Below are 106,573 nucleotides of genomic sequence, written 5' to 3' on the forward strand. Positions count from 1 at the left end.
CCTCACTACAAGGCTCCCACCTGCCTTCACTATTACACCAGTACTGTACAGTGACTGCACTCCTGTTGCAAGATAAAGATTAGTGCCATCATAAATCAAAACAGAAATCACCCTTTTGGATTAAAGGGTGCTTCTGGGCTGTTACTACTGTATTTCCAGGTGGGATTCAATCAAATAATGCCAGATTCAGGTAGTGTAAATAAAAGTTGATTTGGTGCTCTTGCACAGCAAGCCTTCTCTCCTACCCTTGACAAAATTGGACTTTGTGCAATAACGAAAGAGATGGGGAAATGGCCGGGACAAAGTGGAATAACAATTGCTTGATGCAGTGTTGAACAACCTCGCTGCAAACTAATCAGAGTGCATGCTCAATAAATAGCCAATGTTATCTAACAAACCTTGCACAAACAAATCAGGGAGAATGCTCAATAATGAGGTCATGTAGAAGCAACCACAAATTGACCATCTGTACTGAGGCTGGAATCAGCAGCTGGCATTTCTGGGCAGCTTTGAGGGCATTTTTCTCTCTCCTTGATCCCACTTGACCTAGGCTCCTGACCCTTTGGTCCCCCCCCACCCCTCAGTTCTGATGCATCTAATCCTCATTTCAAAGGTATGTGTACTGTAAATGTTAAAAAAGGAGATACTAACATTTTTTCCCCATTAGAAGATCATAGTTGCAAGACAAAGTTATGACTAACAAGGAACTCCTAGGTCAACTTGATATAGATGTGACCTCACAGAATTTGCAGTTACTCAACCTAAACACACACTCATAAGTTGCTGGCTCAGTTTATTATTATTATTTGCAATAGGCTTATTCTGCCTCATTCACCACAGCTGGTGCTTTATATTCTACAGGGTGCATCTACAGTAACCCATAATCATGTCACAAATTGAGAACTGGGTCATTGAAGGGTGGAGTATTTACATATATAGTGAAACGCTTCCCCTTAAAATTGTTGATGGACATTTCTCCTGTGTTTCATGGCCTCACACCCAATGCACTCCTGTGACATTGGGCTAGTGGGGTACTGTGGGAAGCACTTGAGGCAGTATTCCACTCACTCAGGCATAGGCAAACTCTGACCCTCTAGATGTTTGGGACTACAATTCCCATCATCCCTGACCACTAGTCCTGTTAGCACTAACTTAGCACAAGGATTCCTGCTAGTGCAACAAGTTTCCCCCCACTCCCCTCCCCCTATGTGTACCTCACACTCTCCCCAAATGTGCTCCAGAGAGTTGGGGGAATTTATAGAATAAATTTAGGGGCATTTGTTGTTGTCATTTTAAAAAAAGGAAAACCTTTAATTGGGCAAGCTGTTAAGGCCTGGCGTTAAGTTGGTGTGGAATTTTACCTTTCAACATCGCATTAGCTGGTTTTAACTGGGCAGCTAAGATGCATATTTTAAATCTATTGCATCCTGCCTCTGAGATAGGGCAATCTAGGAAATAGAAATAAACAAACAAACCCAGAACACTGCGCACTTTACAAAATATCAAATGCATTTTAAGTGCCTACATTTGAAAATGCTCTAAAGTTTCTGTCACAGAAACCCAGGATCCAAATTATTTTTCTTATAACACATCAACCCCTCTATGTTTGTAATAATATGATTAATATCTCAGAACTGTTTCATTGTCTACTTGTTTAGTATTAGGGGGAACCAGTGGGGACATGCAGTTCTTTTTGTTCTATAGTTAATTAATTGATCAACAAAGTTAAAGAACTGTTTTGACTAGATACTGTATAGGACTCAAGCAGGAGCAGTCAAGTAACCCTTTAAAAAACCAAAGTGGTAAGACTGTCCCTTACCACTGTGGCAACTGGGTGAACCATTAAAATTTAGTTCTTTTAAAGCTGTGCATTCTTCCTCTTCATTGCTGGAGCGCACATCCAATCTTAATTGGAGTCAACCACAAACATCAAGAACTCCCCCCCCACACACACCTAGGTGCATGGAAATCTAGATGAGAGAAAGAAAGGCAATACCTTGCCCATTTCCTTGATATGTTAGTAGTGTGTGCACATGTGTGTGTGTGCGTGCACACAAAATAATCCCATCCTGCCCCCCAAAACAGGGAAGCACTCAGATATGTGATAGTTCCTCACTCCCATCTGCAGTTCAAAGTGGTACAAGCCAGGAACAATTCTGCCATATAACTGCTACTTGTGCAGGCAACCCATTACAGTGGTATCTCAGGTTACAGACACTTCAGGTTACATACTCCGCTAACCCAAAAATAGTACCTCGGGTTAAGAACTTTGCTTCAGGATGAGAACAGAAATCATGCGGTGGCAGCGTGGTGGCAGTGGGAGGCCCCATTAGATAAAGTGGTGCTTCAGGTTAAGAACAGTTTCAGGTTAAGAACGGACCTCCAGAACGAATTAAGTTCTTAACCCGAGGTACCACTGTACAGTACAGTGGTACCTCAGGTTACATATGCTTCAGGTTACATACGCTTCAGGTTACATACTCCGCTAACCCAGAAATATTACCTCGGGTTAAGAACTTTGCTTCAGGATAAGAACAGAAATCGTGCTCTGGCGGCGCAGCGGCAGCGGGAGGCCCCATTAGATAAAGTGGTGCTTCAGGTTAAGAACAGTTTCAGGTTAAGAACAGACCTCCGGAATGAATTAAGTACCACTGTATACTTAAAAAGCTTGCCTTGAAACATTTCAGTCCATCTGCTCCTTGGGGATACAATATTGTGTCATGAGTGATGGATGGGGCATGCTCAATTACAGTGCTAATAAGAACATAAGAGCATAATAAGAGCCTGATTGATCTGGCCAATGGCCCACCTTGTCCAGCATCCTGCTCTCACAGTGGCCAATAAGGTTCCAGTGGGAAGTTTGTGAGTAGGACATGAACACAACTCTCCCCACCTGTGGTTTTCAGCAAGTGGTAGCCCTGAGGGTGGGCACAGGGCAGGCTGCATGGTATATGCAGCTCTATCCTCTAATATGTTGCCACCATCCCCCCCTCACACACACCCAGTACCTGTGGCCTGAGATAGTGGGCTCACTTTGCCTGCTGGTAGGGCCGGCTCTGCAGTCACAGTATATGTAATTTATATAGCATGGACGAAACCCTTCAAATTGAAGCACTCCTATCCAAATACATTTATCAAAATAAAATAAAATGATTTCTCTCATATGATTTGATGGAACTGTATGTTTTTTATCTTACTTTTATTTTACCCCTACCTTGGGTCTGCTTGTTGATGACAGGTGCGCTTAACAAGTTATTAAATAATGCAAATATAATTTAGTTATCTATGTCTGTTTTAAACATTTTACTAATTTTAATCTGTGTTTTACAGATGAGCATCTTCTGTATGCTATAAAAAGGTAAAGGTAAAGGACCCCTGACAGTTAAGTCCAGTCACAGACGACTCTGGGGTTGCAGTGCTCATCTTGCTTTACTGGCCGAGGGAGCCAACGTTTGTCTGCAGACAGTTTTTCTGGGTCATTGGCCAGCATGACTAAGCCACTTCTGGCAAAACCAGAGCAACGCACGGAAACACCGTTTACCTTCCCGCCAGAGTGGTACCTATTTATCTACTTGCACTTTGACGTGCTTTCGAACTGCTAGGTGGGCCGGAGCAGGGACCCAGCAACGGGAGCTCACTCCGTCATGGGGATTCGAACTGCCAACCTTCTGATCGGCAAGCCCAACAGGCTCAGTGGTTTAGACCACAGCACCACCTGCATCCCTAGTGCCACCCATGTCCTTGTATGCTCTACTTGTCCTTAAAAAAAAAAAGCTGTATATTCGAGAAAAATTTAATGGCTGAGTGGCATACAAATCTTTCTTAACCATCAGCATCCCTGCACCTGTAATTATGGTCTTTGCCACACCTGTGTTCGCCAAACCTTGTTTCCCCCCACTTTTCTTGGGAAGGGGCCCATTCTATGCAAGGCTGGTGTGTGTGTATGTAGACAGATATAGATTAGATTAGATTAGATCATAGATATATGATTTTGTATTAATGCCTCATTTTTATACTGTGGATAACTGTGCATTTTTGCAATATTTGGCGTAAGTTTGGCTTAACTATTTCCTTTCTCCTCCTGTGACGAGGCTGCATTTTAATATTTTAATGTTTCGATATTTTAATGTTGTATTTTAATTTCGTTTTTAAGTTGTATTCATTTAACTTGTTTTTATTATTGCTTGTTAGCCGCCCTGTGCCCGGCCTTGGCTGGGGAAGGTATAAATAAAAATTATTATTATTATTATTATTATTATTATTATTATTATTATTATTATTATTATTATTATTATTATTATTATTTTGCCTGTTGTTGCTTCTGTTTCCTGCACACCATTTAGACATAGTCTTCAATCTATTAAACGGCATAGAAAAGAGATAATCAGCCATCAGCCCCACGGTCCCCTTGGCTCAGGTGGGCGGTCCCTGTGCTCCAAGCCCAGCCCTCCTCCTCCCTCTCGGCTTCCCTTCCGCCACTTCCGGAGCGGGGTCCTTGGCTCGGAGGCGGCGGCTGCCCGGCCCGGGAGGCGCAGGCAAGCAGGCAGGCAGGCAGGATGGCGACGGCATCAGCAGCCTCCGCGTCCGCAGCGTCGTCTGCGGCTGGTGCCTCCGAGAAGGAGGCGAGCCAGCAGAGCAGCCTGGGCGCCTACTCGCCCGTCGACTACATGAGCATCACCAGCTTTCCCCGCTTGCCCGAGGAGGAGCCCGGCGGCGGCGGCGGCGCCCCCGAGAGCTGCCTGCGCTCCAGGAAGGAGGAAGACGCGTTCCTGGCCGAGCAGGACACGGGTGAGAGCGGGAGCCGCCTGCCTGCCTGCTCCCTGCACCCTCCATCCGACCATGACTCCATGCTCCATCCTCCCATCCACCTCCGCTGCCTCCAGCCTTCGCCCACAAGTCCTAAGCAAGCATCTTCCCGCATCTCGCCCCCCTCCTGCGCCATCCCTTCCTCCTCCCCTTCCCCAGAAGCATTTGGCACCAGCGTTTGGATGGCGCAGCAGCCATCCCTCGCCTCCTCTGAACGTCCCGGCCCCGGGATCGGGACCCCACTTCTCTGCAGCCATATTTGACTCCTCAGCCTCCTCTCCCCACCCACCCAGAGCGGAGGATGGTGCTGCGTGAGCATCGCTCTCCCGCCTGGGTACCAACTCCTTGCACATCCCTGCCATTTCCCTTCCTCCTGTCTTTGCCGCTCTCCACCTTTCTCATCCACATCTCCCATTTCATTTCCTCTCCTTTTCTGCTCTGCTACTTTCCCCTTTCGGGGCAAGAAAGTGAGTGGCTTTCCAGTCCTCCACCCCTCCAGATCTTGCAACCCACCCTGTGTTTGCTTCTCCACAGAATACCCTTTTGTGCTAAAGCAGCCTCCTCCATCCTCATTATCTTCCCAACTCTCCCACCTCCTCTGAAAGCTCCAAATCAGCATCTCATGGTTTTACCTCCGCCCCTTTTGGTGGGGGTGACTGGATGAGCCTTCCCCAAAATGTTGATTTTCACAGTACTGCCAAGTTAATTGCTGAGCCTAGTCACTCCCATCCTACATAATGCTGAGACTTTTATGTGGCATCCTTTTGTTCAGTAATGCCTGAAAAATGGGGAGGGATGGGGGACAGAGGTCCTTCCCTTTATCTCTGTGAAGATATTGGAAAACATAGCAAGGGCAGAGTTTTATGTTCTCTCACCAGCCATTGGCAAGCATTAAGACTGCCCTTGGAGACTTTTACTATTTTTGTATCAGATCTGCACTGCAAAAGCCAGGTGAAATTTGGCAGAGGTAGCCAAGACCTACCCAACTTAAATGCAGATTCCACTAGTTCTTGCAATGCGATTGTACAGGGACAATGTGCAAAGTAGAGTTTCTGGTTGCTGCCCTCGTCTCATAATTGGATCTCTCTGAGCCACCCATTGAAACTGATTGGCAGAAGCTTTAGGATTGACAAAAGGAAGTACTCCTTCATTCAGTGTGCAGTTACATTTGCAGTTTACTGCCATCAGCTTATATTGCTTTCTAAAAAGGTTTAAACAGACTTATAGTGGATAGGCCAGAATAGCCAAATAGAACCTCCATGTTAAAGCGATAACTGCTGTGAATCTCAGATACCGGTGATAACTCACAAGAGGAAAGCAAGAAAGATCCATACTTGGCATATTTTTTGTAACCAGATTTTTGAATGACCTAACAGGTATCAGATTTGTAATTTGGTATATCCTTCTGCAATGAACTTACGGACTCATCACATTGTGAGAAATCCTCAGTTGGGACACATGTTAGAGGATTCAAATCACTAATTCAGCAGGTTAAAAATGAATGAAAAAGCCAATATGTTGATATGAATCTATAGAGACATGCCATCTAAAACATGCTGAACTCAACAGAACTCATTGGTTCTGATACAGATCCCCAGTAGTTCAGATAAGTGTTTTGATGTTTTCTCCACTCCCTTTCGCTATGTAACAATGAAGTAGTAAAAGCAAAAGCATGAACCATGCGCTTTTCTTTCTCTACCTCTACTGTAATGTGGAAAGTGAGACACACAGATCTTTCCTTGAATGAGACTTGGGAGTCTAATACTCTTCTGGAGTTTACAGGTCTTGCATTACTAGACAAAATTATTGATCTCCACTTTAAAATAGAAGCAAGGGGGGGGGAGGGAAGCAGCAGGTTTCCCTCCTTCTTCGTAGCATATGAAGGATCTCTTGGAAGATTCAGGACACTGAAACCGATATGTAAAAGAAGTGCTTCACTTTTATTTCATTGTCCCATCCTGACTCTTGTGTTTTCATATTTTTCATTTCCATTTGGTCTGCTTACTCCAAGCTTCTGAAATTTGCAAAATCTAAATAAACGTTTCAGTTTGGCACCCCCATGATTATATGTCAATCGTTTATTGATTCTCTTTTCAGATGCATATGTATCCATTGGCTAGAATCCTGAGTGTTTCCTCATTTGAAGTTTGTTTCATTGTTTGTCAATGTGTAAAACTACTGACACTCCTAACTGATATCTGTTGCCAGTATCTTTACAAACCTCTGTGCCCAGCATGACACTTTTACATGATGGGTTCTTCCAAGCTCTCAAAACTAGTAGCTGGCATGAAAATACAACTGCAAAAAAAGTTTTAAATAAATATTTGGGCTATTTCTGTCCCTCTGCATAAATATTAATAAAATGATCTATGCCTATAAAACCATTGCATTTCACTGCATTAGTTATTCATTATAATACTTTTTTTTTGCTCATATTGTCCATTTCAAATGTTCAAAGTTCCTCAACATAATTTATCTCAGTAATAATTATAATTCATAGACAAAGTTGCATTTGTGTTGATCTATATTTTGTTTCTCTGTTGGGATCTAGTCCTCATTTTCTGTCTCCCTTATGCATGTTTAAATATGCTGCCAGACATTGAACTTCCCTGCCAATGGTAGCCTCCAAGCAGGAAGCACCAGATATACCTTTCATCACAGTTTATGTGTGTTTTGGTTCTCCAGATGTTGCTGAACTACAAATCCTATTAGCTCCAGAAAGTGTGGGCAGAGGGCAGGAGTTATAGGCAGTGTAATTCAGCAATATTTATATATTAATGCTATATATGCACGCACGCACACACACACGCATGCACACACACGTATATGTATACACATGTATGTCAACAAGGTTGTAAGTATTGACCATAAAGTTGCAGTGTACAATATAACTTCTACATATTCTGCTACATCAATAGCATGGTGATACTATTTTGTATCACTAACAATTGATTACCAAGCAGTGGGACATCAAAACACATTCTCAGTCATTTGTTTTATATTGAGAAGGAGGGGATGTAAGCAGTAAATGTTATCTTCTGTTATAAATGAAATGCAGTTGGAAGTGGTTTTCTCCAAGGATACATAGAAAGATTAGTTTGAGTCTGAGTTACCATATCTTTTTATTAAGCAGAATATTTGGGGTGTGTTCAACTAACTCAGAGTAGACCCATTCAAATTAATGGCCATTCCTAACTTAGGTCCATTAATTTTAGTGGGTCTGCTCTTAGTAGTAGTTGAATACCAGCCCCTTTTTAACAGAAGGAAAACATAAATCTTTATTTAGCAGAGATAGGTTAAAGTTGGGTGTGTTTCACTTATGCCATAATGTCTCTTGTTGATAGTGATTTTGAAAGAAGCAAATAAGTATGGGCTGATTTGGGAGGAAACAGGGTTGATCCCATTACTTGCCTGCACTGGTGGTCATCGCAAGGGGTGGGACAGAGTTTCCTGTATTATCCTGATTGGAGGGATGAGATGGCACTCTTCTCCCTGACTCAGTGGGCAGGGAGAGGAACACCTGCTCAGCACTGTCAGATGACAGTACCCTGATGACCTGTTTGGCAGGAGCAGCTTGTTCACACCCCTCAACTGGAGCGATAAGTTTTACATACAAAGAGGAAATTTAGGGAAATAGAATATATATTACTGGTTTGGATGTTAAGCAAGCAAGCAAACAAGCAAGCACATAGGAGCTTTAGGAATACTTTTTCAGGCTGGCAGCAGTGGATGCCACGGACCAAACAGTGTAACATATTAATAGTGTAATCCTGTGATTCACATCACGATAAGTTCCATTGAGTTCAATGGCACTTACTCCCAAGTCAGTGTGTGTAGGATTGAAGCCTCAGAAAAAATGACTACTTCTTAGCAGTAGTGAGCAGTGTGGTGGACTGCTGCTACTCACCTGACCTGTGTTTGGTTATGTTGCTGCTTACAGGGGAGGAAGTCAAGGCAGCAGTGAGGTTAGATTGGGGCGAATGCATCAAACACAGTCAATCTGGTACTTCTGCCAGTACGTTTGCACCATGCTGACCTTGCCGCTAACTCCCCCTCTATCTCCTAGTAAGTAGCAGCAGTACAACTAACCAGAGGTCAGGTGAGAAGTGCCATCCCATCACACCAACTGCTACAGCATGCCAGGTTGGTAGATACTGTACCTCTTCACAGCATGAATAAAAGTCACAATTTGGTTATGCCCATTCATAAGCAATAATCATAATTTATTATTTATACCCCACCCATCTGGCTGAGTTTCCCCAGCCACTCTGGGCAGCTCCCAATCGAGTGTTAAAAACAATACAGCATTAAATATTAAAAACTTCCCTAAACAGGGCTGCCTTCAGATGTCTTTTAAAAATAGGACAGCTGCTTATTTCCTTGACATCTGATGGGAGGGTGTTCCACAAGGTGGGCGTCACTACTGAGAAGGCCCTCTGTCTGGTTCCCTGTAACTTCACTTCTCGCAATGAGGGAACTGCCAGAAGGCCCTCGGCGCTGGACCTCAGTGTCCGGGCTGAACGATGGGGGTGGAGACGCTCCTTCAGGTATACACTTAATTTACAGACATACCTTTAGGACACAGCTTACTTGATTTCTCAACGGTAAATTGTGGCACACAAACAGCATTTGATGATTTAAGGCTCAAAAGAAATAGTGTGCGTACACATTGTATGTATATAAATTTCTTGTAGATAAACCCATATTCAAGCATCAAACTATTGCTTGAAATGAGTGCGCCGTTGTTTGTGACATATTTAACACCATTGCCTGTTTTCATTACAATGTGGAGCTGTTTTAATGTGCAAGTTTATTTCTGTAATGTGATCCACAATAGAATGATCCTGCCAAAGCAAAGCAGTTTTAGCTCCCCTTGATTTCGGTAGGAGACAGTAAACCATGTCCTTAATATAAATCAAAGGAATGTAAAAGTGCTCAACTTTGGGCAGTTTGCATTCTTTGTAGCGATGATAGTTGTGGCATCAAGCAGGGGCTGTCAAGAGAACAGAGTAAAAGTATGGTATATCACTGTTACATTGAAATACACTTGCATGCAACATTAATTTCACTTTCTTCCTGCCCCCTATTGTGTAACACCAATGCATTCTATAAAACAAGGCATCACTGGCTCTGGTGCAGCCAAGTGTTGGGTAAATTTACATTACTGGATTAAAAAAAAATCAGAAATCTGCACAGATGCTTAAAGATGACCTTTTATGTATCTCAACTCATGTTTGGGAGGCTTTAAAAGAAAAGGAAGCGGGTACAGGGGTGGAATTGACTGTGCATGGCTGTGTCTGGGCAAGTAGAATAATAGAATCCTAAGCAGAGACATTACTTTGCCGACAAGGTCCGTATAGTTAAAGCTATGGTTTTCCCAGTAGTGATGTACGGAAGTGAGAGCTGGACTATAAAGAAGGCTGATTGCCGAAGAATTGATTCTTTTGAATTATGGTGCTGGAGGAGACTCTTGAGAGTCCCATGGACTGCAAGAAGATCAAACCTATCCATTCTGAAGGAAATCAGCCCTGAGTGCTCACTGGAAGGACAGATCCTGAAGCTGAGGCTCCAATACTTTGGCCACCTCATGAGAAGAGAAGACTCCCTGGAAAAGACCCTGATGTTGGGAAAGATGGAGGGCACAAGGAGAAGGGGACGACAGAGGACGAGATGGTTGGACAGTGTTCTCGAAGCTACCAGCATGAGTTTCACCAAACTGCGGGAGGCAGTGGAAGACAGGAGTGCCTGGCGTGCTCTGGTCCATGGGGTCACGAAGAGTCGGACACGACTAAACAGCAGCAACAACAAAGAGTTGGAAGGGACCCAAGGGTCATTTAGTCCAACCCCTTGCAATGCAGGAATCTTGGGAGTTTTAAGGGATCAGGTGCACTCCTACAATTCACCTTTGATTACTCCAATCCACATTCTTTGTGGTCTCTATCCCTCATGGATCCATGTCCACATGGATAATGTAAGACACACTATACCTTTAAAGCACATTCGAAGCATGTTTCCTCCCTCAAATAATTCTGGGCACTGTAGTTTATTAAGGACTATTGAGAATTGTAACTCTGTGAATCCTTTGAGGGAAAGACTGCTCCAATTGTGCAGTCAATATATAATTTGTACACAGCAAAAGGAGACTACATAACCAGTATGGATGATGCAGCAAACGTAGCCAGCTTCCTGATGTAGGAATTTATACTGCCTCTGAATACACAGCTTCCCTTTTACCTGCCGTTGCAAATAGTTATTGATATATCAATTCCACAGAAGCTTTTGCCTAAGCCCTTTGTAAAAGCCATCTAAGCTAGGGCAATCACAGCAGGAGGAGGCAGGTAGGAGTTGCAAGACTGCTGCTGGCTAAGATGTGGCCGTCTTTCCCCCTGTATCATTGTGTTGCTTGTTGTTCTGCTGATACACCCGGCACCTCAGCACATAATCTTGGTGTAAATGGGGAGTAGCATAATATCCTGAGGCAGTAAATTGTCTAAGTTTGCCTTATTTTGCATGAAGATACAGTGTCAGGACTTATAAGTACAGATAGGTAGCCGTGTTGGTCTGCCATAGTCAAAACAAAAAAAAATCCTTCCAGTAGCACCTTAAAGACCAACTAAGTTAGTTCTTGGTATGAGCTTTCGTGTGCATACGAAAGGAAAATTGAAACTTAGTTGGTCTTTAAGGTGCTACTGGAAGAATTTTTTTTTGTTAGGACTTACAAGGTTCAAGCTAAGAGTTTAGAAGACATTAGTCTGTCTTCTTTAGCCCCAAATCAATTCAGTGGTGTTAGCATGGGATTAACTGGGAATAAATGGCATTTGGCTTCTCCCATGGGTGATTTCCCATGCTTCTGAAAAAGAGCCAAACTGAGAGCATGGAAGCAGGTGCACAGACACAAATTCACGTTCTGAGAAGCACAGATGTCTTCCTAACACATGCCGAACTTTCTATACTCTTTGCTGCTAGTTAACTATGTAGGATAAGGAAATTTCCAGTCCACCAAAATAGGCTTTTGGTTCTCCATTCCACATGGTTGTCAACAATCTTTGTGTTTCTTAGGGCGTGTGCAGGCTTCCACTTGTCCTGTGCCTAGAAAGCATGAGGGTCTGAGAGGATTTTCATTTGTCCCACCACTTTCCCTGGGAAAACCCACTGTTTACTGCTGAATTGGAACAAATTTCTATCGACAGTTTTCCTGGGGTAAATCAGTGGGAGAAGAGGAAGTGTGGGTGAGCCCACAGCCATGTAAGAAACACACGATGAGTTTCTGTAGGCTGTGATAAAGTTCATCTATACCTCAGTGGAAAAGCATTTCATTAAATGTTTTAATAATTATAATAATAATATCATTTGGTTTTGAGCATGAGCCTGCCATTTTGTTTGTGCTGTCTGACCCCCTAAAAAGGACCTTCCAAAACAATATCCCTGTATTATGGACTTTATGTGATTATAAATGGGACATGTAACAAAGGACTGGATCCAACTCACAGGTCCATCTGACAGAAGCCTGTGCAATTTTCCTGTCACTTTCTTTACTGAAAACGTCAGAGGCAACCATCAACTGACAAAGACCAAAATACTAGGCTGATCACCAAATGGGATGCTTCTGCGGTTGTTGCTGTCTTTGTATCTATAGAATCATAGAGACCCTGACAACAATCTAGTCCAACTCTCTGCAATGCAGGAATATACAGCTGTCACAGACAGGAATTGAACCTGCAACCTTGGCTTTATCAGCACTAGACTCTAACCAACTGAGCTATCCAGTGCTGATCTGTAGCTCCTTCTGCCTCCTCCTCTCTGAAGGCAAGAACCTCAGACCTGGACGATGTCTTGAATGGACAGGGACCGGAGCACTCTGTGGATCGATGGAAGGACTGCTTCTTCCATGGCTTCACATCTTTGCCATTACCCATCTCACGAGCTGATTTGCAGTTCCTTCTGCCACTCCCTCTGGAGGGAAGAGCTTTGAGCAATAACATCAGAGCCTGCCATAAACACCTCTGTGTATTTCTAAGGCAGGTGGAGACATAGGTGCCTTTGATCTCCAGAACTCCTCACTCCACCCAACACAGAAATCTGTGGTGTGGCTTAGAGAAGAATAGAAACATTATGTTTCACACACAAGCACACACAGCCAAGGCAAGGTGGGAAGAGCTGCCTTTCGGGGAGAGGTTTTTTTTTTTTTAAGCAATAGCCAGTGTAAATAGGCATGCTGCATTCTTTCCTTTGGGCTGATGGAAGCACAATGGCCATGTTGTGCTCAGGAGACCAGCAAACGGAAGTAATGGTAATGTACTTCAGTGTATCCACACATAATTTTATTGTTACCAAGGTTGCATGCCAGCTCAATCTCTCCAAGTGGTAGCAAGATTATAGGGGGTTCCAGGTGCTCACCTAGGGTTGGCGATTCTGCTGGGAGTCAAGGCGCAGCAGAGACTGTTGTGTGTGTGTTTTCTAAGAAATATGGTTTATTGACACATTGACACCTGGGTCTACTTTGGAGAGAGTTCAGAGCATCGCACCTCAAGGAAGGCTTTTCCCACACAGCAGCGTAGCATCAGATTCCAAGACTTCTCTGTCTTCGTCCCAGCCTGCCTTCAGCCAGCCTGCCAAGATGGTTCTGACCTTTAGGCCCCACATGGACTTATTTCCTGCTTCTCCTTCCCAGAAAACCTGCTGCCAAGCAACTCCTTCCCTTCTTCCAAGCCTAGTTTTAAAAGGTGGTAATTTTCCTGTGTGACACCACACCCACATTATGTGGCAACCACCCCCTTGGTTACCTGTAGGGTTTTTGGTCTTGCAGATGCTTTAACAGCAGAGCCATCATCTGCCTCTGTCGCTGTCTGGAAGAAAAATAAGCTCAGCCCAGCACCCAAAACTTTAGAAATCTGGCACCCAGAGATCTGTGGGATCCCTGTTTTCCCTCTAACCCATAACATTATGTTGGATCTTTCCCCTTACTGGATTATCCACAAATTTGAAAAATTGGATTAAATGGGGTGGGAGTTTGGTTTGCCATTTGGATGAAGATGTGGATGATGTAAAAAACATACACACATGGATTGCATCAAACCCACTCCCAACTGCTGTGTGTACATCCCCTGCGTTCTTGCATTGATAACATAGCTATAGTTATTATGAGGCACCAAGACAAAGGTTCTTAATACAAAGTGCTTCCTCACAGTTTAATATTGTAAATATGAAAGACCAGTGTTTTAACTTTTGTGGAGAATACCCTGTCTCCTTAAAGAAATGGGAAATGGCATCGCTGCAGCTACTACTATGTTTCCTGATGCTATGTAGACCCTTCCAGATTCATAAGGAGCCATGACAAGTGGGGTGGAAGTAATGACCATGAGTCATAGCTGCATGGGTAAACTGGTCGTCTCCAAGGTGTAGAGTGGCCCACTTCATAATTTAATACTGCCATTCAACTTCCAAGAGTTAAAGGGAAGTATGTGTAACGTGATCCCATAATAGTGGAACCAGAGCCAGAAAACTTTCTGAATGCTCAGGCTTGGCAGAAAAACAATACCATTTGAGCAGGAACAGGTATTTGTGTGTGAGTGTCTTTGTGTATGATTTTGATTCTGAGTTAGTGTTTTTCAGCATCTCACTCCTGTGTCCATCGCTTTTCTCTCCTTTGCGAATGAAGATCCAGATTCCTTCTTAAAATCAGCTCGCCTTCAGCGCCTGCCTTCATCTTCATCGGAAATGGGCAGCCAGGATGTTTCTCCTCTCCGGGAGACCAGCAAGGACCCATTCTCCGGGGACTGCAGCTGTCGCCAGGACGGTCTGACTGTGATCATCACCGCCTGCCTAACGTTTGCTACAGGAGTCACGGTGGCCTTAATTATGCAGATCTACTTTGGAGACCCACAGGTAAGAAGAGGTATTTGACTGTTTTTCTCTTGATAGGGAAGCTTGCATTGAAGTAGGAAGAACCTGCCTTTCACGAATAATGGTAGCTTCTAATTTTGCTTGCCACAGTTAATCATGATGTATTCTTGTATGTAGCAGCAGCAGGATTCAAAGTGCTGTGTTGGGAACTGCCACACTTCTCTTACTGTGCCAATTCAAGATCAACTACAAATTGCATAACTACTTGCTTATAATAGTGAATGTAATAGTTACTATAGTTACCAGCAGCGTTCAGTGTTGCGAACTCACCATGAGCATGAAGCACTTTGAATGCACCATTTGTCAAAGGGTGAGCCACACATCGGAACCTCACTTTCCCAGTGCGGGTTCCTCTCTGTCATGCGCTGCTCTAAGCATGTAAAGGCTTATCCGCACTTACCTTTTGCCATGCTCTTTCTAGGCACAGGTCTGTGCTTTAAAGCTTTGTGTACAAGTGTTCTCCCCATCCCAGAGCTTTCCCCATGAAAATCCACCTTTAAAGCTGAAGCACGACAAACAGCTTTTTCACAGATTGCCGTTTGCTCCAATTCAGCTGTAAAGAGTGTGTTTTCATGGGGAAAGCTCTGGGGCAAGAAGAAAAAAAAAGGCACCTGGACACAGAGCTTTAAAGTGTGGACCATGCCTGGAAAGCATTGAGGAAAGGCAAGTGTGAGTAAGCCCTAAATGTAACCAGGCACATTCTACGCAAGATGGATGGGCCCCTCTGCAACACTATTGTTCCTGCTCCTGCAGAGGCAACATCTAATGCTTTTGTACTAGAGCTGAACAGGGACACGGGTGGCGCTGTGGGTTAAACCACAGAGCCTAGGACTTGCTGATCAGAAGGTCAGTGGTTCGAATCCCCGCGACGGGGTGAGCTCCTGTTGTTCAGTCCCAGCTCCTGCCAACCTAGCAGTTTGAAAGCACAAAGTGCAAGTAGATGAATAGGTACCGCTCCGCAGGAAGGTAAACGGCGTTTCCGTGTGCTGCTCTGGTTCGCCAGAAGTGGCTTAGTCATGCTGGCCACATGACCCGGAAGCTGTCTGCGGACAAACGCCGGCTTCCTTGGCCAATAAAATGAGATGAGCGCCGCAACCCCAGAATTGGCCATGACTGGACCTAATGGTCAGGGGTTCCTTTACCTTTACCTTACTAGAGCTGAAACGTTTTCACCTATATTTTTATCCCATCTTTATGACTGACCCAAGAAAAGCTAGAGAGCTTCATGGATAAATAGGGAGCTGAGCTAGTACCAGAGGAACTTGCGTTATACCATGTCAGACAATTTGTCCATCTAGGCCAATGACTGGCAGGAAGTCTCCAAGGTCCCTAATGGAGATCTTTCGTGTTCTTTACCACCTGATCCTTTCTTCTGGAGACGCTAGGGACTGAATCTGGACCTTCTGCATTCAACTAATGTGTTCTATCACTGAGCTATGGTCTCTTCACTACACAATTGGTTTCTTTGATCATAGTCTAACATCCATTGCACCACACTGGCACTCTTTCCTCACTGAAGCCTCGTGGCTCAAAACATGTATTCAATTCAAAAGGGAACCTCTTTCGCTTCCTGTATCTCAGTTAATATTCGGGGTTCTTCCAGACAGGTGGTTATTGTGGGATCCGTGCTTTATCAGAATGCCATTCCCTATTTTTCTTTCTCCATTTAATCTGGATTTACCTTTCTTGTGGAAAAACTGACAAGCTTCCCCCCCAAAAAAATTTTTTTACCAGTGACTTGTTTATGATATGACCTAAATGACCCATCTGCTACATACAGTCTCCATCTGCATGATTCCTCAGTAATGATTCATGACAAAAGCAGTCAACAGCATTGTCTGTGAAAACAATCTAAAGTCCTAAGTAGTTGCTCTCTTTGGGCATTAAAGCAGGTACAAAAACCTGTGGCCCTCCAGCAGTGCTTTTTTGCTGGGGGGACGCATGCCCCTAAACATTTTGTGAATCTAAGTTTGGCCTCATTGAGGGGCAGTATTTCAATATGAGTAGGAAAATGAAAGTACCCCAAAACATTTTTTAGAAAGAAAAAAAAAAGCACTGCCCTCTAACTGTTGTAGGACCACAACGGCCATCATTTCTGATCATTGGCCATGTTAGCTTGGGTTGATGGGAATTGGTGTCCAGCTACGCCTGGAGGGCCCCATCTTTTCTTTAACATAAACACATGATGGAGGCTGGACCTTTCTGGACCTACCTAGTCCCCAGTACATGAAGCTTTCGTATCATAATGTGACTCCCACAGATATTCCATCAAGGTGCCGTAGTCACCGATGCTGCTCGCTGCACAGCACTGGGGATCGAGGTATTGAACAAGCAAGGCTCCTCCGTGGATGCAGCCATCACCTCAGCCTTATGCTCAGGAATCATCAACCCTCACACGGCCGGCATTGGTGGGTAGGTGTTCGCCACGATCTCCTTTGCTTATCATTTGTCATCCTGTTGTGTCACCCTGGGAAGCCTCCTGGCCCTCATCAGAAAAGAGAGTTCTGTTGTCATTGCTGGGCAAACTCCTACAACTGTTGGGGAAGTGACCTTTGCAAATGCTCCACAGTGATATCGGTCTTGTTGTTCTCACATGGGCCTTATTTGTCTGAGGTGGTGGTGAGGAAGTACATGCTGGTTTTAAGATTTGCATGTGGCAAATCCAGGCTCATCTGGCAGCCTGAAAGTTGAATGAAGCCTTCCGCAAGTTTTGACTGGCTCTTCTGCAGTGGATTGTGGAGGAAAGGAGTTGTGTAAATGTGCCCTACTGAACCAATAACTGTACGCTAATGATACTGTGCCATATAAACAGTGCTAATGAATGATAATTAATGCAAGCTTCAAGAGCTGGTTCACACATCGCCGTCTTAAATGAGGAAATGTGTGACATCGTGCCCATAGTTGTTTGTATTGTCCTCTGGGAAAAGGGAGCATGATTCCTTCTTCCAATGGCCAGTGAAAGGCAATGGCAGCTGCCAGTTCCTTTCACTATGTGCTTTCTACTGCAGAAGAAAATGAGTGCTGGGAGTGACCTCTGGCCACTCTATGCCGCTGGTGGGAAACTTCAGGCCTGAGGACCAAATGTGGCCCCCAAGTCACTCTATCTGGCCCTCAGGAATCTTGCCGCACCACAAACCCTCCCCTGCTCTGCACCTTCCTTGAGTGTCTTTGCCTGGCTTGAAGGGTTCCTTGAATGTTGACAGTGCCTTTGCTTCCCCTAGAGGGGAATCTCTGAATTTGTACATAAACTAGTTTACTGTACAAAGGTAAAGTGCACACCTGTTGCTCTGCTCAGTTTTGCCTTTGATTCTTCTTATCATTTATATGTGGCTTCTAGAAGGTTGCCCAGAAGGGAATGTGGCTGCTTGGCTGGAAAAGATTTCTCATTCCTGCTCTATACTGAAAGGAGGCAACCTATTCTTTGCTTCCGTCAGTGAGGCCGATCCTATGTACGCCTTTGTAAAAAGGGCGTGTGGATCAACCCATTGTTCTAACAGATCGTAGGGCAGAGGCTTCCTACATATGTTGAGTTTAGGATAGGGTCACCTGGGAAAATGGCCTGGGATGATAATACATTAAATAATCTCCACTGTCGGGTTTTTATTGGTTCTTCCTGGTATTCTAAGCTGTGCAGATCAGAGACAGATTTCAGTGAATCTGAAGGTGGCTTTGGAGGTCAGTTGGGTATAGTGCCATAGAAGGACTGCCCTGCATCTTCCTCCAAAAGACAAGCATGTGTCCGTCTGGAACATGTTACAGTTTGCTCATCCCTGCCATTTATTTAAGCCAGGGGAGTTTCTGCTTTCTGCACTCCAGAGGCCAGATTCAACTGCAAATTTCATCAACCTTTACCTCCTCAACACCTGGCCCTCTGCCCATAGCTGTGGCCTCCTTTCAGCCATCAGAATGTTTGTTTTAAAGAGGTTTTATGCAAGAGAGATTTCAAGTGTTTTGATAGCCAGAACACCAGGAAGTTCTTGAGCATATTACATAAACAGAGACACTCAATAACAGCCCATCAGATGGGATTTGAGAAAACCTTTGTTGAAACTGGAAACCCTAGTTTGCCACCCAAGCTGCTTAATCAAAACATATGTTCAGGAGTAAGACAAAAAACAAAAACAAAAAAGAACAGCAACCAAAATTAACACAATGGTAGGGCTAGTTGAAGGTTAAGTACTGGCTGATTTAATGCATAGAGTTGCTCTGTTTTAAATAGGGATTAAAGTATCAGGTGAACACCAACAGTTTAAGTAGAGAAGTGCTTGTTAGGCATGTTTCCCAGTTACAGTACTCTGATGAAAGCTTGACCTGTATAACAACATTCATAGGGGTAACAGGGTTAGTCTATTAAAACAGTTGCAAGGAAGAGGGTCTTAAAGACTAAGCTCATCCACAGTCCCATTTGCCATTCATTCCGATTCAGCAGTGGAGCATGGATTTTCTATTTTATTTCAATGCCACTTTTCGTTCAAGAGACACCCCCCCCCCAAGACAGCTTGCAAAGGAGTCCCCTATAGGAAGGTATGGAAGAACAGGTGTTGAAATTTGGCTCTTGTTGATGGTCTGGAAATGAGAGTCTCTGAACTGTAATTGCTGCCCTCTGGCTATAGTATACAGGCCAACTCTGGTGATTCCTCAACAAGGGAAGTGCACTTCCTATTCGCAGAAACACTTGTTTCATCTGATTCCAGGTGGCCCAAAGATTTCAAAAGGTCTTTAGATTTCAGGGTCCAGTATCAAGAAACAGCTTTTAAAATTAATGACAGGGATAAGTCACTTCCCAGGTCTACAGTTGACGCAAAGCAGGCTGCAATGAGCACACAACAAATAGTTGTCTACTTGAGTTGACAACGCCCAGGCACAAAGTTAGCATTTTGTTTTGGTGACTGGGTGTGGAGATGGATGTCCGCATCATTGATTTATGCCTTGGTTATACAACTAGTGATGACACAAATATGTACTGCTGGAGGGAGGAACTAGATGGTTCAGAAGGGCAAAGTTCTTTGGTTACAATTCTATACTGGCATCACACCTGGTTTTGTGATGGACTTGCTGATGAACACAAAGCCCCTAAGGCCAAGACACTGATTTACACCACCAGCTGCACAGAGAGGAAGGGCTTTCTCAGTAGGAAGAGACTGGGAAACTGATAACATTGTCCAGCACCTATTAAAGGTACAGAACCTCTAAAAAAGCAACAATGCTTCTTTCTACATCATGTTGTGGTTGAATGAATGGGTTGCATTCATGGCTAGTCCTACTCAGAGTAGACCTACTGAAATTAATGAACATGACTAACTTAGGTCTATTAATTTAAATGGGTTTACTGAGTAAAACTTGTTGGCTACAACCCAATGATTCTACCCTTTGCCAGGCTTATACCAACAGGTCCCAGCAAACAAGATATCTGAATTGTTTGGCATGAGCATAAAACACAATCTTTTTGTACCTCTCTCTGCAAAACTGCCTAACGTGACTTGTGCAGTTGATTCAAGTTTCCCCACACCTAATTGTTGGCTGCCTCACCACTTACCTGTGTAATAAGTCCTTGAATTTTTTTGTCGCTAATACCCGTTACAAAGGATTAACAGACAGATTAAGAGGGGTGTTGCTAGAGGGTACCCAGGGGACTGAACCCCAGATCTTTTGTGTTGGGACCCAGATCTCTCTCCACCCCCACCCCCCGTCTCTTCCCCTATTTTAATGAAAACTGCTTTAAACGATGCTTGCTTTGCAGTGGGGAAGTTCCATTACACTGCTTAAAGGCTTTACACTAGCAGAACTATTTAGCTGGCTACAGTCCAGCTGCTTAGTGTACTGATGGAACAATTGTTTGTTTGCTTGCTTGTTTGTTTGTTTGTACCCTGCCCATCTGACTGGGTTGTCCCAGCCACTGTGGGCAGCTTCCAACAGAATGCAAAAATACAAGAAAACATCCGATATTAAAAACTTCTTATACAGGGCTGTCTTCAGATGTCTCCAGAAAGTCATGTAGTTGTTTAACTCTTTGACATCTGATGGGGTGCACCACTACCAAGAAGGCCCTCTGCCTGCCTCCCTGTAGCTTCACTTCTCACAATGAGGGAAGCGCCAGAAGGCCCTCAGAGCTGGACTTCAGTGTCTGGGCTGAATGATGGGGGTACAGATGCTCCTGCAGGTATACTGGGCCGAGGCTTAAAATTGTGCTTACTTTAAGATGCTGTAGCAATGGTTTGTACTGGAGCACAGCCTAGGAAGAAGTCATTCCATAGTTGCTGAAGCAATTTTCAATGTGTGTTTCACTCTGGTATTACTCTGTTGTTGCAGCGGAGGAGTAATGCTGGTCCATGACATCAGGAAGAATGAGAGCCGGGTGATTGATTTCCGAGAGACGGCCTCTTTCAGCATCCAAGAAGAGAACCTTAGGAAGGCTTGGGAAACAAAGGTGCGAGAGAGCCTCTGTTGTTTGCGGGGGGTAGTTGGTTGGTAACTATCTCAATTTCTTCTCCCTTAACTTACCTGTTCTGGTATCTTCAACCTCACTTTCCTCTTCCAGAGCCCATTAGGGCTTGCAACTATTTAAAAACTTTCATTTCCTCAATACATTGCTCTTCTTGCTTTCCATCTGGAGATTTATTTATTTTAATGTTATTTATTTAAGAGAGATTCGGCTTCAATAGTGCAATTGGCACTTTTGGTTTTCTTTTTACGCTTCCCTTTGTTCCTCCTTTTATCCAGCCAGGTCTTCTGGTTGGTGTTCCAGGCATGATCAAAGGACTTCATGAAGCACATCAGTCTTATGGGAGGTATGAACATTTTCTCTGCTCAGGCATTCTATTGTTCAGCTCCAGTTGGAGGACTGATGCATGCATGTAATAATGGTGTGCTATTTATTGTTACATTTATATCCTGCCTTTCCTGTAAGGAACTCAAGGGCTACAATCATACGGCAATTTATTCCGTTTTCAAAGACAGCTCACCTGCAACACATGCAGCAATCTTTAACTGTTATATAGCTATCTGCCAACTGCCATATCATGCATGTTTCTGTGTTTGCCAGACTGCCATGGAGACAGTTGTTGGGCCTTGCTGCAGATGTGGCCCAGGATGGATTCAATGTCACACATGATTTAGGTGAGTGCATTTATGGAACAAAAGGTGCAAAGCGAGGTTGTATGTACACGTTGTCTCACTTGATTTGATTTTAGAAAATGCAAAATTCCTCAGATTTGCAGGCTGAGACTGCAGGCCCAAACCTGCATACTTTCCCCCCTCTTTTTCTTTTTTAAAAGTGCCATTGAAATATATGAATGTTCGTTCTCAGCTATGATGTTCAGAACTGGAATGCACTAGGTGTTCCTCCTTCCACCTTTTTCTATGTCATCTTTTCTTAGGGTGCTTCCAGGTTATCTGGTTAATGAACATTAATCTTGATTTGTTTGCTGGGAGATTTGATGGCTTTGGCTGTTGAAAGCGTATTCATTCCGACTGTGGGAAGGCTAGACAATATTGTGTCCAAGCAAGTGTCATTCCACACTTTCCAGCGCCCTTTCCCTCATTGCAAAAGGCTGATTTTTTGTGGATGCAGGATTGTTGCCCAACACCTCTCAGTCAACCATAATTGTACAACCTGAGAATTTGCCAGGATGTGATTGAATCCCACCTGAAAATAGCAACTGTTTGGAAGTGCCCCAAAGAATCTTGTTCTCAATTCTGTCCCTCCCTGGTTCCTTGTGTGGTGACCTCAGCTTTCCAGATGTGCGATTTAGGGAGCCACATGATGCCAGTGTGTGATTGAATCCAACCCCAAAATAGCCAGTCTGGAAGCATCCTTGGCAACCACTAGTGTGGAGCCATGTCACACAACTGGACTGAAAGGATGCTACAGGAAAGTTCACCACACTGAGAGCCAGTGTGGTGTAGTGGTTAAGAGCGGTAGTCTCGTAATCTGGGGAACCGGGTTCGCATCTCCGCTCCTCCACATGCAGCTGCTGGGTGACCTTGGGCCAGTCATACTTCTTTGAAGTCTCTCAGCCCCACTCACCTCACAGAGTGTTTGTTGTGGGGGAGGAAGGGAAAGGAGAATGTTAGCCACTTTGAGACTCCTTCGGGTAGTGATAAAGCGGGATATCAAATCCAAACTCCTCCTCCTCCTCCTCCTCCTCTTCTTCTTCTAACATTACATTTCTCCCCGTAAAGCTGCACCTCAATGAAGCAGTTTTCAGGAGCTTTTACATGGGGGCTTTAAGAAACAAAATGGCTGAAGACATGATTTGCTTGTGCCAGTCCAGTTCTCAAAAATGTCTGGGCAGCATCTTCCACCTGGTCCATGATTTGCTTTCCTGAGCCAATGGTAGCAAAATCTGATGGGGAATGTTTGCTTACAGTCATCTGGGACCAGGGAAAAGCCTTTATTTCTAAATGTATTTATGAACCATACCATAGTAGCCTGCAATATAGGATACAGCAGAGACCCTCATATACTTAAAATCTCTCACTCTCACACACATATTTCCATTCTCTTTTACTCATGCATGTGCACAGATATATGTTTAAACTCTTTTCAGCCTATTCATTTCTCATTTAAAGTAATATCATCATAAAGCAAAATGATGAATCCCAAACACTGCCACCACACAAAACGCAGCTAAACAGAAGGCAGCATAGAGCAACATACAGTACTTTTCCATGTAAAAGATCATGTTTTTTCCTGTAAAAATCATGACAAAAAGTGGGGGTCGTCTTATACATGGGTAGTGCATAAGGTGGACGTTTGATTGGTTGCTGCCACCGCTGTCAGTGGCTATTGTGTGTTGTGCGTGTTATTTGTTGCTGTGTCAATGGCTGCTGTTGATTGGCTGACACTCCAGCAGTTGGAAGATCAATGGGACAGACGGGAGTCGGATTTTGTGATGTGTGTTGGTGAGCGATTTTTGGCAACCCCCCTAAAAGAAGCTGAACAACCCTGGGTAGTCTCAACAACTCTGTGCCATCTCCCCCATTTTCTTAAATTTGAGTCCCTAAAAATAAGGGGCGTCTTATACATGGGGTGTGTTATAGACAGAAAAGTACGGTAGTTCAGCTGGTCAATTATCAGTCAAGACCATAGGCGCCGACTCCATGGGGCCTGAGGGGGCCCGAGCCCCCTCAAAAATTCGTTTGGGGGGCTCCGCCCCCCCAATCATTTAAGAAAATTATTACCGTATTTTTCCCTCAAAAAGAGGAAGCGGCTGCTTTCCTGCATTCTGCCTCAGGGTCTTACTGCCCACCCTCCTCTGTTTCCTTGCTGTGTTTGCTCAAACAGAACAAAGAGCAGGGAAAGTCCCTCCCCTCCAGGCAAGCAGAGTGTCGTCTCTGAGGGGGAGAGAGAGAGAGAGAGAGAGAGAGAGAGGGCGAGCTGGCTGGCTGGCTTGGGTGGGTAGGTGAGGGAAAACTTTTGCCTTCCTTTCCTCCCTCCTGTTATACCCCTCTCCTGCATTCTTAGCCAGCTGCTTCTCTGCACACCCCTCTCGTGCTCCTTGTCCGTTCTGTGTTTTTCCTTCCCTCCCCACTTAAAATGTGATTTAAAAGCATGGATCCACATGGATCCTCAGGATCTTTGCATTGGGTCACCCCAAATTCACCATCAGATCACATGTCTGTGGCCACAGCATGAAGGACAAAAATGATACATCATTAATATTCACCGCCCACGGCGGCAGCCAATCGGCTGCCGCAAAGGGCGGGCCCTCACAGGTTCACTTAAGGTCGGGGCAGCCCGGGGCTCGCCCCTTTCGTTCCCCCAGCAGCAGCGGTTTGGAGGTCTTGGCCCCCCCCAATATTTTTTATAAGTCGGTATGGGCCCCCCAATATTTTTTATAAGTCGGCGCCCCTGGTCAAGACCTGGCAAAAAGAACAGTCTTAACACCTGGCACATAAATGCTGGCAAAGTAGGTGATTAGTGGGTAGATGTGCAGAAGCCGTTCAGCGAATGAGGCACCACCACCAACAAGGTCTTTACCTCTGAAGAAGGGCCTTATTTGCTGAAGACCTTAATCATGGGTATGTTCAAAATATGCAGGGTGTCGATTCTTTCTGTGTGGGCAGTCTTCCTAGACCTTTTCCCCCCAAAAGTTGATCTGAGCATCTTTTGCGGTAATCGCCAGTCACCCTTCTGTTGTCTCTCTCATTGTTGTAGCAATGGCTATAAAAGAAATGAAGGAAGAGCAAAACTACTCAGATAAATTCAGAGAGACCTTCCTTCCAGATGGCCAGCCCTTGTTGCCTGGCATGTTTGTGAGAAGACCAGACCTGGCTGCTCTTCTTGACTTGCTTGGGTCAGCAGGGGTCTCAGCTTTCTACAGTGGAAATGTAACACAAGAGATTATTTCAGAGGTGAGTCAACCCGATTCTTTTCTCTGTGTGGTTTGTTACGTGCATTTGATGCCAGAGAGGCATTGATACCAGATTGATTTGTTTTGTTCTCATTAGAGCATCCTAGAAAGTAGTGGAGGCTGGACCATTCAGGTGAATAGGGTGCTTTCCCACTAATCTCAGCCAGCCTCTGCCTGCCTGCCTGCCTATTTACTTACAAAAGATGGCACTGGCTGCCAGCTTAGTCTCAGTGACATACTAACCCATTTGTAGTACAGAAATACAGTGGTACCTCGGGTTACACACGCTTCAGTTTACAGACGCTTCAGGTTACAGATTCCGCTAACCCAGAAATAGTACCTCGGGTTAAGAACTTTGCTTCAGGATGAGAACAGAAATTGTGCTGCGGCAGTGGGAGGCCCCATTAGCTAAAGTGGTACCTCAGGTTAAGAACAGTTTCAGGTTAAGAACAGACCTCCGGAACTAATTAAGTTCTTAACCCGAGGTAGCACTGTATACTTTTTCTAAGTCCAGAATTGTTCACGCTTGTCCTCAACATGCTGCTTTCAGTCCATGAACATCCACAAAATATAATTAAAAACATCAGTAGATACTAGTTGGTTATAAAGATTGAAAGAAAAGAGAGTGAGGTGGACCAAAGGTATCGTTTGGTATGAGGCAATATACCTTGTGTTCCTGAAGTACCCTTGCAAAGGATGTGGACAGGGAGGGATATCTAAAAAGGCGAATCCCAAAACTACTTAACGAGAACTGAACATATAAAGTAGGCATGGAAGGCTGACTGACTTGGACTGGGGAATATAAAAAAAATGGGGAGGAGAGGCGATGGAATGGAGTATCCTAACAGGACACTGAACAGGAGTACTTCACAGTGTAGGTCCCATTTATGAACACCAAAGGCATAAATACTGCATTTAGATGATGCAACATGATTTCAACTTTTCAGGTCCCCTCAGCCTGTTTTTTTAATAATCACGACGGAAAAAAGTGCATTGCATCTCTCTCTCTCTCTCTCTCTCTCTCTCTCTCTCTCTCTCTCTCTCTCTCTCTCTCTCTCACACACACACACACACACACACACACACAAACACAACACCTCATAAGGTTTTTTAACCAGCATTTCTGAAAACTCTAAGCAGCACTAAACATAGAGAGCGGCTTTTTGGAAGGTTGCCAAATCCCAGGGGAAATCTCCCCCTCCCCTCTCTCTTCTTTGTTTCCTGGGAAGGCGAAGGGACATTGCAAGAGAGAGAGATTCAGATATCTACATTTAACTAATCTGCACTAATCCCCACTTTACTACCTCTGTCCTTTTCGAAATGTATAAAATGGCTGCCATAGAATAAAGAAACGCTAGGGATCAAATGCTTGTAAGAACACAAGGAACTGAGATGAGGCAATGTGTCATAAAAAACCTGGCATTGAAACCAAGCGGTGGGCATTCGATTCAAAGACATGCAGGTGGCACTGCACTAGGGTAAATAGTGTGGGAACGCTTGATCCCATAGCATTATTGAAGCAAAAGGCTGAAATGGATACGATTGTGGAGAGATTCTGATTTTGTTCTGGTTAGGGGCAACAGAATATTTAGCCCCTTCCCCCATGCACAGTTTTTCAGCTCTAAATCCCCAGCCCCCAAGCTATTAGCTTTGCGGACACAAAAGCAAAATGCAGGGATGGTACCAAACAACACAGAATTCAAGTATCATTTTGGATTTGAAAAGCCAAACACATTGATATTTACAATGTTTTAACTATCCTGAAAATGAAGCATATTCATGGTAGTTGACAGAATATGTCCTAGAGAGTCTGATGTAAGTAAGGAAATGCAAGAAGATTTGATTCTTATTCAAGTTTAAATGAATTGAAAATTGTGGGCTTCAAACTGTGTTCTGGCCAGGATTCCTTGTAAGCTTCATGAGGATTACAGATTAGTAATGGTGACATCCAAATTTCCTAGGGAAAAACAGTCACAGCTTATCTTCCCTTGCAGTGGGGAATGCTGGTTGTATTCTAAGGTCCAACATGCAGGGCTAACTAGTGTGTGTACTGCTGATTTTTGTTTTGGTCAAAGAATAGAATACGTGGTATAATAAAAATGAGAATTCCCTGGATGCCTAGTTGCAGGTTTGGGCAAGTACTCTTTGGTGAGAAAGCCCCAGCAGAGATTTAAAATCTCAAAATATGCAGCAAAGTAAAGCATGGAAATATAGGCTGTTATGTGGGGATGAGTTCCATAGCTAAGCCTGGCAGGACAGCTTACTCTATGGTCTTAACCCCTTCATGCATTAATTATAATCAAATAAAGCATGTTGGTTATTTGAGACTGATTATCCCACACATAGACCGTAGATTAGACCCCAGAATTATCTGCAAAGTCAGTGTTCTTCAACAAATAGGTTGGTGTGGAAAGAGTTCATTGAACATAGAGACTTTGAAAACCACTGATCTAGAATAAAAATTGAGGCCAAGACCAGGAGTCAGCATTGTTGGGAATCTTCTGAGACCCACATCTCTATAGAAGCCCACAGATGACTTCTGGAGCTTCACAGTCCATTCTGTTTCTCCTCCTTGCCCTGTGGCTCCTGCCTTCTTCAAGCATGCAAGCAGTAACAAGAAGAGAGAGTATCTTCTTCCACTTGCTTTGCATTCCCTCTGGTTGTGCAGGTTGGGGTCAGAGGGAAAAGGCAAATGAATTTGTGACAGTGGCAGTGAAATTTGTGGAAAGGTTAGCCCTCTCAGAGAGGGGAGACAGAGGGTATCATGCCCATGACCCTCCCAAAACCGGGAACCATCAATTCTTTAGGCAGCTGAACAACGCTTAAATGTCCATTTCAAATATTGCTAGCATAATGCATGAAAATACATTGCTGTGATCCTTTTCTGCCTAGGTCCTTAACTTTGGAGGCACCTTGTCTGAAGAAGACTTCAGTAACTACACTGTCTTGGTGGAAAATCCAGTCCACACAGTATATCAAGGTAAAATGGTACATCTATGACACCTAGGTTGGCATCTTTTATGCCATGTGATTGATTCCCAGTGTCCCCCCAATTTTAAGTTTATAAAAAATAGGTTTAGGAAGCAGATACATTTTTCTGCACTTTATTGCTAATTAGTATCATGCTTGGAATACAGGGTAAAAGGAGGAGGCCCTAATGAAACCCACAAGCCCAATCCCTGATTCCCCCAAGTTTAATCAAAATGTATACCCCTCCTGCCGCTGCCGCCACCCATAGTCCTCAAAAAAACAGTAGCTAATGAAACCCTCACAAAAGGAAACAAGGCTTGACTTCACCTGTGCTGCTGTAATGCAAATACTAATTGTGGTGCTAAGTCAAGCCTTCTAAACATCTGGCATAGATTGGGGTGTTTTTGTTTTATAACAAATTTTTCTTCTGCCCAACTTTCTGGCAGAAATTAAGACCTGTGAAACACCATGAATTGTAAATAAGTAATCCCTGGTGAATATCTCACTTCCCCCTGCCTCATACCCTTGTATTTTCAATCTGGCTTTTCTACATCCCACAGGAATAGAATAGCATGAAAGTCTCTAGCACAGAGCTGACCAAGATGGTATGCTCTCTGGACGTTTCTGGAATCCAGCTTCCATCATCCCTGGCCATTATGGATTCCTTTATCATTGTGTTTATTTTAGGGTTGCAACCCAGACAGTTTTTTTTAACCTGTGTGTCCTGCTGTTGAATGAAGCAGGTCATGTTGCAGATCCAAACAGTGTTTCATCTGAAGCCCCAATCCATAGCTGTCAACATTTTCCTTTTTTTAAGGGAAATTCCCTTATTCCGAATAGGATTCCTCGCAAGAAAAGGGAAAAGTTGACAGCTATGCCCCAATCCCGTTCCACTGCACAAGCAGCTTTTCACATGCTTGTTTCAAAACAGTTTTCCACACATCAGATGCTGTCACACTGCAATCTGGGAAAATGAAGTCCAAAGTTGCAATCTTACGGAAGCCAGAGAGGCTTATTTCTGAGTAGACATGTAGACGTTGCACATGAAGTGACCTTTGGCTTCATAGAACTGTCATTTCAATGGATTCTGGACAAAAGGTGGAAATACCTACCTTTCTTCTTCCTTTACTATAACAGGCCACCTTGTTCTCAGTCCATCACCTCCACACGTAGGTCCTGCCCTGATCACAGCTCTGAACATCCTTGAGGGTTTCAATATCACCAGTCAGGTAGCCAGAGAAAATATTCTCCACTGGATAACAGAGGTATGACTCATTTAACAGAATATTTTGTTTCTGGCAATGGTGTGATGCGGTCTTGTGCCTTCTCTGAGAACTTTTGGGATAGTCATATGGGAAAAGAAACTGTAAATGGTGGTAATTCAGCATAAACCAACACAGTTACTTGAATGGGTTATTATGTAGTGACAAAGGGTTGAATCCAACGAAGGTTTACTCAAAGTAGACCCACTGAAATTAATACTCTTAAGCGAGTCATGGTAATTTATTTCGATGGATCATCTCTGAATAGGATTAGCATTGGATGCAACGCAAAATTTCTATCATCGTGGGCTTTGAGTTAATGCTCATTGGAACTGAAATCAAATTTATTTTATCTGTTATGTCCTAAAAGCCTTATTTTGTACATGCTGGTTAAAATTTCTTCGAGTGAGCCTTCCATGGAAACACCTCTAGTAAAAACAAGAAAGGTAAAGGGACCCCTGACCATTAGGTCCAGTCGCGGACGACTCTGGGGTTGCGGTGCTCATCTTGCTTTATTGGCCGAGGAAGCTGGCGTACAGCTTCCGGGTCATGTGGCCAGCATGACTAAGCCATTTCTGGCAAACCAGAGCAGCGCACGGAAACGCTGTTTACCTTCCTGCCGGAGTGGTACCTATTTATCTACTTGCACTTTGACGTGGTTTCATACTGCTAGGTTGGCAGGAGCTGGGACCGAGCAAATGGGAGCTCACCCTGTCGCAGGGATTCGAACCACCGACCAAGTCCTAGTGGTTTAGCCCACAATGCCACCCGCGTCCTGTAGTAAGAACAATACTCAGCACTTAATGTGGTCATCACCACCCTGGGCCACATTCACATCATACATTTAAATCTGTATCATATCACTATATACAGCCATGGCTTCCCCAAAGAATTCTGGGAGCTGTAATTTGTTAAGGGTGCAGAGAGTTTTTAGGAGACCCTTATTCCCCTCACAATCCACAGAGTGGTTTAACAATCAATCCTTCTTCACAGGAAACTTTGATGATTGTAGTTTGAGGCAGAGAAGAATATACCTCTCCTAACAACTGTCAGCACCCTTAGCAAACTACAAATCCCAGAATGCTTTGGGAAAAGCCGTGGCTGTTTCAAGTGATGTCACAGTGTTTTAAATGTATGATGTGAATGTGGCTTTGTACATTTGCATGAATGGATTTAGTAACATAAAAATACCAGAAGCTTGCTGCATTCTAATGCACTGTTGTTAAAAGAAAATAATTAAACTAGTGGTCTTTGCATGAAGACATTATAGTCTTCAGTCAGCTGATTCAAGATTTTTGGAAGAGAAAAGAATATGAACTAGCTGTTTGCTATTTTTTTGGTATCTCTCTTCCTCAAGGCAAACATAGCAAATAGTTGACATGTATTAGCTGAAAGCACCTCCTTGTGGTGTATCTTTTAACCATGCATCTTGCATATCATGGGAAATTTGGCCAGTAGCATAAAACATTATTACAGACAACAGTGATCAGGTTCAGTGGCCTCTGAATGTGACACCTTTTCAAAGGGGTACCAGTTTTTATATAAAGTGGATATAGATAAGTATTACATGCAGCTCAGCAACCATTTTTTTTAAAAGAATAAAGGGAACCAAATCTGACCAAGGAATTGCAGACTTTAGAAACTAGTAACAGACAATTTTTCAACAAAGGAACTTAAAAACTGCGGAACTAGAATTTAGCAGTAAGTTTGATTCTGTTGGTGCAGTCCTTATTTGAGGCAGTGGTTTCTTCTACTACATAAAACAGGCATCAAATTAGGATAGCAAAACTGTAAACTATTACTGCTGTTGTGAACAGGTGCTATATTTAAGCTTTGCATAGAACTGTCACAGATGGGTCTTCTTGCATTTCATGGACATTTGGGCCCATTGCTTTCCATGTTTTTCACTATACACCAGGCATAGGCAAACTTGGCCCTCCAGATGTTTGGGGACTACAACTCCCATCATCCCTAGCTAACAGGACCAGTGGTCAGGGATGATGGGAGTTGTAGTCCCAAAACATCTGGAGGGGCGGGTTTGCCTATGCCTGCTATACACTAATTAATACCTTAACATATGGCCTATGCTTATGCCACAACAAATCTATCTGCTTTTAAGTTGCCACAAGACTCCCTTTGCTTTTGCTGCAACCAGTGATGCAGTGTGGCAGGGGCCACAGGGACACTTGCCCTAGGTGCAAAATTATTAGGGGTGCCAAAATGTCAACACCCAGTGCTACCTCAATATAGCCGTGCACTTCCATTGCTGGCTACATTGAAAATGGCTTCTCTGTGCAAACCAGGAAGTGACTTCTCCCGACAATGGAACGACTCTTTTCTTATCTCTGTGGCTGTGATCTTCTGGGTGCTGTGGCTCTGATCCATAAGGGATGAGAGGCTTTTTAGAAAAAAAAACATTTTCTCCATATGACTATGTCTGTTGAAAATGTGGCACACACCCTCCCCAGCTGCTATGTTTAACAAATAGCAGAAAACAGCAGCTTCAGTATTAAGGGTAGGGGTTTGTGGCAAAGATTAAGTCACCCCCCAAAAAATCACACCCACACCATACATTTAAAGCAAATTTAAATGCACATCAAAAGCACTTGGCTTACAGTTTCCGGCTATGCCCATGATCAATGGCGGTTGTTCTTCGTAGTCCTCTGGGGGCTGCAAGGAAGTTCAGGCAGGGGGAAAAGAGGATTTACTGGTATGAGGCATAAATCCTCGCAATGCTCCCCAGTGGGGTCTAGGGAGTTCACTGCATCCCTCAGTGCCACACAATCGCATGTCTGTCAACTTCAAAGGCAGAGTGGGAGTGACCTGGGAGTGTGTTCCTGCCATGGGCAAGCCTCCATACTGGCACGATTTGTGGATGGTTCCTCCTTCATCAGGACTATTGGCTTTAATTAAGAGGCACTCCTGGACCAACATATGCTAATGGCCTGCAATCAATCAGCTGCCGAAAGGACTGGGCCTGGCTTTCTGAAGGCATGTTAATGCTTTTCTGAAGCTTGGGAATCCCTACAACAGCTGGGAAAGGAAAGGGGAGGACAAGATGCTTTGTGCTTTCTTATGGTTTTCAAATTGTACTTTATTTTCTTCTCCTCCCCTGCTTTGTTACTCTGTCTTCAAAAAAGAGGGAGGAGGCTTTTGATTTATGCTCAATAAAGAATTTAATATGGTTTTGCTGTGCCCCCCTTGATCAAAGCTGAATGGATTTTATCTATGACTATCTGGACTGGAGTGTTGTTGGAGGAATGGAGGGGGTGGGGTGGGAGAATGAGCAGCACCCAAACAGATGTGGAAAAGAGGCTGAATTTGAGAAAAAATATTGCTTTTAACTGTGTGCCAAGAAAGAACTCCAGAGGGGAATTTTAATGGCAGAAGCCGGAAGTGCACCCTGTTAGTTATTTATGGCAGCGGCTCCTATGCTAGTCTGTAAACAGCGGAAGGAATGGAATGTGATCTTGTACCTTCCAGATAAGCACTGCAAAGAACTGAACAATGGAAGACAGTAACGAACTCCAGACACCAGGTCCGGAGCAAAAATGTATATGAAGGACTACACATGTGAACTGGATTTTTTATTTATAAGTTGTAACAGAGGCACTGTTTGTAAGGAGGAAAAGGCAGTCAGCTGGAAGAATGGTTTAATGGCAAGTGAAGGATGAACACTGGACACTAAATAAGAAATGATGCAGCTATGGGAGGAAATGATTGACATATGTTTGCAACAGGAGCGGGAAACCCGATTTTAAGAAATTGTATTAAATTAAAGTAGTTTGGTTAGATTTGTAGTAATTTGGAATATATATATATAGCACTTGGCTTCCTTCAAAGAATCTGGTGAATAGCAGTTTACCCTCCAAGAACTACAATTCCTAAGATGCTAAAACCATAAAGTATGGGGAGGGGAGCCATGTACTTTAAATGTATGTTGTTCATGTGAGCACACAAATCACATCCCCTTTCTTTTCGAAACTAACAGAAGCCATGCTGGATATGATCTGGAACAGAAGAATCCCAGTCATGGGATCCAAAGTGTAGCTAATGTCTCATGTAGCCTGACTCGTTACTGTATAATAGAGAGAACAGAGCGATAAGTTTAGACAGAAAGGAAGTGGCACTATTTTGCCATGAGAGCACACACCTCTCACCATTCTTTCAATGGAGATGCAATAGGTGGGCTACTTCATAACGTGACTCCTTTTGTCTTCCTTTCCATTCAATGTAGACACTAAAAGTTGTCTTGGCACTAGCTAGCAGCTTGGGGGACCCTTTCTACGATGTGTCCATTTCTCACAGCGTAGAAGACATGATGAGGTAAGTCTAGATTCATAATGAACAATCATTTTTTATGTTGACATATTCTGTGTCATTTAGTTTAGAGGCACCCGACTTCTTCTGGGTCATTCTGTCCTCTGGGCAATGGGGAGTAGGCCGAGACCGTCTGACCTGCTGTGGGTGGCCAGACTTTAAGAGAGCTGATGTTGCCTGGCAACAGAGGCTTCACAGATACAGAAAACTAGCACTCAGGTGATATGATGTAATTGACTGGGGGATGAAGCTGAGGAATTCTGCATCCTGAGAGAGAAGTGGGGCTTCCCACAAGATGTTGCCATATGGAGGGTCCTTGTTCCTGATTCCAGCCAGTTGGCCATGTCATCTTCCAGGTTGCTTCATCCCACCCACCCTGTTTTTCTTCTTAACTGCCAGCCAGTATTCTGAGCCCACTGACCTTGCTGACAATTTTTGGGGGGAGTTTCACACCCACTGGGGTTATTTCTCCCCCCCAAAAAAAGTTTTTTTCTACTTCTGCAAAATTTTGAGGTCCCTTTGACACTTCTGATGCCTCCTTCTTCTGTATGGGGTGGTGGTGTCATTTTAGCTACCTACCTCTTTCATATTTGGGAGAATAAGGTTGTTGTTGCTATATACTATCCTTTCCCAGACTGGTACTCGCCAGATGTTTTGGACTACAGTTTCCATTAGCTCCGGACAGCATCACCAGTTGTGAAGGAGGCGGATGGGACAAAACACAACATTTAAAATTCAAAAAGCACAACAGAATAAAACATACTTTTTCTGTTTCATTGGTTTGTTGTTAAATAAATTTTTGGGATAGATTTTTTATACCTCTTTTCCCTAGTTCTAATCCCCTGCTCCCCCATCACAGTATGATTTTAAAATTTATTTTTTCCCTCCCCCCCTGTCAATGCAGTAAATCCAAGGCAAATTTCCTGCGACAACAGATTGACTCTCAGTCGTTCCCCTCTGATCATGGCATTCCACATTTCTCCATGGAAAGTGGACCCTCTGCAAGTCAGGTCCTTGTCATGGGACCTGATGACTACATTGTTGCAGTTGTAAGGTAAAGCATTTGGGGTGGGCAACACAGTTTAACATGCTTGCATTGAGATATATCTTTGTTGACATTACAGCATGTGACATGCAACAATTACATAAAATGAAAAATAAAACAAACACTCAGATAAATGTTTCTGAACATATTAACAAAATTGTGTCAAAGTGTATATACCAAAACTATTAAAGTTATTACAGATATGAAATGATGTACTGCTTAGATTGGTGACCATACTTAAAAGGTATTTTGTATCAACAACAATTATAATTTACAGGAAGGGGGAGTGAGGGGAGGGGGAAAAATAAAACAAAATATATACTTGATGCACATCAGACTGTGCTGCAAACTATGGGTACTGTTCTACCACATGCCTCATTATTTGTGTAATCAATAAAGTCACACTAGACTGCATAAAAATTATCTTGTTTCTTTTGCCCTCCTGCTACCTTTAATTTTTTGTGTCAGTTTTTCCAATAATGCTGTTTGCCAAATTGCATTATACCATTGGTCCTTAGTTAATGATTTTAATGATTTCCATGCCCTGGCCATAGTTGATATTGTAGCAGTTAATAGATGTGTTATGACTATTTCATTTCTAATTTGCAATATATTGTGACTATATAGGCTAAGTAGAGCCAGTCCTGGGGTCATGAGGACTGTCTGCCTTGTAATCCAATATATTTTTGTAAATACTCCCCCCCCCCATAAATTTTCTATTTTTGGACACCCCCACTACATGTCCTGATATGTCCCTGTAGTAGTACATCCTTTCCAATACATGGGAGAAATGCTCAGTTTATATAGGCTAGGCATCTAGGTGCTAAGTTCCAACCATGCACATTTTAAGGGCTCTTTCCCTGGTTGTTGCCAATATGGATTTGTATGGTGCATGTGTTCACAGTCTGTTCCATTATTATTTTTCAATAGTTTTTCTAGGGTTGGCGACCATTTTGTCTCCTTCTCCACTTGTTTTTTAGATCTTGCACGTCCATTTCTCTTTTGGCACAAATAATTGAGCTAAGCTTCCCTGTTTGGAATGAAATGCTGCTGTGGACATTCCCTTAGAAAGAGGGAGTAAGATTTTTTAAACAAATGGTTTATAATCAGGTGGATTTTAGTAAACTTCGGCACCTGGGAGTGAGAGCTCTGATCTAAAAAGCAAATAACAATGTGCACAAAACTAGCACTATATTCCACTATATTTCAGAAAGTGGTTTTTATGTCATGTGAAATTTGGATATGATGTGAAAATTAGTAGCTAGGGAAGCGTTGGGGAAATTGAATAAACTGCAGTGTGAATGCAGCCATAGATGGCTTTAAAGGAGGATAAGACAAAATGATGGATGATCAGTTTGTCAATGGCTCAGTCATGATGGATGAATTTCCAGAGGCAACATGACATCAAATATCAGTTGCTGGGAAGCAACAGCAGGAGAGAGCTACTGCCCTCATACCCAACTGCTGGATTTTCCATAGGCATCTGGTGAAAAAAGATGCCAGACTAGTCTGAGCTCTGGTCTGATGCCGCAGGACTCTTTGTTGCCTAAGGTCTTTCAGACATGAGCAAGGGTGTATCAGGGGACTGGGAAGAACAATGAGCCTGAGAACCATAAGTACTGGGGCAGCAGGTGAATCACTTTGTGGATTTGGATTCTCACAAACTTTTGTGTGTGTCCGTTTCCAGTTCCTTGAACAGGCCGTTTGGAAGTGGAATAATGACTTCTTCTGGAATCCTTCTAAACAGTCAGATGCTGGATTTTTCTTGGATGAACGAAACAGAAGGCCATTCATCTTCTGGCTTGGTAATAAATTATAAATTTGTCTGACATGAATAGTGAAATGAATAGTAAGTGTATGTGAGCATGGCACCAATGATTGATGAAGTGTGTGTATCCATCAGATAATTAAGATTTAGAAGTCATTTATTTGCCATGATATGTATGGTTTTAGAGCTGGGCTGGCAAGTTTAGCTCTTAACCTGTTTTCAGAGCCACTTGACTTTCCAATGTGTGTCTACTATAAATATTTTTCCATAAAGAGCCTTGGTTTTCTTGCAGTGAATGTCATTAGATAAATGTGATGTGATATTATCTGGGTGTGTGCTGTGAAAGATACCCTGTTGCTGGAGTGGGGAAACTCTGGCCCATGAGTCTAATTAGGACTTCTTCGCTTCCCCATTTGGCTCCTGAGGCCATCTTGACCAAACCACTCCCACTTGCTGTACACCTGACATCATATATGGCTCAACTGAAAACATGGTGTACTGCAAGTAAAAACCTCTTAGCTGTGCAAAATGGCTCTTTGAAAGGGGCTTCTGAAAACCCAACAGCCAGCTGATTCAGATCTTCAGAAGGCCCTTCCAAAGTGCTTTGCAAAATAGCATTTTGAGAGAGGTTTCTGAAGATGTCTTCCAAATACCATTTCAAAGTGCTATCTTGCCCAGCTCTTTGAAAAAGGCTTCTGAAATTGAGCTGATTTGAGCCTATCTGGTAATTGGGTAATGGTATTTATTGCCTCAGAAATTCAAGGAAACAGAAGCTTGAGGGGGAAAGGCTCCTACTGATATATTTAACAGTGCTTTGCAAAATTATTTTTCCTGCAGAGGAACTTTATTCAGCCTGGGAAAAGGCCGCTGTCTTTCTTGCTACCCACTGTTGTCCGGCCATCAGAAGGGATGTGTGGGACTTACCTTTGTTTGGGAGCCAATGGTGGCGACAAAGCTTTGAGCAGCATAACACAGGTCAGTCTTCTGAGCACTGATGGATGCTTGCAATATAATATCCTTTCTTACCAAGAGAAATAACTGGTTCTCCAGGACCAGCCCTGCCAGGGGCAGGGGGGGAGGGGATAGATGAAGGCAAGAACAAATGTCTGAGTTGATGCAAAAACACTTTTAAAAAACATTGACCTGTGTGTTTGCATGTGGTATAGGCGCCATCTTGATTCTGCTTCTGACCGTAAAATGCCTTGGGATGGCACTACAGTTCTTTTGGGCCCAGCTTTTACTGAAGTCGTAAACTTGCTTTGAACTGTGAAAAGTGGTTCGAACTGTGCTACTTAATACTGTCACTAATGTCAGCATGTGACCACCATATTAGTCTTAAGCAGGGCTTTTTTTCAGCTGGAATTTGCTGGAACTCAGTTCTGGCACCTCTCAGATGGGTGCCATTGCCATTATAAGAGAACAAGGGAGGTGTTCGCGGTGAATTCTGGCACCTCCTTCTCTAGAAAAATAGCACTGGTCTTAAGGGCTTTGACTGCATAGAAGTACTTATCTTTTTTGGGGAGAGGGAATAAGTTCATAATGGATGCATAAGTGGAGTGTGTGATCATGACTATAGTGCCATCCCTTCAGGATAGCTGACTCCCAGACATTGGACGACAGGTTTGCAGAATGGGTGGCCCCTGTGAAAACAGGATGCTGGACCAGATGGGTCATTGGCCTGATCCAGCAGGCTGCTGTTATGTTCTTGAAAGATGATTTGGTGCAGAAACCAATATTGTGATCCATACACCCTATTTCTTCTAGTGTACAGATCACATAACTGATGCGTACATAGGTAGAGGTCCAGAAGCATAAGCCACTGTTAAGGATATCGGGTGGTTGCTTGAGAGCAATCAGGCAAGATGCCTCACTAGTCTGTTCTAAAGCTTTCTTATTGGTGCTAAAAAAAACCTTTGCAATGCAGAGCGCCTCTATTCCATGTCTTGGTCATTCACTGGCAGAATCTGAGAGTGGGCAGCCCTTAAATCTTCCCCAGCAGAGTAGTTTCTTGACCCCCCGTCTGCGCCTCCCCTCTCTGCGCGGAAGCCTACTGCGCAAGGACGGCTTGGGTAAAGGGGGACCTCCCTCCTCCCCGCTTTGCTCAGGCAAGGTGTCCTGGCACCGCCTTGCATTCTCTGAGCCCTGCATCTCCTCCCCACTAGAGGGGTAGCTTCCTTCCTCCACTGAAGAAGTGCTGCTTCCCACGATCTTTGGGGGCTCTCTGTAATCCATCCGCCTTTTCCCCTCTTGCCCCTGAGCCGATGGCAGTTCCCTGACAGCCACTATGCAGACATACCCACAAACAGGTGGAAGGCAGATGTGTCAGCCATGTTCCTGCATCTTCACTTTGAGTATTTGAACAAGACTCAAGATTCCATCACAAACAATTCATCAAAAACCTTAGCATCTGCTTCGTCTGCTCTTTTAACAGGTTTTAGTAAACGTTTTGACCTTCAACAAGAACTTGAGTGAGAGTCTTTCGCTAGGCCGGCTTCATCCTCAACTTCAGTCTAATATCCTGGAAGTTGACAGTAAGTATGGATCACTGATCTTTGAAGTCTGGACTTTTATTATTTCACTTCTGTGATTTCAGACACAAGTGAAACAGGGTGAGGGTTCCCCCCGAGACATCTAAGATTACTCTGTAATTTTTCCTCATCTTGACATGGTTTGTTGAACCTCATCGTATGGCTGTAGTAAGATGGGATAATCTTTTTGTATCTGACTACATTGCAGACTACATTGGGGACGCGGGTGGTGCTGTGGGTAAAACCTCAGTGCCTAGGACTTGCCGATCGTATGGTCGGCGGTTCGAATCCCCGCAGCGGGGTGAGCTCCCATCTTTCGGTCCCAGCTCCTGCCCACCTAGCAGTTTGAAAGCACCCCTAAGTGCAAGTAGATAAATAGGTACCGCTTTATAGCGGGAAGGTAAACGGCGTTTCCGTGTGCTGCGCTGGTGCTGGCTCGCCAGAGCAGCTTCGTCACGCTGGCCACGTGACCCGGAAGTGTCTGCGGACAGCGCTGGCTCCCGGCCTCTTAAGTGAGATGAGCGCACAACCCTAGAGTCGGACACGACTGGTCCGTACGGGCAGGGGTACCTTTACCTTTACATTGCAGAAGCTGAAAAGGAAACTGTATGCCAGTGCTTTGGTGAAGTGGAAGCAATGCTTCTGCACTTTTGCTTATGTTACCTGCAATATTAGCCACTTTTCCTCTTCTCAGTGTGGGCAGAACGAACCTAGGAATCTGCCTTATGCAGAGTCAGGCCATTGGTCCATCTAACTTGGAACTGACTGATAGCGGCTCTCCAGGATTTCAGGCAAAAGACTCTCCCAGCCCTACTTGGATATTCCAGGGATTGAGCCTCAGACCCTCTGCAAGCAAAGCAAATGCTTTGCTGCTGAGCTATGGCCTTTCTCCTGGAAACAGGAAAGAGCTCTTCAGTCTGCTACCATGTTTTCTTGAGCATTGACTCAAGAAATTTGGGGGAGATCCAAGCTCTCTTTCATGTTTGTAAAGCACTTTGATCTGCTCTCCAACAGCAGAAAGGCAGGTAAAATCAACAGAGGAATAAGGAAAGGTATTTTCCTCCCCATCATGGCACATGGGCGCTAAATGGAGGTGAAAAAGAAAATGTGCTTCATTAGTCATTTCTATTGCAACTGATAAATAGGGCTGTGACTGCCCCCTCCCCCTGCAAAAACTTGACAGGCCAGATCAGAATCATGGGCTGGTGTTTGACCACCCCTAACTGTATGGTCAAGGGAGTCAAATGCATATTTATTGTGCCATTTTCCTATTATTTAGCTTAGGTACCTTCCCTTATTAATACACCAAGCCCTACAACTATTTTAAAGCACTTGTGCCTTGATCCTATAGGTAGGAAATATGAACATGTTGACACAGATGTTCTACATACACAAGACTGCATATGATTCCTCTGCATAGGGGGGGAAAGGGTGGATCCAGGGATCTGCCTTCCTTGTGTACCAGTTGGCACATGGATCAGCACCTTGATCGGGACTGCTGCCAACCCTTTCAATAAAACTAATCTTTTCTAAAATTCTCCACCAGGTGAGTTTCCTGAAGAAGATATCAAGTACTTTACAAGCAGGGGTCAACCGGTGAGCAAAATCGAGGTCCTTTCTCTCGTTCACGGAGCCAGAAGAACCAACAATTTCATAATTGGTGTGAAAGACCCAAGAAGTGAGGATGCAGCGGGAGCCACAATATTATAGCAACTCCCAGATGGGTTTCTTCATGAAATAAGGCTTTTTCCAAAACACATTGTGCATGTTCCCAAACAATCCCTTTATCATTCCCCCTGAGGCGGAACAAACAGTGTTTGTTATTGGTTTCTCCATTGCTGAATAGACCCCTCTGCACTTCTATGCTAAAACCAATGCAGCAATGAAGGCTGACAAAGGCACAATACAGACCTTAGTTTTTTGTTGTTTCGTTTTGTTATTATGAACTTGAGTTAAAAGAATCTCAGGCATTATTATAATATGAGCACAGGGAATAGGTTTAATTTCAGAAGCACCCTGTCAATGGTTGATTCCAGCCATTTAATGCACAGAGAGATATTTCTAAACTAAGCACTGGGAACAATTCAGGAAGCAAACCACTGGCTGTGTACAAATGTGCTGTTCTGAGAGCAGTGGTGGCAGGTTCCTTCCTCTGTAAATACACATACTTCTGTTTTGAGACAAGTTCTCTAAAAAGGCAAAGAAAGAATCGCAGTTTCACAGGTTTGAGTCTGAATGGGATTAATGAGAAAAATCTTATCTGTGGCGGGTGCCTATTGGCTAATATATGTGACATCATTACTCCATCTCCTCCAATCTCTGGAACAGTTCTGCAGTTTAAAATAAGGTTTTCCCCCTTGTAAGGCAAGGATAAACACACAGAGAGATAAGTGTGTGTGTGTGTGTGTGTACAGGCTGCTTTTTAAAAAAAAGTGGATAGGCTGCCTGACTCATTTAAAAAAGGTTAAACAGTGGCTGATCCAGCATTTCACCTCCCAATATGTATATTTGTCATGGATGTTTCAGCTTCACTGTGTGCTAGGGCCACACATACTGGTCTGAGTGCTCTTGAAATGGTACCTTTGTATTCACCTGAGAAGATGAGGCAAAGATATTTCTGTGTTCAGTGCATTTATTTCTGATACTGTACTAGTCAACTCTGAATGATTCCTTCTCAAGTAGATGAATACAGAATAAGAACAATGGGTTAAGTTAGCCCCGGGCATTCTCAGATGTTCCCCGTGAGTCAAATGATTTGTACCAGCATACATGTTCTAATAGGATATTGGCTCCTCTGCACATATTAATGAAAGATTTTATAATTCTGATTTTGCCTCTCTGCCCCAATGGTGTCCTCTTGGTGGCATCAGTGCTATGGTATCTTGCCAGTTATTTCAACATGTTGCAGGTTCCCCCTGTTGTGTTTTGACACAATACATTTATGTAGTTCAACTTTGGATCTGGATTATAATGCTATGTACATCTATACTGGGGGGAAAGCTGAGCTTCAGTTTTCTCGTGCTACTGTCCAAAGTAGCCCTATGTCAGGGGACTGCCATCTAAAGCGCCGGGGGCGCAAAGGCTCACTGAGGTTGAGAGAGGAGTAGCAGCGGAAGAGGGAACCAGTAGAGGGCGAGCAAGAACTCCAAGGGAAAGTGAGTCGGAGGGATGGCTCAGAGACGCTTCCAGCGAAAACAGTGGGGAGGTCTCAGGACCTCCTATAGGGACACCCACACCTCGCCGGAAACTGTCACGCCGAGAGGCCAGACGACGTGTTTCCGTTAAAGAGCTTTTATGTTGGAAACGATTCCGAAAGCAGCCACTTTCGGATTCTACTAGTGATTGACGCAGCCATGCTGGAGGGGCTCCGTCACAGGCAGAGGTTTGAAAACCTGATCAAACTCTGAGGGACTTGCATTTTACGCACAAGCAGCTCATCGTCCCATCACAGCAATCCGAAAGTCACCGAAAGCCAGCTTGTGCAGGGAGAAGCATCATGAGCAACCCAGCCGGAACCGGAGGAGCAGGAGCAGCTGGAGGGGGTCCAAGCCTGGAAGAAAGGTACAGGGCGTTGGAGATCCAGTTGGCGCTGCAAACGGCGAGGCTTGAGGAGAGGAGGGCTCAGGATGCAGAAAAGGGAAAGGAGAAAACCACCCCGCTCGCCAGAAAGGTGCCAGGATTGGTGCAGAAATTCGGGGGGGATCCCAGGAACTATCATGCCTTTAGAACAGAGATGCAATACGCTCTAAACTTGCAGTTTGATGACTTCCCCGACGAGGAATCGCGAGTGGCTTTTGTGATTGGCCATCTCGAATCCGGGGCGAAGGATTGGGTTAGACCCCTGATGGCAGCGAATAATGAGATCCTAAAGGACACGAGGAAGTTTTTTCGTGCCATGGACCTGATGTTTTCCAGCGATATTGAGCAGGGGGTGGTGCGAAGGCAGTTAATGGCTTGCCAGCAAGGAAGCAGATCTGTCCGTGAGTACTGGACTGAGTTTACTATGCTGATTCATAAATTGGGGTGGGACCTATCGGCGGAGCCCATCCAAATGCTTTTCGAAGAGGGGCTTTCTTCAACCGTCAAAGATGAGCTTTCCCGGGGGCCCAGGGCGGAGTCTATGGATCAGTTAACCAAATCTGCGCTGTGCATAGGAGCGCGCCAGGAGGCGAGGGCTTTGGAAAAGCGGGAAGGGAAAGGAGACCGTTGGAGGGAGTTCCGCATTCCAGACATTCCAGAGCCACCTTTCCCGCCGGCAGAGCCGATGGAAGTTGGAACAGCGCGGGCGCGCGCAGTTTCAAATCCCAGTGAAGGGCGGAAGAAGGAGGGAAGGAGCGCCAAGAGATGTTATCTCTGCCAACAGCCAGGGCACTTTGCCAGAGTCTGCCCACAAAGAAAGGAATGGCAAGGGATGGCAGGAGCTGTTGGGGGAAAAGAAGAGGAAGGCAAGGAGCAAGTAAAAGCCAACGCCTGGCTGCCACCGTCGGGGCACAGCAGCCAGGCCAAAGAGCAGTGAAAGTGCCCATGCCGGAACCTCCCAGACCCGCTTTAGTGATAGAGGTGTTACTAGAACTGCCAAACGGACACCCACTAAAGATCAAGGCGCTTTTGGATTCAGGCAGCTCCTGTAATTTCATGAGTAAGGAGTTTGCAGCTGAGCACCAGATACAGACCATCCCTTTAAGTAACCCCTTGCAGGTGACTACGATTGACGGCAGAGAGCTGTTGGGGGGAGAAGTTAGCCAACAGACTGTCCCGATGATAATGAGGGTGGCAAGGCACACCGAACAGATAGCGTTTAATGTGGCCATCTTGGGAGGAGCGCCCATCATTTTGGGGATGAGCTGGCTGGCGCTACACGATCCGCTAGTGGGCTGGCATCAGAGGGTGGTCTCCTTTGGGTCAGCGCATTGCCTAGAACACTGCAAGGAGGGGAAGGTTTCGGGAGGAGACAGAGTCACCCTAGCCGGGATGGAAGTAATGGACAAAGGGAAGGTGCCCCCGCAATACGCAGATCTGAGCAACGTATTCAGCGAAAGGGAAGCAGACAAACTGCCACCGCATAGACCCTTTGACTGTCAAATCAACCTACTCCCTGGGGCCCAACTCCCAGTAGGCAAGCTGTACGCCATGTCAGACAGGGAGATGCAGGAGCTGAGGGAGTTCATTGACAAAAACCTGAAGCGAGGTTTCATCAGAGAGTCCCGAGCGGTGGGGGGCAGCCCAGTGTTTTTTGTGGACAAAAAGAACACAGACAAACCGAGACTGGTGTGTGACTTTAGGGCCCTCAATGCAGTGTCGGAGCCCCTGGCTTTCCCTATGCCCCGAATTGATGACATTTTGACCAGAGTAAGGAAGGGAAAGATTTTTACAAAGCTGGACCTGCGGGGGGCGTACAATCTGATACGCATAAGGAAGGGAGATGAATGGAAGACCACCATGTTTACCCCTTTGGGAGCCTTTGAATACCTCGTTATGCCCTTCGGTCTACAAGGGGGCTCCGCGTGTTTTCAAGCTTTTATAAACCACGTTCTGGGACCTTTGCTCTACAAGAATTGTGTGGCCTTTTTAGACGACGTGTTGGTGTATTCGGAAGATGAGGAACAGCATGTGAGGGACGTTCGAGAAGTGTTGGGCAGGCTGCAAGCCAACCAGCTGTGGGTGAAACTGGAGAAGTGCCAGTTTCATACCAAGGAGGTGGAATTCCTGGGGTACCGCTTGTCAGACAAGGGATTGGCCATGGATCCAGGCAAGGTCCAAGCGGTACTGGAATGGAAGACACCGAAGACCAAGAAGGACGTGCAAAGATTCTTGGGGTTTGGGAACTTTTATCGGAAGTTCATCAAGAACTTTGCCCACTTGACGGCGCCCATCACCGACTGCCTCAGCAGCAAGAAGAAATTTGTTTGGACGGTAGAGGCGGATCGAGCCTTTGAAGAACTGAAAAGGGCTTTCGCCTCGGAAGAACAACTTCTGCATGTGGATTTACGAAAACCCATGAGAGTGGAAACCGATGCATCCGACCGGGCGGTAGGGGCGGTCCTTCTTCAACCGGGGAGGAGTGCGTCGGAGTGGAGACCGTGTGCCTTCTTCTCGCGGAAGCTGAATAAATCCGAGAGGAATTACACGGTGTATGACAGGGAACTACTTGCCATTCACGAAGCATTCCGGAGGTGGAGACATTTATTAATTGGGGCACAACACAAGGTGCAAGTGTGCACTGACCACAAGAATTTAGAGTATTGGAGAACAGCTCGAGTGCTCAACCAACGACAAGTGAGATGGGCACAGGAATTCTCCAAATTCAACTTTGAAATTTGTTATGTGCCAGGCCCAGAAAACGTCAGGGCGGACGCGCTCTCACGCAAACCAGAGTATTGGGAAGGGGAGGGGGTGATCGAAGAGAGACATGTCATCCCTGAGGACCGCTGGGTGTGTGGGGCGGCGCTGGTGGGGCAACGAGAACTGGTAGAGGAAACGGAAAATGATGAATATGCCCAGGATAAGCTCAGAGGTCTCAGGGGGGAGGGCGAGAGCCCCGGAGGTTTTGAGGAAAGAAATGGGGCATTGTATTACAAAGGGGCACTGTATATACCCGAAGGTGAATTGAGGGGGAGAGTACTCAAGCAGTTGCATGATAGCCCCACGGCGGGACATTTTGGACAACACAAGACCATGTGGTTGGTTACCAGGGAATTTTGGTGGCCTAAGGTGAGGGAAGATGTAAGGGAGTATGTAAGAGGGTGTGACCAATGTCAGCGAGCCAAAGGGGAAAGAAGGGCGCCGGCAGGGTTATTAGAACCATTACCCACACCAGAACGGCCTTGGGAAGCGATATCAATAGATTTTATGACGGATCTGCCAAAGTCCAAGGGGAAAACAGCCATCATGGTAGTAGTAGACCTGTTAACTAAGATGTGCCACTTTGTAGCATGCTCACATGCAGTCACAGCGGAAGAAACAGCGAAGTTGTTTGTAGAACACATCTTTAGGTTGCACGGGGCTCCCTTGAGGGTGATCTCAGATCGCGGCAAACAATTTACTTCCAGGTTCTGGAGGAAGCTCATGAGCTTGCTGCACGTGGAAGTCAATTTTTCAACTGCCCGGCACCCTGAAACCAACGGGCAGGCGGAAAGAGCAAATGGCATTCTTCAACAATATCTGAGGTGTTATGTCAATGACAGAGAGAACGATTGGGTCGAAAAGTTGGCGTTGGCAGAATTTGCCTACAATAATGCGGAGAATGTGTCCACAGGGATGAGTCCCTTTTTGGCAAATTACGGGTGTCACCCCAGGGCATTTCCAGGGGAAGGAGGGGAGAGATGGAGCGTCCCAGCGGCTGAACATTTTGTAGAAGAGATGGAAGCGATCCATCATCAGCTCCAGCTCAACTTAGAAAGGGCTAAGGCACAATATAAGAAGCAGGCAGACAAGAACAGAAGGGAAGGTGAAACCATAAGGGTGGGGGATCAAGTGTGGTTGTCAACCCAAGGGTTGCCGTTCAAAGGGGGTTGTAAGAAATTGAGGCCCAGAAGATTGGGACCCTTTGAGGTCATTCAGCAGGTCAACCCGGTAGCTTTCAAACTCCGATTACCCAACCACATGAAATTGCACCCAGTGTTCCACAGGTCGTTACTGTCACCATACAGGGGGGGACGTGAAGGGGAGTACGTCAGGGGACCAGCCTTGGAAGAGAGGGAACGCCGCAACCATGTAGCGGAAATCCTCGATTCCAGGTGGAAGGGAAATCAGGTGGAGTATTTGGTGGCGTGGGAAGGGGAACCGGAGTCAGAAAACACCTGGGTGAATGCAGAGGAAGTCAATGACGAGGTTTTAACAGAAACGTTCCACCAAAGGTTCCCGAGGAAACCTCAGCCGATAGCAAGGTTTAGGAGGGAGTATTTCGGCACCACCGATGAGGAAGAGGAAATGGAAGGGTTCGCGGAGTCGGAGTTGGAAGAGGGAGTGGACTCCGATGACGAAGATTACCGAGAGAGTAGGAACAGCAACAAGTGGGGGGAAGTGTTCGTGACGTCGGAAGACGAAGGAGGTTCTTTCAGGGGTTTTACCTCCTCACCGCCAGTAGGGGAGGAGACGGGAGGGGGTGAAGGGGGCCCTGGAGGGGAGGTGGATGTCAGGGAACTGCCATCTAAAGCGCCGGGGGCGCAAAGGCTCACTGAGGTTGAGAGAGGAGTAGCAGCGGAAGAGGGAACCAGTAGAGGGCGAGCAAGAACTCCAAGGGAAAGTGAGTCGGAGGGATGGCTCAGAGACGCTTCCAGCGAAAACAGTGGGGAGGTCTCAGGACCTCCTATAGGGACACCCACACCTCGCCGGAAACTGTCACGCCGAGAGGCCAGACGACGTGTTTCCGTTAAAGAGCTTTTATGTTGGAAACGATTCCGAAAGCAGCCACTTTCGGATTCTACTAGTGATTGACGCAGCCATGCTGGAGGGGCTCCGTCACAGGCAGAGGTTTGAAAACCTGATCAAACTCTGAGGGACTTGCATTTTACGCACAAGCAGCTCATCGTCCCATCACACCCTACCAGCGTAATAACATTGCAAATTTTAATGCAGAAAGAACTCAGGCAGATCCAGTGTAATCTTCTACTGAATAATTTAACTGAAATATTGGCTTTCCATAGTGCTGCAGTTCCATTTCAGCTTATTGTTGCATTTCTTGGGCAAAGCCAGGGCAATCCAATCATAAAGCAAGGCCCAACATAATCAAAATAAACAATAAGGCCATCCTTTCAAAGTGTTGGTGCTGACCTTTAAAGCCCTAAACGACCTCATCCACCCCCATCGTTCTGCCCGGACGCTGAGGTCCAGTGCCGAGGGCCTTCTGGCGGTTCCCTCACTGCGAGAAGCAAAGCTACAGGGAGCCAGGCAGAGGGCCTTCTCGGTAGTGGTGCCCGCCCTGTGGAACGCCCTTCCAGCAGATGTCAAAGCGATAAACAACTACCTGACATTCAGAAGACATCTTAAGGCAGCCCTGTTCAGGGAAGTTTTTAACGTGTGATATTTTACTGTATTTTTGGTTTCTATGGAAGCCGCCCAGAGTGGCTGGGGAGGCCCAGCCAGATGGGCGGGGTATAAATAATAAATGATTATTATTATCCTTTCTCACCTAAATGTTATGTTAACTGTAATTTTCAAATCATTAACTTTGAAAAACAACTGGCAAAACATGGGGGTGAGGAGAAGAAGATTTAGGCTCATATGCATTCATATTCACTCTCTCTACCTTGGCCCAGTGTATTCGTTTCTTTCTTAATCTATGCTGAAAATACAGATAATAAAACTAGATCAAGACATTGCATATTACTCTCTCTCACACACACCCCATTTTCATTCTCAAATGTAAACTAAGAACAAAAATATTAAGACAGTTTATATTAATGCATTTTGAGGCTTGGCTGTAAATACTAATGGGGCAGGAAAAATATTGTAAATTCTAATCTTAATTGAATTATAGCTGACTTCTTGCCAAGTTTATCTCACTTCCCTTCATAAATTCGAAGTGGAGTTTTTTTGTAAACAGATATGACCCAGCTGCTCAGCTCTTGCAAAGTTTACTCTGTTCATCTGAATTGCCAACAACATTGCCTACAAAGTGCTAAAGAGATACAAAGAAAGTGTTTCACTGAAATGCGATAGAATCCAGGACAAAAACAAAGTTCTAGGCAATAAAAAGGTACACCATCAATAGAAATGTAGTTTATGCATAACACTGAAAGTCTCCTACCCAAGTGATTCCGTTGATGTCAAGGAGGATGTACCCAAAGTTACTTTTACACATCCTCCAAATCAGTCTGTCTTAGTCTGATTTGTGAAGCAGAAGAACAACTGCTGCTTATTAAAATACACAAACAGACATGGGCAAGTGTTTCAGATTATTTCTAGACACGGGTGCTGACACACTCAGTTTATTATGTCAGAAATCAATCAAGAGGACCTCACATCGGGAGCACTTTGAGATATGTACAAATATTTCAGTTCTCTGTGTAGATGATAGTGGGTACATCAGAACAACTCTCTTGATGTGAAATAGACAAACAGTGAAAGCATGGAGGCAGGGTGCATGCCACAGCAGCACATTCTGCCCTAAGCTTCCACATGTTCAGTGGAAGGTATGCACAGGGAGCCCTACATGTCGGGAGCTGAATTGGTGTGGGTTCTATCTGCCCGATGTGGGAACCTGGATCCCTGAGTGTGCTGACAGAGCCAATGTGTGTACAGCTGCAGGTACAGCTTCAACTAAAAAATGTGCACATTGTTGGAGTGAACGGAATAAATGATCCCACCCACCGCCATGTATTCACTGATTGCATGAAGGCCTCTTCTGAATGGAAAGCATTCAGTTCTACACCATATAAATCACAGAAAAAACTCTGCTTTTGGCTCCATTAATAAATAAAAATTATATCAGCGTACAGAATCCTTCCATTAACTTTTCAACAACTTCCCTCCCTAACAAAATGTAATTTCACAGCACTTGACGTATTAAATGCACACCCACAAAAATATCTCCCCTATACTGATTTAACATTAAATCAGTGCATAACTTTTATTGCTTTCCCCCATCATATTATTGTACCTATGGCTACTGTACATATTCTGTATGTATATCTGCTAATAGCTGTGCTGGTGCTCCAGATCTTATATCCCATGAACTGGAATTGAATGAATACTGTCTTGTTCATGTGCACATTTACATGACAGAAAACCAACTTAATATGAAGAATGACCCTTCCTAATGCTGGAGGTATAAATGAACAAACACACTGCAGAAGCCATCACTGCTCATGCTTTATGCTTGAATGTTAACTGTCCTTTGATGACCTCAATGTGGTTTACAATCATTCACTAGTTAAGGGCTCATTCACTTGTTCTGTTGTAAGTTGCTAAATGGCCTACGTGAGATTTTTGAATGTTTGTATGACAACATCAACCAAGCTGCAAGCAGTGGTGTAGTGTGGGTTGCCAGCTTCCGGGGCAAGGCAAGTATTGTGCCCCCTCCTCAGAAAGAGGGAAAAACCCCAGAACACATAAACGCATACCCCAAGTGAAGTTCAGGAGTTGTGGTGCTTCTCCGGCAAAAGCGCATGCGGCCTTTTGTAGCCATAGTGCAGAGGGGTGACTGGAGGGTGCGGGGAGAGGAGGGGTTGGGGAGAAGCAGTGACCTGCTTCCACAAGAGGGTGCAAGAAGAGGAAATAATAAAACGAGGGGATTCCTTCCAGACCACCTTAAACACCATGAGGGCACTGCAATTCAGCAGTTTCAAGGCCTCAGGCGAGAGAGGAGCAGAAATTTTGCACCCTAAGAATTTTGTGCATGGGGCAACAGCCCCTGTGGCACCCCCACGCTACGCCACTGGCTGCATGTACCAACATATGCTTACAGTCTGCCTTATGTTTCAAAGTCCAGGTCCAGTCCATGAATGAGGCAAAGTGAGGCTGCAGGGTTCACAGAGGCAGCAGATCCCAATGTCAGTCTCCCCCCTCCTCTTGTTCCTGATGTAGATCTTTCCTCACCCCTTCTTCCCTGGTGGGGAGGGCAGGTCTGCTATTTTGGGGTCCTCTTCAGGTGCTAGGATAGAGTGATTGAGATGAAGCAGTGGGGCTGTACAGAGTGATACTCAGTCTTGGACATAGATAATGGAGTTTTCACTCGGCTACTGTCCCTGAGTGTCGTTCACTTTTCTTCAGGGAAAGGGTAGGGCTCCATTTGGGAACAGCTGTCTGGTGAGGGCAAAACTGAGGGCCGAGCCTCCAATATCAGGAGAGCAAGGTTCAGTGCATCTTAGTGCATAGAGTACACAGAAACTGATTTTGTACAGATTTTTAGAGATCCCTGATATACACTTGCCTGTCCTAATTGACAAGACATTTTGTTAAATCTCTTATTAAACTGGAATGAGCAACTGGCATATTTGTTCTTCCTCATGGGAACAGAAGTGGATTTTAGGGGGGCTAAGAAGAGAAAGGGACACAGGTGGCGCTGTGGGTTAAAGCCTCAGCGCCTAGGACTTGCTGATCGAAAGGTCGGCGGTTCGAATCCCTGCTGCGGGGTGCGCTCCCGCTGCTCGGTCCCAGCGCCTGCCAACCTAGCAGTTCGAAAGCACTTCCGGGTGCAAGTAGATAAATAGGGACCGCTTACCAGCGGGAAGGTAAACGGCGTTTCCGTGTGCAGCTCTGGCTCACCAGAGCAGCGATGTCACACTGGCCATGTGACCCGGAAGTGTCTCCGGACAGCGCTGGCCCCTGGCCTCTTAAGTGAGATGGGCGCACAACCCCAGAGTCTGTCAAGACTGGCCCGTACGGGCAGGGGTACCTTTACCTTTACCTTAAGAAGAGAAAAATTAGAAACTTGTCCATGAATACAAAGCCATAGAAGATTATTAGAAGTTTTACAATGGATCCCTTAGAGCTATTTCCACATATATGTGTTAACACTTGTGTGGATTTCTGCAGTGAGGGAAGATAAGATGAAATGAAGGGATATATCCATATTTTTGCTCTGAGGAGGCAACATACTGCACACAGAGTGCACATGTACACACTGACACACACACTTACACTCACACAGAGGTTTACCATACCCACTACAAAGGTTCAGAAAGTGGGGTGAGCTGTGCTTGCAAAGGAGCAATCATAGCCTTAGAATGCATTTCAATTGTTTCTTAGCAAGCACAGTTTGCATTTGGCACTAAATTTGGTACCAAATGTAAGCTGAGCTGTTTTCTGCTGGGGTTGGATCTACCTGACATCCTATGACATCAGGTTGGTATCTCTGCCCACCTGTCAAATGTGGCACAATCTGATCCAGCTTTCTGGCCAAGTATGGTTCCCCATGTTAACTGTCCCCTTCCCAGCTGTGACAATCAGTTTCCTTCCTTGAATTAGACTTGAAAGGAGCCTTCTCTTGTAGCTGTGGCACCTCCAAATGCTGTCATCACCCCTGCACCCAAATTAGGTTTGAAGACAGCCTTCTTTTCCTACAAGAGAAAGGTGATGATGCGGGGGGTGGGAGAGAAAGCTGTGGGTGCTGAGGAAAGCCTCACTTGGTACTTGTGCACCTGTGGGTTCGTAACCCCAAGTCAAGATGAGCTCACAGAGCTGCAACCCTATACAAGCTAGGGGTGTGCAGATGATTTAGATGAATCCTATATCTTGAAGTGAAGTGGAATACTTTGGACAGATTCAGGGCTTGTCTTAAGCTCTTTCGAAACCGAGATTTGGAGCCAAACTGAATCAGGCCACCTCCAAAGTGCTTTGGATGTAACTGGACAGTTTTCTTAAGTATCAGATTGGGGTTCTTCTGAATTTTTGGTCAATGCTTGTTCCTTATATACATTTGCCTGGCAGTAAGGGGCACTGGATTTAATGGGAGCTTACTTCTGAGTAAGCATGCATAGGACTGCACTGTAAATTGGAGTAGTTAGAACAAGGGTGCAAAACAAGTGACCCTCCAGATGTTCTGCTCCACTTTCCATCAGTCTCAACTAAGTTGGCCAATGGACAGGAATGATGGGAAATGTAAGTTCAGTGACATCTATAAGACCACAACTTTCCCAAGTGAAGAGGGAGTATTTAATGATTCGCTCAGTGCCTGCTTAAGGGTGAAAGAAGGATTCAAAACTGAATTCATTATGGTGTGTTTGCTGTAGCACTGGGATATGACAGTTATTTAAGTTAATCAGTGGGGGGAAGGATGTGATATCATATATAAGATATAAAATAGTGAATGTTATCCTTTCAGACACTGGTCCTCAGTTGTGTGCAGTCACTCTACTGTAGCTCTGTTCCAGCAATAGGGATCCCTTTCTAGATCACCTACTGCAGGAGGGCACTAAAGAATTGGCCTCTCCTTTTCTAATCTGTGACTGACTGCATATTGTTTTAGTGTCTTTCTAAGCAAATTGTAGTGTGATGTGTTAGATTGATCAACATATGGATTGTAAAGAGCAAAATACTCAGTGGACTCCCCCACCTATCTTCTAGGCACTGAGCAAAATGTCTGAAGCACCACCTAAACTTACTTTGCTGCTGGGAACCAAAATGCTTAAAGTTTAATTTTAGCAGAAGGTAAATTGCAAGAAGAGGGATTTTTTAAAAAACACAATGTATACTTTGAAAAACAGAGTTCATGAATACAAATTGTAAAGTTGACATGTTTACTGTATAGCATCATTTTTATTTTGAAACAAGTAACACAAAATGCATTGTTATCACAACTGTGACTTTGGTTGTACAGACAAGAAATATGTTCATGCATTTTCCCACCAATAACAAAAAGGCAGAAATAAAAACACTTTTCTTTTTGTATTATACGCTCAATGGTATTGCATCCTCTTTAGCTTTTCTCTTACTACAGCTATAGTTTTGAAACCCATTGCTCACATGATTAAGCTACTATAATTCATTGGCATTACGTGTGTGTGATAATTTTAAAGACTAAATATGTTCTAAGGGTTCCCTCAACCATTTAGACTTGATTGGGGGAGGGTGTGTGGGGCATGTGGGGAAAGGAGAGGAAGAGTAAGATCCATTGCACAAGCTGGAATCCTTGTGCTTGTGGATCTAGGAAATTGGTGATCAGCCAGTGGGTCAGGACCCACTAGTGGGTCATGGCCTGATCCAAAGTGGGTCACAACAGGAGCACTACCACCATGTAAATATATGGTAAAAGATTAAGAGATAGGTCCCCAAAAGCATGTTTGGGTTGAAAGTGCATTCTGGGTCTGAAAAGACTGAAAACAGGTCATCTCTGTAATGGGATGCAACAGAATACATTCCAAATACAGTGGTACCTCGGGTTACATATGCTTCAGGTTACAGACTCCGCTAATCCATAAATATTACCTTGGGTTAAGAATTTTGCTTCAGGATGAGAACAGAAATCGTATAGCGGTGGCGCAGCGGCAGCAGCAGGAGGCCCCATTAGCTAAAGTGGTGCTTCAGGTTAAGAACAGTTTCAGGCTAACAACAGACCTACAGAACAAATTAAGTACTTAACCCAAGGTACCACTGTACCTTATTTCTATGCTGTAGGTGCTGAACATGAGGGCAGGTCTTGAACTGCACCATTCAAGATACTGTAGTTCTGATTCAAGTTTTGCAGCTTTGCCACTCCAGTCCCAGTCATTTGGCACATAAGAACAGGAGCAAGGCTAATACTAGTAAATCACTTGGGTTGCGGTCACCACTTTAGCATGTGAGGTAATGAGGCCTGCTTATCACCACCAAGAGCAGAGTCAATATCAAGACTGATTCCCTTTTTTATTTCAAAGTTTTCCAAATCACCACCCACCCAAGGATATTATGTAGCATAGAAACAAGCGGGTTGAGGCCTATGCATGTCAAGGTGTGAACCATTGTTTAAATATTTATTTTGTATATTCATAGCCTGTTTTTTGATCTGAAAAATCTACTACGTGGCTCACAGTTCAGATGAGATTGGGCGTGTTCAGGGTAGTATGGCCGTAGACTAGGTGGCTCACATTTGATTTAAAATCCACAACTTGGCTGGAACTGGAAATGGCTTCAGTTCCCCTGGTAGATCATCTACACTGGGAACTAGATACTGGGGGTGGGTACCTTTTGGCTCTGACCCTCTATTACAGTAGCCCATATTACATATTATAGTAACCCAATAATTACATTTTATCCTCACCACAACCCTGTGAGGTAGGTTAGGCTGAAAGACTGGACTGAAGTCACCTAGCGCGTTTCATGCCTGAGCAGAGACCAGGTCCTAGTCCAACACTTTAACCACTACACTACACTGGCTCATGACTGGATCAGCCAAGGTTGGTCCAGTTCAGGATACTGGTTCCAATAGCGGCCGGTTGGAAGGAAGCAAATGATGGCTTATACAGGAAATGTTGTATAGAGGCTCATGTTTCCTTATGCTATGATTATGAGAATGGAAAAGGCTGCTGAGATGGGGATTTTATGAAAGGATAAGAAAAAAGGATCCTGTCTCACCTTGTGCATGTTTATGCATGTTTGCTGGTGTGATTTCCGCAGTACCCAAGTACTGATTGCACACATTCTCCCCATTTGCACCCACTTCCTCTACTTTTTCTGTTGCCTCCTCTATTTCAAGCAACTATATAAACAGCAAATGCCTTATGACAGGGCAAAATTGTTGTTACTCTATAATGCTTGATGCCCATAAACAACGCATGGAGCCTATGATGTAGACCCTCTAAGTGTCCCTGTTTTCCAGGGACGGTCCCAGATTTACAGAAGCCATCCTGGTTTCTGATTTGATCCTGGAACGTCCTGCTTTTCCTTAGAATGTCCCTGTTTCATTGGAGAAATGCTGGAAAGTATGGAGTCATGCGAGCCCCCGAGTCAAGGAGATAAGTAATCCTACTTTTAGAAAACATCTGAAGGCAGCCGTGTATAGGGAAGTTTTTTAAAGCTAAATGTTTTATTATGATTTCTATATATATTGGAAGTCAACCATAGTAGTAGTAGTAGTAATAATAGTAATAATAATAATAATAATAATAATAATAATAATAATAATAATAATAATAGTGGAATAGGACATCTCTATTTTCATGGGAGAAATATAGGAGGGTATGCATGATGGTGCTGCATACACAACAGCAACACATGTAAGTATGTATTGGACTACTGCCACTGAGAAAGCGGTTTAATAGCCTGTGACAAAATTTCCCTCTAGGATTAATGTGGGTTAGATTGGATGAATCAAGGATGGGGGATCCTGAAAGACAACAGCTCCGAGAGGACTGAGCCATGGATCCCCTGAAGAGAATCAGGACTGTAGCATAACTGAGGCAAGCGGAGATGGATAAAGCTCTCCTCAGCATCTTTCTTTTTTGAGGAACCTCGTTTTTTACACGGAGGCTTCCTAGCTCTCTGAGGCGGCAAGCAAGGAAGTTGGCTTTAAGAGCGCGCGAGAGGAGAAACAAGTCCATTTCTGTGCTGTTTTTCCGAGCCGCCGAGATTTGTAAAGTTAACCGAGCCGCTCGAGAGAAGATACTACGGCCGCGCGCGAACCCCTCCCCCCCCCAATCTCCCTCGGTGAGGGAAAGGAGAAGGCGGGAGGAAAAAAAATAGAACAGCGCGCTCCCGCCGCCGCCGCCCAAACCGGAGGCGCGCTCCCGGTCCAAGGCGACGCGCGCGCAGCCGGGCCGTCACGTGGCCTCCCTGAGGAGGAGAGGAGGAGGCGGAGCCGCGGCCGGGCTCGAGGGTCGGTGTCCTGGAGGTTCGGGCTCGCGCTGACCTCTCCCCACCCTCAGCCTCCGCCCCCCACCACCCCGCCCGCTTCTCCTTTCCCGCCAGGGCAACCGGCGGCGGCGGAAGGAGCGTGGCGGCGTTGTTGCCCGAAGCCGCTGCTTTCTTTCGGGGGCCGGGAGCGGGCGCGTTAAGCGGGAGCAGCAGCGCCACCAGGTGAACGCGCGCGACCGGATTCCGTGTGGTGGGTGCGTGCGAGACGGGGACGAGCGGGTGGGTTCCCGGCGGAGGGGGGGGAGTTGCGTATGGGGGGGGGCGTGAGGGCCGAGCGGAGGAGCAGTTGCCCGGCAGCCCCAGCAGGCGCGAGGGGAGCAGGGCCCGGCTGTGGGAGGGGCTCTGGTGACAGCCGTTGAGAGGGACGGGCCTGGTCAGGGTCGCCCGGGACGAAAGCGGGGGGCGGGGGCCTCCCAAGGGCCGTGTGTGGCGACCGGGGAGGCCTGGCACTACCGAGGGCGAGTGACGGACGGTGCCAGGTCTTTGGGAACAGGGGGAGGATGTGCTTCAGGAAAAGCAGCGTATTGGCTGAGCCCGGACTTGGGAGGAGGAAAGTGTGTGTGTTGGGGGGGGGTTGTCCTCGTACTCGGGCCTGGTCTCTCAACCCGCAACCCACCCACCCTGGCTTACTAGATGCTCTTTGACTACGAGAGAATGGCCCAGGTTTAGACACAAGGTGGGGGGACCTCCAGGACAAAACACAATGGCCGCCCCTTTGCCTCGCAGCGCCCAATCTCTTAGGCAGTCCTGTTTTTATGGTACAAAACTCTTGCTTCCTTTGGTTTCCCTTGGTCATTGGTAGTGCACACGTGGAGTTGGCAGCAGGGGTTCGCCCCTGAGTCCAGAAGGACTGGGCTTCCAAACTACATTTCCAGCAATTGTTTTGTTTTCAAATCGCTTGTCAAATGTGCCAGGCTCTTTGAGGTGGGATCCGTCTCTTTTCAAGATGCCCGGAGTGGTATGTGTAGTCGGGCTTTATGCTTCTCTTAAAGCCCTGAGGAGCCCAGGCTGAATAATTTATCTGTAGCCTGACTTTTTCACTAAATTATTCACACACATCTATTTCAGAATTATCAGATAGACAAAGAGTTGTGCTGCTGGTTTATAACTTGGATTGATCGGGATAATGGAAAAAGTTGATATGGATGGGCTCATTGTGTGTAGGTGGGCTGCCCTTTGGGGTTAACAAATCTCATTAGAACCACAATACTTTTTTGACATGATATGTAGACAAAAATTACTAATCTCAAACGGTCCTGCTGGTGTCACATAAGCTCTGCGTATATGATAGGTTGGATATGAAATAACATGTGATGTATCCATGGAAGTTTTAGTATCCTGTTTGATGATGGCTCTTACCTGATGTTCCAAGTAAGGGGTCCTTATCCCAAGAAACCTTTTGAAATCTTAAAAACTGGAGAGTAAGTCATATACTGTTAAGTATGGGAATTGGTAGCACTTAACGACTTGGTCTTAGAGGCTGTTCACACAGCAAAGTTATCCTAGAATAACCCCGGGAAAGAACATTGTCTGAGGGTGACCCTGTGGCCTAAGTTAAGGGACCCAGAACCCTAAAAACATCAGCACTTTTGTTTTTAAAGCTTATTGGTTCCTTCTTTATAGAATATTTTGAATGGCACATTTTACTCCTTTGGGTTTATATATTTGTTTGAAAACAAATGATCAAAAACTATCAGCGATGCATATTGTAAGCATTTGTTTTGGTCTTAGGGCGCTCACATTACCATTTAAAATGCAAGAAAATTCAGTCATATCACTACTGGCTGGAAATGTCACTGAAATAACAAATGATGTAACCTGTGAATAGTGGTAACTTCTGCAAATTGCTTGGGACTGTTGGGGGTTTGAGATTCTTTGGTGGTTTAAAGTTTGGCTAATTATTCTGCTTGTTCAGCCCTTGTTCCTGTAGTCTTAACTCTTAAGGGTTGTTTTGCAGGTGTCAAAGTGTAACTTAAATGGCTGCCAAATTTAACACAGGAAAGAGAATTCTAGCTTTGGACTTTGTTTGCATTTAAATTTGATATGCCTTCTCTTTGTCTAAAGAAATTACCTTATAGGTGCAAATACAACCCCTAATAACAACTTGAGCAAAATACTGGTTTAATATGAGCAATTATTTTATTGGCACTCTTTTTTTAAAGGAAAATGGAGGGTAGAAAGGGTCCCTCATTCTCTCTAATTAATGCAGAGGCTCATTATTATTATTTATTATATTTATATACCGCCCTTAATCTGAAGATCTCAGGGCAGTTCACAAGATAAAAATACAAGATAAAAATGCAAATAAATAGTTACAACAAAACAAAACAATTCCCCCACATAAGTACTTGGATGTATTTTGTGGGTTAAGACGCAAAATATATGGGTTTGAGCAGGAACTGAAAGAACCTTTCTAAGTGGAGTTTCCAGTGAATTGAATATGATGTGGAAAGTAGTATTATTTACAGACAAGGGATCAACTTTGTTGGAATATACTTTAGTATCACAGTGCTTCAGTATATATATATGTGTGTGTGTATGCTACTGTTCATATAAAATTTCATAGCAGTGTACAAAGTTAAAATAACATCAACTGTAGTCAAACAGTGAATGGGAAATACAAATTTCTGTTAAACAATATTGGATAAAATGTAACAAGTATGTAATGTAGAGCGTAATATTTAATACAGTATTTAAATATGCTGAATCTATAAACTTCTGGAGATTGTTGAAAATTACCGTTCACTGGTAAATAATTGTGAGTGGGTAGGAACTTGGAGAAATGCAACTGTGTGGATACAAATGCTAAAAGAATGTACCAACACAATTATCTTTCTGAGTTGTAGCCTTAGCTCTTAAACAAAAGAATTGTAGCTTATTACACAGCAAAATATTTTGGAATAACAAATCACTGTGAATTGCAGCCTTTGGTCTTCTACATAAAATATGGTACTTTATCTAGCAGTTATCTTCTAACTGAGCAAGTTTTTGTTTTTCATAATCTAATCGAAAAACATATTGGGCTGCAATCTATACACATATGGTATCAGACTCACTGAATTTCATGGGATTTACTTCTGAGTAGTCATGTGTGGTGTTGTACTGTTCATTGTGCTTTTTTCATAGTACACCAATTGACTGGGCATCAGAGTACTTTTTGTTGGTGCTTCTCCCTCAGCCTGGTCTCTGTTTTCCATTTATTTGTTGTGAAATATTCCACCACTCATGCATTCCCTAATATGTTAAGTTTTAAATTTTTGCAACACAATGTTTTTTCATTTCTATGAATTAATCCAACTCCTTCTTTCTGGTTCTGTTATGATGGGTGTAACTCTTCTATATTGTAAACATTTTGTTGTAAACCATCATGGGAGATGTTTGCCTAAAGGGTGGTATACAAATATACCAAATAAATTTATTTTAAATGCCCTTGTTGCTATTCTGTATCTCTGCTGCTGTATATGAGAGGTTTTTTAAAGTTCAAAAGGTGAGACTCTTATGACATATTATGCAAGCAGCTGAACTGAGAAAGAGTAAAACTGTTAGGATCCTTGTTTTGGCTTGGCAGATGCACACATCTTTTTGCAAATATTATTTATTACACTGTGTAATTTGTCCATGTATGTTACATATTCTTCACAATGTGGGACACAATGTGTCCCATTGAGGACTGGGCTACAACAAAAAATATGATAAGATCTAAACAAAAAAGCATAAAACACCAATTCACAGTAAAAAAAAAAAGTAGAGTATCAGTTACAAAAGGGAAAACAGATTCAGCCATACCCAAAAGTTCAGGTAGACCTTGGAGGCCACTAGAAAGAAGTCTCTTCCATGTGCTGCCATGCCTTGAGTCTTCTAGGGCAACAGAAATGCTAACAAGGCCTCCCACAGTGAAAACACCTCTTAGTTTGGTCTGTTTGGGACAAGTTGATCTTTCATGTATGTTGGATCAATACCATTTAGGACTTTATACATCAAAGAAAAGAGCTTCTTCAATCTATAGCCCACCTTTGTGGTGGTCTCACCTGAGGCAGTTTACAGTATGACAAAACCGTATACCAAAACAAGGTAAAATTTAGTCAAGGAATAAACTAACAATAATACTAATAGGAGAACAAAAAGCCAACTGGCGAAAAGATGGCTTTAAAAGTGATTGATGCCGCTCCTTATGTTGTCTCTGTGGTCTGTTGGAAATTCCAAATCACTTTTTGCAACCAACTTTCTACCTTCTGTTCTTCCTTCTCTCTTGAGTCTGAAGGAGAACTTGCTTGTAAAATATGTGCCACCTGTATAGGTCACTCACAGATCTAGTTTGCATTCTTTAATACAACATCTAAAGTGGTCCTGGTAGGGCCACTTCAGATATTAAAGTTTTCCTATAGGGAAAGCATTAATGTTCATACTGCTCATTTGGGGGTGATTCCACATCTCCATACATATAGTGTAGCTGTAATTGGCCACACTTGCATGTTTAGTAAAAGTTGGTGTAGCATGTTTCAGTCTACCTGTTGAGTGCTTGGATTTTTGTGTACAGTACTAATTTGTGTAGAAAAACCTGTCTGAAGCAGTTTGCAATCATTCCCTACTGTTATCCTAGAACAAAGAAATTTTAGACACATAGTGGGATTACTTATCGTCTTTTTTATTTTCTCTAACCTTTTGCAATCTTTGCCAAATCCTGGTTGCTGCTTTGCATAGCTAAAGGATCTGTCCCTTTCACTTTTTGCATCTTCGACCAAACATTTGTTCACCCACATCTTATATTACAGCAGTTCCATCTTGCTACTATTGCTCCAGACTTGCTTTGTGGTCTCTAAAAACAAATGTGACATGCACTGACTTCTTGTCTTTTGCTACACCAGGTTCTGGTCCTTAGAGCTAAGGCTGTTCAGTTCCCAACCCCCACATTCTCATGTTCTGCACACTTACCTGTTATCAGTTTTCTTTCTTTCCTTTTCTTACTTTCTATGTGTCTGGTCAAATTTCCCCTATGATGTAGGTTGTCCACCTGAGCCCTATGTGGTCAGTGCAGGATTACCAAATGGGCAGAGTAGGCACCAGACTATGGGCCTTTCCTTTTAGGGGCCCCATGACAATGGATCAAAATAAAATTGATTTGATCTTGAGTGAAAATTACAAAAACGTATTGGAGATAATGTGTCAGCCCCCCTCCCCCCGATTTTGAGTGCCTAGAGGCCTCCACAGGGTTTAATCCAGCACTGTAAATGGTTTGTGACCTGGATACTTTTAAAGTCTCCTCCTGAACAAATCCTGAATATTTTTATTTGTTGTATCCTTAAAATGAGCATCTAGTTAAGTAAATTAGCCTGAAGTTTAATGTACTCGTCTGGCACTGTGACGTGTTAAAATGGATATCTAAGATTTAGCAAGTGTCAACAATGGTAGACAAACATTGTGCATGTCAAAACTTGAGACAAACATCACTGAATATCAACACTTAATATACATTAAAGGTAAAGGGTAAAGGGACCCCTGACCATTAGATCCAGTCGTGACAGACTCTGGGGTTGCGGCCCTCATCTCACTTTATTGGCCAGGGGAGCCTGTGTACTGCTTCCAGGTCATGTGGCCAGCATGACTAAGCCGCTTCTGGCAAACCAGAGCAGCACATGGAAACACCGTTTACCTTCCCGCCGGAGCGGTACCTATTTATCGACTTGCACTTTGACGTGCTTTCGAACTGCTAGGTGGGCAGGAGCTGGGACAGAGCAACGGGAGCTCACCCCGTCACGGATTCAAACTGCCGACCTTCTGATCAGCAAGTTCTAGGCTCTGTGGTTTAATGTACTCCAAAAAATTGGGCAAAACAACTATTTTCAGACTTAGCAGGGATTCACATGTTAAAGTCAACATGCATTAGATTTTGGCTATTAGTTTAATTAATTAATAATTACTTTAAACCTTTTTAATTATTTAAAATGCAACCCCCATACATAGACACATAGAATCATAGAATTAGAGAGTTGGATGGGACTCTGAGAGTCATTTAGTACACGCCATCCGACATCCAATTTGAAATCATCCTTAACCCTGCTGAGCTTTGAAAATGTGCTAGCAGTTTTACTGTTGCACCACTGGAGAAGTGTGATCAAGCAGTCCTGACTAACAGTGCTGGGTGCCTCAGTTATATTACTGGGTCATTCCATATCAAGTGATCAATTTTTTAATGATTTTTTTTACTTCATGTCATCCAATTTTCTTAAAATTTTGTGCACTTATTGAACAATCAAAACTAAGTTTAAATCCAACATTTTATTATTTTATCTCCTCCCATTTTTGAGTTATGAGGGTGATGTCATGTGCTGTTGTTCATTTGAGGTTGAATTTTAAGACCTGGTAAGGAATAGATTATTATTATTATGTCTTGATATGTAAAGCCACAGAATTCAAAGAGGGTGTGCTTTCTTTTCCTGTGACTGTATATCTGAGTTTCTAACACTGACAAGAATAGTGTTACAGTTTCAATGCCCATTACTGTTTTCTCAGTCTAATGAAACAATGTTTCATATTTACAAAGCAGAAAAGTAAAAATAAATAAATCAGATGCAGTTATAACATTACTGTATTGCCACTTTTAGCTGAACCTCAAGACAGTATTCTCACCTACATCTACCTGTTTTGGCAGGTAACACAGCTATATAGACAGGTTTTTAAGGATCTGCCAGTTCTGGTTAACTATAAGCATGAAAGCATTCTATGTTGGTCCCAGCCCATGGTGTGAAGGCACAGGTTGTAGCAGTTGTGTGGAAGCTAAGCAGATCTAGATCTGGTAAGCATTTGGAAGGGAGTCTGTCTAGAAATTCTGTGCATGTTGCTTAGAGTTACATCATTTGTGTTCCTTATGTCTTGATGGCTACATGCCAGGTGCCGGGAACATTTGACTCTCCATATGTTGCTGAATGAAACTCGCACCACCCCTGGGAATTGGCCATGTTTTCTAAGGCTGATGGGAGTTGAAGTTCAGCAATATCTGGAGGACCAGATATATACTGTCTCTGAATGCCCGTTAGAGTTAGGGAGTGATAGTAGGAGAAAGCTGCTCTGTTTGTTTCCTGTTTGTAGTTGCCAACTTATGTATGTGGACATATTGGATTGTTTTACTATCATGGAAGAAAGAGTCTTAGGGCATAGTTGGGAATTCATAAAGAGACAGAATGGTTAGAGGTCATTCTCTGTCACAGAGGTCCAAAGTACCGGTTTGTGTGTGTGTGTGTGTGTGTGTGTGTGTGTGAGAGAGAGAGAGAGAGAGAGAGAGAGACTCTGTTTATGTTAGCTTGGAGTTCTTTTGAAATGAAATCATATTGGACCCCCTTAGCAGATTGACACTGTCAAAATAAATGGTGGAGGTTACCTGAACCAATGAGGTGCTATGTATTTCAGCTTAGGATCTCATAGGACCAGACCCAATGGTTCTGACAGTGGCCCAAGTCCATCTGTAGTGGCTTTGAGCTGGGCACAATGCCAGTCTGACAACACTACCACTTTAATACAAAGGCACGGAATGCAAGAAGTTCTATATGTTTGTCAGGCCTTTCTAATAAAGGAAAGTTGGTAAGCTGAACTGGGCTTTCCTGATAATAAATCTAAGAGGAGGAGAATAATGTTTCTTGGATAAGGGGTAGTTAGACATCTGTTGTGGACCATTTGGATTGAACTGTACACCTATGGGAAAACTTGGGCACCCCTTTTATTTTATTTTTGTATTTGGCAGTATTATAGTCTGATATGCTTATGGCACTAATGATCTTATATAAAATTATGTCAAGCTGCTTGTGTGTTTGTCTGGCCTTATATGGATCCAAAAAAGGGCAAACATACTAGATTACACTTCACGTGTAATTGGGACATTTTACTCAGTTTCTGGACAAATAGCTTGTAAAGGATAGATGCCATAGCTCAGCAATACATAGGATGCATTGCATGCGTAATATACCAGATTCGGCCTCTTTCATCTCAGATAGCAGGACTTGGAGAGCTGCTGCCTGTCTGAGGGTTAGATTGATCAAATAGTCAGACTGTGCAAGTTACTTTCATAAGAAACATTATACATGTGTGTGTTTTTCTTCTTAGGGTTAAACTCAAAGTGTGCTGACACGATCATCTAAAATGCTTGTTAGGTTGAGATTAATGAATGCCATTTTAAACAACATATAATGAAGAGCCTCTGAAAGTTCATCTTGGTAAGTAAAAAGGGTTTCTTTTGGTTTCATGTATTGCTAATCATATGTACTTTTCTTTATGCCTTATTTTATGTTCCATAGTTTTGGTGACCCTTTTGGTCTAGCTGTTGGAGTTGGAAATTTTATTATAAGAGGTGTTGAAGTACCCCATCACTAATTCAGTGACATTCTCTTTAGTATGGAGAAAGTCTAGGGTCTGCTGGTTGGTATGGCTAGTGAGCATATTAGTTGAGGTAAAGCTTACAGTCATGCCCTTGTTACTTCTTGAACATGTGAGAGGGTTTGTTTGAAAATTCCTATAGCTATATGCCAAACTGACAGGTGTGTTTTAGGCAAGTACTTTTTAGAAACTATAGGGAAAGCCACTAGAAGAGAATTTGTAGTGTGGAAATTATGGATAGGGAAATCTTGCTCCTCTACTCTAAAACTAAAATGGTTTTACTTTCTTTAAACAAATTATATATATTGGAGTTTAATGAGTAGATAGCACATGAACATAGGGTGGGATTCAAAAAGGTTGTTGAGCTTTTTTGGGAGGGCAAAGTTGTTGAGCTATTTCTGAGGAAAATCGGAAAAAAACAACTCTGCCAATTTCTGCCCGGACATTGCAATATTCCAGATATGTGAACCCTAGGTTTTGCAAACATCTTGTCTGTGCAAGCATTGCCAGATGGAACAATCCCCCCTCTTCTCCCCTGTGCACTGTTCTGGGGGCTCACCCGCTCTAGCCAAGCTTGGGGGGCATGTGACAGAGAGGAGAGGGGGAAAGCCCCATTGTGCAAGCAGGCATGAATCCACCCCCATGGATTCAAATCAAAGTTTCACAGGTCTAAATTCAATGCTTTCCACAATTCTCTTGTTTGTTTACCAGTAGCTAGAGTGTGATAGCATACAACAAACAGCTGAAAGGAGATATAGTTTGCTAATGTATTTTCTTTTCTTTTTTTAAGAAATAGAGGCTTGTGGAGAGTTAATTATTCTTCCCCTCTTCTTGAAAAAATTATTTTAGGTTTATTGTCATCTAGGAAGGGCAACAGGACCTCACCCATAATCTAATCCAGATCAGCACCATGTTGTATGATTTTGTGGATAACGTGATCGTCATTCAACTTAAGATAATTGTGGAGTTATGACTAACAGGTATCCAACCTCTTAGAAAAACAAGTATTAGAATGTTAGCAAGCCATTGATGTCTGTAGTGTGAGCTTTTGCTATGCAGATATAGCTGAGAATAATGCAGATAACCTATGTACAAATAAAATTATTCACTAATGAAATTATCAAATGCAGATTGTCAAATGTTCAGAATTTAATAGATATGTAGCCTAATCCAGTCATATTAATTTGCAAATAAGTCTCATTTAGCTAAGTGTAACCTACTGCCATGTATGTTTGTATAGGATAAAACCTTATAAAATAATTATAATATTTAATAAAGAAACATTAAGCATATATGCCCTGTTGAACTCAGTGGGACTAACTTGTGAATAGTCATGCATAGGCTCATGTTCTAAGTGAGCTATAAAGTCATCAGCATAAAGGAGGAAAAACTCAACCTTAATGTTGTGTGTTCAGTATGTGGGAGTGGCCTCAGATATTTAATATTCCTATGCTGCATAAATACTTGTATACCAATTTCATATATAATTTGCCAAGTCTTATTTTGGTATGGGTGGAGAGACTACTTTATTATCAGAAAATGATTTTGGTTAGCTTTATTTATTTATTTAATAGATTTCTAGAACCCCTTCTGTAAACGTCTGCCTCTGCAAACTCTCCCTGGATTAGGGAAATAAAACATGACATGCTGACTTCCTCAGCGCAGATCAAACAAACAAACATTTATTTAGTTGATTTTTTAACATTCTAAAATTATTTGTTACTATGTTTCTGAATAACTAAGTTAACATTAAACAATACAGATGTAAGTATGTTAGCCCTATGGTTAATCGCTAAATGGAAAAATGCCTCTACCATATACGCAAATTTAATGGAGACTTTCCTGTGTAAATGAAGAACTTTTAAAAAATCACTCCTCGCATTTTACACTCTACCTACCAGATATAGGGATGTATCCAACTAAATCAATGAATGGATATCCTTTTTTAAAAAAGATGGTTTTACTTTTTATCGTTGATAAAAAATATTTGAAGGATTATGTTGACTTTTGGTGAAACACTTAGGAACTAATATAATGATGTCCATGCTTGATTTGGTTCAGAGCAAAAAAAAAAAACCCACCCCTTAATTAATTTTAACTGGATACATCTGCAGATTTGTCACAGCTGAAGTTTTCAGAGGATTGGACTCCCACTGTCTGCAAAAGCAGACCAGCAACCTGAATGCCCCTATGGCTCAATTTTTCTGGGTCAGTTTAAATTGTCATGCAGCTTCTGATACAGGATCTCCAGGTAAGCTATTTTTTTATTAGCAATATATATTAATAAATGATAAATGAAAACATTAGGTTTTTTGGATTTACTTTATATCTGCTAAGGCCTTTCTAGATAGGTGCCTTCTCTGGGGAGGAAAACCTGTTCCTTTAGTACTATATTAGTAAATGCACAGCGTCTGAAGAAAGTAGAAAAGCGTTGGAATGTATGTCAGTGATGTCATGGGTACCATCCAGTAGATGTTCATGTCACTGCTTTCCCTAATAGTTGTATTATTCTATAATAATTGTACTGTAGTTGCTCAGTATTGTATAGCTGTATAGTAGTTTTTATTGTGGTGAATGTAGAGGTTTCACAGCAATTGCATTTGGCAGCCCCATTGCTGGGGAGCAGTGATTCACAGCAGCTGTAGGAGCGCCAGACGATGTGCCAGTGACTACTGGCTAAAGCTGTGTCAGAGCTGTGGAACTCCCTGCCTATTGACATTAGGCAAGCACCTTTGCTGTACTCTTTTTGGTGCCTATTTAAAACATTTCTGTTTAGACAAGCCTATCCTTACATGTAGAAGTTATGTGTATTTTATCTTTCTTTCTTTTTAGGAAGTTTGATTTTAATTAAACCGTTGAAAGATTTTATATACTCAGTTGTAACTGTTTTTAATGGATATTTTTTAATGTTTTACTTCATATTTTTGTAAACCACTCAGAGGAGTTGTTTGTTTTTGTTTTTACAATCAAGCAGTATATAAATGCCAAATACACTTCATTTATTTATATATATATTTAGTTCATTTGTTAGTTATTGCATTTTCATTTTACCTTAATCTCCAAGGAGCTCAAGGTAGCATACATGATTCTCTCCTTCCTCTTTTAATCCCCACAACAGCCCTGTGACGTAGGGTGGGCTGAGAGGCAGTGAGTGGCCCAAGATCACCCAGTGAACTTTATGACTGAGTGGTGATTGAACCCTGGTCTTCCAGGTACTAGACGAAAACTACACTCTAACTGGATAAATAGATCACTTTATCATGCATTCCATAATTATTTTCTAAAAGAAAAATGGGGAGTGACTTTGCTAAAAGAACCCTTGTGGTTTCATAAGAAGACAAATCCTGTGTCAGTTCCCCCCACAGTATGCTTTCCCACCACCATTAAAAAATGCTAAATAATTTCCTTTCCTTGGGGGGGCAGAGTGATGAAATGGGTTTTGAGAAAGTCATTGGGACTCTCACAGACTCCTTTGGGAGAGTTTTGAGGTGGTGATTTTGATTATTCTTATTTTAGGGGGTGGGGGTTTCATTTCAGCCTCAGTTTGTATGTAAGCAGCTTATGAACATAATACGTTTTGAGATCTAAACAAGGTAAGAACAAAATAGAAATAGTATTAACAATAAGCTGTGCTTGTATAGATGTAAAATTGTGCATGTATTTATAAACAATATATTTTAAATATATAAATAATATATTTTAAACGTATTTTCTTTTATAGGTTTGTCTTAATACCTGATTAGCTTCCTTCAGCAAATTACATAATCATGGTTTGGGGTGATATGCCTAAATTAAAAGATAACCACACTTCATCGTATTCTTCAACCATGGAAGACCTGGATGTGGATCTTGACTCTGGACTGGAGGAAGATGACATTAAACATGAGAGCCCTTGTGAAGATTCCACAATCTTTGTAGCTTTTAAAGGCAATCTTGATGATGATGACTTCAAACAGAAATTGGACATCATTTTGAACAATGTTCCTGGCCTTTTACACCTGGGTATTTTACTCTTTTGTATTTTTTTAGTGAAAGATTTCTTAATTAACTTTTAAATATTAGATTTAGACATGTAAAATTGCAATTCATTTATTTAAAGTTAAATTGCTCTAGAATATTGCAGACTTTTTACTAGTTATTTTTAGCGAAAAAATATATATCCCACTCTTCTTCCTGAAGTGTACAGTGTACATTTGAATTGCTGGTTGAAATGTCTTGTGTGAAGTAGCTCAGAGTTACTATTACATATTGATATCAGTTATTGTACTTGAGTAACCATGTACATTCTCTGTAGTAGTTCAACAAGTTTGTCTTCTTTTTTCTCCTTTTAACAAGAATCTGAAAAGTTAAAACTGAAGAAGGTGGAACCCTGGAACAGTGTACGTGTTACTTTCAATATTCCTCGTGAAGCAGCTGAGCGACTACGATTGCTGGCTCAGAACAACAACCAACAACTTAGAGACTTGGGAATCCTCTCAGTTCAAATTGAAGGTAGCTGAAAATACTTTTGCAGTTGTTCCTGAACTGTATAGTATACTTAAGAAACACAGTGTTTGAAAAATAAATATTTCCATTAGCTTTTTGAGTACTAAATAATAGTATTCCTCACTGGCATCCTTATATTCTGCCTCAGGGATAGACTACATGTTACACTTTTGTATGTGTACCCTTCTCCCAGCTGTTTCCTTTAGCAGCACATGCCTCGTGAACTCTGGCCATCAAATAGCCAGCTTCCGTGCCCCTTCTCCATGTCATCTGTGGTTGCTAGAGAGAGTGGGTAAAACCTGCTATATAAGAACCAGAATTCGTCTGATAAATGGTATTAAATGATGGCAGCCTATGACTTTTTACATACTGCTTCTCATTTTCACATGCGCTTGAAAATGCCAGTCTGCTGGCAGATCCAAATTATTGCTTACATTTTGCATATTTTCTCACTGCTTCATTGATAAGATGAAGCTGTACTTGAATAACAGCTGCTTTGCTTTGATAATATAAGAATGTTTCTGCTTTCTAGCTGTCTCATTCTTGGCTGCAAGGAAAGAAAATCCTTGCACAGAAGAAATACATGCGTGGATTGTTTTCTCCATTTAAAATGAATAGGAAAACTCAACATACATTATCATAGCATCTACACCCACAAAAAATTGCTGGATTGGAGCAACTAGAATAAACAACCTTATTTGTTTGTTTTTTAATTTATTAAATTTTTATCCAACACTTCTTCCCAAAGGAGCCGAAGGTGGCAAATGAACTCTCAATATTAAGCTTTCAAGTGACTTTTTAAATAAGCCAAGAAGTGTGCAAGCTCTATTCCCTCTTATTTGTTTGTTTTAAATGCATGTTGTTGATCTGAATCCAATATGTCACTTTTCAACAGCCCTTTTTAAGTGCTACTTTGTAGTTTCCCCCCTGCCATATTGAAGCAGTATTTATGCTCTGACTTGAATGTTAATGATTGCTTTCAGGTGAAGGTGCCATCAATTTGTCATTGGCTCAAAACAGAGGCCAAGATGTGAGGATTAATGGGCCTATTGGACAAAACAACTCTGTACGAATGGAGACAGGCTTTCCCATACCAGGAAACCAAGGCAAGTTCAGCTTTTTAAAAGTTAGTGATAAGTTACTTTGTGAAATATGCAACTGTTCTTTCATACAACTCCAAAGACTTTTCACTTCTTGATTTTTCATGTTTGTGGCGTGTTTGGGGGGGTTTTTGGGAACATTTATAGACTGCTAACAATTTATTGCCATGTGCAAATTTTCTTACTATAACTAAGTACTGTATAGAGTATAGTTTTTGAAGCCTGTTTTGATGTTTTATCTTCTAAGACATGCTTCCTCAACCTTGGCCCTCCAGATGTTTTGAGACTACAATTCCCGTCATCCCTGACCACTGGTCCTGCTAGTTAGAGATCATGAGAGTTTTAGGCCAAAAACATTTGGAGGGCCAAGGTTGAGAAAGCCTGCTCTAAGATCCTACATGCCAGATTTTCCAAAGTTCTCTTCAAGGATAGATGCTGTTCTTATAACCATACAGAGATAATACATAATTTAACTTCTAATGAGGAAGTTTTGTAATCAGTGTTTAGAAGCCTGTGTAAGTGTCTTTCTTGAGGGTCCTGATTTTTATTTAAAAACAGGAATGTTTTTAAATAGGGAAAGAGAATGTTCCATTGCTTGAGAAGAAATCTGTTTGCACAATGTCAGATTTCACCCATTGGACTCAGTTAAAAAAGTAAATAAATTGGTTTTGTTTTGCCGCTGATAATAGTGATAATGAAAAGCACAAAAAGAAAGCTAAATAATATGTAAAATTCTATGGAAAAATTAAAAGTAGAATCAGGAAGACAAAGCAGATAATATAAGCAAAGAAACACTTCTTGGGAGAATTTTTTTATGATACTAACTTAACAAGCCATGAAGAGAAATGGAAGAAGACAAAGGGTCAGTACCCGTGGATTTGTTGCTGTTTTTGGTTTGGTTCTTAAATTGCTTATTGGTGTTCTGGAACAAGGTTGGCCATGCTCCCTTTTTAGAGAACAATGAAGGCCATACATATCTTAATATATGCATTTGATACTCTTATTTGTAATGTGTTCCTATTTGTATGATCTAGCATTCATATTATATTTTTTTATCATTACGTTTGTATCGCGCCCTTCCAAGGAGTTCCAGTGTGGCATACATTGTTCCCCCACAACAACCCTTTGAGAAAGTGATTGGCCCAAGGTTACCTATCAAGCGACATGGCAGCATAGGGATTTGAACACTGGTCTCCCAGCTTCTGTTCCAAGCCTCTGGCCCCTACAACACACTAGATATCTACAATATGGTTTCCTTTAGCAATTCATTCTCCTTTATCGATCCACATTGGAGTGGCTTTTGCCACAGAGACAACAGTTTTGTTAGAATTTCTGCTTTCTTGTATATATTTCCAAAAATCAAATAAATAAATATACCACACAAAAACAACTTCAAAATTTCAGTGCAGGATTTGAAGCTTTTCTCATTCTGTGCAATGCTGTACTTTGAAATTTAAGAATTTGCATCTTTGCACAATGAAAAATATGGTTATGTTTCTAGGGTTAATAAGAATAAACAATCCTGCAACAGTGATGATGCAGCAAAGTGGGAATGTATCATCATCTATGATGACGAGTGCTGCTAACACAGAGTTGCAACCTAGAACACCTTGTCCAACATCTCAGTCAGGTAATCAGCTTAGATCTTACTTTGATAAATATATCTGGAGAAATGTGAATTTGTGTTTTATTTCCCCTGGCTTCTGCTTATTAATCTGGAAACGCATTCTAAAGTATTTACCCAAGCTCTTAACTAGTTCTTTGCATGGAAAGAGCTGCACTTTTAAAATATTCAAATATTATTGCGGATTTCATGTTGTTGTTGCCTAATCCCCATCTCTCGCAAAACAATTTTCACAAAAATATGTGAAGTGTGGTAAAAAATTATTGAGAAATATCCTGAGCTGTGTGTGTGCACACGTGTGTTTGCGCTTGCTTGTGAGGGACAAAAAGAGAATGCTTGTTTCTCTGAATATTACTAGACTAACTACAGACAATATTTCCTTTTCTTCTCCATTTCTTTTTATAGATTCAGTGGATCCACTTTTGTCAGGGCTAGCTATCCAACAGCAAAATCATCCATCTGGATCTGTAGTGCCTCAGCTCCATTCAGTGCAGCCAGTTTCTGTTAATAGGCAAATAAACCCAGCCAACTTTCAACAGATGCAACCACAGCAACAATTGCAGCCACGCCCTCCTCAACAGCACCAGCAACCACAACAGGGTATTCGTCCTTCGTTCACAACCCCAACTCAGGTTCCAGTTTCTCCTGGTTGGAACCAGGTGCCTTCTGGAATAGTTCAGCCTCCTCCGTCGCAAGGCACAATGGGCACATTGACAGTTAACCAGGGCTGGAAAAAGGGCCCTTTGCCTGGACAAATGCAGCAGCAACTCCAAGTCAGACCATCTTTGGCAACGGTACAAACACCCTCCCATCCTCCACCCCCATACCCTTTTGGAAGCCAACAAGCTTCTCAGGCACACACAAACTTTCCTCAGATGAACAACTCTGGCCAATTTACTGCTCCTCAGATGAAGAATCTTCAGGGAGGGCCTTCACGGGTCCCTACACCACTACAACAACCCCACCTGACCAACAAATCTCCTGCCTCCTCTCCCTCCTCTTTTCAGCAAGGATCTCCTGCATCTTCCCCAACAGTTAACCAAGCACAGCAGCAGATGGGACCAAGGCCTCCCCAGAATAATACTCTCCCCCAGGGGTTCCAACAGCCTATTAATTCTCCTAGCCGTAATCCTATGGTACAGCAGGGGAATGTACCTCCAAACTTCATGGTAATGCAACAGCAAAACCAGGGTCCACAGGGCTTACATCCCGGGCTAGGAGGTAAGTAATCATTTTATTGCAAAATATTTGTCCCTAGACTTTATAGCAAATTAATAAGTTACCTATGAACACTGAATTAATATGCAACACCACATGAATTTCCTGTTGATATATTAAAGAATTGAACTGCTGAATAATGTTTGTCATTGTTTTTCCTGGACAGGTTGCACATGTTTATATGTTTTGTATGTTGCCTTGCTATTACTATAAAAGCATAAGAATTGGAAGAAATATCACCTTGCCCAAACCAGTGCTTTGAAACAAAATACTGTAAATCTCTATTGCTTTCCTAACAGGCCATGTTTTGCTTGAAATCTTCCAAGGGAGGAGATACCGCAACATTATTAAGCCAATTGTTCAGTTGCTGAAATAATTTTATAAATGGGAACTTTCCCTGTAATGTAAATCTATTGCTTATGTATCCTCAGTTAATAATTAGTAATAAACAATTACTCAGTAGAAGAGTTTGATTATCATTTCTGGGTTAATAAGCTGAGATGTAGCGTTTTGGCTGTGTATGCAGCCGCTTTACTCCTCCCTTCATACTGAGAGCAAACAAACCAGGAATTTTTTTTGTTAACTAGTTTTCTGTTTCAAATGAACAAGCCAGGATATTTAGCCCTGGGCTTAATTTTGACACTATATCCTAGCTTGTTCGAAAGTTGTTAACCATAATTTCCCAATTTGGACAAAATGGAAAAATAGTCTGTTGAAGTCTTCCTGGTTTATTTTCTTGCTCATGCCTTAGGGTGCACGTGTAGTTAAAAAGCTTGTTATTAAGCAGTGATATGATTGTTCAAACATGGTTATTCTTTCTCTGATAGTGAAAAACATTATTAGCATTTCTAATCTTTTTTTTTCTTAGGTTGGGCAAACAAGCCTGTCATGACTTGACATAGTCATTGAGTCCATAGACAGTTTCTTTGTACATCACAATTTTCACAGATTTGTGCTTAGAGTGGTTTGCCGAAAATCAGTCCGAATGCAATAATACGATAATTACAATATATAACTAAAATTACAATATTCCTATTGTGTTTCAACAGTTAATTTATTAAAAGTTATCAAATTAAATTAGTACAAAGTTTACTAACAGACTAAATAATATTCCATAGAATCTCTAAAGCTAATACAGTCATACCTCATGTTACATCCGCTTCAGGTTACATCTTTTCAAGTTGCATCCCGTGGCAACCCGGAAGTACCGGAATGGTTACTTCCAAGTTTTGCCACTCATGCATGTGCAGAAGCGCTAAATCGCATGTTTCTGGATACAAACGCTTCGAGTTGCGGATGTGCCTCCGGGACGGAATACGTCCGCAAGTTGAGGTTCCACTGTAATAGTAGTAACTATTAACACCCTTATCCAAAAAAACCTTTGCATACATAGAGTCAAAAGACAAGACCACCCCACTCCATTTCTTCTGGCTGCTGCTCACTTATTAAGGCTACTGGGGATGGAGGGTGGAACATAGCCCCCCCCATTTTTCCTGCTTTATTATCCTCTTAACTGTATCATGATAAGAATATATTAATCAATGTTAATATACAATGCAATTAATAAACAAAGTTATTTTTCTGTCCAGGAATGCCCAAGCGTCTCCCACCTGGCTTTCCTGCAGGACAGGCAAATCAGAACTTCATGCAAAGTCAGGCGCCTTCTACAGCACCAGGGACACCTGCAAATAGTGGAACACCCCAATTGCAAACAAGTCAGAGTGTGCAGCACACAGGTCTGGTAGCTGAATAGATTATTGGTCTGCTTTTCTCATTTATGGAAGCTCACTCTAAATGACAATACAGTGTTGTATCCAGCGGTGGTTTAGGAGTAGCTGATCTGCTTCCCCCAGTACAAGATGACACACTCAGTTTTTGCCAATCCCCCATACTAATTATAGCACTTTATGCCATATCCAATCTTGAGTGGCCCCTAACCTTCAAGGGGATTTTTTTGGGCGTGGTAGTGGGGAACATAGGAGGGTTAGTGAAAATCTGGTGCCTTACCTTGTGCAAGCACAAAGCCATCATTAGAGACAATCCACATTACTTCACAAATCATGTTGTATTTTCAATAGTAGTAATTTTTGTATGTGTAGAAACGTGACTGCTGTGTTAAATGACACAGAACTGTCAACATCAAAAGTTAAGTTTATCTGAAAGGATAGTGCAATGAATTTAGTGCCATATTGAAAAATTGCCTTCTTCTGTTTGCTGTTGTGGAGACAGTAAACAGCTGTCTTAGGTAAAGTAGGTGCAATAGAGGCCTTGGGTTTAGAGAGAGAAACACTGGGAAGACCAATTAGAGCCTTTCACCCTTTTGTAAAAAATATTTTGTTCATAGACAATGCCCTGGAAACATTATAAAACCCTATTTGCCTTTCAGTAAAAGATTCTAAATATGACTCTGCTGAATAATATATTATGCTGTTAACTTCTATTTGCTTTGCCCCCCTGTTCTAGTCCACCACTGATCTGTTACCTCTTTCTTTTGCATGTTCTGATCATGTATGATTGGCAGAAATGCTGTTAGAGAATAATTCTTAGGATTTCCAACATTCACAAATACTTTCAGACCATGTTTCAAATATTGGAATTTTGATAGTACAGTATTGTAAATGTTAAACACAGAGAAAATTTTCTGGACTAGTTTATTAATTTACGTGCTCTTATACCAATTCAGTTTACAATTGTCTAACCTGAACTATTAAAATTTTTAAGGTGGTCAAGGAAATGGTCCTCCTCAGAATCAGATGCAAGTTCAACATGGCCCATCAAATATGATGCAGACCAACTTAATGGGTCTTCATGGAAATATGAGCAACCAGCAGACAGGTACCAGTGGAGTTCCACAAGTTAATATGGGCAACATGCAGGGACAGCCTCCACAAGGACCACAATCTCAGCTAATGGGGATGCACCAACAAATAGTGTCCTCCCAAGGACAGATGGTGAACATTCAGCCTCAGGGATCTCTAAATCCTCAAAACCAGATGATACTTTCTCGAGCTCAGCTCATGCCACAGGGCCAGATGATGGTAGCATCTCAGAACCAAAATCTTGGTCCATCACAACAAAGGATGACACCACCCAAGCAGATGATTCCCCAGCAAGGCCAACAGATGATGGCTGCACATAATCAGATGATGGGACCGCAAGGCCAGGTGTTGCTGCAGCAAAATTCAATGATGGAGCAGATGATGACCAATCAGATGCAAGGAAATAAGCAGCCGTTCGGTGCTCAAAGCCAGTCCAATGTTATGACGGGGCCAGCTCAAATAATGAGAGGACCAACCCCCAATATGCAGGGAAACATGGTGCAATTCACAGGACAGATGATGGCCCAGCAAGGCCCTGTGAACAGCAATCCTTCTCAGGTTATGGGGATTCAAGGACAAGTTCTGAGACCCACAGGAACTAACCCTCACATGTCTCAGCAACTGGGTGATACCACCACTACTACAAACAGTGATGTGAACTTGACACAAATGCTACCTGATGTTTCTATGCAACAAGGAAACATGGTGCCTCCCCACTTGCAAGGGATGCAGGGAAACAACAATACACCAGGGAGCCATTTTGCTGGGCATGGGATGCCTTTTAGTACTCCTTTTAGTGGAGCTCAGAATGGGAATCAGATTTCCTGTGGACAAAACCCAGGTTTTCCTGTCAACAAGGATGTCACAATAACAAGCCCTTTGTTGGTAAACTTGCTGCAAAGTGATATATCTGCAGGACATTTTGGTGTGAACAGCAAACCGAACAATCAAAATGCCAATAAACCCAAGAAGAAGAAACCTCCAAGGAAGAAGAAAAATAATCAGCAAGTAGAACAAATTAAGTAGGTTTAACATTTTTGTTTCCTACACAACTGAACCAAGTTTGTTTCTATTTCAGTTGAACATAAGGTTTGCATTTGCTAGCAGTTCTTTTAAGTAAATACTTTTAATTCACAAAGCAATGCCAGTTTTGCAATTTACACCTCCATCCCATGCAGAAATAAAGAGAAGATAATTAAAGAAGTAACTTTACCAACAATTCATTCTGTGTTTGTGTTAGTTGTTAAGTTAGAACCCCAAGTGTTGTCACTCTTCAGGTGAAAACTCTTTTTAAAAAAATAGGGCTGATGTAGAAGTAACTCAGAAAAGCAGCACCAGAAAGAAACCTCAGTGACAGGTTTTTAGTTGAATTATAGGCACAATAAATGATTGAAGAGCACTTTCAGACATGCTGCTACATAGTGTGCTTGTCACTGCTGAGGCTTTCAGTGCAGTCTACAGAATGATGAGAAATCAGGGCTGGCTATAGGAAAAGGAGTTTTTTGTATGGGGCTGTGCCTATGGACATTGCTGCCAAAATGCCCCAGACACAATTGGATCACAGCCAGCTAGTACTCTCTCTTAACTTTGCTCCCACTCCTCTTTCCTTAAGTGCACATACCAGCTCTCCTTTCCCCGTCACTTACCATGGTGTTTCACACCATTTTTGCAGGCCAGAAAATATGCTTGTATTGATAAATAGTATACTATTTCCTTGTCTATTTGACCTGGAAAAAGAATTGCCAGACCAGGCCACATGAAAGCCGCACTGCTAATGGGAAGGAGGCCTTGAGCCTTGCCTACCACTTGATGACACTTGCTGGATCATTGATGGGACAAATGACTGTTGTCCTGTTACTACATTAGGTAGAACTATATAAAAACAAAGTGTCTAGACTGTAACACAAATAATAAAACCTCATTTTCACAATTGGTTACATAACACTAACATGTTCATGAGTGGATTTGTTCAGTGGAGACAGTATTCCAGTATTAGAGTAATTCCTACAACAAAATGCTCATTCCATACAATGTGTTGAATTGTATGGTAGCTGTCCCAGAAATATTCTACTTACAGTAGGCCATAGGGCATTTAAGTGGGTCTCAGGATTGTGCTACCCGCCTCTGCACAAAGGAGTGAATTTGTGAGTCAGGATTTTCACAAATTTCCTAATTTCAACAGCATTTTTCCAGCTAAAAGGAGCAGGAGAAAGTGGGGATCAAGTTTATGTCTGTATCTGTGGATGCCCTGGTCACATGATTTCCTGCGTGCAGTGTTTAGTAAGCCACAGTTCCATAGTTCACTTTTCTACCTTATTACATGTAATGAAAAATGTTGTGATAGAAAGTATCAGTCATTAAAAATTGAGAACATTTAGATTTTCAGAATATAATAATAGATCGCAGTGTATGGCTTTTCATTATAACACATTAATAGGAAAAGACACAATTATAAGAAAAGATATTATTTTCTGAATTCTGTTGTTATGACTTGGGGGGAAAAGCAAGGTTGCCTGTTTTTTATAAATGGGTGATGGTCACATGGCTTTTTCATGGGTGGCAGAGAAATGCACAGCATCAATCTTTAAATGTATCTTTTAAGTCCACAAGGACCTCTGAGATTTTGACCATAGTCAAACAGTCAAGCCTTCCCCAACTTTGTACTCTACAACTGTTTTGGACTACAGCTGCCATTAGTCCAAGCCGGCATAGTCTGTAAGCCAAAACAGTCGAAAGGGACTTGGTTGGGGTAGGCTAGCTTAGTCTGTTGCAATACAGGCAATGAATACAGCCGTTCATGTGATCATAACACTGTTGTCTGCTGTCTGACTTTTAAGTTGACTGTGGCTTTTACAAACTTCTGTCGCCTTCAGACTCCTTCAGAAACACCCTAACACTCAGCAAATTCCAGTGTTTGAAGTGCTTTGTGTATTGCTAAACCTTGGCGCACTTGTAAGATACACTAGTATTATTGCTCTTACTGTGCAAACTGTGGGGCAAACAATGAGAAATTAGGTACTTGACCAAGACGGGTCCCCAGCTATGTGATGTCAGTACAACTTAAACTTCCAAATAGATTACAAATATTTTTCAAGTTAGCCTCTAGTGTAGATTGTGTTTAGTTGGGGGTCAAGTAAGGGAATAAGCTGAAGAACATGGAGGGGAGAGCTGTCTTTGTTGTGCAAAGAGCTTGATTTTGTAAAGTTTCCTTATGCAACTAATGACGTTCCTGACATTTATTCTCTAGCTTTTGAAAAGAAAGTCTAAAGTCAGTGATGTGTTAAACTTAGTGGCTTGTATTGTATTGTATAGTATGGTTTAGATAGTAGTAGGCCTTTCTAAACCTTATAGCACTGGAAGGAATCATTGCTTTCTCAAGAATGACATCACAAGAACAATATAAGTTGCACTTCTTACATAGCTGTGTTAAGATATCACTCAGAGACCTCTGTATGCATTTCCCATATCCCCTATCAGTCCCTTCTGCTTAATCACAGAATGCAAACTTGCAGCTCATGTTCCTTGACTGAATAGGAGCACAGCAGAAGAATATACTTAAGGCAGGGGTGAGGAACCTTCAGTCCACACGCCAATCTCAGTATTTTATGGGTATCACTGCACTAAAGAAAAAACCCCAGTCACAGATGAGCTGCAAAAGCAGGTTTTTTAGTCACTAAAGATATGAAAGGTATGCATAGGCCTCCTAATTCATGTAGCAGTCTAGCGTAGGTGAGTGCCAATGTGAAAACACTGGATCAAGCTTATAGTAAACAATACAAAATTGTGTAGTTTTAATATCCTGTTGCTAATTGCTAATACGCTGTGCTAATGAAATTAGCGTAGCATATATGTAACAGTCGTGTAAGTTCTTTCTCTCTGGGTGGAAATACAAAAGTATCAAGATTTTCACTCCTTTAGGAAACTTGTTTGAAGCAGAACATAGCAAAACAGTTATCTGGAGGGAATTGATTAGCAGTTTGTAGATTCTGAGACAAAAGGAAAATCTGGTACAAGTAATTGAGATTATTAAAATAACTTGATAAAGAGCAATAATCTGTGGCAGGCATCAGAGATATGATGTTGTTGGAGGTAAAGAAGTACAGTTGATGGAGTAAGAAACTTCCAGAGTGATTTCTCCTTTCAGTTGAGACTTCTGTGCAGTTCATTTATTGATTAATATGCATTAAACCAAGAAACCCATCCCCTTATAACTGATTGTTAACATTCTGGGTCTCCTGATTCTGCTTTCTTATTTCACTGGTACACTGGAATTTTTGATATATCATGAGAGCATTAGAACATATATTTGTGGGTGTTAACAGCTGTAGTGCTTTGTGCCTCTCTCTGCAAACTGGTAATGGCAACAGTAGATGACATTGCTTGCTAAAGCTTATTGGATAGGTTTGCTTTTGTAGATGCAGAAATGTTTCCCTGAAATAAGCAGGTTTGATAACATTTGAACAATTATCTCAGAGGTTGTATGCTGCCCTTTCAACATAAGTGTAATCAGAATGAGAAAACAGCCAGAGGTCTCTTTTCCGAGTTTTTAAGATAAGCATGTTTGTTTGTTTGTTTATTAAATATATATCCTGTTCTTCCCCTAAAAGGAGCCTTCATGTATTCTGGATTGGAGGGGGTAGCACAGTGACTATTAGTGGCAAAAAAAATATAGCTGTTTGGGGAAAGAAATTTCTCCCACCACCACTGTACCTGCTTCAGATGAAATACTATAAAATAAATAAATATAACACTCACACTTGAAGCGAAGTAAAACATTACTGAAAAAAATAAGCAAGCAAGTTGCTCCACATTCTATTACCACACATTTATATAGGCACACACAGCCTCTACTTCCAGCCATGCAGCTTACACCTACTCTCCTAATGGGTTTCAGTCCAGAATTGGTTCTACTGCTTCTGGGAACAATGGCTGAGAGGGAGACAACAGAGAATCGGAGAGTGACCCCAACAAGATCTGAGCAACGAAAGAAGAGGTCATAAACTTGAATAAAGTTAAATTTTCACACTTTGTTCTGAATTTAATTTGATCCCCTCCCCCCCCCCAAAAAAACCCTGGAATTCATTGGCAATGATTTTGGTGGTGGCAGAAAAAAAGATTGTGTGGATACAGGTGAAAGCTAGAGCATTTGTATAAAGCTGTTGACAATTTCCAGTTCCTAATACTTTCCACACTTAAATATACCTGAACAGAAGATAGCACATTCACTGGAGTTCTTACCATACACAGAATTGAGATTAAATTAGTTTTAAAGTTAAAAAACCTATTTTGAAGCATATGATCCCTTTTTTATTTTATTTGTTTAATGTTTCCTAAGAAGTCAATAGTGTGTTTTAGATTGTGGAGGAAAACTACCAGAACAAAACTTTTTCATTTGGTCAGAAACCTGGCTGCGATTTCTACTACGGGAAACATGGTGCAGATATATACATAGGTAAATGTAAAGTGAAAGTGCCCTATCCCCACCCCGCTGGCCAACTTTCTGTTTGGTGAGTATGGCAGAAGTGAAAAAAAATATCACTAGAGGAAAGTGAAAGAGTAAGAGAGAGAATATCTCAACCAGTATGTTTCAGTGTATGATGACAGTTGATATAGGATGGTGTGCATGTGAAGAAACTAATTTTACTAGCAAATACAGCACACCCACTTCTAATTCTGCACCCTTCTCCCTTTTCAGCCTGCTTAGGATTTCTTCAGCAAAAAAAATGTTAGCCGAAGAGTTTTATGGAGGCACTAACTTTTTACTAACTCTTCCTCCCTCCTGACTTCGGAAGAGAAAATTATGGACATACCCTGTCTTCTAGACCTTTTCTATCCCTGTCCTTTTGGCAATCCATAGAATCAAAGGACTTTCTGCCACTTTTTTTTAAAAGCAACCTCAAACCCAGCAAAATTAAGTTTCAGTAAGATCACATGGCTATGTACTGATTAGGCATGTCTTCTTTCGTTTTTTAAGCAAATCCTAAGCCATGACCAAAAATGTCCGATGTATAGCCCACTAATAATGAAAGGAGAATGCATTTACCGGTATGTATTACTGAGTAAAACAATGAATGGAGATGGTAAGAGATAGAACAGTAGAGCAGGTTTGATGTCCAGTTTTAACCACAAATAAGTTGAAAACACTTAACTGGAATTTTGCAAGTGTGTGATTTTAGGACTCTGACAGAGTATAGAAATCCATGGATAAAAAACCTAGAGTTCATTAAAGGTATAGGGTTATAGCCATTCATGAAACAGACTTCCATGTGTTCAACAGAACTTCCCCTTGCTTTCCTGCAGCCCCTTGTACACCCTCAAAATCTGATTCAGTGGGTTAGGGGACCCTGTGGAGCAGATTTAGGATGTGCATGTGGGGAGAGGAAGGAGAAGTCCCATTGTGTGAGCAAAAAAACTTCTTGAGCATTGTTAGACACAACCCATAAGGATTAGGGCAGATTAAATGTGAAAAAGCAAGGAACATTGTCCAGCACAGTAGCCTTAAAGATATGGGGTGATACTCAACTATTTTTTTCATTCAGAGTTGACTCATTGAAACTAAACCATGACTAAATTAGGTGTATTAATGTCAAACTCTGCATAAACGTGAGTGAATGCCAGCCCCAGTGTGATGCAAAGTTGCAAAGAGTACTGAGACTCAGTTTTCAGAGAGCACATGCTTGACAGCCCTGTGGAATTTGGACAGGTGAGCACTGCAGTTAATGTTAGGGCAGGGAATTTGGGGAAGACAAAACAAAATATCCATTGGGTGACATCTAACATCACTCACATGACAGCATGTCTGCTTCCCCATGGCTCTGCATTCCCATGTGTTCTGGAAGGTCTCTCAATCCTCAACTAAATATTGGGGCAGCGTGGTGCCAAGTGCGAGAGGCAGGAGAGCCAAAAAAGTCCTGTTGCACAAGTGCAAGTCTCTTGTGCTGAGAGATTGGCACCCATTGCTTGCTTTTAAATCTAACAACACCTTAAAACATCTCATGTTTGTATTGTGCTTTGTTTGCTTCTGGAAATGATATGTGAATAAGCATTTTAAAAAAACTAATAGATTGCAGCAGGAGCTTTCGCAAGTGAGAGTATTACTTCATCAGAGGCATGATGAAGAAACACTTGCTCCCAACAGCTTATAAAATATTGTGATGATGCAATATAAGAGCCTCTCTTTTGGTGTAGTAAGGCTGTTTATAATCTCTGCTACAGCAGACTAATATGGTTAGTCTCCTGGAACCTTCCTTTGAGACAAATACTTTATTTTGTTCAGGTTTAAACTTGGAAGATACTATATCCAATAAATTCATGTAGAACTGGCAGTACATTTCTGTTACATTTATTAATGCATGGATAGCCTACATGGTACTCATTTTGGACTGCAACAATTGGCTAAGGCTGATAGGTGTTTTAGCCCGCAACATCTAGTGGTCACTGCATTTGCTAGCCCTGGATTATCCCATGTTTCAGAATTGTCTACTGAGCATTCATTCTGATTTGTTTGCAGGGAGCAGGGTCGACCCACCCATGAGATGAGGTGAAGCAGTTACCTCAGGCAGCAGTTCTGACCTCCAAGGAGCGTGCCATTGCAGTGTGCCACCACCTATTCCTCTCCAGCCTCCTTTTACTCCCCCACTGCATTCAGCGTAGGGGGTGGCAGAGGAGGAGGAAGAGCCAGGTGGCATATTCAGTTTTGCCTCAAGGAGCAAAACATCCTGGGCCAGCCCAGGTAGGGAGGTTAGATACTGTTATGTCAAGCAAATCTTATCACGCAATTCCCAGTGCATTTTCTCATCACTTTCCTTATTGCAAAAAGTTCAGTTTTGGGGGTGAGAAAGCAGGTTTGTTGTGCAAGAACAACATATCCACTTTAATTGTGCAACCTAAATTTCCTAGTCAGTATGTGATTGAAAATAGTGGCACTCTGGAAGAATCGGTGGTGGATATGGAAATGGGGCAGATTTCTGTGCAATTGTGTTTGTATGTCACAGAGTGTCTGATAACTCTGTTCATTCTCAGTGGGGTTCAGCTGGTTTTCCTTTTGAAACCACTTCCTCTTGGTCCCTCCACATGCCTTGGGGTAGTCATTTATGTGGAATTTTGGGGCTAGTATCAAGTAGGGATTTCAGTGCTAATCTCTACCACTGATTTCCAAGGTTGCAGGAGTATAAAAGACATAGAGTATATGCCACTCTCAGTAATTGTGTTTACCCTAGAAATGCTCAGCATTTTTCTTGCTATAACAAATTTCCTGGTTTCCCCCACACTTTTTTTGTATTTTGCATGAAATGAGGAGGGAAGTTGTCCATAGAGATAAGACTTGTCAATTGTAACTTCCCTGGGTAACTTCTTTATCCAATTTCCTAGTTCTAAAGCAGAGCTACAAAGGATGTAGAAAGTTGGGGATACATGAGCTAGCTCTCTTAATAGACTTGCTAAGAGTGAAATTTACAGAAAGCTTGTAACGTGTAACATGGACATGCGAGTCAACATCCCTGTTGCCACATCAAAGGGCTTGTGATCAGTTTGCGGAGAGGCAGGGCTCAACAGCAGCTGTTTTATTTGCAGAGAAATAGGCAGTGATTAGAGTGAACAGGAAATTTGGTGGTGAGAGGTGGGGAATTCTCAGGCCTCACCCTTCCCCTGGATCAAAGGCTATATCAGTGGTTCTGTCTCACTGGCTTTTAAAGTCTAATTGGGAAAAACTAATCATGTCCTATGCAGGCCATATCACACTGGGTCGGAAACTGTATTGCTGTAGCGTACAGGGCAGGAGATGTCTGGCTTACAGTGATTCTGTTGTGTGTATTGTTACTTCACTCCCAAATCTAAAAATAACAGCTTCATATGTGGTGAATGGCCTTCAAAGGGAAGATCCACAGCTCAGTGGATAGAGCTTGTGTTTTTCCAAGGTGCCAGGTCTATTATCTTTATCTGACATCTCTTAAAAGCAGCTTTCTCTAACCTTGAGTCCCCATATGTTTAACTAAATGCCTGTCAAATCCAGTCAGCGTTGCCAAGGGGCAGAGACGATCGGAATGGTAGTCCCAACATCATCTAGGGACCCAAGGATTGCTTAACGCTATCTTAAATGCTCATGGGTTGCAGAACTGGAAAACAAACATTTCTGCCTGAAACTGGACAGCTGCTGGCTTCATAGGCAATATTAGCCGAGATGGACCATTTTCTGATTCAAGACTGACTAAACTTGGTGATTCTAGTCCAGAGTCTGTTTCAGTCATATTTGATAACCAAATATTTTTATCATTGTCATTTGTCTCATGATGGAAGGTTCTTAAAGATAACCAGCTTTCAGTAATTCTAATTTGAAGTGGTATCAGCCTCCCTGCTTCACTTGAGCGACTATGGCTGCAGTCCTAAACACATTTACCAGGGCATAAGCACCAATGAACATGTTGGAAGTTGCTTCTGAATAAACTTGGCAGGCTTTTGCTATATTCTGCATTACATTTTTTGAGCTTTGGCCTAAAAATGGGAGACACAGTTGAGGCTTGAGGGGAATCCTGAGCAAAGGTTGCTACAAGGTAGATAAAGAGTCCTTTTTGCTTCTTACCTGATATAAGTATTTTGAGATCTAGGGCTGAAAAATAACTCTGCCTTAAACTAATGAACAAAATAAGCAGTGACCTTGGTTGTTAATACTACTTGTGTCCAGAGGTGGTTGTATGTTACACCAGCAACATATTTAGGGCGCTGCAGGTGACTCCTCTACACAGGGCACTGAGGCGAGGCGGCACTTGAGTTCCCACTATGTGTAGTGCACTTGAGAACATGCACAGAATGGAAGGAAAGAGTGGGGAAGGCACCAAATAAACATTCAGCCAAAGTCCGCCCCTGGTTACACACAGCTGGCTATAATATCAAAAGTATGGTATAAGAGAAATGCCATGAATGTGCTATGCTTTCCCCATTGTATTATGTAATGAATTTCAGCTTGCTTTCTTTTCTTTAAAAAAGAACTCAAACTGCATTAGTCATACACATTTCTGTCTTTAGTGCTTCAGAACCACGCCCGGCAGGCCTTGAAGAGTCAGATCAGCCACCATTACCAGGAGAGCAAGGTATAAATTTGGATAACACTGGACATAAGCTTTCGGACTTCACAAACAGGCCACCAGGTGATGAACATGTTTTCATTATTTTTAATGTACTCTTTATATGCAATATTATCATTTACTGTGCTTCACTCATTGCTTATTAAGACTGAACCTAAATTTGGTATTCCTACTACTTGTAGGTACACTGACAGGGACTGCATCACATGTTGGTTAATCGGGTCCATGTAGCATACCTTCACCCACTTCAAACTTATTTTGTTGTTTTTTCAACAAAACAAACATTACATTGTTATCCAGTATCACAACTTGCATTCCATATTTGCCACAACTAGACAATACAAAAGAGGCCAGTTTTAGTGACATCTTGCAGATTTTTGATAAAGGAATGTTTCTATTTATCTCTATAGGCTACCCAGCCCAGCCAATGGAACAAAGAGCTCTTCAGCAAATACCTCCTCAGCTTTTGCAGCATGGACAACAGCAGCAGCAGCAGCAGCCACCCACACCTCAACAGACACAGTCTCAGCAGCAACAGATGATGATGATGCTCATGATGCAGCAAGACCCTAAATCTGTCAGGCTTCCTGTTTCCCAAGGTGTCCATCAACCTAGAGGCCCTCTGAATGTAGACTCACAAAGAATGTCAATGCAGCAGGGGGGCAACATGTCAGTGATGGTTAATCTTCAAGGTCCTGGTTCAGTGCCTCAATCTCCTGACAAGCAAAGGATCCCAATGCCAAACAACCAGCCTCTTGTGAACAGTGCACGAAAGATGGTTTACCCAGATAATGCACAGAATCCAACCAGCTCTCCACTGGGAGAAGTTTCATCAGTGCCCTCTGTTTCAGAAGGAAATGGGCCTGAAGTCCCTTTAGCATCTGGGCCTCAAAATAATATAGCACCCCACTTAGTAGTTTCACAAAACCAGTTAATGATGGCAGGGCCAAAACCTGGACCTTCTCCAATGTCAGCTCCCCAAGGTACAAGCCCTCAGCAGCAGTCTAATTCTCTTACTGGCCCTCACCCACATCATTTTCAGAATGTTCCTACCACATCACAAACATCGAGACCCAAAACTCCAAACAGGGCAAGTCCGAGACCATACTATCCACAGACTCCCAATAACCGTCCACCAAGCACAGAGCCATCAGAAATAAGTTTGTCTCCAGAGAGGCTCAATGCTTCTATTGCAGGCCTCTTTCCTCCTCAGATTAATATTCCTTTGCCTCCCAGGCCCCATCTTAATAGAGGATTTGATCAGCAGGGTCTTAATCCAACCACTTTGAAGGCTATTGGGCAAGCACCCTCAAATCTTGCAATGAATAGCCAATCAAGTTTTGTTTCACCACAAGCACATAAGTTGGACTCCATGGCTATTAATTCAGGAAAGCAAACCAATGCTTGTGGGGCAAAGCGAGCCAGTCCAAGTAACAGCAGAAGGTCCAGTCCTGGATCCAGTAGGAAAACAACACCAAGCCCTGGGAGGCAGAACTCAAAAGCAACCAAGTTAGGTTTGACATCTCAGCAGAATCCAGGGCTCATGCAAAACATAGATTTACAAAGAAGTATGATGGTCGGTCCAGCCTCTTTGCAAATGCCTACGCCTGGAAGTTTTCAGAATAATGGTATGATAGCTGCCCAGAATCCTGCAATCCCTGTATCAGCCATGAGTGGTATTCCTGAGGATAATAAAGATGGCTTTAGCGCCCCCCAAGAGAGTGTGTGCCAGAATATGCAGGTTGCCCCAGTGAACAAAGATCAGCGCAACATTGAGCTGAAAGGCGTTCCCAGCCAAGAAATTAAAATACTGGTCCATGAAGAGCAACAGAAGAGGGAGGTCCCTCCTATAGAATCCAACAAGCTTCCCAGTCTGGAAGAAAACAAGAATCTTATCTCTCCAGCTATGCGCGAGGCACCAACATCCTTAAGTCAACTTCTTGACAATTCTGGGGCTCCTAATGTTACCATTAAACCTCCTGGTCTCCCTAGCCTTGAAGTGCCTCCACCAGTGACTTATGCAGATGAATTCAAAAAGATTGCTGCCATTCCTCCTCCCCAACAGGAGCCTCCTTCTAGTAAAGACTCTGTCTGTTCCCTAAGTTTACCTGCAAATACTGAAGCCTGTTCAACTCAAGTGCAACAAGATCTGGGTGACATAAATTCAAGTGTTTCCCAGAATATTTCTCCAGTAATACAGAGGCCTATTAGCTCTGCTTCTATTTCTACATCACTCCCACCCAATCAGATAACAGTATTTGTAACTTCCAACCCTATTACATCATCATCTAACACGCCTGCATCATTGCCCTCTCATCTACAGTCTACATTAATGCCTGCTGTCGTCACCATGCCTAGTGTTGGCAATAAAGTTATTGCTTCTGAAGGACAAACAACAGTTCAGTCCAATGCTCGGCCTCAGTTCATTACGCCAGTTTTTATAAATTCATCCTCAATAATTCAGGTTATGAAAGGATCCCAGCCAAGTACAATTCCCTCAACCCCAATGACTTCTAATTCTAATTTAATACCACAGTCTGTTGCAGTTGTTGGCCCTTTGCATTTGTCCCAGAATATAAAATTCTCATCAGGGCCTGCTCCTCCTTGCTCGTCTTCTAATACTCCTATCTCAAGTATACCAACAAGTCGGCCAGTGGTTATTAATTCATTGCCATCTCCTCTTCAGCTTCCTTCTCCCTCATTAATGGCTCCTTCAAGCACTTCTCCGCATCCTTCCATTCAGCAAGTCAAAGATTTCAACCCAGAGGAGTTAAGTTCTCAGACGTCAACATCTGATTCAAATGCTGAAGCAACCTCACAGCCTGGAGCTGTGGTCTCCCCGTCTGGTGATCAGAGCCCTGGATCTTCCGTCAACAGACGAAGTCCAGTTTCATCTACAAAGGGAAAAGGGAAGGTGGACAGAATTGGTCAGTTTTTGCTGACCAAAGCATGCAAGAAAGTCACAGACTCAGTTGACAAAGGGGATGATCAATACGGTGTGGAAGGAGAAGTGGAAGGTCAAGGACAAGACATTTCAATCATCAACAGTCTGGAAATGGAACAGTTACCAGTAGAACTAGAAGACAATATGGTGGCCTCTCCGGGTCCCACTCTTTTGAAACAAAGCACTTCCGGAACTGGCCATTTAAGTGCTAGTACTACTGCCGCTGTTTCTGCCTCTGTATCTCTAAGTTTACCAGGTAGCACTCCATCCACTAACGTTCTTTCAGTTGTAACCACTCCAGTGATCTCTGACATCCTAACCACAATTCCAAGCACTAATGGTAACACCTGCAGTTTACCTGCGGAGCAGGTTGGGATTGGACCAGAAGATGAGAAAACAGAAGACCATCATGAATCGCCACAGAATAAGGGTATGTACTCATAAACATATTGAGCTGTTATTCCATTCACTCTGTCACCAAGAATCCAATTCTGCAAATATGAATTAAGGATGGGTCATGGTGACGTGGAGGGAGTTGTGTGTGGGCATGTGTGTGTGTGTTGAGGCCTAGAACAGTAGAACTGGAACAACTGGAAGAAGGAATCTCTTACAATAAGCTCTGTTTCTCAAGTTAATGTAACAATACAATATTTAAACATTGCTTTAAAAAGCATTTTAGTCAAAGTATTGCAAATTCCTCTGATCAAAGATTGAGCGTTAGTAATGATAGCAGTGCAATAGCATTTGAATAACGTATTGAACAACACTATTCAAATGATGAATTCTGTTCTAGAGTGTAATCTGAGAGCCTTCCAAATTTATTGCTTCTGCAGCATAGTGGAAAGATCTTTATATAATGCCTCTGACTCCTCTGGTTTCTCACTTGTCTCAGGTTCATTTGTCCTCTGTAACAAGTAAAATAATGTGATGTGAATTTGAAAATACATACCTCTGATGAACAAAGTAACATATGAAGAAAGCTAATCCAAATGTTCCATAGATACTGGGGATATTGGAAATGTCTGCTTTTATACTAAATTTTGTAAATAAACCGAACACTATAATAATGGATCAAAGTGAAATCAGTGCATAGAATTGGCATTCCATAGCATCCATGTTTATACAATAGTTTTTCCCCCATTGCTTAAACAAGATACTAAGAAGGCCTTAAATGCTTTGGGGGGGGGATTTTGTTTTATTGTTTTCAGTTACTTTTGTCTCCTTGACTTATTGGGCTATCAATGATATACCTTTAATTTTCTGCTTGGCATAGGGTTTTCCACTTTGGGGACATTCATATCTTGCAGTGTGATACAGAACAGTCTGTATTTTCCAGATATTTGTATTCCTTGTTTGTATTTCTTAAGACTGAAAAGTGCATTGGTAGCTTCTTATCTATCTTGTTTCAGCCTCTTTATCCCAGACTCCAATTGCAACACCAGAAAGTAGTGTTCAAAGAACAGGTATGTTTTCCCTTAGACTAAATAGCATATATGTTTATAGGGAAATATATATATGTGCATAAAACTCTTCCCTGTATTTTATGTTACCTGCAAGATGGAGTTTTAATTTATATTGAAAGAAATACTGTATGTAGTCACAGTATTACACTGAAGAGTTCAAAAATAATGTATCACATGGACACTGTTTTGACACTGGTCAGAGCAAAGGGAGTGTACTGCAATAGTTTGCAGCTGTATTAGTTTTGGATTGTTTATGCACAAATTATTTTAGAATGAGCAATAAATTTAGGAGTTATGAGGATGAGATTAGAAGCAGTTTATCACAAGGTAAAGAAAAACCTGAATTAAGTTGGTTATGTCTGCTGTTTGGGGTGAGGAGCGATAGGCATTCTGTTTTTCAAAGGATGATCTGGGGAACACTATCTGATCTCATCTCAAGTGATCAAGCTCCATAATAAAACTGGCAGCATCTAGCAATATAGACATTGCAGTTATACTCAAAATTCAAAGCTAAATGTAACAGTGATAAAACATTACAAGTTGAAAGCATGCTTTCTTTTCTTTAAAAGTAGGTAAATGTATTCTAGTGAACCGTCAGCTTTACACACATTTAACTAGTGCACATTCAGCTTTAAGTGCGGGGCAAAAATAATAAATAAAAACATCAGGAAGGGGGTGGGGTTTCAGGAAAAATGACTTTGGCAGTCCCACCTCCCCTTGAACCCAATGGGTTTTGACTATACTATACATGATTTTGGCTTTAGGTATGATCCCTGGAACGTAACCCCTGCATAAGTTGCAGGCTTACTGTACTACACTTTGATTAAAAGTTGACAGGGTTGCACTTCATCTGATCTCTGCTTAGTTTATAGCGCTTACTTAGACAGGGAATGGGAGTTGGTAGGGGCAGAAGTGTTGCAAAGATGATCTGGTGAATTGTGCATATCAGGCCCATTGAAGTCTGAAGTGACCTCCATTTCCTTAGATCAAGAATTATGTGATACATGATGAGGCTACTAATATCTACTTAGATTTTTCATGATGAAATATTGCTAGTATTATACCTATCACTTATTCTCAGAGTAGCAGTTAGATTTCTTAATGATACCCATTTTCTTTTCTTTTCTATATGCTTCAGCAGTAGAGTAACCCCTCCATTTATCTGTTTCAGAACTGGAAGCAAATTCTGCAATTATTTCTGGCCTGGTTACGTAAGTAATTCACTATGGAATGATAGTAAAGGAGAAATAATTTCTGTTCTTGGTTTATGTAGAAATGTGTATTACATAACTTTAAAGTGTTATGTAATTTCTCTCTCCTTGGCCTTGTAGAAATCTGCCTAACACAGAAGAAAAGTGCAAACTGGTGGCTGATTCCTGCAAAGACTTGCATGTGAACCTAATTTAGCATCCTGCATTTATTTCAGTTAGTGACATAGGTTAGAGCTCCTATGAAAGCAAGAATGCATCTTTCCAGGGTGTGCTAATTGTATCCAACGTTAGTCCTACGCAGAGCAGATCCATTCAAGTTAATAAGCATGCCTTTCTTAGGTTCATTAATTTCAGTAGGTCTACGAGTAAAATTTAGCTAGATAGAACCCATTCTGTTAAATAACCTAACACTCATAATTATACCTTTCAGTCAAATGTACTGAACTATACAGTCTTCCCCTAGACTGGACCAAACCATCTAGGACTAAGGGCTGAACGTTCCCCCTTTGGTTCTTTTCTCAAAAGACCAAAATGCATCTTGCCTGGCTTTTCTGTGGCTTTTCTGTGGCAAGAGCATTTTGCTTCCAAATAATGATACTTGACATCCCTTCATTTTAAAGAGGAATGTAGTTTCTGGACACTAGTCCTGGCACTGTGTTGCATATGTTCAAATGACCGGACCTATGTTTTTATTTATAAAAGTAGCTCTGTTCTTGGTTCCTTGTATTGTCACCTACTAATATTTCTTGAAGCATACAAAGCAAGAAATTTTAGTGCTGATGTTGCAAGGCTATCTTCCTGTTTTTCTTGTACCATGAATTGTATGTTAACACACAGCTCTTGTATCACTTTTATCAGAAATGAGCCGAAGGAAAGCTGCGAAAAGGCTAAAACTCCAAGCAGAAGAAATTCAAGGACGGAGGAATCTTCAGCCGTGCAGGAGACTGTAGAGAATGGGCAGCGCAAGAGGTCCTCCAGACCAGCATCGGCATCCAGCACTGCAAAAGGTAAGATGCTCAGTTGCGTTCACCCAGTATGTTCCCTTTGGCTTAGAATTAATTTAAAGAGGTGTCAAAATTATAGAACTAGGAATGAAAAGGAAACAATTTTATTGCATCCAGTTTTATTGTTTTTTTACCTTTCTCTTCTCCATTCTGAAGGTCTTCTAAAATATTATATGCAGTGCCCATTAACACAGCAAATAGCTTGAAAAGTCACTTTGCAAATCTTAAATAGATGGAATATTTAAGGATTAGAAGATATTTTCACTCTAAAATATGAAAGGCAGAAGACAAAACCTTGCCTCTCTCTGCAAAATTGGTTTTGCAGATGAATGAATTTACTTATACTGTTCATGTCTGTAGACATCAGTATACATGAAAGCAAACTGTGCTGTTGCATCAGGTGTTCCCCAGCCTGGTGCCCTCCAGACAGGGCCGATCCACCTGTGAGGCAAGGTGTAAGACCATTTTCTGAGAACCTAGTAGACTGACTGGACAAACCTTAAAACAGAAAATATTAGTATGGTTAATACAGCACGATCCCCTCCTCCCTCTAGTTTGTTTTTTATTTGTTTAATTAATAATCTTCCAAACTGCTTTCACCCCCCAACAGAAACAAATGCAAGTGTTATGCAGTCAAAAAGAAGAAAATCCAAATGAAGTACTGAGTGGATATTCAAGGCTTGTAAATGTGTGAATTTTTTTTACCGATAGCAGTTCTGAGCTGTGATTTCTCACTATATATAAAAACAAACAAAAAAAAACTAAACAAAAACTCTAAAATTCTGTACAGTAATTAATTTTACTATGATCCTGTTCCCAGTAAATGCAAAGTTTCTTTTTTCTGAAGACTAAATGATGAGTTGGGGGAATCAGGTTATTTGTTAAATTCTCTGGTTTTATAAAGTCTATACATAGCACACTAGATTTAGCGTGTTGTAAAGAATCTGAGGAGATAATTGTAAATTTTTATCTACGTTTTCACTTTTCATAGGAGAAACTAGAGTACAGGGTTGTCATGTTTTTTTTAGATATAAAAATGATGTATTGTGCTGTTGGTCAAGTACTGTATGTGAATAGCAGTTAAAAGGGTTATATATGGCCCAATCTTGGAAATGTAAATAGTTTTATTATACAGTAGGCTTGATGTATTTGTTGTAGAAAAGGACCAGTGGAAAAAAATGAGAGAGTTTGTGAAATGTGGATTACCTAGTGCTCTAAATAAATGTCATCGATCTATAATTTGTATTGTATGTTATTTAACACCAGCATCCTTTTACATTGGGTATGGGTTACTGGGGAGTTCAGGGACAACATCAGTAAGAGAAGTGCTTTCTAGTTATGCAACCTCAATAACTTGTTAAGCCATGTTTTTAAAAAATATGAAGCAGCCGAACTCCTTGGTATCATTTTGTTGTTTGTTGTTTAGTCGTTTAGTCGTGTCCGACTCTTCGTGACCCCATGGATCAGAGCACGCCAGGCACTCCTGTCCTCCACTTCCTCCCGCAGTTTGTTCAAACTCATGCTGGTATCATAGGGCAGATCTATTCAAATCTCTTGTCCTTCACTGTCTTTGTTACTCCTTCCTTTACTTGGTTCACTTTCAACCAGGCTTGTGATGTGTGGAACCAAGGATATAGGTCTAGAGGAATGTTTCCCAAACTTGGGTCTCCAGTTGTTTTTGGACTACAGCTCCCATCATCCCTAGCTAGCAAGACCAGTGGTCTTCAGAGTAATACTGTATACGTGACCATTTTCTGTTGGTTGTTGAGTGTTGGAACACTAGCTGAGCTATATCCTGTGTTTTGAGAGTGGAGGCTGCTTCTCAGGAATCCTTTCTTTCTGGGAACATTTAAAGCAGTGGTAACCAATGTGGAACTCTCCACATGTTGTTGGACTATAACACCCATCATTCTCAGCCAGCATTGCCAGTAGTCAGAAATGATGGGAGTTGTAGTGCAACAAAGTCTAGAGGGTATCACATTAGTTCACCATGCCTTAAAAGTACACTTCAGGACTATGTGCCTCTGCTCCTCTCACTGATCTTCCTGTCCTCATGCATGTAACAAAATTAAACTCTCGCAGTAGATGTGTTATGCTTTACTCCTTTATACAAATAATATCTTCTGCAAGAGTTGGAAACAGAATTGTAAATTATCATGGTCACATTAATTCTGCCTGTCTCTTGTTCCAGTTGGGTCTAACTCCATTTTGCTGGGTTTTGTAGTGCTTCAAGCAATTCCTAGGGGAAACTGAAATAAATTCCCTGAAGTAGAACTAGCATTTTTGAAATGTATATGTGTACTACTCAAGTGTGTGGTTGTTGTGAGCATCTGCTGAGCAGTGATCAATGCAAGTTAAAAAGTCTCTCTTCCCCACCCAAAGCATTCTTAAAACTGTGAATAGAAGTGTCTTTAAAAAGGAAAAAGTGAAATCTTAGCATATATATGCTACTATCAAGGAATGTTCATGAATATTTTCATGCTTGGCACATGGTAAAGTACTCTTTGTTCCGTGGCAAGGCAGCTCACAACACATGGGAAAAGATAGCAAAGCAACAGAGACCCATATGCAAATGGAAGGAGCATGGAGGCAATGTGGAAGTAGAATGGTGTGCAAGGACTTGGCCATGTAAATATGCAGAGAAAGCTTTAGCTCAGGTTCCATTATTTTTATATCCGTAGCCCACCCATTCAGAAAGGCTCATTTCATTTTGATCTCTATTTGGTTGGCATGTGAAATCCTGCGCAAATTAACCAGTATGTGTCTGCTTTCTCTTCCTGGGTCTCAATTGCCAAATGGCCCAATTGCCAAACCAACAAGAGAAATGTCAGCTGGTTTATTCCAGCTGTAGCCACTAGGATTAAATTGGCTTGTATTGAAGTGTTTCCTCAAGTTTATCCCGTTTATAAAACCACATAACGTCTCATTCATGCAGGGTTTCAGATATCTTGAGAGTTTGCTATAAGCACTGATAGAATGGAGGCCTTATTAAACAAATTTTCTTAAGTGGGGCATTTGACTAATTAGAATCCTTATATCACTGTGTCATGTATTTTAAGAAATCCAGTAAACACATCGGTTATGGTTTAAATATATTTTTTATTTCTTGTCCCACCCCTACCCCCCAAAAAGAGGACACCATTACAGTCTAACAATCAAAACCATATTACATACACACAGGCACACCACAAAACACTTTGAGGCAGTTGTGTCCTTTGCTCTGTCAACTCCTTGCAAATGCCTAAACAGTACCCTACAAGCAATGGGCTTCCTCCTTCCATATACTTCTTCAGCAGGTAACAAACACATAAGGACACATTTTGTTTAAAGAAGGTATTTGTTCTATCGTATAAGTGATGCGGAAAAGGTTGGTGGGCAGACTTCCATCTAGTCAACCCCTTTATTGTAAGGCATACAATAAGGATCATTGCTTAAAAACCATGCCCCCGCTTCCCCGTCAGCAGAACAAAACAGAGAGAATAACCAGAAATGAATTTGCCTCTCTAGCATGTGCATTCAAAATGCAAAGGTTCCCCCTCACACCTTTGGAAGTGGCATTATAACAGAAGAGAAGGGGGTAAGTGTGTTTGTGTGTCTAAAATAACATAAATGCTTTATTACATTTTAATGGGTTTTTAAGACTAAAACCAAAACAGCACTTTTTGGTTCGAAAAGCCTTCGGAAAAGAAACAAAAGGTAGCTACCCTAATACGATTTTGACAAAAAGCTGGTGGTAGGGAAAGGGCTGTAGCTCAGTGGTACAGCCTCTGCTTTGCACACAGAAGACCCTCTGTTACTCCCCAGCAGCTACAGGTAGGGCTGGGAGAGACCCCCACCTGAAATCCCAGAGAGCCGTCAGTGTAAACTATACTGAGCAAGGTGGACCCAACAGCCTGGCTCGGTGTAAGAATGTGAGAATTTGAGAATGTAGCAAAGATTTTCCATGGGAAAGGTGGCTGGATCCATATTCTTTATGGTTCTATGCTGCAGAAATGTCCCTAGCTCCATTGACAGGTTGCGGAAATCAGTGGTGGCTGCTTTCTACATTTTGTTTTTTTTAAAGCAGTCAAATGACTCGTTTTTGTAACCAAAATCACAATGTTCTTCTGTGACTTATGCAGGAGTTTCCTGGTTTCACAGTGTGCTTTTGTCTGGAAGCATGATTAAAACATGGGTACAAATGGAGGAGGCCTAACCTTTCAGCATCTGGGTTTATGTATGTTCCATGGTCGTGTAGAAGTGGAATTCCAGCAGGTATAGTTTATTGTCATGTCACAGTGCTGAAGGGGTCTAAAAACCTGCGCTTGTTGAAATCCCCACCTACGTACTTGCTAAAGGTATAGATGACCTCATGTTGAAAGGTTGGCCATGTATTGTATTGTATTGTATTGTATTGTATTGTTGTGTTGTATTTCATGTTTGTGACTCTCATCCTGAAAATTACTTATGCTGAGAACAAAGGAACAAAACTGCAACTTGCCCAAAGGCCCTTAGCTTGGTAAAATACAGTATTTATCAAATCAAGCCCTTAGTATGCTTTTTAAAAAGCCTGCAATTTTAAAACCACCATACATATATTTGTAGCATTTAATCTGCAGCCATCTTTGTGTAGTAGGACATTAACTATGGTGGCCTGAATCAATTCGTGTCATTTCTTTGATGTATATGTTCCTTAGAGAATAGTGAAGCCAAATCATGGGAAAGTGGGCGAGGGGCGTATGAAAGACAGATGCACAAATCTATAATAAATACAGTGTGAAGATGTATAATGCAGAAGTGAAGCAATATGAGTAGAAAGCAGGTCTGATTATAAGGAAATATTGTACCACTCAAATGCTACTTGACAGGTAAAATTAGGCTATAACAGGAAAAGACTAGGAATGTGGTTGTTAGGTGAATAAACTATATTTTCATCATAAGGAAGAACAACTGAGGAAAGAGTTAAAATGCAGCTGGGAGACTTGGAGCCACAATCCAAATGTGGAAAGTAGTGCCTCTCATCTCTGCCTTAACATTTCCCTATTAAATTCAGGAAAAGGGCCTAGACTAGAATACCCTTTTTGAGTCCTCTGGGTACCTTCCCCACCTTTCTTTGGCCTTGCCTCTAAGTTAGTAATCCCCTCTATCCCTGTTAACATTAATGAATCTGAAACATCCATTCCAACTGGCATCAGAAATGCAGTATATCACTAAGGAAGTTTGTTTCCTTGCACTTCATGATGGAAGTGTGCATCCGCAACACTGTCAAAGACATATGCTGTGTCAGAAGTGTGTGCTGTTAGTTCCAGATTAGAGACAAAGTATGAAAATGTGTTTTGATGTGGACGTCCATACAGCAATGGCTCTGCAACTGTTGGGTTCCCAACTCCCACCAGCCTCAGAGAGCATGGCCATTGAATAGAAATAATGAGAGTTGGAGTCCAACAGCATCTCGGAGGCCATAGGTTTCCTGTCCTCACCATACAGGACACAAAGTTATGAGGGAGATGGGCTAGGGCTGTTGTTTTTAATGGCAGTGGTGGTTCTGAATCTCTGAATGCTTTATCCAAAAGCATGTTACATGCAGCTACATGTTTACACATGGTACAGCAATTGTGATGATAATCGCATATCACAAAAGGTGCTGTAATGTCAACACTATGGACACTCTGGGCACATTCCTCTAGCATAACCGTTTCAATCAGGTAATTTCCCTGCAAAATTAGTAGCTGGAGATTTGCTATGTGCAATCCACCTTAGACTGTTACATGGATAAGGAACCAGATATTTTTGAACTCTGATTCGCATCATCCTGCAATCAGCTTGACCAGTTGCTAGGGATGATGGGTGTTGTTGTCCAACAATGTCCAACGCGCCACATTTCCCATCTCTAGTCTATTATTTACATTAAGATTTATTTCTTAGTTTCAGTGAGATGTCACTTTAAATAGTAAAAGGGGCGATATGGAAAATTATGTGGATAATAATTATTTATTTATATATATATATATATATATATATATATATATATATATATATATATATGCTTTCGTAGATTTTCACGGGTACAGGAATGCAGGTTTTGGTGTCCTCGGGTGTCTTCCCGTGTAAAAGTTGGGGTGTCTAGGCGACGTTTCGACGAGGTCTCACTCGTCATCTTCAGGCTGGTGCTTTCGGCTTCTTGTTACTGGAACAGAGCAGGATCTCAGTGTTTGAGTTCCTATAAATACTGTTGAGGGGGTGTGGTGTATAGCCTCCAATGTTCTGGGCAGAGAGGAAGTTCCCAGGCTAGTGTGCCTTTTCTTCTTTTGTTCCTTAATTACTTGAGGGATATCTTGAGTGATTTCTTGAGTGATATCCTGAGTACCACTCTTCACAAAGTTCAAGAGGTCAAGACACAAAGACTTTAGCAACTAATCCACACCTAATGACCCACCTAAGTGGTACTCAGGATATCACTCAAGAAATCACTCAAGATATCCCTCAAGTAATTAAGGAACAAAAGAAGAAAAGGCACACTAGCCTGGGAACTTCCTCTCTGCCCAGAACATTGGAGGCTATACACCACACCCCCTCAACAGTATTTATAGGAACTCAAACACTGAGATCCTGCTCTGTTCCAGTAACAAGAAGCCGAAAGCACCAGCCTGAAGATGACGAGTGAGACCTCGTCGAAACGTCGCCTAGACACCCCAACTTTTACACGGGAAGACACCCGAGGACACCAAAACCTGCATATATATATATATATATATATATATAATATATAATGAGCATGACCAATTTTGAGGATAACTTCAGTTCAAAATGGAGGCCTGGATAATGTAAAGAACTAAAATAAAATAAAATAAAACAAAGGAAAGAGGACTGAAAAACAAGATGGAAGCATGCATCATGTCACTGGCAAAAACCAGCCAATTATTCCAGCAAATGGGAAAGGGCTGTGTGTGTGTGTTTTATTGCTCTGGCTTTACTTTGTTTTCTATCAATTTGCTCCTGAGCTATGCATGAGCTGAAATGAGCACAATCCACTTCTCTTGGATCTGTCCTGAAATGAATGGGCATTAAGCTTTAAGTAATCAAAAGAATGGTATCCCTAGCCACCTGCTCTAGCTTTTTTGTATCCTACAGATCAGTGCTGAAATCAGCAATTGGATATTGGCTGGCTGCCCGCAGTACGTAAAATTCACCCTTCTGTAAGAATTTAGGAACTGCCAGAAAATAAGAGTGAAAGGGGAAACTACATTTTTCCATTTAGTGCATCTGGCTGCAAATTAACATGATTTTGTTTCTAAAGGGGTGGGGGATGAAACAAATGACCACACAGAGCAGTTGTCATGGTTTATGTGACATTATGGTCAAATAAAGATTGTTCTTTTCAGAAGGCTTCTTATGAGCTCTGTGACAAGGTTACCAAACTTTCTCTGCAATGTATTACTACAGGTGGGGATTATTGGATATAGTCTAGAATTTACTCTTAGTTTGCATAGGTTGACTGGCCCAACAGGCTTCTCTGGCATTCATTGTGGGCCCTAGAATGTGTTCCAGAATCTTCTGCAACACTCACGTGTTCTGCATCAAACAAATCAACACAGAAAAGGTTTTCTGAGGTAGGAACTTTGAACTCCGTTGGATTATTAAAAGGCGTCAGCAATTGTATATTTTGAAATTAAGATGTATGGATATAACAAAACCACATATTTTAATTTAGTTATCCTACTGTGTATCCTCACAGTAAAGATGGCCGCTTACTGTGTCAATAGAACTGATGTTTCCATTATATGTAGAACATCAATAGAACTGAGGTTTCCATTATATGTAGTTTGGCATCTCAAACTAAACCTTTCTTCCTATTATTTAAATTGGGGCTTACTCATGTCTCTGAAATCGTACAGCAAAGACATCAATGAAACACTGTGGAGGCCTGTTTTTCCCCCTTTAATGTTTGAGATGGCCTTGACTATCCATTCCAAACAGAAACAAGTTTCAGTTAAATGAGACTTATTTTCTAGTTAGTATGTTTAGGCATCTGACTTCAGTTTCTTCTTTACTGCCTTAGTCAGGAAGGGTCTACAGCTGCTAGCAGTACACAGAAACAAAACTCATTTAAATGTGACTGGGAAAATAAATCTCTGTCATGATGTATGATTGCCATCGAGTGCTTTAGCCTTCCTTGCTTTTCTTTTTGCTTTTAAGTGCAACTGACTAATTACATTATTACTAAACAAATCAAATGAATGTTGAGGTGTCCCTTTCCTATGCCATTTATTGCAAATATCCCAGAGTATTCTCTGCCAGTGAAATTCTACCTCATTCCCATTGACTTCCAGTGGTGGGCAAGAGTTCCCTCATGGTTTGTAGCTCAGTGATAGGCTTGGCTATGGTTTTCTCCAGAGCACAGGCCTTGGCTCACTTTGCCTCCTCAGTGCCCCTCAAAACACTTGGGGACTTCGACAAAAAATATTGCTTAAATATATTTATATTATATAATTGTACGTATGTAACAGTATTTACAAGAGAACAGGTCTAAAACAGGAAGTGAGTTACAAATGGCCACTCTCACTTTTCCAACTTGTCATCCACACCATGCCGTGCAGGAGTACCGCAATACGGCTGTGCCATTGTTCAAAACGGTGACATCCCAAAGACTGGCTTTAATTCTGTTATACAGCCAAGTCAGTGGCAACCGAGTCCTTTTTCCTTGACCAAAAGGCATCAGCTAGTTGCAGAGTATGATTCACAAATTATGCTAAGGTATATCTTTCTTTCTTTTTTAAGAAAAACAAAACAGCAGTTCTATCAAGTTCGTAAATTTCTTTAGGACATGCAAATTTGTATCAACAGACTCATACATACAACGACAAAATACCCATCCAAATCAAACAGTTCTAAAACATGTGTTTTTAAGGTAACAACATTGTTTGTTTTGTCCCTGAGTCCATGCTGTAAATTTTCCTTATACAAATAAAAAAGAAGTTAGAACTCAACTGATCCCAGGGGGTAGCCAAGCCAACACAGTGCTTTCCAGATGTTTTGGCCCACGACTCCCATGAACTGGAGTCAGTATGGCCAATGGACAGGAATCATGGGAGTTGCAATCCTGCAACATCTGGAGAGCACTACATTGGCTGCCCCTGGCCTATCCCATAAACAATGCCATTGCAACACTCTCCCAGCCATTCATTCAGGAGCATTACAGCTAGTCACAACTTTTAAATGGTTGAAGTTTTAAAAAAATGCTTCCATCCTCTCATTGTTGTAACATATTTACAAATGTGAATGCACACCCACATACACAAACACTCACAGAAGTTATTATTTTAAGCACCTTTCCTTCGGCTTAACACAGGAGAGCACTATGTAGTTGGTATTTTTGAACACCGTTCTTGGGACTGATCACTGACTTGCCAGGTTGAGAAAGTTAAGATGGCTTTCCTGAACTGCTAGTGACAGCAAAAACAATGCAGACATTATACAGGTGTTTTAAATTACAGTGTTTATATGAAGTAGACAAAGAGCAGGTTAACATTTTATCATTAGACTTTGGAATTCGCTCTGCAGTAAGGAGGTTTTTATGTTTACCATAAGAACTCTAGATCCTGTTTTATTCTCAGAACATGGCTATGAGGCTCCCATTTCACTGATGGGGAACTAGATCCAGGTGATCTGAGAGAGAGAAAATAGCTTGAATTTCTGTTTTCAGCTCTCGCACACTCAACCATTGCACCTTTTTTCCTTCCCAAAATTTGTACTGTTCTACGAGCTTAAGAAATTGGTTACATTTCTGCACCTTTGAGAGATTACCCCCTTAGCTTTGAAGTGATGTTGGATCATGGCCAGCATGTGAAGGAGAAAACATGGTTGAATGGTTTTTGTTATGAAACTGATCAAGTTTTGAAAGGGTGACAGGTGATGTCATCCAGCTCTTTATTCACCCTTCAGCAAAGCTACCGGTATTTATTTTTCTAGGTAGCATTGTTGCCTCATAATGCCTTTTTTTTCTTCTTCTCCTGCATTGTAAGAACTGTCTTGCTGGATCAAACCAAGAGTCCTTCTAACCCACCGATCTGTCTCTGATGTTAGCCAGGGAAATCCCTCAGGGAAGCTCACTGGCAGGACATGATGCAATAGCTCCGTTTGCCTTTAGCATGATGAAACTCTAGTGCTCCACTTGTCAGCATATTAAAAGCATTAAAAACCTGTTCCAGCATTTTTAAAAACTAAGCCTGGGGCATGGATGTTGTCACGAATCTGGTCAACATAAACTACACAGGGCATATTTTGAGCTCAGGCTGAGCTCGCAATAGTCTTCAGAGTGGAAGCAATAATATTATGGGATAAGGACTTGTTGTTAGGGCTGACACTGCCATTAGGCAGAGTGAGGCAGCTGCTTCAAGCAGCTGATTTGGAGTATCATTAAAGGGCAACAACTTGTGAGCTGTTAAAGTATTTATCATCATCATCATCATCATTTTACACTCATTGTGAAAGGAATGCCACTACCCTAGGAGCCTTTTCAAAGGCCAAGTGCTCAAGAATAATTGAAAAATGGTGGGAAGACCTGCAAAATTGTGCCAGTACAATACTTCTTTTTCCTGTTAACCACTGTCTGCATTTCTTTGTGTGCACTGCTAAGGCACCAAACCAGCAGAAACAATCGAAAGGTGCAAGTGCTCACATAATAAAGTCACCCAGTTATACGGTATCACCAGAGGACGGATTCACACAACCTACTGTAGCATGTTTAAGGTTGTAGTCAAAGATACGATGCTAATTTTAATGGGGCGTGAAGTAAGAAGCCAGGCCCCTTTGCTCAGAGTGAAACACTGCCATAATTTTTGACCCCCATAGGAGGGCAACATCTCTAAAAGGAATCTAACACTGGGACTGCCCCCCTTCCTCGAGAACACCTGCAAGAATATCCCATTGAAGTCAATATAATTTTTTCTAAGTGTGTTGGTTTTAGGCAGGGATGGGGAAACTGTGGCCCTCCAGATGTTGCAAGACTCAAAGTTCCATCAACTCTAGCCAACATAGCCAGTGTTCAGGGATTATGAGAGCCACAGTTCAACACTGGTTCCACATCTCTGTGTTAAGGTGTCAGAACCTCTTGGACATGTTGCAGAGATGGGGACAGAAAGTGGCATTGGAGGCAAAGGTAAATAAGTGACTTAATCCAGTTTTTACTTAGAAAAATGGACTTTCTAACATTCCTTTGGAGAGATGAAACAGTTTGAATTCTTAAGGACATGGGGAAAGAAGGAAGGAGAGGCTCCAAACTCATCTACTCTTTGAAGCCACTGTTTGGAATACAGGTGTTTTCAGAAGTCTCTCTTCCTTTGCAAAAGTTCAATTACCATGTAAATCATGATTCACTGACAATGAAGCATAGATGGTGGGAATAATTTCACCTACAGCTTGTGAGACTAGTAAGAGGTGATGTCCACATTTTAAACGGATCGGGTCTTCCAGCCCTTTCAGAGCTTTGAGGTGTAGTTTCCCCATCACAACCAGACATCATGGTGTGTCACAGGGCTGTAGAGCTGCAGACTTAAAGGGACAAAGGCCCTATTCTGGTGAGATGCCCCCTCCCAAAATTGATTTCTGCAGCAATGAAAATAAAGAGTACCCAGTGAATCAAAACTGAAATCGCTAACATCAATCTCTCATAAATGACATTTAAAAAGCAGAGATATTCAATATTTGTGATTTTTTAGGGTGGGGAGGGGGATGTCAAAAGTCTTATTTCCAAAATTTGAATATTAAGCTATATAGACTCATCAACATATGAAATCCACCCCAAAATTAACTCCTAATGTTCCATATTAAATTATCACATTCAAGATGCAGCTTTCAATATCTTTGAATTGTCAGATTCAAAGTGGATCTGGGCATTTGTGTGATAATTCCCACATGCAAAACTCATTGAATTTGCACTCCCTGCCCCACCCCCCAATGTGTTTCAGCTCTTCAAATAAACCACCTTGATTTGTTCAAGAGCTGCTATAGTGGTAAAAGGCATTTAATGTGACATGACAGAGGCAAAAAGATGTAAACACGTCACAAGATTAGAGAAAGTGTTAATCTCCCTATTTTAATCAGACACAAATGAAACCAACATAATCTGTGGCCACCACCATACAGGTACATAGGACTCACGCTCAGGCCTGCCAGCTCTAGCGCCTTCCTGGTAAGTTAAAGGAGAAGTGGAAGAATCAGTCATAAATTGAATTGCTCTGCTTTCTGTTCCAGGTCAAGTGCATTTGCCCCAGAACTAAAATTAAATCAATTAGCTTTGACATTCTCTATCTGATAGGTCGGCCCCATGGCTTTCTACAGAAGTGTTAGCACACACATAAAATGAAATTTGGGCAACTGTCTAGTGTTATCTTCAGAAATGAAGAACCAGGATTTTGGCATGTCTTTCTCAACTGCTACTCCTGGAGGTAACATGCAGCTGGTGACAAGGGATGCCAGCAACCAAGTTTTGAGGTTCTGCCCTTGTTAAGGTGCTTGCCAAGTCCTCTGTACCAATAACTGGCTGAAACTGATGCCTCTTCAGCAGCAGTTAAAAGGCACAAAGGCTGATCCTATATGGGGGTTTTGCCACCAATTTCATAAGGACAAGGTGATGAACACCAGCAATTCAAGAGTCATGAAGACAGCAAATAGGCAAATACAGGTGGGAATGGCAGAAGAACAGGAAGAAGTCAACATTTTAGGGTGAGATCTGGTCTTTACCTTCTTCGCCAGCAGGTCAAATGTATAGTAAATGTAAGTTTCCAACATCTGTTTGGATGAGTAGTTTAAATTTTGGAGAAACATTTAGGGTGACCTTTTTTTGCTCTTCTGGCAGCAGTGGAACAGGCAGACATTCAATAGGGGCAACTTTCCCAACATTGACATGGCTGACAAAGCTGGATTTCTACTATGCTGTTCTGCCAAGGTATGGTGCCAGTATCGGGTAGGTGGAAGGCAATTTTAGTCTGATTTGAGCTCAGATGGAAATCTTCCATTCAGTTGTGTCATGTGAATATAAAGCTATTGACTTTAGAAACACAGCCCAGGACCCCCAGGGCCACACAGCTGATTCCCTTAGCTAAGAGGCTTTAGGCTTATATTTCTTCAATAGCAGCCCCCTTCTCCAAATTTCACATGGTAAACCACTTTTGAAACACATGCAGAATGTGATATTATACAGTATAAGGGTTGGGTGGTTCTAAAACCTAGGGTTGCTCAACAACTTTATGGCAACCCTATAAAACCACAGCACTGAAATGCTACCTTTTTCTCCTTTCAGCTGAGTTTCAGTACATAATTTGCTTTCTTATTCTAAACATGTATCAAGCTTATTTTTAAAATGTATATATAGACAGTACCAAATGATCATCATGAGGTTTTATATAGGAAATTCCTAAGGTCAGTGCAGATTAAATATGACAAAAAATTGCAGATCTCAACCAGACTGAGCAAGTGTTTAAGAATCAATGGTCATTGTGACCATAATCAGGATGTGAACACTGTGATTAACTTGATAGAAGGGGTGGGTGGGGAAATGAATAAGAATACAGTACAAATGTTTTAAAAATTACAGTTTTGTTGCAGGCATTTCATATGGGATTGTTTTTAACAGGACAATGCTTGTCTAAAATAATTAGAGTGAAACCCAGTTATTCCTGAAATGGTCTTGATCAGAGGAGACCTCCTCTATGCATCTGGCTACCGAATCAAAGCTATTTGTTCTCATAATCTATGTTTATTGGATGCTCTAGATTGTAAAAGACTTTCTTCAAAGTGTGGGTATTCATGCTGTTCTCTAGAGGGTATTCATTCTACTCTCCAGGGTCCAGACCTCCATGTCTTTGGCTTACACCTGGTCAACAACTTCAGATCCCTTCTTCACTGACACGCAGCCTGAAGCTATGTATCCACTGAATTCAGTGGTGCTTACTCTTGAGAAAGTGTGCATAGGACACTTTATTTTACCTTCTGTCTTTGACCCACTTACTTCATCCCTCCAGCCTCATTCAACCTCTTATCTAACATCCTTCATTA

General features: G+C 42.3%; 2 protein-coding genes across 6 annotated transcripts; both read left to right on the top strand.

The window, feature by feature from the left end:
- Positions 1 to 4,483: 4,483 nt before the first annotated feature.
- Positions 4,484 to 41,571, top strand: GGT7 (gamma-glutamyltransferase 7). The gene is made up of 15 exons (XM_081917427.1): positions 4,484 to 4,788; positions 14,465 to 14,691; positions 16,970 to 17,121; positions 21,019 to 21,136; positions 21,430 to 21,497; positions 21,752 to 21,825; positions 24,869 to 25,065; positions 27,957 to 28,044; positions 29,172 to 29,299; positions 33,534 to 33,622; positions 34,521 to 34,670; positions 36,349 to 36,466; positions 37,267 to 37,404; positions 38,861 to 38,960; positions 40,504 to 41,571. The coding sequence occupies exons 1-15, from the start codon at positions 4,557 to 4,559 to the stop codon at positions 40,665 to 40,667; spliced, it is 2,043 nt and encodes a 680-aa protein (XP_081773553.1). The 5' UTR covers positions 4,484 to 4,556; the 3' UTR covers positions 40,668 to 41,571.
- Positions 41,572 to 56,188: 14,617 nt separating this feature from the next.
- NCOA6 (nuclear receptor coactivator 6) lies at positions 56,189 to 93,778 on the top strand. Of its 5 annotated transcripts, none has more exons than XM_081915917.1 (18): positions 56,637 to 56,784; positions 62,878 to 63,021; positions 64,323 to 64,432; positions 65,442 to 65,572; positions 66,707 to 66,843; positions 68,314 to 68,594; positions 68,928 to 69,083; positions 70,061 to 70,183; positions 71,679 to 71,807; positions 72,207 to 73,022; positions 74,609 to 74,755; positions 75,741 to 76,860; positions 85,859 to 85,980; positions 86,328 to 89,291; positions 90,271 to 90,324; positions 91,496 to 91,535; positions 92,394 to 92,542; positions 93,150 to 93,778. In XM_081915917.1, exons 6-18 carry the CDS (start codon positions 68,360 to 68,362, stop codon positions 93,194 to 93,196), a joined length of 6,102 nt encoding a protein of 2,033 aa, XP_081772043.1. In that variant the 5' UTR covers positions 56,637 to 56,784; positions 62,878 to 63,021; positions 64,323 to 64,432; positions 65,442 to 65,572; positions 66,707 to 66,843; positions 68,314 to 68,359; the 3' UTR covers positions 93,197 to 93,778. The 5 variants fall into 5 exon arrangements, with proteins under 5 accessions (XP_081772046.1, XP_081772047.1, XP_081772043.1 ...); XM_081915919.1 differs by lacking the exon at positions 56,637 to 56,784 and adding an exon at positions 60,040 to 60,299; XM_081915920.1 differs by lacking the exons at positions 56,637 to 56,784; positions 62,878 to 63,021 and adding an exon at positions 56,189 to 56,390.
- The last annotated feature ends 12,795 nt before the right edge of the window (positions 93,779 to 106,573 follow it).

Source organism: Podarcis melisellensis, assembly GCF_964234715.1.
Source record: "Podarcis melisellensis genome assembly, chromosome: 6".
Lineage (NCBI taxonomy): Eukaryota > Metazoa > Chordata > Lepidosauria > Squamata > Lacertidae > Podarcis > Podarcis melisellensis.

Excerpts from the sequence above, each read along its gene's own strand:
- NCOA6 (XM_081915920.1), top strand. The coding sequence starts at position 68,360 with ATGGTTTGGGGTGATATGCCTAAATTAAAAGATAACCACACTTCATCG. Across the intron at positions 68,595-68,927 it reads TCCTGGCCTTTTACACCTGG|AATCTGAAAAGTTAAAACTG; the intron begins GTATTTTACTCT and ends CCTTTTAACAAG. Across the intron at positions 92,543-93,149 it reads GGCATCCAGCACTGCAAAAG|AAACAAATGCAAGTGTTATG; the intron begins GTAAGATGCTCA and ends ACCCCCCAACAG.
- GGT7 (XM_081917427.1), top strand. The coding sequence starts at position 4,557 with ATGGCGACGGCATCAGCAGCCTCCGCGTCCGCAGCGTCGTCTGCGGCT. Across the intron at positions 34,671-36,348 it reads TACATTGTTGCAGTTGTAAG|TTCCTTGAACAGGCCGTTTG; the intron begins GTAAAGCATTTG and ends GTCCGTTTCCAG. Across the intron at positions 36,467-37,266 it reads GCCATTCATCTTCTGGCTTG|AGGAACTTTATTCAGCCTGG; the intron begins GTAATAAATTAT and ends TTTTTCCTGCAG.